Here is a 102,176-nt window from a genome sequence, read left to right on the forward strand (position 1 = left end):
CCAGTCCAATGTCACACAGCTTGTCTCAGAGCTGGTCCAGGACAGGTCCCCAGTTCAGCCATGTGCTCCCAATGCATCAGGAAGCCTTCCCTGAGGCGTTTTCTTTTTTTTCTTTTAGAGACAGGATCTTTCTCTGTCACTCAGGGTGGAGAGCAGTGGCTCAGTCATAGCTCGCTGCAGCCTTGACCTTCTGGGCTCAGGCAATCCTCCTGCCTCAGCCTCCCTTGTGCAGTGGACTCCAGGTATGCAGCACCATACCTGGTTAATTGTTTTTAAAAAATTTGTAGAGACAAGGTCTCACTTTGTTGCCCAAGCTGATCTTGAACTCTTGGGCTCAAGCAATGTTTCTGCCTCAACCTCCCAAAGTGCTGGGATTACAGGCATGAGCCACTGTGCTGTCCTGGGACCTTTCTTAATGCTACCAAAGCCCCCTTCCCTTCCGTCCACCCTTCCGTCCCATCCTCTCCTCCGTGTCTTCTCTTACTGGGTGAATAACACCTGAAGTTTACAGGGTAATGAGAGTCCACAAAGCCCTTTCATCTCCATCATCTCATGAGCTCTTCCCCCTTGAGGCCCAGCCTCCTTCTCCTCCTAGCCTCCTTCCTGGGCTGAGCTGTCCTATTTGGTGGGAGAAGTTGGGGGTTGGGGAGGAGGTGAGACTAGCCCCAGACTTGTCCTACTTTGGCAGAAAGTCCACAGCACTCTGTGTCTGTAAAAGGAGCGTGGGGCAGGAGGGGGCAGGAATCGGGGCTGTGGGGCCCTCCTTGGAGAAGGAGCAAGGTCGGGGTGTGGGGGTGATGAGGACGATGAAGGAGGGGTTGATGAGAATTGGGGTGGGGGTGCCAGTGAAGGAAGGGGCCCAGGAGAGGGTCTGGGGGCTGGAGGTGGAAAAAGTTAGGAGAGGGAGGATATGGCCCGAATGTCTTAAGCCAATGAGATGTGGAGCGTGGCCGATGGGAGGGGGGTGGATTGCTGGCTGAGCCTGGGGAGGAGACAGCGCAGCAGGAGAGGGATGAGTTTCAGGGAGAATCCTGACGCCATCCCGGCTGGGCCCCCAACTCTCCAGCCTCCCCCCGGGTGATATCAGGGAGAAACAGCCGCCTCTGGACATTCCTTCCCTTTTACAGTCACTCCAGCTCCTCAGCAGCCTGTGGAGGTCAAGCAGCTGCTCCAGCTGGGGGAAGGTGGATGGAGGGGATGGGGATGCATGGGAGGGGGCTGCTGGAGGGAGGGGCTCTGGGCAGGGAGGCCAGGGGACATTAGACAGTGAGTCCCAGGAAAAAACTCAGCTGAGACCACCCCCTGCTGGGGCCCAGAGTCTCAGGCTGTCAGAAGTTGAGGGGACCCCAGAGGTGACTTGGCCTTGTCCCCTCTCTCACACTGGGATCACAACAGGGCCGAGGCCAGGGACTTGCCCAGGTAGCGCAGGTGGTCAGCTGGTGAATCCCCAGGGTGTCCACCTGTATCTTCACCTCCAATTGACCACTCTACCCCCAACCCCTATGCTTGTGCCTTTTGCCGCCACCACCTTCTCACCCCCGTGTCAATGACCCAGTGCTACAGTTGATGATGAGGGCCTAGGTCCCCAGAGTTCATCCTTGCCATGCTGTTCCCAAGGCTCTCTCATGCAATGGCTGCCTTCTGGCCCAACCCAGCTCAGGGTGGAAGCATGAGGTCTCCAGCTGGAAAAAAAGAGAGAGAAGAGGGGCCCTGGAAGGAGTGGAGGGTGCCCCTGTGGGTGGGTATTAGTCCACGGAGGGAGGGCGCACCGCAGGAGGAATTAACACTGCCTCACACCTGGAATCCCAGGGCAAGTGAGGCTCTCTCAGACCGGGTAAAGGGCCAGTTCTCTCCTTTTTGAGTTCTTTCAGTTTTTCCTAATCCAAATGCCCTATGCCGGCCAAGCCACCTCAGCTATCCGCCCATACTAGCCACCTGTCCTCCATCCATGCCATTCATGAAATCTGGGGGCTCCTAGGTAGAGCCAGGACCCTTATTTTCCAGAGAGTCCTCTGTGAGGTTCAGAGATCTGCTGGGGCATCCTGAAGCCCTCCAGACATTGTGCTCGGGGGACAGCAGGGAACAGCAAAGGCCAAGGTCTGGAGGCTGGAGAGAGCTGGGCAGCCTCACCCAACAGAAAGGAGGCTGAAGCAAGGGGAGTCTGAAGGAGAGGTGAGTGAGCTGCAGTTGACGAGGTGGGCAGGGCCAGTCCTGTGGGGCCCTCAGAGGCCATGACAAGTTTGGGTCTTGCTGGTTCAATAGGTCAGGGAAAGGAGAGAAGCTGGGAGTGGCAAAACAGGCAACATTCCAAAAGGCATGAACACTGCCCCCAAATGTTTGCAGGGTAGATCTGTGAAAGGGGGGTTCTTGCTCTGCTTGGCTCCCAGGTTAGAATATGTGGCATAGCAGAGACATGTCATCTGGCTTTGAGTATCAGGAAACGTTTTCTTTCTTACTTTTCTTTTCTTTTTTTTTTTTTTTTTAATTTTGAGACAGAGTTTTGCTGTTTAGCCCAGGATGGAGTGAAGTGGTGTGATCTCGGCTCACTGCAACATCCACCCACCAGGTTCAAGTGATTCTCCTGCCTCAGCCTCTCGAGTAGCTGGGATTACAGGCCCGTGCCACTACACCTGGCTAATTTTTGTATTTTTAGTAGAGACGGAGTTTTGCCATGTTGGCCAGGCTGGTCTCAAACTCCTGACTTCAGGTGATCCGCCCTCCTCGGCCTCCCAAAGTGTCAGGTTTACAGGTGTGAGCCACCACACCTGGCCAAGGAAAGGTTTTCTAACAGCAGAGCTGCGGTGGAGACATGTTAGGTACTCAGGGACTCTTCAGGAATGGAATGTGCTGCCCAGAGACAGTAAGTTCCCAGGGACTGGAGGGATTCAAGCTGATCAAGTGCTTGCTGGAGCCACAGTAAAGAAGACTTCGGACTTCAGCGAGAAGTGGGAGCATGAGACTGGTCAGCCTCATGACCTGCTGAGGTCCAACTGTAAGCTTCTAAAACTCTGAGGTTTGAATAATCTGGAAATATTTTTTTTTTTTTTTTGAGACGGAGTCTCGCTCTGTCACCCAGGCTGGAGTGCAGTGGCACAATCTCGGCTCACTGCAAGCTCAGCCTCGCGGGTTCATGCCATTCTCCTGTCTCAGCCTCGCGAGTAGCTGGGACTACAGGTGCCCACCACCATGTCTGGCTAATTTTTTTTATTTTTAGTAGACATAGGGTTTCACTGTGTTAGCCAGGATGGTCTCGATCTCCTCACCTCGTGATCCGCCTGCCTCGGCCTTCCAAAGTGCTGGGATTACAGGCGTGAGCCACCGCGCCCGGCTTAATCTGGAAATATTTCAAACAGAGAGCAGGACTAACTTCTTTCCTTAATTCATTTAACAAAAGTTATTGTCAGTACCCACTGTACAAGGCACCATCCCACATACACAAATTTATAAATTGTCCCCTTTTCTGGTAAATGCTGAATGAAATCATCTGTCCTGGTGGACCTTTCCATTTCCAATATCAATTAAGGAAGAGGCCTGACCACTAAATACTGTGACTTTTATGTTTTTTTTAAAAAAAGTGGATGGGCATGGTGGCTCATGCCTACAATCCCAGCACTTTGGGAGGCTGAGGCAGGTGGATCACCTGAGGTCGGGAGTTCAAGACCAGCCTGACCAACATGGAGAAACCCCATCTCTACTAAAAATACAAAATTAGCCGGGCATGATGGCGCATGCCTGTATTCCCAGCTACTCAGGAGGCTGAGGCAGGAGAATTGCTTGAACCTGGGAGGTGGAGGTTGCGGTAAGCCGAGATCGCACATTACACTCCAGCCTGGACAACAAGAGCAAAATCCTGTCTCAAAAAAAAACAAGTACCAAAATTTGTGTTCAAAGGTGTCCTGAAGATGTTCACAGCAGCATTGCTTATAATAGCAAAACACTGGAAACAACATAAATGTCTATCAATAAGGAACTGGCCAAATAAATTATACCAAGTCTATATAGTGAAATACAAATAAAGGCGTTAAGAACAATGACTCAAAACCCCACAACAAAGAAAAGTGCAAGACCAGATGGCTTAACTGGTGAGTTCTAAGAAACATTTAAAGAACTAACACCAGGCTGGGCATGGTGGCTCACACCTGTAATCCCAACAGTTTGAAAAGCCAAGGTGGAGGATCACTTGAGCCCAAGAGTTTGAGATCAGCCTGGGGCAACATAGGGAGACTCCCTGTCTACAAAAAAATTACAAAGTTTGCCAGGTATGGTGGCACACGCCTGTGGTCCCAGCCACTAGGGAGGCTGAGGTGGGAGGGTGAGAGGGTTACTTGAGCCCCGGAGGTTGAGACTACAGTAAGCCATGATCACACCACTGCACTTCAGCCTGGGTGACAGAGTGAGACACTGTCTCAAAACAAACAAACAAACAAACAAAAAACCTAACACCAGTCCTCAAACTCTTCCAAAAATTAGAAGAGAAAGGAATACTTTCTAGCTCATTCTTTTTTTTTTTTTTTTTTGAGACAGAGTCTCGCCCTGTCACCCAGGCTGGAATGCAGTGGTACGATCTCGGCTTACTGCAACCTCCGCCTCCCGGGTTCAAGTGATTCTCCTGCCCCAGTCTCCCAAGTAGCTGGGATTACAGGTGTGTGCCACTACACCCAGCTAATTTTTGTATTTTTAGTAGAGATGGGGTTTCACTATGTTGGTCAGGCTGGTCTCGAACTCTTGACCTCCTGATCTGCCTGCCTCGGCCTCCCAAAGTGCTGGGATTACAGGCATGAGCTATTGTGCCCAGCCACTTTCTAGCTCATTCTATGAGGCCAGCATTATCCTCATACCAAAGCCAAACAAAGACACTACAGGAAAACTACAGACCAATATCCCTTGTAAATATTGATGTAAAACTCATAACAAAATACTAGCAAACCAAATTCAGCAGCAAATTTAAAGGATTACACACTATTATCAGGTGGGATTTATTCCTGGAATGCAAGGATAGTTCAATATATGAAAGTCAATCAGTGTCATACTTCACATTGACAGAATGAAGAAAAACCCCACATGATCATCTCAATGATAAATGAAAACAACTGCATTTACAATAGCATTAAAAATAATAAAATACTTAGCAATAAACATAAGTAATGAGGCACAAGACTTGTACACTGAAAATTATAAAATATTGTTGAAATAAATCAAAGAAGACAAAAATAAATGGAAAGACATCCCATGTTCATGAACTGGAACACTTAATATTGTTAAGAATACCATTACTACTCAAAGTGATCTATAGATTCAGTATAATGCCTATCAAAATCCCACCAACATTTTTGCAGAAATAGAAAAATCCATCCTAAAATTCATAAGGAATTTCAAGAGACCTCAAATAGCCACAAATTTTTGAAAAAGAACAAAGATGGAGAACTCACATTTTCTGAGCTCAAAATTTACTACAAAGGTACAGTTATCAAAACAGTGTGTGGTACCAGCATAAAGACAGACATACAGACCAACAGAATATAATAGAGAGCCCAGAAATAAACCCTCACACATGTGGTTAAATTATTTTCATCCCAGGTGCCCAGACCATTCAGTGGGGGAAAGGGTAGTCTTTTCAACAAATGGTGCTGAGAAACTGGATATCCACATGCAAAAAAACAAAGCTGGACTCTTACCTTATACCATACATAGAAATTAACTCAAAATGGATAAAACAGCCAGGCACACATTGGCTCATGCCCGTAATCTTGGCACTTTGGGAGACCGAGGTGGAAGGATCGCTTGATCCCAGGAGTTTGAGGTTGCAGTGAGCTATGATGGCACCACTGTAATCCAGCCTGGGTAACAGAGCAAGACCCTGTTTCAACAACAACAACAACAACAAACAGACATGATACCTAAACATAAGAGCTAAAATATAAAATTCTTAGAAGAAAACAAAGAGGAAAATCTTCATGACATTGGATTTGGCGATGATTTATTGAATATGACACCAAAAGCATAGGCAATAAAATAAAAAATAGATAAATAGGACTTGATCACAATTACAAACTTTTGTTCATCAAAGGACATCATCAACAGAGTGAAAAGGCAAACCACAGAATGGGAAAAAATATTTGCAAATCATATATCTGATAAGGGATTAATATCCAGAGTATATAAAGAACTCCTGCAACTCAACAACAAAAAATCCCCAAACAACCGAATTCAAAAATGGGCAAAGGATTTGAAGATATTTTGCCAAAGAAGATATACAGATTACCAGTAAGCGCATGAAAAGATGCTCAACATCACTGATCATTAGGGAAACGCAAATCAAAACCACAATGAGCAGCCAGGTGCGGTGGCTTGCTTCCATAATCCCAGCACTTTAGGAGACTGAGGCAGGAAGATCACTTGAGACCAGGAGTTTAAGTCCTCAGTGAGGTATGATCATGCCATTGCACTCCAGCCTGGGCAACAGAGTGAGACCCTATCTTTAAAAAACGAAATAAGGCTGGGTGTGGAGGCTTACAACTATAATCCCAGTATTGTGAGAGGCTGAGGTGGAAACATCACTTGACCCCAGGAATTTGAGACCAGCCTGGGCAACATAGGTTTGGAGACCTCATCTCTATGGAAAAGTAAAAAAACTAGCCAGGTATGGTGGCTTGCATCTGTAGTCCTAGGTACTTGGGAGGCTGAGGCAGGAGGATCGCTTCAGTCCAGGAATTTGAGGCTGCAGTGAGTGATGATCGTGCCATTGCACTCCAGCCTGGGTGACAGAGTGAGGCCCTGTCTCTAAAAAACAAAACAAAACAAACAAACCACAATGAGGTGCCACCTCACACCCATTAGGATGGCTACTATTAATATTATAAAACAAATAAACAAATAGAAAATAGCAAGTGTTAGCCAGGATGTGGAGAAATTGGAACCCATGTTCACTGCTGGTAGCAATGTAAAATGGTGCAGCTGCTGCGGAAAACAGCATGGCAGTTCCTCAAAAATTTAGACATAGCATTACCATATAACATAGCAGTTCCACTTCTGAGTATCTACAGAAAAGAATTGAACGTAAGTATTTGAACAGATATTTGTACACCAAAGTTCATAGCAACATTGTTCACAATAACCAAAAGTTGGAAACAACCCAAATATTCATCAACAGATAAACAAAGTGTGGTGTATACATACAATGGAATATTATTTAGCCTTAAAAAGAAAGGAAATTCTGACCCATGTCACAACATGGATGAACCTTGAAGACGTTATGCTAAGGGAAGTAAGCCAGTCACAAAAGGACAAATATGGTATGATTCCACTTGCATGAAGTACCTAGAGTCAAATTCGTAGAAACGGAAAGTAGAATGATGTTTACCAGGGGCTGGGAGGAGGGGAAGGTGGAGGGTTATTTTTAATACATATGGAGTTTCAGCTTGGGACAATGAAAAAGTTCTGCAGATGGATGGTGGGGATAGTTGTACAACAATGTGAATGTACTTGATGCCACTGAACTGTATACTTAAAAAATGGCTCAAATGGTGAATTTTATTTTATGTATATTTTATCACAATGTAAAAGTGACTCAGCTGTCAATGTACTAAAATGGAACCATCTCTAAGCTGTATGTCATTGAAAAAAGATTGATTCAGAAGTGGGGGCTCCACATAAGAAAATGTGGTTGTGTGTACATGAAGTGTCTCTGAAAGGAACCGATAACAACCAAAACCTGGTTGTCTCTGAAGCAGTGTTTGGGGTGGCTGGGTGTCAAAGTGGGAAGGAGACTTACTTTTCATTTTATGCCTTTTTGCACATCTTGAATTTTGTACCATATACACTACCCATCCAAATAAATTGTCGGTATTTTTAGTGTGTCCCATCCTGAGTGGTCCTCTCGGGAGGCTGAACTCTCCCTCCAGCGGTGCTGCCCAGCTCACAGCATGTTTTGGAGTGCTCCTCTTTCACCTGCCTTCCAGGCTTCGGGGTGTTGATTTGCAGCCCTCCATGGTAGCAAATCCTCAGGGGTGGAACTGAATTTTGAAAACAGTCCCAAGTGGTTCGGGGCCAAGTCTGGTGGTTGTTAGTTTTGACTAGAGAATAGATGGCATGATTTATTTGTGTTCTGCCTCATTTCACCAAGGAACTGAGGCCTTGGGCTGGTCCAAAGGCCAGTTTCCTTAGGTGGTCTGGAGATCATTCACAGAGAAGAGCTCCAGAAATGTTGTTCCAGTAGCATCATAGAAATAGGTGTAGAGTCCCCTTCAGAAGATTAATCTGGTTCTTTGGGCTGTAAGTGATCAAAGCAATACCAAGTGCCTTAAATTAAAAAAAAAAAAAACAAAAAACGGAAAGTTTGTTGGCCCAAGGCCAGGAAGGACAGTGGGGGAGCTCAGCTCACAAGGTTGAGGGAAGCACTGCAGGAACCAAGGGGCTGGCCTGCTCCTCCTCTCCAGCCTCCTCTGCTTCTTGCATATTGACCTCTCTTTCTTCCTACTCCCGCAGGGGGCAGGAAACATGGCTTCCACAGGTTCCAGTTGAAGAATCCCAGTTCCATCTATAAATTCCAGGGAAGGTCTCTGATTGGCCCTCCTCATGCCCAGGCCCATTCCTTGACCCAGTCACTGAAGTCAGGGAGATGCAGTAATAAGACTGGCTGGAATCAGGGTCTTTAGGGGTGGAGGGATGGGGAGGAGGCACAGCATGTCATCAAAATAAGGAAATTGCAAAAGAAAGCTTGCAGGCTACTTTGAATGACAATGAGAAAGACGGTGCTGCCTGAGTGTGTTAAGCATCCACATGGTCTCCAAAATCCTCCAGGAGCATACAGTCTAGTCTGGGAGATGAAACACAAAAATAACCAGAACACAACAGCTTGCACTGACTCGAGGGCTGGATAAGAATATCTGGAACTCCCCCATCTATTTCAGAAGCTTGTCGCTTGGATGAAAATTCGACACTTAATGGGAAAGGGCTTTGAAAAGAGTGCAGTAACAAAGCCCCCTTTACAATTTACCCCGCACATTCACACCCATCCTGAGGCCAAAGCCACAGGCTGTGAGGTCTCACTGTCTCAGCTTCCTGAGCTATAAAATGGGAATGATGCTAGTCTCTACCTCCTAGGGTTGGAGAATTGGGGGTCATGGGTGTGAAGTGCTCAGCAGCTTGGCCCACACTAGGTGGTCAGTACATGTAAGGTATTATTGTTGCTACATACATTAGTAGGGCCTGGGCCTCTTTAAACCTTTATAGGGTAGCATGGCAAGGCTAACCATCCTCACTTTATATCTGACAAGCTGGGGCTCAGAGAGGACGTGCCTGAGCTGGGGCTCAGACAAGGACACACCTACTAGTAACCCCTCCAGCTGGTGATGGCAGGTCTAGGGTAGGACCAGTGACTGGCTCCTAATCGAGCACTCTATTTTCAGGGTTTGCATTCCAAAAGGGTCAGGTCCAAGAGGGGCCTGGAGTGCCAAGTGGAGGTGTAGAGGCACGGCCAGTGCCCATGGAGAATGGTGGATGTCCTTAGGGGTTAGCAAGCGCCCTGTGCTAAGGAGGGGGCTTTGGAGGTTGGGCAGGCCCTCCGTGGGGCTCCATTTTTGTGGGGGTGGGGGCTGGAGCATTATAGGGGGTGGGAAGTGATTGGGGCTGTCACCCTAGCCTTCCTTATCTGACGCCCACCCATGCCTCCTCAGGTACCCCCTGCCCCCCACAGCTCCTCTCCTGTGCCTTGTTTCCCAGCCATGCGTTCTCCTCTATAAATACCCACTCTGGTATTTGGGGTTGGCAGCTGTTGCTGCCAGGGAGATGGTTGGGTTGACATGCGGCTCCTGACAAAACACAAACCCCTGGTGTGTGTGGGCGTGGGTGGTGTGAGTAGGGGGATGAATCAGGGAGGGGGCGGGGGACCCAGGGGGCAGGAGCCACACAAAGTCTGTGCAGGGGTGGGAGCGCACATAGCGATTGGAAACTGAAAGCTTATCAGACCCTTTCTGGAAATCAGCCCACTGTTTATAAACTTGAGGCCCCACCCTCGACAGTACGGGGGAGGAAGAGGGCCTGCACTAGTCCAGAGGGAAACTGAGGCTCAGGGCTAGCTCGCCCATAGACATACATGGCAGGCAGGCTTTGGTCAGGATCCCTCCGCCTGCCAGGCGTCTCCCTGCCCTCCCTTCCTGCCTAGAGACCCCCACCCTCAAGCCTGGCTGGTCTTTGCCTGAGACCCAAACCTCTTTGACTTCAAGAGAATATTTAGGAACAAGGTGGTTTAGGGCCTTTCCTGGGAACAGGCCTTGACCCTTTAAGAAATGACCCAAAGCCTCTCCTTGACCAAAAAGGGGACCCTCAAACTAAAGGGAAGCCTCTCTTCTGCTGTCTCCCCTGACCCCACTCCCCGCCCACCCCAGGACGAGGAGATAACCAGGGCTGAAAGAGGCCCGCCTGGGGGCTGCAGACATGCTTGCTGCCTGCCCTGGCGAAGGATTGGCAGGCTTGCCTGTCACAGGACCCCCGCTGGCTGACTCAGGGGCGCAGGCCTCTTGCGGGGGAGCTGGCCTCCCCGCCCCCACGGCCACGGGCCGCCCTTTCCTGGCAGGACAGCGGGATCTTGCAGCTGTCAGGGGAGGGGAGGCGGGGGCTGATGTCAGGAGGGATACAAATAGTGCCGACGGCTGGGGGCCCTGTCTCCCCTCGCCGCATCCACTCTCCGGCCGGCCGCCTGCCCGCCGCCTCCTCCGTGCGCCCGCCAGCCTCGCCCGCGCCGTCACCATGAGCCAGGCCTACTCGTCCAGCCAGCGCGTGTCCTCCTACCGCCGCACCTTCGGCGGGGCCCCGGGCTTCCCGCTCGGCTCCCCGCTGAGCTCGCCCGTGTTCCCGCGGGCGGGTTTCGGCTCTAAGGGCTCCTCCAGTTCGGTGACGTCCCGCGTGTACCAGGTGTCGCGCACGTCGGGCGGGGCCGGGGGCCTGGGGTCGCTGCGGGCCAGCCGGCTGGGGACCACCCGCGCGCCCTCCTCCTACGGCGCAGGCGAGCTGCTGGACTTCTCACTGGCCGACGCGGTGAACCAGGAGTTTCTGACCACGCGCACCAACGAGAAGGTGGAGCTGCAGGAGCTCAACGACCGCTTCGCCAACTACATCGAGAAGGTGCGCTTCCTGGAGCAGCAGAACGCGGCGCTCGCCGCCGAAGTGAACCGGCTCAAGGGTCGCGAGCCGACGCGAGTGGCCGAGCTCTACGAGGAGGAGCTGCGGGAGCTGCGGCGCCAGGTGGAGGTGCTCACTAACCAGCGCGCCCGCGTCGACGTCGAGCGCGACAACCTGCTCGACGACCTGCAGCGGCTCAAGGCCAAGTGAGGGCCCGGCACCCCAGACTCCCCTTTCTGCGGGCAGGGCACAGGAGGCTAGGCCTGGGGGCTGGGGTCCCGCTGTCAGCACCTGCCTTCTCCCGGGGCCCGGGACCCTCTCCTGCCCCATGTGGAGAAAGGGTCCTCCACCCGTGTGTTTCAAGGGGTCGTGACCTCCAGGTCTCTCCCCCTGCGATCCCATCTTGCACAGGAGTTTTCTTGGGGACATAGATCAGGGGGTGGATATGGGAGAATTTAGGGGACCCGGTGCCCTGTGGACAGCCCCGTTAAAAAGCATTTTAAGATGCTGGGGCGATATTTATGGGGTCAGGTAGTTGATGGGCAGAGGAAGGGCTGCAGGAGGCCCAGAGGGCAGTGTAGCCAGAGGGAGAAGGGAGGCTGATAGGAGACAGGGAAAGCAGGGCAAGGGCCCAGAGTCCAAGCAACAGCTCTCAGCTCAGCTGTGATGAAGCCCTGGGAGAGGGGGGTGGAGGGGGGAGCTTGGCCCTGGGGCCTTGCCAAGACTGTGTCTTTTTACAAGGTGAATAGACAGGCTGGAGAAAAAGGGAGTAGGTGGGGGTCACAGCTCTCAGAGAGCTTGGGAGGACCTGACTGTAGACTTCACCAGGCTCCGAGAACGAAAAGGGCAGCAAGTGTAGCATATTTGTTGGTCCCACTTCTGACAGGCCAAGTGAGCAGAGTCACCCTCCTGCCACCAAAGTCATAAATATTAATTGAGCAGCTATATTGGCCAGGCTGGAGCTGGGAACCAGAAACACAGAGGTGGATAAAATAGACACAGTTTCTAACCCCAGGGAGGTCACACAGTCTGGTGGGGACATAGATTTCAAGGGTGTGGCTCCTGGGCAGAGATTGGGCCACTTCCTGTGCCCTCCCTGGGTGGGTGGGGCCTCTCCACTCCCTGTCTCTACCCAGCAGCCAGGCCCTCCCCCTCTGTCCTGGATCCACCCCCTGGTCAGCCCCCGGCCAGTCGTTTCCACTGCCAGCTTTATCACCCGCAACTGTCTGTCTTTCTGTCTGTCCCACCCAGGCTGCAGGAGGAGATTCAGTTGAAGGAAGAAGCAGAGAACAATTTGGCTGCCTTCCGAGCGGTGAGTGCCCTTCTTTTCCCCTTGCATGGCCTCTGGCCTTGCTCTGCCCCACCTGGGTGGTGGTGACGGTGTCCTTCTCGCTTGGCCTCTCCCAGGACGTGGACGCAGCTACTCTAGCTCGCATTGACCTGGAGCGCAGAATTGAATCTCTCAACGAGGAGATCGCGTTCCTTAAGAAAGTGCACGAAGAGGTATACCTTGGCCCCTCTTCCTGGGGTCACTGGGCCATGGGGAAAGCAGCCGGAAAGTGGGGTTGGGGTGAGGCTCTGGCTGGGAATAGGGGTGTGAGGGTGCTGTGTGGGCCCTGAGAGGGGACTGAAGCCCAGTCATGCCCTACAGGAGATCCGTGAGTTGCAGGCTCAGCTTCAGGAACAGCAGGTCCAGGTGGAGATGGACATGTCTAAGCCAGACCTCACTGCCGCCCTCAGGGACATCCGGGCTCAGTATGAGACCATCGCGGCTAAGAACATTTCTGAAGCTGAGGAGTGGTACAAGTCGAAGGTGGGTGGTCTCGCCCGGGGACTGGCATCTCCGTCCCCCTGAATCCCAGCTTGGATGTGCTGCCTGTGGTACCATCCATGGGAGGAGAGCCCAGAGGCTTCATGCTCCCTTGCTCATCCCTACCCGTGCCCTGCATCCTCCTCATTTTTGGGCCCCTTCTCTGCCCTTAGGTGTCAGACCTGACCCAGGCAGCCAACAAGAACAACGACGCCCTGCGCCAGGCCAAGCAGGAGATGATGGAATACCGACACCAGATCCAGTCCTACACCTGCGAGATTGACGCCCTCAAGGGCACTGTGAGTCCCTGCCCACCTGGCCAGGCCCTGCCCCTTCCTGTCTGCAGTTCACACCCTCACTTTGTGACCTTGGGCCCATCATAGAGCCTCTCTCGGCCTTCATCTACTTAAATCTACAATAGGGGTAAAACCAGACAAGTGGATTCCAGTTGGATGCTAAGGAATCAGGGGTTCCTGGGCATCTGCCTATGTGGGGACTGTGAGGCTGAATGCAATGTTCCTTTTTATCTATTTTATTCTGAGTGCTCACATATAGGCTTAATTTGAGTTCAGGGTTCAACATGGCCTGGACCTGACCACCTGGAGTTGCCTGCCAGCCCCAAAGCTTTCTTTGGGCTGCTAGTGTCCTCTTCCCTTCCTTGACCTGGGTTCCCCCTCTCCTGCAGAACGATTCCCTGATGAGGCAGATGCGGGAATTGGAGGACCGATTTGCCAGTGAGGCCAGTGGCTACCAGGACAACATTGCGCGCCTGGAGGAGGAAATCCGGCACCTCAAGGATGAGATGGCCCGCCATCTGCGCGAGTACCAGGACCTGCTCAACGTGAAGATGGCCCTGGATGTGGAGATTGCCACCTACCGGAAGCTGCTGGAGGGAGAGGAGAGCCGGTGAGGGGCCAGGCAGGAGCCCGAGTGGGAGGTGCGGGGTGCTGGGTGGTCCATTTCTGTCCCCAGGAGGCTCCAGATTACCGATTACCTCAACAAGACCTGGAAACAATTTTTTTTTTTTTTTGAGATGGAGTTTCGCTCTTGTCACCCAGTCTGGAGTGCAATGGCACCATCTTGGCTCACTGCAACCTCCGCCTCCTGGGTTCAAGCGATTCTCCTGCCTCAGCTTCCCGAGCAGCTGGGATTACAGGCGCCTACCACCACGCCTGGCTAATTTTTGTATTTTTAGTAGAGACGGGGTTTCACTATGTTGGCCAGCTGGTCTCGAACTCCTGACCTCAGGTGATCTGCCTGCCTCAGCCTCCCAAAGTACTGGGATTACAGGCGTGAGCCACCGCGCCCGGCATGGAAACAATTTTATACAAGAGGCCACTGCTCTATTAATTGCAGAGAATTAACCAAGGCCACCTGGGCAAAAAGCAATTTAATTAACAGCATTTATAAAAAGAGAAATATAAGTATTCCCTTATCCACCTTCAGAATTAAGAACCAGCAGCAAAAAAACCATATTCAGCAACCAATAATAAAATATTACTGCCAGTCAAGAGACAGATGAAAGCAGAATGGGGAGTGATGAGGAGGGAAACGGAGGGAGCAGATAGAGGCAAATAGAGAGAGGGAGGGAGAGAAGCCTTGCACAGGGATAGGCTAAGAGAAGGTAAAGAGATGCATACAGAAGGCATGAGTTTGCACACACATGCACACGTGTCAGCATATGCACATGTTCGGAGGAAAAGACACAGACGTCATGCTCAGAGCAACCCACCTCTAGACACAGAAAACAACATACAACTGGAAAGGGACACCAGGGAACCTTGTGGGATAACAGAAATGTTCTATATCTTTTTTTTTTTTTTTTGAGACAGAGTCTTGCTCTGTCACCCAGGCTGGAGTGCAGTGGCGTGATCTCAGCTCACTGCAACCTCTGCCTCCCAGGCTCAAGCGGTTCTCCTGTCTCAGCCTCCCTAGTAGCTGGGATTACAGGCGTGTGCCACCACACTCAGCTGATTTTTTGTATTTTTAGTAGGGATGAGGTTTCACCATGTTGGTCAGGCTGGACTCTAACTCCTGACCTCAAGTAATTCGCCTGCCTCAGCCTCCCAAAGTGCTGGGATTATAGGCATGAGCCACTGTGCCTGGCCTAGAAATGTTCTATATCTTGATTTGGACTGGTAGTTACACAGATGTGGACATTGATCAAAACTCATTGAATTGTACGTTAAAGATCTGTGCATTTCACTGTATGTAAATTTAACCTCAATTTAAAACAGATCAGTTACTCCAAAAACTGGTACCCCTTGATACTCATAAAAATAATATCTGAAATGTTTAAAAAGCAGCAGACATGTTTAGATACAGGTACAAACATAAAGAGAAACTTCAGATTTTATAAAATGACGTCTACATATGATGGCCTTTGAAGGTAGCTAAAGGCATGTTGCATTTTCCCAGCATTAGGCCTAAATGGTAAGCTCTCAGAACTGGCCTGGCTGGAGGGTGGGCATGAGCAATGGATATCACCCACAGCTGCTACTAGTACGAACTTCAGTGCCAGGAGCAAGAAGGAAATCCTGGTGCTCTGGAGGGCGCGGTGGGGTTGCACATCCTAGTGTCGTGCCAGCAGTTCACAGTTGAAATAATGATCCTTCCAGAAGAGACTATTCCTGGGACAGCTCTAGCTGGCCTTCGACCCCATTCCTTGAGCAGTATGGGTGGTGGGAGTGCTGGGGTCCGTGGGACTGGGACAGCTGAGGATGGTGTTTAGAAAGGACCAGGGTGAGCCTTGATGGGCGGTCTCAGGGAAAGATGGGAGGGTTCTTTTTTTTTTTTTTTTTTTGAGACAGGGTCTTGCTCTGTCCCCCAGGCTGGAGTGCAGTGGCGCGATCTCGGCTCACTGCAAGCTCCACCTCCCGGGTTCGCACCATTCTCCTGCCTCACCCTCCTGAGTATCTGGAACTACAGGTGCCCGCCACCATGCCCGGCTAATTTTTTGTATTTTTAGTAGAGACGGGGTTTCACTGTGTTAGCCAGGATGGTCTCGATCTCCTGACCTGGTGATCCTCCCGCCTCGGCCTTTCAAAGTGCTGGGATTACAGCTGGGCCTGGCCGATGGGAGGGATCTTAACTCTTAGGAGGTTTTGTCTCTTCCCTTTTAGGATCAATCTCCCCATCCAGACCTACTCTGCCCTCAACTTCCGAGGTGAGTGTCTGCTGGCAGGCGGAGGCTGGAGTTGCAGGGGCCAGGAGTCCAGCATGGGCACTCCCCAAGGCCAGCCAGGAGAGAGGATGGGACCCTGGGGCTAGGGACAGACCTGGAGTCTGGGGAAGAAAAAGGGGGCCACTGCGGGTAGGTGGGGGAGTTTAGGTAGAGGTGGATGAGACAACTTATGACAGAGAGAGCTTTTTATGTGATTATATTGTATTGTATTTACCACGTCCCCTGCACCTTCTTGGAGTATTGGGCATCAGGAAGCAGCCTCTGTTCTGAATCCCAAACTCTGAAAGTAGCAGGAGTGTCCTTGGGGACCTGGCTTCAGGAGCATCTCATACCACCTGCCCTCTAAGACACCCACGGCCCATTGTCTGTTTGGCACATTGCCAAGCCCCACCTTGGCTGCTTGTCGAACACCTCCAGTTTGCTGGAGCAAGATGTTGGATGCACGTTTGGAAAAAAATGCCAAATCTTAGCAAAGCCAAACAATGAAAAGAATGAGCTCTTAGGGCACTCTGCCATTTTGACATTAGTAATACGCAGATCGGGTGGCTTTCCAACCCCAGAGAGCAGAGAAACACACGATAATGATGCATTAGGAAAGCAAGTCGGAGTCCTTGGCAGCTTCTCCTTTCCTAGATCAAACCTTTTCTATCTTCGAGGTACATTTCCGTCAGGAAAAAATACACGCTGTGCTCCAGCGAGTCACAACGTTCATCACAGGCTAGTTGCTAGCTAAGGAAATTCGTGAGCACCAAAGTCATAATACCAAGGACCTCCATTTGACCTTTCCTACACAACTCAGAGCCTCTCTTTTCAGTTAGTTGTTTATACAGACACCAAGTATGAGTCTTGCATTTAAAACTTCATAGTACAAAAAAACCCCACCCACACTGCACAGTGCTTTTCCAAATCAATAGCTTTGTGGCCATGATAAGGTTGGTACCACTTCACTCCGTGTCCTCAGTGAGGAAACGGAGGCACAGAATGGCAAGTGACTGAGCATCAGCACAATGAGTCGGTGCCTTATTCCTGCTGTGTCTCACTTGAAGACATCAAGTTGCTCATCTGAATTTTTTTTTTCTTTTGAAACGGAGTCTCGCTCTGTCACCCAGGCTGGAGTGCAGTGGTGCAATCTCGGCTCACTGCAACCTCTGCCTCCCAGGTTCAAGCAATTCTCCTGCCTCAGCCTCCTGAGTAGCTGGGATTACAGGCATGTGCCACCACACCCGGCTAATTTTTGTATTTTTAGGAGAGACGGGGTTTCACCATGTTGGTCAGGGTGGTCTGGAACTCCTGGCCTCATGATCCACCTGCCTCGGTCTCCCAAACTACTGGGATTACAGATGTGAGCCACCGCACCTGGCCCTGAAATCTTAAAGGGAGATAGGTACTGTAAGGTCCTCTAAAGAGTGTCTTGAGACTGGGCTTTGGGGTTCTATCTTGAAGAAAGGGAGTCCCAGGAGACAAATGTGTGCAGGGCTCTCGTGGGGCCTGGGGTTGGAGAGGAACTGGGAGGGATGGGGAATGTCAGTGCTGTGCAGCCTGGGCCTCAGGCGTCGCCTACCCTCCTGCACCATCCTGCACATAGAGCAAATCTGTTGGCTCCTGAGACCATCTAAACTATGGGACAGGCGCTGGGGACTGCAGAACCACCTGCTGGGTGCTGGGCTGAAGGAAAGGTGTTAAAGTCTTGAAGAAGTAACAAGCCTGTCTTGAGGGGGGTTGGGGTCTGCTAGGGCTCTGCCCAATGTGGCCCCAGATGGACTCCCAGCCCGTGGTATAGCCCAGCCTGGACTTGGTCAGGCTGAGTGTGCAATGGACCCTGTTACAGAAACCAGCCCTGAGCAAAGGGGTTCTGAGGTCCATACCAAGAAGACGGTGATGATCAAGACCATCGAGACACGGGATGGGGAGGTAAGTGGTCTGTCTGGGCTCCTTAGCCTTGGTGGGGGCTATGGATGTGTCTGGGGGGACTATCTTCCACCCAGCTGTGCTGGTCTAGGTCCCTGGCTAGTGGGGCAAGAGAGATCCTGCGGCCCTGGGGTGGGGATGGCTCAGGGCTGAGGCTCCATTCTCTGGCTAGCACATGGTTGGACTGGGCTTCTCTTCCTCCCCAGGTCGTCAGTGAGGCCACACAGCAGCAGCATGAAGTGCTCTAAAGACAGAGACCCTCTGCCACCAGAGACCGTCCTCACCCCTGTCCTCACTGCTCCCTGAAGCCAGCCTTCTTCCATCCCAGGACACCACACCCAGCCTCAGTCCTCCCCTCACAGCCTCTGACCCCTCCTCACTGGCCATCCCTCGTGGTCCCCAACAGCGACATAGCCCATCCCTGCCTGGTCACAGGGCATGCCCCAGCCACCTCTGCGGACCCCAGCTGTGAGCCTTGGCTGTTGGCAGTGAGTGAGCCTGGCTCTTGCGCTGGATGGAGCCCAGGCGGGAGTGGTGGCCCTGTCCCTCCCACCTCTGTGACCTCAGGCACTAGCCTTTGGCTCTGGAGACAGCCTCAGAGCAGGGTGTTGGGATACTGCAGGGCCAGGACTGAGCCCCGCAGACCTCCCCAGCCCCCAGCCCAGGAGAGAGAAAGCCAGGCAGGTAGCCAGGGGGACTAGCCCCTGTGGAGACTGGGGGGCTTGAAATTGTCCCCGTGGTCTCTTACTTTCCTTTCCCCAGCCCAGGGTGGACTTAGAAAGCAGGGGCTACAAGAGGGAATCCCCGAAGGTGCTGGAGGTGGGAGCAGGAGATTGAGAAGGAGAGAAAGTGGGTGAGATGCTGGAGAAGAGAGGAGAGGAGAGAGGCAGAGAGTGGTCTCAGGCTGGTGGGAGGGGCGCCACCTCCCCACGCCCTCCCCTCCCCCGCTGCAGGGGCTCTGGAGAGAAACAATAAAGAGATTCACACACAAGCCGAGCTGGTCCCTGCTGTCTTGACTGCCAGGTCTCCTGTGGGGCCCCTGGGGCCCTGTGATACCATCTGTCACCCTGAGATGGACTATACTGACCTTCTACCCAGCCAGACTTTCCCCAGGGCCTCGCGCCCACTTCTGTTCCCAGAGCCACCTGGCCTTGCTGTCTGTATGCAGTGTATGGGGCAGGGAGGGCTGGACAGGGCTTTTGCTGGGGAACCACAAATACCTCTCGTTAGGCCCCAGTTCCAGGACTGCACCCCTTGTGCTCTCTACTACACCTTCAGGTCAGCCAGGCTGGGGGACACCACCTGCTATTCCTTTTGAAGGATGTAGCTGCTCCCCACTGACTGGCTCTGAAGTAGGGCTCCCCCAGTCCCTTCTTCAAAGATGCCAACAGCCCCTTTTTTCTCTCTCTCTTTTTTTCTTTTTGAGATGGAGTCTTGCTGTGTCACCCAGGCTGGAGTGCAGCAGTGTGATCACGGCTTCCTGCAGCCTGGACTTCCTGAGCTCAAGCGATCCTCCCACCTCAGCCTCCCAAGTAGCTGGGACCACAGGTTCACACCACCATGCCTGGCTAGCTTTTTATTTTTTGTAGAGACAAAGTCTTTCTATGTTGCTGAGGCTGGTCTTGAATTTCTGGGCTCGATTGCTCCTCCTGCTACCTCAGCCCCCCAAAGTGTTGGGATTACAGATGTGAGCCAATGGCCTCTTTCTATTAACTCTTTCCAATACTATTTTTATACACAGGAGCCAATTCAGGAAAAATAATGTTTGGAAAAATGGAAAGATCTATTCTGTGCTTCGATAAGAAGGTTCAATACTCTGAAGAGAAGTCAATTCATTCTCCATTCATCTATAATTTCAATGCCATGCAATCTCAATTAAAATATCAAAAATTTTAAGAGAATTGGAGAAGATGGGAGCAGAGTGTAAGACGTGTGAAAAAAATTAGGAGGCTGGGCACAGTGGCTCCACCTGTAATCCCAGCACTTTTGGAGGCTGAGGTGGGAGGATCTCTTGAGCCCAGGAGTTTGAGACCAGCTTGGGCAATGTAACAAGACCCTGACTCTACAAAAAATAAAAAATTAGCCTGGCATGGTGGTATGAGCCTGTAGTTCCAGCTACTTGGGAGGCTGTGGTGGGAGGATAGCTTGAGCCTAGCAGGTCGAGGCTTCAGTGAGCTGTGATTGTACCACTAACTCCAGCCTGGGTGACAGAGTGAGACTCTGTCTCAAAAAAAGAAAAAGGAAAAAAATTAGGAAATCATAGAATAAAACATCAGAATATATTAGAAGGATATGATAATTAACAGATTTGTTAATGAAGAGGAAATATACAAATATTAATGAACAAAATAGTGTGTTTAGAACAAGACTCACATACAGGAGACATACACATGTTAAAGGAGGCATTTTGAATTTGTGGGGAAAACTTAATGATTCAGTATAGGGTTTGGAGCACTTGGATAGCTAAGAGGTGGGGTAGGGGGCAGAGTGAAGGCTGTCTCTCTTTTACTTCTTCTAAAAAATATATTCCAGTGGATCAAAGATGTAGGAAACGATGGATCCATGTAGGCCTCAGCCTTCAAGTTTCTCCTCCGAGATTTCAGGGATTATCCTTTAAAGGAGTCAGGAAGAGAGTAGAGATCACAAAGATAATAAACTCAGACAGTTTGTATGTTAAATAAACCTCAGGAGGTTTTAGTCTTAAGGTCCTTAATCTGACCTTCCAAACTGACTTTTCCAAAACTTCCAAAAGCCTCTCTGGTGTCTTTCTTCCCCTCCTTTAATGTGGCCCTGGCTCACAAGTCACCCCTCTCTCTAAGAAGGCCCCTTCTCTGTTTTATTCTTCAGCTTTGCCCCAGGAGGACCTGGGGTGTAGCCCCGTGTCCCCTCCCTCTGCCACTGGTGACTCATGGTCATTTCCTTCCCCTCAGTCCTCAAATAGGGTGAACCCTACAGGCCCCAGAACTACCCCAATCAACCTGTAGAGAAACTCCACAATGACCCTCACAGGAAATGAAATTGAAAGTCCCATTTCCAATGTCTTTGTACTGGGATGGAGGAGGAGGGATGGGTAAGGGGCTTCTTATCCTTGAGTCTGTTGGGGGCCCTGGAGTCTGAGCCAGCTTCTCTGTGTTGGAAACACCTGGACAGGGCTGGGCTCAGGTGGATTAGAGGGGGTGTGTATATCTGTGAGTAGTTTCTGGAATCCTTCTTTCCCCTGAATGAGTTATGTGCACTTAACTGTCCCACAAAGGATAAAGGGACACATGGGTTAGGGGAGGTTTTGGAGGCAGTTCCCCTCCCACCCCCCAGCCCACCAAATGCTTAGGTACAGACTAGTCACTAAGGTGGAAGGAATGTAGGAATCTCAGGCTCTCAGAGTCAGACCTCAGAAGGCTCCCAGGCAATGATCCTTGAGGTGCAGAAACCCCCTTCTCAGCCCTGACCCACATCCTTCATGAGCATTCCTCAAACTCTGCCTGAATGTCTCCAGAGCCCGAGAACTCACCGCTTCTTTGGTGGCCCCTTCCAGCTGGGGACAGTTCTGAAATAAAGCTCTTCCTTCTCAGCACACCTGTCTCCTGTGACTGCTACCCACTTGTCCCCAGAGAAGAAAGAAGGCCCAGAGCCACCCTCTATCCCCCAGGTGGGGAAGGATTCTTTGAGCACAGCCTGCCTGGAACTAGAAATTCTGGTTCTAATCTTTGCCTCTCTTCATAAGAGCTGAGCAGTGACCAAGGGAACCCAGGGAATGGGCAAATACAAACCAAAACAGATTTGGGTTTCCACCGGCTGCAGTGGCTCACGTCTATAATCCCAGCACTTTGGGAGGCCAAGGTGGGAGGATCACTTGAGCCCAGGAGTTTGAGACCAGCCTGGGAAACTGCAAGACCCGATCTCTATAAAACAAAACAAAAACCCAACAACAGGGGCGGGGCGTGGTGGCTCACACCTGTAATCCCAGCACTTTGGGAGGCTGAGGCGTGTGGATCACAAGGTCAGGAGTTCAAGACCAGCCTGGCTAACACAGTGAAACCCCTCTCTACTGAAAATACAAAAAAAAAAAAAAAAAAAAAATTAGCCGGGCGTGGTGGTGGGTGCCTATAGTCCCAGCTACTCAGGAGGCTGAGGCAGGAGAATGGCATGAACCCGGGAGGCGGAGCTTGCAGTGAGCCGAGATCGCGCCACTGCACTCCAGCCTGGGCAACAGAGGGAGACTCTGTCTCAAAAAAAAAAAAACAAAAAACACCTCCACGGCAAAGCCTCTTCCTGCTTCTTGGGCTCTGGGGTCTTACCCTTCAAGACTCTGAACATCGAGAAGTAACAGGGCTCATAGAATGCTGATTGGCTTCCCACCGGACCCAAGGGATCAGGCCCAGACCAGCTCTGACCCCAGCAGACAGGGTGTAATGGAAGGGATCATGGAGGCAGACACCATATGCCAGGACTGATGGATCAGCAGACATTTTCCTGCCTGTCTGTCCACTCCAGGTATATTTTCACCCCTGTCCCTTGAGGCCCCTGTCCTATTCTACTCATTCACCCCCTCCCTCCTTCCTCTCACCACAAGCTCACCCAAGGCACATCTGCAAATGCTTCAATAACCTTCGATTTAACACCTAAAATGTCAGCTACCTAAGGGTAGAGTTTTAATCCATTTTATTCACTATTGTATCCCAAGTGCCCAGAAGAATGCCCGGAAGAATAGTAGGTACTCATTAAATATTTAAATACTTAATGAATGAATACCTACTGCGCACTTTTACTTACTTTTCTCTAAATTAAATATTCACCAGGAAGGGCTGATGGCCCCCACTTTATTCACTGATTCAATGAACACTTACTGATATTTTTCCCATGTGCCAGGCATGTGGTACATCATTATGGCTTAAGAAGTGCCCAGTGGCACCTCCAGAGAGGTAGGGTGACCTGCCAAGGTCACACAGCAGTCTGTAGCAAAGGAGGACTGGGCTCCAGGCTCCTTGGCCTCTGGAGCTCAGATCTCTTTCCATGACACCAGAGGCTTGTGATCGCAAGACAGGGCAGACTGGCAGCACACACACCCAGCCAGGCGCCAGGCTGCAGGGCACTGTGGGGCCCATGCTGAGGGACAGACGAGTGACTTGCAGCCAGCTGTCCCAAGTGCCTGGCCTGGCCTGGCCTGGCCAGAGCCTGACGGCTTCCAGCTGTCACAGCTAGTGTGGGCTCCTCCCAGAAGAGGGCACCAGTGACTTGCATGGACTTGTGCCCTCCCTACCCAGGCCCACAGACTCCTGCACGCAAATCAACGAATGCCCCAATTATGGATCTAGGAAGGCAGAAGGCAAGTCATGTTCCAGGCTCTGTGCCAGGCCCTTTTAAATAGTTAATATTCATTTGAATATTTAATATAATAATTTAATGTCATTACTACAATGTAAGTCAGATCATGTAATTCTTCTGCTCAAAGCCCTAAGATGACTTCTCATTTCACCAGGAACAAAAGCTCCGTGGCCTGCAAAATTCTAGGCCATCTGGCTTCTGCTGCCTGTCTGACCCATTTCCTTCCACTCTCCCCTTGCTCCCTCCATCCTCTCTGGCCTTCGTCTTGGAGCCCACCAGGCATATTCCCACCTCTGCCAGAAGCAGCCCTCCCCAGACATTTGCATCATTTGCTTTCTTACTCAAGATTGGCTCAAATGTTCCCAGTGGGGCCAACTCCAGCCACACCCTATTTGAAAGTGCAATCTCCCACCACACTCACATTTGCCTTAAGCTTTGTCCACAGTGCTTACCTCCTTGTAACAATCTTTACAGGTTCTTTCTTTTCTTTCCTTCCTTCCTTCCTTCCTTCCTTCTTCCTTCCTTTCTCTTTCTTATCTTTCTTATTGAGATGGAGTCTCACTCTGTTGCCCAGGTTGGAGTGCAGTGGTGCCATCCCGGCTCACTGCAACCTCTGCCACCCGGGTTCAAGCAATTCTCCTGCTTTAGCCTCCCAAGCAGCTGAGATTACAGGTGTGTGCCACCAGGCCTGGCTAATTTTTGTATTTTTAGTAGAGATGAGGTTTCACCATGTTGGCCAGGCTGGTCTTGAACTTCTGACCTCAGGTGATCCTCCTGCCTCAGCCTCCCAAAGTGCTGGGATTACAGACGTGAGCCACCATGCCCAGCCTATTTCTTTGTATTTGTTGTTCATCTCTCTTCTCAAGTAAAAGCAGCACGGGAGCAGAAATCTTTGTCTGTTCACTGCTATATCCCTAGTCCCTAGCACAGTGCCAGTACATAGTAGAAACTCAAAAATATTTGTGGATGAATAAATAAATAAAATTATGGATGAATAAATAATTAAAACCCTGAGTTGTGCTACCTCCATTCTATAGATGAGGAAACCGAGGCTTAGAGATGCTAGGTAACTTACTTGAGATCGCATCGTTCATTTATTCAACCAACTTACTAACCAGCCAACATTTACAGTCTACCCACTGCATTCCACACACATTTAGAGGCACAGTGTTGGGTGGCTTTGGGTTATTTGTTTTTCGAAATACTCTCTATTCCTTTTTTCTTGATGTACCATCTGTTTGCAATGACTTCCCCCGTATTGTCACCTTCTAGAATTCAATTTACACTTTAGAATTCGATTCATCATCAGTGGTTGCCAGGGGTTGGTGGAGGGGGTCTATGGTAGAGTCTATGACTCCAAAGGGGATACATGAGCTAGTATTTGGGGTGATGGAATTGCTTGCTCTGTATGGTCCTGGAGTGGCAGGTACATGATTCTATGCATTTGTCAAAACCCAGAAAACTGCACCTCATAAAAAAATAAACTTTAGGCCAGGCACGGTGGCTCACACCTGTAATCCCAGTGCTTTGGGAGGCTGAGGCAGGCGGATCACCTGAGGTCGGGAGTTCGAGACCAGCCCGACCAAAATGGAGAAACCCCGTCTCTACTAAAAATACAAAATTAGCTGGGTGTGGTGGTGCATGCCTGTAATCCCAGCTACTCGGGAGGCTGAGGCAGGAGAATTGCTCGAACCCGGGAGGAGGAGGTTGCGGTGAGCTGAGATCACACCACTGCACTCCAGCCTGGGCAACAAGAGTGAAACTCCGTCTCAAAAAAAAAAAAAACTTTAATGTATGCAAACTGTAAAAAAAATTATTCCTCAAGGTTCTTAACCTCTATGGATGTAATTCAGTGTTTAAATGGTTCCTCCTATACCTTTTACACACTGTCTCTCGCGCTCTCTCTCTTTCTCTTTGACTTCAGTATCCCAGAATGAGGATGGGGAAGAGGAGGCAAGGGTAAGAGTAACATTCTCTGCCTCTGAATACTCATGGCTCCTCTCAGCCCTTCCTGGGTTTCATCCCTCAGGGCTCGAGTTCAGGCCTGGGTCTCCTACTTAGACTTCTTAAAAAATTTTTTACTTTATGATAACTGCAGATTCACATGCAATTATAAGAAATAATGCAGAGAGATCCTGAATTACCTTCACTTGGTTTCCTCCTAGGGTAACATCTTGTATGACTATAGTACAGCATCACAACCAGGAAAGGGGCATTGGTATAATCCACCTACCTTCTGCAAGTTTTACCAGTGTTACATGTACTGTTAGTGTTGCGTACAAGTGCAAATGCACATTTAGTTCTGTGCAACTTTATCACTTGTGTAGATCCACATGACCACCACCATTACCACTGTCAAGATACAGAACTGTTCTGTTTTTGTTTTGTTTTGTTTTTCGAGACAGAGTCTCACTCTGTTGCCCAGGCTGCAGTGCAGTGGTGCCATCTCGGCTCACTGCAACCTCCACCTCCCAGGTTCAAGCGATTCTCCTGCCTCAGCCTCCTGAGTAGCTGGGACTACAGGCATGAGCCACTACACCTGGCTAATTTTTTGTATTTTTAGTAGAGACAGGTTTCACCATGTTGGCCAGGCTGGTGTTGAACTCCTGAGTTCAAGTGATCCACCCACCTCGGCCTCCCAAAGTGCTGGAATTACAGGCGTTAGCCACCGCGCCCAGCCAAGATACAGAACTGTTCTATCACAAACGTCTCATCTGGACTCTTGATGTTTCTCAACGTGCAACACTTAGGCACATCAGAATCAGTTGAGTCATTTGTTAAATGTGCAGATTCCTCCCAGCTCAGCTGCTGAACCAGTGTGGGGCAAGGAGGCTGGGAATCTGGCCATTACTTGAACTGGCCGTCATTTCTATCCATCCTCCACTTTGTGGCCGCCAAGAGGATCCTCCTAAGACACAGCTCCCACCGTGTTTTTTCTGCCGCTTAAAGCTGTGTAGTGGCGCCCCCTGCTTTCAGGGTAGAGAAACCAAAGCCTTAGCAAACAAAGCCTTCTCCAGGCCCCACCTCCCTTCTTCCACTCACCCCACCCACTACGCTTCAATCCCTCCAAACCTCTCTAATTCCCAGGACGCCTTTGTTTTCATCAGGCTCATTTTGTTCATGCCGTTCCCTCTGCCTGGAATGTCCTGCCCACTCTTTTCTGCCTATTGCAACCCTATTCCACCACCCATTCTTACAGATGAGGACTTGGAGGTTGAGAGAGGTTTGGTGTCACCCAGCAAGTAAGGGCAGGGCGCAGTGGAGGCCCCAATCCACCTGACTCCCAGGCTCCTGGTCTTACTGTTCGCCAGCTGTAATGGAGGCGCTGGGGGAGGCCATGGTCCCTCTTCGGAGCTGTCTGCTCACCTCCACTTGGGCCTGCCTCCCCATCCACCTCTCAGGCATCTCACCAGGACCGTTCCTCTTCTTCCCCTCCCAGCGAAGCCGGGCAGGGATGAGGGGTCTGAGAGGAGGGAGGAAGGGAAATGGGATTGAGCCCAGGGGTAACCTGACTCCCTGCAGTGGGTCGTGTGGGGGCCAGGCACACTACGGAGGGGAAAGCCTGGAACAAATACCGAGGGACTCCCTTAAGCCGGGCCGGCGATGGGGGCTCCTGGAGGGAGAGAAGGAGCCGAGTGGAGTCAAGTCCCTCCCCTGCTGCCCCCTCCCTCCACGGCTCCCTCGCAACCCGAGCCGGGGGGCCTAAAAATAGCCCCCAGGCGCAATCGCCGGCCGCCCCGGTGACCTTCTGGGTAGCACAGGCCGAAGGCGGGCGGGCAGCAGGAAGGCAGGCCGCCGGCCCCCCAGACTTGTCTCCTAGGGCACCGTCCCGCGGGTGCCCCCGTGGCCGCCCAGTTCCGACGTCCCCCCAGCCCAGCTCTCAGTGGCCATGCAGAAAGCCCGGGGCACGCGAGGCGAGGATGCGGGCACGAGGGCACCCCCCAGCCCCGGAGTGCCCCCGAAAAGGGCCAAGGTGGGGGCCGGCGGCGGGGCTCCTGTGGCCGTGGCCGGGGCGCCAGTCTTCCTGCGGCCCCTGAAGAACGCGGCGGTGTGCGCGGGCAGCGACGTGCGGCTGCGGGTGGTGGTGAGCGGGACGCCCCAGCCCAGCCTCCGCTGGTTCCGGGATGGGCAGCTCCTGCCCGCGCCGGCCCCCGAGCCCAGCTGCCTGTGGCTGCGGCGCTGCGGGGCGCAGGACGCCGGCGTGTACAGCTGCATGGCCCAGAACGAGCGGGGCCGGGCCTCCTGCGAGGCGGTGCTCACAGTGCTGGAGGTCGGAGGTAAAGGGCAGGTGGGGGCCGCGCCCGGCAGGGGCGGGGTGCTCAGAGGTAGAGAAGGGCTGCCCAGGCCACGCGGGTAAGGTACTGGATACTGGTTCCGCCGCCTTCTTCCCAGGTGCCCTGGCTTCTCGGCTGCCCGGCCCCAGAAGAGAGATGAAGAGCCAAGTGCAGGGAATGGGGTGTCAAGGTAGAGAGGCTCCCCACAGGAAGGTCAGAGGTCAAGGGGCAGCAAGCAGTTGATAAGCCAAGCCTGAGACCCACTCCCGCCTCTCAGGGAATTCTGGGGTGGAAGTTCTTATCCTGTAGAGAAAAGCCTCCTGGGGGAAAGGGTGTCCTTCAGTTCCATGATTTAAACTTGAGATTGACACTCCGATCAGCTCCTTAACAGGGGAGTCCATGTCCGAAGGAGGGGGCCAGCTCCTCTGGTCCAGGCTGCACTGTTGAAGGGATGGCTCAGAGCTCCCTGCAGGCCATTGCCGTGGCAGGGTTGATGTGGTCAGCTCTAGGCAGGGTGTGGAAGAGGCCTGTGGGTGGCCACGTGTGAACAGGGTCCAGGGGAGGAGGAGGTGGAGCCAGAGCCAGGGCCCCGTGGGCGTGAATGGAGGTGAGTGCTTGAGAATCCACATGCAGGTGTGTGCCTGCATGGGTGCTGTGGAGGGCCCCGGATTCTGTGTGGTGGTGCAAACAGGTGAGGTATGGGCACGTGGAGCTGGAATGGGAAGCTCCTGGACCATGTCTACCTGAGCTTCCAGAGTGGATGTTTCCAGAGCATGGAAGGGGGATGCTATGGACCAGTGCTTGTCCCCCACCCATAGATTTCCAGGTGCAGTGTGAAGAAAAGGCTGAGGGTCTGAGGCAGAAAGGGAGGGCAGTGCTCATGGTCCAGCTGGGACTACCGTGGAGGCCAGGCCAGGGCCGTTAGCCTTGGATCCATTTGGGGGCTTCCTTTTTGATTTCCTCAGTCCTTGAGTAAGCCAAGCGGTACTTCTCTAGCCAAAGGCAGAGCCTTGGGCAGGCTGCGCCTTGAGAAACAGAATTCTGAGGAAGTAGGCTACAGCTGGGAGAGATGGCAAGGAGCTGGGGGTTCACTCCCTTGCACGTTTTTAAGAGGGACATGTCACTCCCCTGGGTGCTGCTGTGTAGGGGTAAATCCTTGGAGGCTGGGGAGGAGGCACAGGGAGGAAAGCCCTCAGCAGCAGGTGGGCAAGAAGTCTCTAGGACACAGCCGAGTCAGGAGAGGGAGCCGGGCTGGCCTCCCTCCATCGGCATCTCCTCTCCCTCAGCCCTGCTCTGCCCACTTTCCTGGAGTCTCTGTGGCCAGGCCTGGGCCAGAGAGGGCCAAGGCTGGCGTCTCCTGGTTGGCCTAGCACCTGGACAGGTACAGAGCTCCCGAGCCTGGGATCAGGGGATGGGGTGCATTCTAGCAGACTTCGGAGCTGGGGAAGGTGTGGACTCCTTGGGGATCTCAGCTCTGGTCCCCCCAGGGGCAAAGAGGGCTGAAAATAGAACATACATCAAAGGGTAAGATAGATGAGTTGATGAGAATATGACTGGGGGAGAGATTAGGGAAGGGAACGAAAGAGCTGACAAGGAGAGTAACAGTCATAATATAAGTTAAGGTTGGAAAGGACCACAGAGAACTGCAGCTCCAAACACATCCTTTCACAGGCAAGGACACTGTGGGCCAAAGATCAGGGAGCTCTGCCTAAGACGTACTAGTCTAGTTAGAGACATAGCTAGTTATGGCCATCCCAGAACTAAGAACCCAGTCCTCCTGGTTTTGGTTCTGGGGGCCTTGTACTCCTCAAGAAGTTCTGGAGAGAGAGGAAAGAGCGAGAGAGGGAGGGAGAGTACTGGGAAAGTAGCTGTCGCATGATTGGCCCAGGCCTGGCATTTCTCAAGATGGATGCCTCCTGGCCTGCCTTGGTCCCTCAAAGTGGGAAGTGGTGATGAGGTGTGAGAGCCCCCAGCAGGGCTGTTTGCTCAGCCTCTCTGCAGTCTTGGTGGTGTGGTCAGCAGCGCTGAGCCTGGCTGGGCGTACCTAGACAGAGGCCAGGCTGACAGTGTGCAGGCTGGGCTGCTCTGGTGGAACAGCAGGCTTGAGAGGCTTGGGGTGAGAAAAGGGCCCTGGGTGCTGTGGGGCTGGATCAGGGGTCCTTTGACATTCATATGAGAATAGGAAGAGGATTGGGCTGCAGCAAATAACCTTTGAGAACATGTCCTGATTGTGCAGATAGAAGGTGGCAGAACAGGTGGAGGCCTCAGTCTGTCCCACTGCAAAGAACCATGTGTGTAACTATTACACCTATCCCACATGCTTTGGAGGAGGGAGGGGCTTTGCTTTGGTGATGCTGGGGGACTGACTGGGTGAATCTGGCTTCCTATCCCTTCTGTTGCCCACCCCCACCAGCCCCTGCCCAGTGATAGCTCCTGCTCCAGGGCAGCCGGGGCAAGCAGCTCGGCATTGCTCAGACTTACTCATGGAAAACTCTCTTGGTTGGAAACAACAGCAGGAGGACTTCAGGGTACTCGAGGAAGCCAAGCAAGGACCTGGCTGCAGACGGAAGGACATGCTTTCCTGGCTGGGATTGCTGGCTCAATAAGACAAAGTGATGCTAGGTTCCTGGCACTCCTGAAGCCGGATATGTTAGCTCAAGGATGGAAGGATTTGGGCATGGCTCTGGGAAGTTGGGGTCATGAGAAGGCAAGTGGGCTACAGCCTGGAAAATTTGGAGGATGGGAAACTGGGGGGGGGTGGTGCTGAGATTTGGGGGATCTAGAAATGAGGGAAGAATAGGAAACAAAGGAGGTGAAGATAGCAGAAACGCAGGATACTTGTAGAATCCTTAACATGCGTAAGTACCCTGTCTCATTTAATTATTTAATCTTCCAAACCCTAGGTTACTGTTATGACCATTATTCATATAGAAAAACTGGGGTTCAAAGAGGAAATTTACCTAAGTTCCCATGGCTAGTGAGGTGCCAGAGCCAGGTCTGAAAGCCAGGTATCTGAGTCTGGGTCCATACTGCTTGTCCACAGAAAGAGAAGTGTGGGAAGACTGTCAAGGATTTGTCATCGTCACCATCTTTCTCCGTCAATATCTCCAAATCCATCTCTGGCCTAGTCTCCAAGATAGGCAGGCATTCTTCTTTTTCAAAATATCAGGCTCCCACCTGCACAGGCTGAGAAGCCACATGCAAATCCAGTGACCACAGCAAGTGCTACCCTCAAAGCTGTGGGTGTGCGTGTGTGGCTGAAGGGCAGACCTGCACTAAAGGGCAGAGGGGAAGCAGGAGAAGGCACAGCCGAGAGAAGAGGTGAGCTGATGATGCTCACATGGTGTGTTAGTTGGAGCTTCATAGCTAGGGTCTGGAAGATTCTGGTGTTAATCAGAAGGGCCAAAGATCAAAACATGGTAATGAACCATCCTGGGGACTCGAAGGCTTGGAGGGGAGAACTTAGAGATAGGGAGAGAGGGCCAACTTAGGCAAGGAAAGGGTAGAGGAATGTACCAGAACCTGTGTTGAGGAATATTCTGCAGTTATTCTTTTTCACCTGGAATTTAGAATGTCTGGCTAGAGAAGCCAGGTGGAAAGTAGTATGGAGCTGGGAATGGGTATGGGGAGTGTCAACATGCATGCATGCCAAGTGCTGACCAGTGAGCGGAGGAGAGGCCAGAGTGGGAGCAGAGAGGAGCTCTGGGACCCTCTCCAGGGGAATCCTGAGTGGAATGAGAGATGGTCACTTTTCTGGCTAAAGACCTCTGGGGACAGAATATGGGTTAGGACAGAGAAGGGGGAAGGCTGGATGAATGGAAGCGGTTGCAGGAAGATTTACTGTTCCCATTCCCATCACTGCTTACCCTCTCCACCTGCAGCTCTGCCATCCCCTCCCATATTTATTGAGTGCCTACTATGTGCTTTCGATACACGAGTCAGGGGGTTGAGGGAGACCAAAATTTATGTCCTCCAGGGGATAACTTTCTAGCGAGGGGAGACAGACAATACACAATAAACATAGTAAATAGGTAAATTACACAGTATGTCAGAAATACAGAGCAGGGTCGTAAATGAGAGAAGGGAGAAACTGAACTGAGGCAGGAAAGAGGAGACAAAAGGGAGGTGGGGTGGGAGCTTGTGGCATAGGATGGAGATTTGGATTTTCTCTGGTTGGAGGGAAATGCTGGCTGTGCAGAAATTGGATGTCTGGGTTTGGGGGAGTGGCAGGGAGACACAGCTGCCCAGCTATGGGAGAAAAATGGGGCAATCTGGGGCCAGCTGGGGAGGCCCACCCGGAGAGCATGTTCCAGGCCAGCCCTTCAGGAGTGAGCAGTGCCGACCCAGAGCAGGAACACAGAATCCTGCCGGCCCCTCCTGGGCCCAGCTGTCCCGTCACTCATGCCCGCTGCCCATTGGTTATTTTTGCTACGGAATGTGCCAGCCCCTCGGATTCTCCTGGGGAACAGGGGCTCAAGTTACCCCCTCTTGTCACTCAGCTCCCCATCTGTGAGTGGGTGTGTTTAGGGGTGTACATGGAAAGTGCCCATGGGTGTCCAGGGTCCTCTGGCTGGAACGAGTGTGGACACACATATGTGCCCTCTCAGCACACGTCCCTGTGCATGTGTCTGTACTTGTAATTTGCTTTGATGCTCTAGGAAACAAGAACACCTGTATGCACCCAGAATGTACAAGACATGACCTAAACTTCAGAATAAAAGAGCAGCCAGGTGCGGTGGCTCATGCCTATCATCCCAGCATTTTGGAATGCCGAGGCAGGAGAATAGCTTGAGCCCAGGAGTTCGAGACCAGCTTGTGTGAGATAATAAGACTTCATCTCTACTTAATATTTTTTTAAAAATTAGCTGGGCATGATGGCATGCACCTGTAGTCTCAGGTACAGGGGGAGCTGAGGTGGGGGGATCTCTTGAGCCCAGGTGGTCAAGGTTGCAGTAAGCCATGATGGCACCGCTGCACTCTAGCCTGGACAACAGAGTGAGACCTAGTCTCTAAAACAATAAAGAAATCTAAAATAAGATAAAGGGGCCACAGACTCAAATAACTGCAGGGGTCAAGTAGAAACTGAAAATGAGGGAGGTGCGCTGAGCTCAGGCATGATTGCTCCAGCCCAAACATTGTGCAGGCTGAACAAAACTCATCAGTCTGTCCCTGTATTTATTTTATTTTATTATTTATTTATTTATTTATTTATTTGAAGCAGAGTCTTGCTCTGTCACCCAGGTTGGAGTACAGTGGTGCGATCTCTGCTCACTACAACCTCGCCTCCTGGGCATAAGTGATTCTCATGCATCTGCCTAGGTTGGAATTCTGGCTCCCTCAATTTATTGGCTGCGTGACCTTGGGCAAGTAACCTCTCTGTGTCTCAGTCTTCCTCTTGTCATGAGGATTAAATGAGCTCATTCACATAGAGTGCTTAGCACAATGCCTGGTACATACCAAACATGCAATAACTGTTAATAGTTACTTAGTAGTTACAGCTCAGAAACCAGGATTGGCACTACCTGTGCTCACTGGGATGATAATTCCCATCTCCAGGACACATGGAGTCCTAGAACCTGTATGGCTTTGACTAAGTGATAGGACTTCTCTGAGACTCAGTCACTCGTCAGTTAAATGGGTATAGGATTATTCATAACGGTTTCAAGCTCATGGGGTTATTGTAAATGAGGTAACATTTGTAAAGTGCCTGGCACTTGGTAACTGCTAAACAAACGTAGCTATAATGGTCATGGGGAGGATAGAATTTTGTGTATGCAAAGTGTGCATAGTGCTGAATAGGGCAGGGGTCGGGTGGAACACACAAAATATTTGGTGAGTGTGCTTCCCTGTGATTGAGAACACTGGCCAACTTTGTGAATAATGGGGGTACCTCTGTGCACCTTTGCTTGTGTGTGTGAATGTATGGGGGTAGGGGGCCGCGCATGGGACAATCGAGAGGTAAGGCAAGATAAAGCCCTCTCTGGCTTTCTTGAGAAGCCTTAGGGTTTTCACAGTCTGAGTCCACGTTAACACGCAGTCCACACCCGCCAGGACCCTTGCCCTGCGTTTGACCTAGGCGCCCCCACCCGGCGCTGTGCCCTTCGGCGAGTTCGGTTCTGCCTGGCACAGTGTGTGTGCGCGCATGTTTGTGGAATGAACAAGTCGAGATGCTGCTGACCTTCCAGAGAGGCCCCGCGGGAGGAGGTGAGGGTGGGAGGAGGCTGCGCTGGGCTGCCAGAAAGTGGCCTGAGCTAGAGGCCATTGCACCCCTTTCTGTGCCTCAGTTTCCTCATGTGCCTAAGGCTCAGGAGGCAGATGCAGGGTGGGGGTCCGTGGCTCTCGGCGTCAGGAGGTGACCGGTGGTCGTGTAGGGAGGCAGGTGAGGGCCTCCCCGGGGGAAGTAGGGGGACAGGACAAGGAAGGGGCCCCAGGTGGGGTGCAGGCTGGCGAGGGAGGGGCGGACTCCAGCGCCGCCGCCGCCGCCGCTGCCGCCGCCGTCGCCGCCTTACCCCCACCCGGCTCCCGAGGCCCCAGGCTCCTTCCGCCACCCGCGCCGGCTCCCGCCCGCTCCCCAGCTCGCCCCCGGCCCCGCCTCCGACTCCGCCCCGCCCCCGCCCGTCCCCTCCTCGCCCGGCCGCTGGCCCGGCCCCCTCCCCCGCCATGAAGAAGCTGTGGGTGAAGAAGCGTTTCCAGGTGAGGGCTCCGGGGGCGGGCGGCGCCGGGAGGGGGCAGGGAGGCCTGGGCGCCCCGGAGGGAGGGCGGGTCACCGCAGCTGGGCCCGGTGGAGGGGGCGCTGGATCGGCGCCTGCCCCACCCGAGCCCCGCCGAGGGCGGCGGGCCGGGCGCGATCTAGGGGCGCCCGGGTCTGTGTCCTGAGCGCGCAGGCCCCTCCCCGCGCTGAAGGGCAGACCCCCGCTCCCTGATCGCCCGCAATCCCCGCGACCACCAGGGAAGGCTCCCGCTGCAGCGTTCGGCGTAGAGCGCCCACTTGCTTCTTTGCCACATCTTCTCTCTCCTCTGTCCAACCTCAACCCCGGGCCCCGGCCCCCCGCCCGGCCTGCCCCAGCCCCCCACTCTGGAGCTTTCCATCTTCCGGAGCTCCTGAAAGCAACGCACACGGATCCGCGCTGAGCTCAATACATTCCCCAAGCCCTGCCCTGTCCTCCGCGCACCTGGGCCTCCTGCATTCGTAAGGCTCTGGCCCTCTGCCCCCATCATCCATCCCCCACCCCCTTGACACCTACCCAGGTTTCTGTCCTCCCCCCAGCAGGAATCTGTGCCCTCGTTCCTCCATCTCCCAGTCACTCAAGCACCCCGCCCCCCGCATCCCCATCTTCTCCTTCTCCTCACTGAGCCTGACTACCTCGTCTTCTATCCTCTTTCTCTCGGGCTGTTGCCCTGGTCCCGGGCTGTGAGCCTCTGTCCAGTGGGATGTTCCAGCTTCCACCTGCAGCCTGCAGTTCTCTCCTTCCTCCCCTGCTCCTCCCAAGAGCCCAGCTGGGTACCCTGGAAGAAGGCAGGGGAGTCATTCCCTACAGGGGAAGCTGGTCACTCTGGGTCTCTGCCCACCTCCCCTCTCACACACACACTGGCCAGGGAATGAGTTTCTGCTTGATGCTGCAGGTCTGGATGGGAGGCACAGGGACCTTAGGAACAAGCCTCCCCCTCAACTACTCATTCTGGCTTTTCTCTTTCAGAAAACCGGCCATTCCCGCAGGGCCTTTGGCCGACTCACCCATGGTGCGTGGACCGTGGGCGTCCTTGCTCTAGCCCATGCCTACTCCTCCTCTTGGTCCCTGTCCCTCTGTGAGGCATCGAGGTCCTGAAGACAGCCCATGAGATGTGGGACCCTCCCACTCACCCCCACACTTATCTACCACCCACCCGACCAGGCCCCCTGTGCCCTACAGCTGAGAGAGGACCCAGCAGAAGGGAGGGCGACTCACTAGCACACCCCTGCATGGACTGGGTGCCCTGTTCTCCATGTGAGGCCTAATGGGAAGGAGTTCATTGCCATGCTTTGGCAACCAGTACGTGGCTCCTGCTTGTCATGGCAGCCAGAGGGAAACTGAGGCACAGAACCTGCTAGAATCTGGGAAAGTTGAAAATACTCCCAGGAACCTTTTCTCCTAACCCAACCACTGGGCATTTTTGAGGACGATTCAACAGTAGAAGAGAGGGACCTTGAGGAAGGTGCCTGTCACATCATGATGCAGACAGATAAGGGGTTGGTTTGCAAGGAGGGGTCAAAGCACAATGCAAATATTGTAATAGAGGGTGGGCCTGACTCCTAATGGGAGGCCCAGGTCTGCGGCTGGACTGGACACAAGCAGGTGTGTGTGTGTGTGTGCGTGTGTGTGTGTGGCCAGTGGCAGCACCAGTAAGTGCCAAGGATACCAGAACCACTGGGGCAGCTGGAATAACAAGCCCAAGTATGGGGGTCCCCAGTGCTGGGCACATCCCAGGTATCTCCCTCCTCCCCCATTGCCACAGGACACCTCTGGGAACTGGGTACCTCACGCCCCTTCTGTCCTGACTGCCCTCCATGCCCTGCCCCACAAACGCTCTGATAACAGTCTGTCCCTGTCTCTCTCCTGCTGCTCCTATGGAAGCGAAGTTTTCCGCTCCTGCAGAAAGCAAAGTTACGGTAGGAAACTGGCTCCTGCTCTAGCCCCCCGCATCCCCTCCTTTCCCACCCGGCCCCAGCCTCTCCTCACCCTGCCTCAGCTGCACCCGATGCCTTCCAGCTGGTTTGGGGTAGAGGACAGGCTGGCCCCGCGGTTGGTCGAGTGCCCTGGCAGTACGACTCTGAGGTGACTCCTCTTTGTTCCTGGGGTACTGGAACCCAGACTTTAGAGCCTTGGAACCTAGGACCTGATGATTTTGGGGCTGCACAGGGGCTTAAGCTTTCACTGACAAGGGGAGGAGGGAGAAGGGAGGAGGCCCTGATAATCCATTAAGATATTGGCAGGCGGGGAGGGAGTGGCAGTTTGGAGGGCCCTACGGAGGTAAACGTGAGTAACCAGGGGCCCAGAGATGGAGCCAGGGCACTGGCATGGGAGGGGTTATCCTGAGCAGCCCAGGCTGGGCAGGGGATGTGGGGAGCAAAAGAGAGGAGGTGCTGGCAGCCCTGCCAGTGATAAGATGGAGCCTGCTGTTGGCAGGGAGGCAGAAGGCAATAGGGAAGAGTTGGAGGCAGAGGGAGGAGGGCCCTGCCCACACAGACCCCTTCTTCTCCAGACTCAGAGACGGCTGAGGATGACATCAGCGATGTGCAGGGAACCCAGCGCCTGGAGCTTCGGGATGACGGGGCCTTCAGCACCCCCACGGGTGAGCTCCTGGGGTGTACAAAGAGCAGGCAGGCGGGTTTCCCACAAGGGGTGCCTCAGTCTCACGGTGCTCCTTTCTCTAGGGGGCTCTGACACCCTGGTGGGCACCTCCCTGGACACACCCCCGACCTCCGTGACAGGCACCTCAGAGGAGCAAGTGAGCTGGTGGGGCAGCGGGCAGACGGTCCTGGAGCAGGAAGCGGGCAGTGGGGGTGGCACCCGCCGCCTCCCGGGCAGCCCAAGGCAAGCACAGGCAACCGGGGCCGGGCCACGGCACCTGGGGGTGGAGCCGCTGGTGCGGGCATCTCGAGCTAATCTGGTGGGCGCAAGCTGGGGGTCAGAGGATAGCCTTTCCGTGGCCAGTGACCTGTACGGCAGCGCATTCAGCCTGTACAGAGGACGGGCGCTCTCTATCCACGTGTAAGTAACGGCCTTACCTGGGCCTGAACTGCCCCATCTCACCACGCTGTCCTGCGCTGCCCTCACTGCTCAGTCAGCCTCCACCCATCACCCAGCCCCATCCATCTCTCTGTGCATTTCTTCACCCCCTGCTGCCACTCCATCTTCCCACACTGCTCCCTCCTCCTCCTGAGCCATCACCGCCCACATCCCCCTGCTCCCACCTGTCCTGGCTCACCATGCCATCTCCATGGTCTCCTGGACCCTGCTGTCCCTTCCTTGTCTCCTCCAAGATCTCCAGTTTCTCAGGGGCCCTCTTTTGCCTCACCCATTTGGGCTCCAGTTGTCCCCAGGATCCCTCCCCCCACCCGGGGGCCCCCTTGGTGCCTGCTGTCTCAGCAGCTGCTGCCTTTTCATCTCTCTGCACATTCCTGTTCCCATGTGGGCCTTTTTCTGGGAGGAACAGAACCTTTCCACACGGCAGCTCCCGGGAGAGCAGGAGAGAGCAGGGGAACAAGCCAGCAAGCAGGAGAGAGAAGAGAGTGAGGTGGCCAGGGGCAGATGGGGCAAGGGGCCTGTGAAAGCAGGAGGCCATGGGCTGGGGGTGGCAGGGGGCTGGGAAAGGGAGGGGCTGGAAATGGGGCCAGGCCAGAGGGAGAGGGCGGGAGTGATGGTGGCAGGGGGCTTGCAATGATTTCTCTCATGGGAAACCCCTAAGTCCCCGAGGGTGGGATTCAAGGTTGTCCCAGGAGGGGGTGTGAGGAGCGGAGGTGTTGGAGGCACTGGAGCCATTTTTGGAGATTTGGGGCTCGCAGATACAGGAGGGAGTGCTATAGTGGAAGAGGGGAGTGGCTGAGAATAGAGGTACTGGGGCATTTGGGGAGCTGAGGGGGGCCTGGTTTGTGATGCGTATGGGTGTGGGGGCAGCTACCACCGTGCAGGAGAAAGAAGGGGCCTGGTGTGGGAGGCTGCTTTGAGGGTGGTTAGAGTAGGGCTAGCGGTGGGCAGGGGAGAGGGCCAGGGTTGGGCCACGGCCAGGGGGAGGCTCCCTTGGCTTATCTTCTTGGCCTTACCCGGTGTTCCTGTGCCCTGGACTTGCCTTTTCCTTCCTGCCTTTCTTTACCAGGCCCCAGCCAGAGCCTGGAGTTGCTATGGCAACTTCGGAGGAACCCATTTCCTTAGTGATGTCTATGGTACAGAGACTGGCCTGGAGCTCAGAGCTGCCGGCAAGAGGCCTCCTCTGCTGTCCTCAATTTCTCTCCAGGCCTCACCCACTTCCCAGAGGCCCTTCCCTGGGGACTCTGCGGCCCTTCCCCCAGAGAAGACACTTCCTCCCTGCAGGTGGCTGGCTGAGGTTTCTGTCTCTCAGGCCACTCTGCATTGCCACCACCCCTTTTAACCCCAGTCAGAGGTGGGTCTGTCATGTGGGTGGCTGACTCAGGTAGGCTAAAACATCCTTAACTCGGGACCCCTAGAACTGCTCGTGGCTGGCACCCTACTATTTGTCCTCCCTTCTGTGCCCCTGGAAACCCAGACACTTTGGAGGAAATAAGGGCTCAGGATTCTGACTGCCTGGGTTTCAATCCTAGCACCAATCATTTCCCAGCTGTGTCACCTTGGTAAGGCATTTAATCTTTTTTATGCCTCAGTTTCTTCATCTGTACACGGGGGTGATCACAGTTCTTACCTCACAGGGCTGTTGTGAGTATTAAATGACTCAATGCATTTTAAGCACTTGGTACAAGCCTGGCACTCAGGAAATATTCAATGAGCCATTTTACAGATTTTTATTAAGCTCTCTCTGATGTGTCAGGTATGATAATACATCTAATTCCTTTTTTTTTTTGCTAATCTTTATGTGTGATGTGCCCCCTCACCCGCCCCCTCCTCCCCGCAAGGGTCCAGATGGGGAAAACTGAGACCCAGCTCTTGGGCACCAAAGCTCTGTTAAGTGAAAGGGATACTCTGGGGTGACCGGCTCCTTCCCTCCTCCTTTTCTCCCACACTCCCTATTCAGGCCCACTTAGTAGCTATTTCTGAGCCGAGTTATTTCAGAGCATACCCCTGTGGGGGGCCTTCTGTACTTCTCAGGGGGATTTCCAAGGACTCAAGGTAGCTTTCCCAGGGGAAGCACAAGTCAAAGGCCTATCGGGGGGCAGACTGAGCAAGGGGAGTAGGAGCCTGGGCATCCCTTTGCCACCTGCTGTGTCCCATCAGTGCCCGTGGTGGCGGCAGGTATAGGCTCAGGTCTACACAGCAGCTAGGGAATCCTAGGGATGGGGCACTGCCCCCCAAAAGGCTTGTGCCTGGTCCAGGAGGCTGTTGCTTGGCTTCCAGGGACCACTAGGAAGGGGTGTGCCCTGCTGATGATGGGCAGGGGTGTGGGGGCCAGCTGGGGGCTGGAATGAGTGGGTGGCTGCATTCCTGAGAGCGCCCCTCCCCACCCCACCCTCTTGTCTTCCCTCCCCACTTCATCCTTTGGGTCCTAAGCCTCATTCTTTTCTCTCCCTCATGCTCAGTTCTGTTTCCGCTGTTTCTCGGCTTCCAGGGCTGGGGGGAGGAGGCTGGCCCGAGTCCTGGGGCTGAGTCTGTACCAAGACCCAGCCATTAGCCCAATCTTGTGGTTCCAGAGCCGCCGGCCTCTCCCCAGCACCTGCTCTGGCTGTGCGCTCCTCGTGGGGGTGGGGGTGGGGGGCAGGAGGATCTGGCCCATGTCACCCCCAAGCCTGCCCAGCATGCCCACCACCCAATTCCTGTCACAAGCTAAGGGTCTAGGAGAGGAGGCCCCCTGAATCCTCTACCCTTCTCCATCTTGGTTCTGCAGCAGCGTCTCTCAGAGCGGGTTGCGCAGGGAGGAGCCCGACCTTCAGCCTCAGCTGGCCAGCGAAGCCCCACGCCGCCCTGCCCAGCCGCCTCCTTCCAAATCCGCGCTGCTCCCCCCACCGTCCCCTCGGGTCGGGAAGCGGTCCCCGCCGGGACCCCCAGCCCAGCCCGCGGCCACCCCCACGTCGCCCCACCGTCGCACTCAGGAGCCTGTGCTGCCCGAGGACACCACCACCGAAGAGAAGCGAGGGAAGAAGTCCAAGTCGTCCGGGCCCTCCCTGGCGGGCACCGCGGAATCCCGACCCCAGACGCCACTGAGCGAGGCCTCAGGCCGCCTGTCGGCGTTGGGCCGATCGCCTAGGCTGGTGCGCGCCGGCTCCCGCATCCTGGACAAGCTGCAGTTCTTCGAGGAGCGACGGCGCAGCCTGGAGCGCAGCGACTCGCCGCCGGCGCCCCTGCGGCCCTGGGTGCCCCTGCGCAAGGCCCGCTCTCTGGAGCAGCCCAAGTCGGAGCGCGGCGCACCGTGGGGCACCCCCGGGGCCTCGCAGGAAGAACTGCGGGCGCCAGGCAGCGTGGCCGAGCGGCGCCGCCTGTTCCAGCAGAAAGCGGCCTCGCTGGACGAGCGCACGCGTCAGCGAAGCCCGGCCTCAGACCTCGAGCTGCGCTTCGCCCAGGAGCTGGGCCGCATCCGCCGCTCCACGTCGCGGGAGGAGCTGGTGCGCTCGCACGAGTCCCTGCGCGCCACGCTGCAGCGTGCCCCATCCCCTCGAGAGCCCGGCGAGCCCCCGCTCTTCTCTCGGCCCTCCACCCCCAAGACATCGCGGGCCGTGAGCCCCGCCGCCGCCCAGCCGCCCTCTCCGAGCAGCGCGGGGAAGCCGGGGGACGAGCCTGGGAGGCCCCGGAGCCGCGGGCCGGCGGGCAGGACAGAGCCAGGGGAAGGCCCGCAGCAGGAGGTTAGGCGTCGGGACCAATTCCCGCTGACCCGGAGCAGAGCCATCCAGGAGTGCAGGAGCCCTGTGCCGCCCCCCGCCGCCGATCCCCCAGAGGCCAGGACGAAAGCACCCCCTGGTCGGAAGCGGGAGCCCCCGGCGCAGGCCGTGCGCTTCCTGCCCTGGGCCACGCCGGGCCTGGAGGGCGCTGCTGTACCCCAGACCTTGGAGAAGAACAGGGCGGGGCCCGAGGCAGAGAAGAGGCTGCGCAGAGGGCCGGAGGAGGACGGTCCCTGGGGGCCCTGGGACCGCCGAGGGGCCCGCAGCCAGGGCAAAGGTCGCCGGGCCCGGCCCACCTCCCCTGAGCTCGGTAAGGCCTCAGGGAGGGCTGACAAGGTGCCTGAACCCCGGTCGGGGGGCGTTTGTGGAGAGCAAGACTGCTCAGCAGGAGCCGGGGGGTCGGGGGTTTCGCCTGGGGCTGCTAGCCAGCTGCAAGGGTGGGTTTGCCAGAGAAGGCACAGACACAGGCTCGACTTTGAGTGAAGGATTGTGAAAGTCCTTGTGCTAGGACTGCCACTGGTGAGGCGGAGCGTGAGTGTTGTGATGGAGGCTAGGTGAGGCTGAGATGTGAGCTAAGACTGGTGCCCAGATGCCCGCCATAGCTCCCCTGGGTCCAGTGGCCTGCTAGGCTGTTGGATCAAGAACCACTGCTGGGGGGATGCACTGGTGAGAACCTAAGGACCCCCCTCCATACCCCCAATCCCTCTGTTGGGGAGAGATGGTAGATGGTCTGAAATAATTTTCAAATCCCTGTTACAGACACGCTTTGTGCCAGATAACTCTTTACTCTGCCTCTCCCACCCGGGCACCATCCCCTGACCCATGTGTGGCCACCCAGCCTGCCCTTCTAGCCTCCTCACCTCAGGCTTACACCCGGCATGGCTGAGCTCACTGTGGTCCCTACACAATGCCTGCCTGTGTGTTGTCTCCCAACCTTCCCATGAATGATGACCAACATCACCAACAGGAGAATGGCTCTGCACCCCACCCCTCATCCTGCACATCAACTCGAGGCCCACTCCTGGAGAGAGGCAGAGGAAGGCGTCCTTGACCCACTTCCACTGCTCCTCCAGAATAGATGCCTCTACCTGCTGATCCTGGGAGACCCTGCCAGGATCTCTTTCATTGCACTTACCATACTGTATTTTTCTTCATCAAAATTATTTTGCATTTAAGTATTACCACCTTAGAATCTTTAGAGATAATTAGGCCCCTGTCCATCATCCTCCTGGACACCATTATTGCACACACACAACTATGTGCCAGCATTGTGTTAACTAGGCCCTTACAGATGTTATTTCATTTCAGCCTATATGTCAGTTTCAGAGGGTCTTTTCCCCTCCATCTTACAGATAACAAAACTGAGGCTCAGAGAGGCTAATTTGCCCAAGGTTTTGTAGCTAGGAAACAGCAGAATTGGGATTTTCACTGCTTTTTTGGCTATGTACATTGTCCTTTATCTAGCTTATGGAATGTCAGAGTTGGAGAATGCCCAGAGAGACCCATGACAGTGGAGTTTGTCATCTCTCTGTATGTATGAGCTTCCTGTAAGCAGGGACCACTGGTCCTTCCTCTAGTGTTCTTGGTACCCATACAGTACTCAGTATGCGGGGAGTACAAGGTCACTATTTGGTGAACGGATGAAATCAAATCTGATCTTCGTAGGCCTCTCAGACTGCCTACCATTCACTCTTTTGAATCTGATGGCTTCACACATTTGACAATTCACCTCGTGTTGCCCTGTTGCCCTGTGACGCCGCTGTTATTGCTTAAGTCTTGGGTTGCTTTTAGCTTGTCCTTTGTCTGTTTGAAAGCTTGTGCCCTTCCAGGTGCCTTGCATAGGGCCTGGTACGCCATACATGATGGCTGATGTGTTAAAGACATACACGGTGCAGTCCTGTCTTTCTCCAGAAGCCAATGCTCTAATTGTGGATGAAGTTGAGGAACGGCCACACTAACATGGAGTCAAGGCTGCCCTGACCTGTTTCGAGAATGCTCCTTCTGACTTCCTTTTTTCCCTAAGGACATTCAGGAGGCAGACCCTCTTCTCCCCAAGTCCCTGCTTTCTAGAAGCCCCTCTATCTGGGTTTGGCTTTCTAGGATGCAGGCCACCAGGACTCTCTCTCCCGCTGTCATCCCTGCAGGGATCATGGCCCCTTACCCCGTTATTCCTGTGTCCGGCAGAGTCTTCGGATGACTCCTACGTATCCGCTGGAGAAGAGCCCCTAGAGGCCCCTGTGTTTGAGATCCCCCTGCAGAATGTGGTGGTGGCACCAGGGGCAGACGTGCTGCTCAAGTGTATCGTCACTGCCAACCCCCCGCCCCAAGGTGAGCTCCAGCACTGGGCCAAGGTGCGGTCGAGGTTGGGAGGGGGTGTGTGAGAAGGGAAGGGGAGGTTCCCCCGGACTCCTCCAAGGGAGGGGTGGGAAGGAGGGGAATTATCCCCTCCATGGGGGCTGCCCTGACTTGTGTGTGTGTTCAGGGACATTTCTCAGGACCCCCGAGAGAAGGGAGGGCAACCTGAGCTTCCCAAAATGAGGGCGGACTCTTCCAGATTCCCTGGGGTGCTGAGAGGAGAGGTTTGGTCTCCTGTCTGGTGTGTGGGGTAGGAGTAGAGATTCTCAGTGGGCGCCTGTGGGCCGTGGCGAGCCGGGTCCCTGTGCCTCCCCACAGTGTCCTGGCACAAGGATGGGTCAGCGCTGCGCAGCGAGGGCCGCCTCCTCCTCCGGGCTGAGGGTGAGCGGCACACCCTGCTGCTCAGGGAGGCCAGGGCAGCGGATGCCGGGAGCTATATGGCCACCGCCACCAACGAGCTGGGCCAGGCCACCTGTGCCGCCTCACTGACCGTGAGACCCGGTAGGGAGCCCATCAACCCTGGGGCTGGGTGGGGGCAAGCCGTGACTCTTCCGTGGCCCAGGCCCCAGTCCACCTCCCTTCCCACTCTCAGCCTTGAGCTTGGGCACCCCGCCAGCATACTTAGTCCATGCAGTCCCTTCTGGGTGTCGGCAGCTCTGGTGAAAGCATTTTAAATGGCCCTGGCCTCAGGGCAGGGGCCAAATCCCCAAGGCGCACACAAGGCTGGCCAATTCATGAAGTCAGTGAAATTTGTGTTTAGCCATCCTCTAAATGCCATCCTCCCATGGCATTTCCCTGAACAGGGTCCTATGGGGAAAGCAAATTGTCCTTGAGTTTCAGAGAAGAAGAATCTCTCCGCTCACAGGGCTTAAGAGCCACCACAAGCCTTCTGAAGTCATTTCCCCTGTAAGACAGTCCCCCCTCCCAGTAAAAAGAGATGCTTTCGAGTGCCACAAGCCGCTTCCCCCCTACTTTTCTTGAACCCAAAGTCGTAAAAAGGGTACAGCCAAGAGCACTTCTCGGGCTGGCAGTGCCGAGGCCGCCTTGTTTTCTATTTTTGTGAAAGCCCTTACTTGGTGTCAGACTACTTTCTTTGGGATTCAGCCCAGTTTCTTTCTGGTTCAGCTGGATCAGTGTCGGTGTACATGGCCAGTTCAGCTCATTCAGCTTGCGGGGCCTGACAATGCACTGACCCCGGGCCTGGGGTTCGGGGAGGTGAGGATGGTCAGGGGGTATTACAGAAGGAAAACACACTCAACCCTCAAGGGGGTTCCCACTGGGTGACCAGACCTGGATCAGAGGACCTAGGTTGGGGGACAGTGCGGAGCAGATGGATCTAGTGCCGAGGACATCCGAGCCATTGCTTAGTGTTCTGGGATGCCTGCGCTGAGAGACGTTGGCGCCCTGAAGGAGGCTGGGATTTAGACCGGCACGGGGAAGGCGGGACATGCCAAGAGGGGGAACAGCACATGGTGTTCTGTCCCTTCCTTCCACGAAGTGCTGCAGGAGACAAGATGGCAGAGTCTGTGTGCCCATCCCAGGGCCTCAGTACCTGAGCAGTGAGGGAGTTCTTGATGCATCTGATCACAGTCTCGTGCTCCAGTAGAGCCTTTGGTTGCACAGTCTGGCTTGTGCCACTGCAGGTCTTCATCCTCCTTAGCTGCATATCCCTCCCGGGGCCCATTTTCCAGGCTTTCTCCTCCTCCTACCCCTCCTACCCCGCTGAATCATGCCCGTCCCTCCACCACATGCTTCTGTCCTTCCATCACCTCCGGGATCTGGCTTCTGACTCAGCTCCCAGCTCCCCTGAGGGGGCCCAGGCCTGGCTCCAGGACTCCAGTCAATACCTGGCTTGGGCTGAAATTTGGCGAGGGGTGGGATGGGGGTGCCCCGATACTGGCTCAGGGCCACTTAGGAGTCTTTTATGGTTGGAAAGGCAGCTTGGGGCGAGGCAGTTGTCAGCCCTTGACTGAGAGTTCTGTATTTGCGGCATAGAACCTCCTGAGCTTCAGTTTCCTCATTTGTAAACCGGAGATAATGACACCGTCCTCACGGATGAAAGCGAATGTGTGAACGAGCTTTATGAACTGTAAAGCTGTAGACAAATGTTAGTTGTTAGCGTTATTAACGGGTGCTGTTGTGTACAAGAGCTCAGGTTTCTACGAGGATCTGGGAAGTGCCTTATCCTTCTCTGTCCCTTTCTTCAGCCCATCTGTGCCTTAGGGACTCCACTTCTCCCCTTGGAAGGCCCATATCCTGCAGACCCTCTGTATTTCCCAGCCCCTGTGTCCTCAGCTCATCACAGCATCTCTGCACCTCTGCCCTGGGGAGCCAGAAAGCCTTCATTGCATTAGTCTGTTGCATCAGACATTACAGCAAGACAGCCACCTCCTTAAGTCAGGCTGGCTCGGGGGCCCCAGGGCCTGGGGGGCAGGCATGTGGGTCCAGACTTGGCTCTGGCTGTTGTGGAGCAAGCTGACTTTCTTACCCTACAAGGCACTGTTTAGTCCAGAGTGGCTGGATGGGGGCCAGTGGACTTGAGAGCAGCAAAAGTGGGTGGAACCTGGGGATGGCACAGACATCTGGCAAGGGGTGGTCCCAGGCCTGGAGTCTGCAGGCAGTGAGGGGTGGGGCCAGGGGAGGGAGTCCAGCAGCTTGCCCGTAGGCCTGGTGGGGAGCAGGTAGAGGGAGGCAGTGGGCAGTGTATTGTGGGAAGAGGCCTGCATGCAGCCACCGCCCTCTCTTGCTCCTTCCCCTCCCCCTCTTGCTCTTCACCCTGCCCCTGCCAGTGCTATGGTAACCAGGGCTGGCTGCCCAGTCCCCTCTTGGGGTCCACCCCAAGAGGGCCTGCTTTTGAGGACCCACAGATCTCAATTCCTGGTTGGGAGCCATGGTAACCAGGGAATGGATAACTAGAGAATGCGGCCCCATGGACCATGGTTTAGGGGCAGGGTCTGTGCAGGCAGGAGCTGGTCCTCACCAGCTCCCCTGGTCCCTCCCACCCTTTCCACCCCACTGAATCATTTTGTTGAGACCACAGCCATTCTCCCAAAGCGGATGTGTGGATGGGGGCAGGTGGCTTGGGAGTGTGAGAAGTGTGCTTAACCAAAGCAAAGCAAAGCATTCCCCACCACTGCCCACATCCATCACACAAGTATTTATTGAGTGCCAACCAGGTGCCAAGTGCTACAGCTCTCTAAACAGTTTCTTCTGTTTGGACAGTGTCATAGACTTTCCCAAGCCCTTTCACATCTCTTCCCTGGCGATAACATTGTGCCATACATATCCCTTGGAGGGACGTGTGGCAGGTGGGGACATTCCCATTTTACGGATGAGAAGACAAAAATGTGAATTGAAAAGTGAGGTAGAGCTAGCACCAGGCCAGCAGCCTTTATTTAGCACTTGCAATCTGCCTAGGGATGTTTTCAGCAACAACTGATTTAGGGTGATGGAAATAACTGCCCATGAAGCAAATAAACTTAGTGTGGGGTGCAAATAAAAGTACATGACCGGGCTGGGTGCGGTGAATCACACTTGTAATCCCAGCACTTTGGGAGGCTGAGGCGGGTGGATCACCTGAAGTCAGGAGTTCGAGACCAGCCTGGCCAACATGGCAAAACCTTGTCTCTACTAAAAATACAAAAATTAGCCAGGCATGGTGGCATATACCTATAATCCCAGCTACTTTGGGGGCTGAAACAGGAGAATCACTTGAACCCGGGAGGCCGAGGTTGCAGTAAGCCGAGATCGTGCCACTGCACTCCAGCCTGGGTGATAAAGTGAGACTCTGTCTCAAAATAAATAAATAAATAAATAAAAAATACATGATCAGTTAGCACTTAGTGAGTGCTTCATATATACCAGGCCTTGTGTTGATTGGATTATTTTGTTTAATCCAGCCTCATGAGGTAGGTTCTATTATTATGCCTATGTTACGGATGAGGAAACTGAGACTTGGAAAACTTTAGCCAATTGCTCTCTGGACACAGTGGCTGACACCTGTAATCCCAGCAGTTTTGTCTGGAGCAGCATTGATCAATAGACATTTCTGTGATGATGGAGATGCTCTATATGTGTGTGGCCCAGTATGGTAGCCCTAGCTACATGTGGTTAGTGAGCACTTGAAATGCAGCTACGGTGACTGAGGAACTGCATTTTAAATTTAATTTCATTTTAATAACTGCTTTTAAATAGTCTCAGGTGGCTAGTGGCTGCCTTCTTGGGATGGTCAGCTCTAGGAGCTTAGGGCCAGCTGGAGGCTGGAGCTATGATTTGAAACCCTGTCTCGGTCTCTCAAGCCTACACTCCTAACCATGACACTATCCCACCCCCTTTTCCTGTTGCTCTGAAGAAGTTCGAGGTTGAGGTGGAACTGAGCTCATGAGCTCACTGGGAGGGCACTGGTGATGTCATCTGTGGGTGGGTCAGACTGGGGGCTTTCTCTCCTTCCTCTGTTGACTCCCTGCCTCCAGCACAGCTGTGGTCCTTCTGTTTCCTTGCATGCCTGATGTGAGCACACCCAGCTTCCCCACCGTGTGCCCCGAGAGGAGGCCCTCTGGGTGCTGGGCAGGAGGAAGTGGGAGTATGGGAGGCCCCATGGGCCTGGGCCTCGTCCTCCCCACCTCCAGTCCTTCCCTCAACTATAGGTCTCCTATATTTGAGCCCAAGATTCTTGCATTTTCCAGCCAAGACCTTGGCCTCTTCATTGTACCTTAGCTGGTCATGGTTTTCTTGGCTGTAAAGTGAGGATCTTCATACCAGCCAGGCTACCTACTTGGTGAGATTCCTGAGGGTCTGTGAGGAGGGCAAGTTGGACACTTGGGACAGAGGATATAGCTCATCGAAGCCCATTCTGGTCCCACTTATAGAATCAACATGACCACAGCAGAAAATAGGTTGTTTATTGGGGGCCATGAAAACAAAAACAAGGAAGAAAACCTTAGCATCCATGTCAGTCCCTGTCTTCTCTTGCCCCTGGTCTCTGGCTACCTGTGGCATAGTTGCAGATTCTCCGTTGTGATGGCAGTGGCTGCCGTTGGGGAGGATGCCACAGGGGCCCCATCGTCAGTCCTCGATGGGGGTTTGGACAACACCTGACAAAGCAGTGTGGCATGGTCCCCTTGCCCAAACTCAGCCCTTCCTCTACCCTCCTGTCTGCCAGAAACAGGCCTGCCTGACAGGTGGCCTCCCCGAAGCTGGTACCTAGAACGGGGGCCATCACTCACAGCCTGTCAGAAGAATTGAGAGCTCATTTACTGTTGTTGCAGCCACTTTTCCTCACCTGGAGCAAACTAACATAGTCATATGTAAGAAATTAATCATGACCGGGTGCGGTGGCTCATGCCTGTAATCTCAGCACTTTGGGAGGCCAAGCAGGGTGGATCATGAGGTCAGGAGTATGAGACCAGCCTGACCAACATAGTGAAATCCTGTCTCTACTAAAAATACAAAAAATTAGCTGGGTGTGGTGATGGAGGTCTCTAATTCCAGCTACTTGGGAGGCTGAGACAGGAGAATCACTTGAATCTGGGAGGCAGAGGTCGCAGTGAGCCGAGATCATGCCATTGCACTCCGGCCTGGGTGACAGTGCGAGACTCTGTCTCAAAAAAAAAAAAAAGAAAAAGAAAAAGAAAAAAAAGAAAAAAGAAAAATTAATCACTTCTGGGGCTAGGTCAGGCTGACCATGTGAAATGATCTGATGGCTTGTACATTTTGAACTAAGCCTGAAACATTCTCAGTCCAAGGGGAAACATTCATGTCAGCACCCTGTGGAAATGCCCACCTCCTGGCCAGCCGTGTCCTCCCTTTCCCTGACTTTTCCGCAGTGGGGTTACCACAGCAGACATTTCAAGAACTGCCTGTGGAGGACCTACTGAAACAGCACATGTGGAGGGCCAGCTGGGAAGGGCCAAGCCACAGGCAAATGCTGGCTAACCTGCAGCCTATCACTCCCTTCCTCAAGAATCGTAAGGAGAAAAAACCATTTATGGACTGGGTGCCGTGGCTCACACCTGTAATCCTAGCACTTTGGGAGGCCAAGGCAGGTGGAACACTTGAGGCCAGGAGTTTGAGACCAGCCTGGCCAACATAATGAAACCCCATCTCTACTAAGAATACAAAAATTAGCCAGGTGTGGTTGTGGGAGCCTGTAATCCCAGCTACTGAGGGAGGCCGAGCCAGGAGAATCACTTGAACTTCGGAGGTGGAGGTTGCAGTGAGCTGAGATTACACCAGTGCTCTCCAGCCTGTATGACAGACTGCAACTGTCTCAAAACAAAAGCAAAAACAAACAAACAAAAGAATTGTAAAGAGTCCGCCTTGCCTACAGAGTAAAGGCTGCACACCTTCGTGTGGCCTCTACCATCTGCACCCATAGGGCAAAAGGAGCCAGAGGCCTGAGGCTGGCCCTCAGGTGGCAGTGGGAGGCACCTGCTTGAACAGTGGATGCTCCACTCCTTACTTCTTTACCCAGTTTATAGACAGACAGTTGAGCTATAGTCCTCTGCACACATGGCTTTTACTTCAAACTTTTCTGCATGTACTTTCCTCTGCCTGGAATACTTTTCCCTTTTTCCTGCAAACTGCAATTCCAATACTGCCTCTTCCTTCAGTTCTCTCTTTTTCCCTGGGCCAAAAGTCATCTCCCGCCTTCTATACTCCCACGCCCCTTACCTGCTGCTCTCTTGCTACCTCATACTTCCTGCTTGCTCTTATAGTCACTTGTGTATCTGGCTTGTCTTCCCCACCACCCAGAAGGCTCCTGAGGACATGACCATGTCTTTGCCACTCCTTAGCACTGGCAGCTGTGCCTGGGGGCCCTCCTGGACAGTTAGGGGCTGTGTGGACTGCAGAGCTGTATGTGAGGTGGCAGTGAGTAGGCAGAGAGCCCCATGACTTTTCAAGCCCTTGAGCAACGTGGGTGACACACAGAGGTGAGGCTAGGCATGACACCCAGCCACAAGGGTCATGAGGCTCTGCCTATGAGGGGAGCTTGGGAAAGAGACCATGGAGCGGTGGTCCTCAGAGTGAGGCCCCCAGACCAGCAGCATCAGCATCACCTGAGTATGTGTTAGAAATGCAGTTTCTTTTTTTTTTTTTTTCCAATAAGCAGTTTGCACTCTTAAGAAATGCAGATTATTGGCCCCAGCCCCGACCTACTGAATCGGAAATTCCGTGGGTGGGGCCCAGCACTCTATGGTCTAAGGAGCCCTCCAGGTGATTCCGATGCACAGAAAACCTTGAGAACCACTGCCATAGAGTTAGAGATTGTGCCCAAGATGGGAGACCAGGTTGTGCCATGGGAAGCACACGGGCTGTGTAGCCAAACCTCCTAGGTTCAAAGCCCTGCTCTGAGGTCAAATGGCCCAGTGAAGGGGGCTTAGTGATACCACCTCTTAGGGCTGTCCTCCTCCCATAAAGATCAGCAGTGGTCCCTAAGCTTTCATGTACCTAAGAGTCACCTGGGGTGCTTTTTAAAATGCAGTTTCCTGACATCTCATTTCAGAAAATCGAATTCTGCAGGCTGGAGTAAGGTTGAGGAATCTATATTCTAAATAAGCCCGAGGTGGTCCTGATGTGAGTAGGTCAAGTAACATTCTGAGAAGCCCTGAAACAAAGGGCTGTGTGTGACACCTTTTATGTACTAGATAATTCGCAGTGGTGGCTGCAACTCTGTCTATTGTGAGAACACATCAGGGGACGCTGAAACAGTTGGGGCTGGTGGATGTGCTGGTCTGAGGAGAGGGAGTTCCCTGTGTGCTTCCTAACGCCAGTATTTTCATCAAATGAGTTTGACCTGAGAGTGATGTTGAAAGGGCAGACATGAGCATGGGGTCAGTGTGGGGGATTGGGAGCCAGTGTGAAGGGGCGGTACTTCCGTGGTGGGTTGTTCAGGGCCATTGAGTGTATGTGCCTATTAGGTTTAGGGGGGCACCTGCCCCCTCCTTCCTGGCTGGTGTAACTGTGTTTGCCACAGTGAGAGTTGGGCTTGTGGGTGCAGCAGGGCTGGGATGTCAGGGACTGGTTCCAAAGATGGTTTTTGCTATGTGGCCAGGGAAAAAACTAGGTGGCACCGGATTCTGGTATGGAGCCTCAGGAATCCTCGATCAGCTTCCTTGGTCACTCGCTTTTGGAGGTATGGAGGGGCAGAGGCTACTGCCTTGTCCGGAAGAGGCCTGGGCTGCTCTGACAGTCTCTTTCTCCAAGGGGCTTGAGGATGGGGGCCTGCTTCATGGCTAGATGCCCTCCAGCATGCTGTTCCCCTGGGCACCACCAGGGGTCTCTGAGGCTCCCTGCAAACCTTGACCATCTGGCCTTCAGCTCTGCTTCCGCTCCCAGTCCCTGGGCCCATGAGCCTCCTCAGTACTGTCCAGCCTGGAGGTGACCCTGGGGCAGGACTCCAGGCTCCACAGAGGGGTAGGACCGCCCACCTGCGGAGCCATGCCTGTGATCTCAGCATCAGCTGCCTTAAGCACCAAATGCCGTTCTGACTTCCCTCCCCAACCCTACCTCAAGACAGCCAGCCTGAACCGTGGGCCCCTCCTCTGCCCGGCCTCCAGCCCTCCTTCCTTACTGGCCGTGCTGGGAAACACAGGTCATGGCTTGGGAATGTGGCCCCGGGTTGCGGGGTGAGGTGATAGGAAGAGGGAGAAGGACACGTGACCCCTGCTCAACAGCCCCCTTGTCTCAGGTTCCGTGTCCAAACCCTTTCCCCATCCCAGATACAAATGGGTTCTCATGATAAGGGGCCATTTGGGGGAGGCAGCCCCCGCTGTCCTCTCTAGCGGGGCCAATGGGTGGCGGGCAAGTTGCCAACAGGTGCCCCGGCGGTTTGGGTAGGAAGGCTGGATGTGGGCTTAGGCCCTGTGGTGGCTGCTGGTCAGACCTTCCATGGCAGGGATGAGGGGGCAGAGGTGGGATTCTGGGCCCCCTCAGATTCTTCCCCCACCTCTGTGAAGGAGGGCAAAGATCTTGACAGTTCTCTGATTTTCAGGGCCAAGGAAAACAGGTATGCCCTGGCTCTGTAGTATTTGAGGCTCGTTAGCACATTCCCTGGTCAGGGATCTTGGTGGTTCCGTCAGAGCAAGGGGCAACACAGGGAACATTTCCCACGGGCACCTTCTTTGGTGGACGTGTCAGAACAAATGGGTCAGGGCAAGTGTCTCTATTGGCACAGCGCAGTGCCACCCCTCCCCTGTCTTGCTCGGGGACGGAGGCCCCACACCTTGAGTCAAGGCACCGCAGAGCGGGCTTTGCTCTTGTCAGGGTCTGAAGCTGTAAGGAGAAGAAAGGCAGATCCCGTGGCTTGGGAGTGAGCAGAGTGGCTAAATCCAGAAGGCCGCGCTCCGCCCTCCCTCCCCTCTCCCCTCTCCTCCCCCTCCACACCAGGGCCCAGGCTGCCTGTGGTCTCGGCAGGCACCACCTTCCTAGCCAGCTGCCTGCCGGCCTGCCATCCAACCTCCTCCTTCCCCTCCTCGGGCACCTTCCCCTCCCCCAGGGCCTTCTCCGTGCAGGGCCTCAGCTGGGTCAGCCGAGTGAGTGGGGCTGGGCAGGCTGGACAGGCTGGGCTCCTGCTCCCTGGGGAGCCACGCTGGGGTGGGCAGTGGGCAGGCAGCAGAAGGGCCTGGTGCCAGGGCAGAGCCTTCAGGACAGGCACAGGCTGGGGTCTGTGTGCAGAGCCTCGGGGTGAGTTGGGGTACAGCCCTGCTGGGGGCTTGGGGTGGGGGGACCCTGGGGAGAACCTAGGGGGCTGTGGCAGTTTCATGTCTGTATTTGGCAGTCGGATAGGAGCCAGCTCAGCGAGACTGGGACCCTGGCCAGTTGCAGGGGAGGGCGTCAGGGCCCTGGGGACACCCCTCCCCCAAGGCTGACTCTGGTGCCCCCCTCCTCTTCCCCCAGGCTGAGCTGCCCTTTTTGGTGGATGACTCCAGCTCTGCTTTTGTATCCCTCGAGCGTTTGGGGGTGCAAGCTGTAGGGCTGTGGCCAACAGGTGCCCCTGGGGTTTGCACGGCAGGAAGCTGAGAAGGGAAAGGGGGAGGGGCAGGCTAGATGGTGCCGCCTCATTGGCCCTGGACCGAGGTCGGGATGTGACTTGTCTGCGGTGTGTGTTCCTCTGCACCAGGCCCAGCTCGCCCAAGAAATGGGCATCCTAGCTATGCTGCTCCAGGGTTCCATAGACCTGCTTCCTCTGCTTTTGGAGCCTGCAGTTGGTAGTTTAGCTCTCTAGTCCATGTCAGGAATGTGGGTGCCCTGCTCCAGTGGAATTCTCCCGCCAGGCCCAGGAGTGGCCCCTCTGCTGCCCGAACCCTTTGCCCCAGGCCTTTCCCTATGGTGTCCCCTCCTGGGAGGATCAGCAGGGTCGGTGTTGGCAGAGCCAGTGGCAGAGGAGGTTCCAGGGGCTCAGGGAGGGGAAGAAGCTGGGCGAGGTCGCAGGAGCCTGGGGGTGAAGTCAGGGAAGGGCCGGCCTGCGGGGAGCTGCCCCAACTCCTGGGCTCTGGGCGACATTCCAGCCAGCTCTCCCAGGCTCTCTGCTCGCCTTCCTCCCTGGTAGCTATCTCTGTCTCTCTCCAGGTGGGTCTACATCCCCTTTCAGCAGCCCCATCACCTCCGACGAGGAATACCTGAGCCCCCCAGAGGAGTTCCCAGAGCCTGGGGAGACCTGGCCCCGAACCCCCACCATGAAGCCCAGTCCCAGCCAGAACCGCCGTTCTTCTGACACTGGCTCCAAGGCACCCCCCACCTTCAAGGTCAGACCCGTGAGGCTGGGGCCTAGCCTCCTGTGTGTCCCCATTCCTTTGGGTGCCCCCTTGTTCTTGGGGCCATGCCTAGGCACCATCAAGACCTGGAACTTTGCTCCCATTCAAACCCTCTTACCCAGAGCCAGTCTCAGCCTGGCTGTGGAAGAGTCCTCCATCTCAGATTCCACAGCCCCCAGGACCCAAGGCTCTGCCCTGTCTTCCCCTGACACTTTGGGGTACCCCCTTCAGGTCTCACTTATGGACCAGTCAGTAAGAGAAGGCCAAGATGTCATCATGAGCATCCGCGTGCAGGGGGAGCCCAAGCCTGTGGTCTCCTGGTGAGTAGCCGCACTTTCCACCACCCACCAGCGACTCTATGCCAGGCTTGGCTCTGGGAGGTCTGGCTTTGGGTGGAAGGAAATGGAATCTTGGTGGGCTTCCCCATGATCTGCCTCAGGGGCCTCATCTCAGGTACAGCAGTGTACTCCCCCCGGCACCCTGTCCCTTGCCCCATGTTCCAGGCTTATTTAGGGCTTCCCCTTCTGGGGAGGGGTTTGAGTCTCATGTCTGTCCATTTGGGATAAATGACTGGGTGCAGTGGCTCACGCCTGTAATCCCAGCATTTTGAGAGGTGAGGCAAATGGATCACTTGAGGCCAGGAGTTTGAGACCAGCCTGGCCAGCATGGCAAAGCCCTGTCTCTACTAAAAATACAAAAAAATTAGCCAGATGTGGTGGTGCACGCTTGTAATCCCAGCTACTTGGGAGGCTGAGGCAAGAGGATTACTTGACCCTGAGAGGTGGAAGCTGTAGTGAGCTGAGATCACACCATTGCACTCCAGCCTGGGTGACAGAGTGAGACCCTGTCTCAAAAACAAAAATACCCCCTTCCCAAAATTAGCAAGCAGGAAGACATTTCAGAGACCAAGGAAGGAGGATTGCTTGAGCCAAGGAGTTGAAGACCAGCTTGGGCAACGTAGTGAGACTCTGTCTCTACAAAAAAATTTTTTAAATTAGCTGGACGTGGTAGTACATGCCTGTAGACCCAGCTACTTATGAGGGTGAGGAGGAGGATCACTGGAGCCCAGGAGTTTGAGGTTGCAGTGAGCTATGATCACACCACTGCACTCCAGCCTGGACAATATAGCAAGACCCTGTTGCTGAAAAAAAAAGACATGCAACAATTTGTTTCTGAGCTGCCAGCAGCCCCGAGTTAAAAGTGGGTCTAAGCAGAGGGGCCTCGCTCATCCCAGGTGCCTGGAACGTGGATTACTCAGCTTGCTAATTTTTTATGGTTTGAATTCTGTTTTTCATTTTTAATTGATTGTCTGGTCCCCACTGTGATTTCTTTTTTTTTTTTTTTTTTTTTTAGATGGAGTTTCACTCTTTGTCGCCCAGGCTGGAGTGCAGTGGTGCGATCTGGGCTCACTGCAACCTCCGCCTCCTGGGTTCAAGGGATTCTCCTGCCTCAGCCTCCTGAGTAGCTGGGATTACAGGCATGTGCCACCACACCCAGCTAATTTTGTATTTTTTGTAGAGGCAGGGTTTCTGGTCAGGCTGGTCTCGAACTCCTGACCTCAGGTGATCCACCCACCTTGGCCTCCCGAAGTGCTGGGATTACAGGCATGAGCCACCATGCCCAGCCCCCACTGTGATTTTTTTTTTTTAACATTATAAGTTTTTCATATCCCTTTTGGGAAGTGGGAAAGCTATCTGTCCATTATAAATAAATAAAAATAAGACATGGGGAAGTTTAAGAATTATTAAGAGCTAAATAGAGTCAGGCATGAGGGCTCAATGTCTGTAATCCCAGCACTTTGGGAAGCCAAGAGAGGAGGATCATTTGAACCCAGAAGTTCAAGACCAGCATGGACAACATGGTGAAACCCTGTATCTACAAAAAATACAAAAATTAGCTGGGCATGGTGGCATGTGCCTGTAGTCCCAGCTACTCAGGAGGCTGAGGTGGGGAGATCGCTTGAGCCTGGGGAGGTAGAAGTTGCAGTGAGCTGTGATTGTGCCACTGCACTCCAGCCTGGGTGACAGAGGGAAACCCTGTTAAAAAAAAAAAAAAAGAAAGAAAGAAAAGAAAAAAGAGCTAAATAGCACGGCTCCACTCTGAATGCAGCAGGGTTCCGAGAAGGGAGAGCTCCAGGCAGTTAGAAGTGACCTGGAAGCTCCTAGAGGTGGGTGGGATGGCAGAGTGGGGGTAAAAACCTGGCCCTGGAAACTAGGGATGCCCACGGTCAGTGGGACAGATCTGGGGACTGGGCAAACTGCACAGGGAAGGAGAGGCCTGCACAGTGCTGCAGCCCCAGTTCCTGTGCACGCACATCAGGCCCCTGGGCCCTGGGACTGAGTTCTTGCCCCTCTGACAGGCTGAGAAACCGCCAGCCTGTGCGCCCAGACCAGCGGCGCTTTGCGGAGGAGGCTGAGGGTGGGCTGTGCCGGCTGCGGATCCTGGCTGCAGAGCGTGGCGATGCTGGTTTCTACACTTGCAAAGCGGTCAATGAGTATGGTGCTCGGCAGTGCGAGGCCCGCTTGGAGGTCCGAGGTGAGTACCTGATTTCTCCATGAATGCCCACCTGGCCCTGGCCCCTTCGTTCCCCCACTGTCTGCTCTCACACAGCCTCAGTTAGAGGATGCCACCACTGAAACGGCCTTAAGGGGCCCCTAGTCCAGCTGCTTACATTATTGTTGAGTGAACAAAAGCCCAGAGACAGGAAGTGACCTGCCCAAAGCTGCACAGCACATTGTTCCGTGCTCAGCTTACTACACAACACCACCTTCCCTGTTGCTCCATCACGGAGCCCTGGCGGCAGCCAGAGACCCTGCACCTGCCACTGGCCAAGCTCTCTCTACACTTTTCTGAGCCTTTGTCACCCTGCTCTGCCCAGGACCCTCCCTTATCCCCCTCCCCCTCTCCTCTCGCCCCTTTGCCCACCCTCCCATCCCATTGCTGTGCAGAAGCTACTGTGAGGTAGCGGTGGGGAGAGTCTGGTGGCTGGACCCGTTCGGAGGGGCCCTTGGGGTGGCTTAGGCTTGGAGGATCACAGGGACCCTAGGGTGCCAGGGTGAGCACAGCTGTGACGTGTGAAGAGGCCTGGGCCTCCAGAGCCTGGGGCATATGTGCAGGGGCCCTCTCAGGCAGCAGGAATGCCAAGCCCTGGCTAGGGGGCCCTCGAGGGCCGTGGGTTTTCCTCCCCGAAGGCCACAACCGTTTATCTTGCCTTCCACCTCACCCTTTGCCTCAATGGCTCCTCGCTTCCTCTCCTCGCTTCTCACTCAGCCCCCAGCCCCTGACCTTCCCCAAGGCTCAGAGCTCAGACCCTGACAGTCATGGTCCCTCTGCTGGCCCCCCTGCCTCAGTTCCCCTCCTCTGTGCCCACCGTTCCTGTAGTTGCCACTTCCTTGGTCTCCAGATTCTTCAGCCCTTCTCCCCGGCCTGCTTTCTCTCCAGGGCCTGGCTCTGCCTCGCTTCTCTGTATTAACCCATGTCTCGGTGCTTCTTTCTCTTGGGGATTCCTTCCGACACCCCCAGGCTTTGGGGTGCTCCTGATCCCATTAATGCCTGGTTGCCCGGGGTCTCTGCCTGCCCAGGAACCCCGAGAAACCAGTCTCTGGCTAGCTGCCGGCCCTCGCAGCCCAAAGCTGACCTTGGGGGAGCCAAGAGTGGCAGTGCTGCCCTGGCGGTGTGAGAGGCAGCCCTCTATGCAGAAGGGCCCTAGCCAGGTGTGCGTGCCTGTGCGTGCATGTGTGCGTGTGCGTGTGTGCATGTGTGCGTGTGGATGCGTGTGTGTGCATGCATGTGTGTGTGCATGCGTGTGTGTGCATGTGTGCGTGTGTGCATGCGTGTGTGCATGTGTGCGCGTGTGTGTGTGCGCGTGTGCATGTGTGTGCGTGTGCATGTGTGTGTGCGTGCATGTGTGTGTGTGCATGTGTGTGTGTGCGCGTGTGCGTGCGCGTATGCTGCACTAACCTGCCGCTTGCTGACTGAGGTTTTTGTCTGTACACAGGCGAGTGAGCTCAGGGGGCCACCTGCGCTCCCCCCGCTACCCTCCGAGCCGCGCCCCTGTCTCAGGCACCTCTCGGACCTCGCTGTGTTTCACTGCCTCCTGCCCACAGACCCAGGCCTGCCGGCCTGGACCCGTCCCAGCCTCCCCTCCCCACCCCATGCAGCCCCCAGGGGGATAGCCCATGGGCCCCTGTGGACCCTCCTTCCCCAAGTGGACACATGGCTGTGCAGGCCAGGAGGCCCACAGATGGACTGAGTGCTGGGAACGGGTGGCTGCGAGGGGTATCAACCCCCCGAGTCTCTCCCTGAAGGGGAGCACCGGGCGAGTGCATGTGCTACTGCTGCTACAGGCCTGTCTATCTGTTTGTCTGTCTGTGTGTCTGTGACAGTCAGGGAAGGATGCCTCGGATCTGAGGTGGGGTGAGACAGAGTGGGAGAGATTATGGCATGGCATGGAGGGGCCCAAGGAGCAGGGGCTGTTGACAAAGGCCTTACCAGGAAGGGTTAGGACACTGACCATTCTAGAAATGGGTTTCGAATGGCACAACACTTTCTATTTCACAAAAGACCAAAAGCCAGAGGCCCCAGGCTCTGTGCTGATGAACAGCCTGGCTGAGCCCTGGCCCTGGCAGATTTAGGGCCCGTTTGGGGCCCCCTCCTTCTCTGTCAGGGCTGGGGTGCTCTGTCTGGGAATGAAGGAGTTAACCAGGTTTGGTGCAGGAGCAGGGGCAGGGGGCCACTGTAGTGAGCGTGGAGAGATTTGGAAACACCTATTTCTTAACTCAAATAAAGTCCAGTTTGTACCCATCTGGTGTGTTGTGTTTTTTTTTTTCCCCCGCCGCTGTCTCTGCCACCACGTGGCCCTCTCGGTTTCCCGTCCCTCAGTTCCCTCTTGCCTCCATGAATCACCCTCCCTGGCCCAGCTTGGATTGCCATCTCGAAGCCAGGTCTGGGCATGCCTTGCTGTCCTGGCCAGGTGGGTGGGCTTTCCCCATCTCCAGAGAACAAAATGCATCTCTCTCTCTGTGTCTGTCTGTCTCTCTGTGCGTGCGTATGTGTGTCTCCCTCACCCTGTGTGTCTCTGCTCTGTGCGTGGCCCCCGTGGCTGCTTTCCCCTCAGCACACCCTGAAAGCCGGTCCCTGGCCGTGCTGGCCCCCCTGCAGGACGTGGACGTGGGGGCCGGGGAGATGGCGCTGTTTGAGTGCCTGGTGGCGGGGCCCACTGACGTGGAGGTGGATTGGCTGTGCCGCGGCCGCCTGCTGCAGCCTGCACTGCTCAAATGCAAGATGCATTTCGATGGCCGCAAATGCAAGCTGCTGCTTACATCTGTACATGAGGACGACAGTGGCGTCTACACCTGCAAGCTCAGCACGGCCAAAGGTAACTCCCCACTCAGGCACTGGGCTGCCGTGAGTGCCCAAGAGCTGGAGGGAGGGGACTGGGGGTGTACAGTAAGATGCCCGGGAAACAGAGCTCCAACCCCGAGGGGAAGCGGGGGAGGGTGGGAGCTAGTACCTTGCCCTGGCCTCAATAAAATGAGCACTTAGAATAGTGCATAGCACAAAGGAAAGGCCGCAACAGGGTTAACTGTTCCTAGGAGGGAGTGCGTCTGCTGAGGTGAACGTGGGTTCCCACGCCTGCCCTGCAAGTCACCAGCCATATAACTTTGAACAAGTCACTTCATCTCTCTGAGCTTTAGCCAGTTCATCTGTAGAACAGGGATGGTGATCATTCCTCCTCTGTAGAGGGATTGGTAAGATTAATGAGATAGTTTATGTGAAGAACAAAGCACAGGGCCTGTCAAAGGGCCTTTCCAGGAGAGGGTAGGGCACTGAGCATTCCAGAAATGGGTTTCAAATGGCACACCTGCCTAATAAATGCCAGCCATTGTTACCACTGATGCTATCTCTGACCTGCGCCTGCCCTCATGGAAGGGCAGAGATTACGGCACCTGCCTCGCTACATTGTGGGTGATGAAGACCTAAGCGGAAGCTGGAGGGGCTTTAGAAGCAGGAGGGTGCATTGGGTCAGCATAAGGGACCCTTATCTCCTCCAGAAGCTTCTTTGGGGGTTGGTAGAGTGGGGTCAAGGGGCATCTGCTCTGGGTCTGGGGCAGGTGGCTAGGAGCATGGGCATGACCCCAGCACAGAGGAGAATTCTGAGAAGTAGATGGAGGAGAGGTGGGCTTGGCTTCTAGGACCCTCTCAGAGCTGGGCTGTGCTTCATCCAGGGTGGGCAGGGTGAGGGGAGGAAGGGGGAGCTGGGGCCAGGCCCTGGGCTCAGGCCCTGGGCTCCTATGGAGTCCCCAGCCCACCATGGCAGTCTGCACCCACCCTTGCTGACCTCCACCCTCTTGAGGTCTAGTCTCTGGATCTGTGCCCACTTCCTCCCCTGAGTACCCAGAGCCTTTGCTGGGCTCTGCCCAGGCTCCAGCTTCCTGCTCAGCCTTAGGTCAGGAGTGGTGGGTTGGGATGCCTGGGCCTCCTTAGCCTTCCCTATCTCTGAGCTGCCCCCTGCCCCACAGATGAGCTGACCTGCAGTGCCCGGCTGACCGTGCGGCCCTCGTTGGCACCCCTGTTCACACGGCTGCTGGAAGATGTGGAGGTGTTGGAGGGCCGAGCTGCCCGTTTCGACTGCAAGATCAGTGGCACCCCGCCCCCTGTTGTTACCTGGACTCATTTTGGTACGGCCCCTGTGCTGCAGGTGTTGAGGGCCCCCCAAGGGCCCAGGCGGGGATGGGGTGCACCCAGAGGGCAGGGCCCCTCACTGTGTCTGCTCTGCATTCCCACCCCTCCCTTCTGCAGGCCGCCCCATGGAGGAGAGTGAGAACTTGCGGCTGCGGCAGGACGGGGGTCTGCACTCACTGCATATTGCCCATGTGGGCAGCGAGGACGAGGGGCTCTATGCGGTCAGTGCTGTTAACACCCATGGCCAGGCCCACTGCTCAGCCCAGCTATATGTAGAAGAGCCCCGGACAGCCGCCTCAGGCCCCAGGTACCACCGGGGCCCCAAACGATGCCGGGGCTGCCTGTGAGGGGCCAGCCCAGCCCTGGGGTGGGAGGCACGGCCCTGGGCCTCTGGGCAGCCGTGTGGTCTTGCAGCTCGAAGCTGGAGAAGATGCCATCCATTCCCGAGGAGCCGGAGCAGGGTGAGCTGGAGCGGCTGTCCATTCCTGACTTCCTGCGGCCACTGCAGGACCTGGAGGTGGGACTGGCCAAGGAGGCCATGCTAGAGTGCCAGGTGACCGGCCTGCCCTACCCCACCATCAGCTGGTTCCACAACGGCCACCGCATCCAGAGCAGCGACGACCGGCGCATGACACAGTGTACGTGTCTGGGAAGGTCCCCGGGAGTGTCCCCTGCAGCACCCACTTGGCTTGCAATGCCCTGCCCCTCTCCCCAGCTTTCCCCAGGCCTTTCCTCTGTAGCCTGACCAGGGACAGGGTGCCTGGGGGAAGGGAACCCGGAGGGACTGTGAGGTCATTGCCTCCCCTGCAAGCCCACACAGCACTCATCTGCTGAGTCACCCCTCAGTGCCCGTTAGCACTGACTGGGCAGGCAGTACAGCCTGCTACTAACCCGCATCGGGCCCATGAGCAAGTTACAGAAGCCCTCTGTGCCTCAGTTTCTCATCTGTAATTGGGTTGTTACGAGACTAAATCAGTTAATGCATATAAGCCCCAGAGCAGGGCCTGGCACCTGGCAAGCAGTTGGGAGGTGTGAAGTCTCAGTATTCTTGTTTTAGTAGCCATTATCATCAGCGGTGGTACTTCCTGGAGACATTGCAATGAAAAAGCAGGTGTGTGCAGTGTCTGGCATGGAAGGGATGCTCTGTCCAGGGTTGCTAACAAATAGCAAATGAAGAAGAAGGGGCCAGCGAAGACACAGAGGAACGTATTTGGGTTGGTGTCCTCTTAGCCTGGGATACTTTCTTATGGGAGCATCTCAGTTCCATCCTTGAAGGAATCTGAGTCTTGTGTGAGAAGGTCTGCCCACCTCCCATAAGACAGTGCCCACTCTTTGACCCATGATGATTTCCTCTTATGGCTGCAACATGACAAAGATCACCTTCATTAAGTGCTTTCTAAGTGCCAGGTCCTGAGAGCTAAAGGTATGACAAGGACCATCTTACGTTGCCACAGGCCTGTAAGGCGGATACTATTAGCCCCATTTACAGATGGGGAAACTGAGGCTTAGAGAGATACAGGAAGCTGCCCAGAGGCAAGAAAGGACTGTCTGACCCTGGTGCCCAGCTCTTAACCAGGATGTCCCTGTCACCCATGCTACATCCTCCCTGCCTGCCCGCCTGCCCATCTCCAGTGATGCCACCCCGGCTCCAAACCCTGCCCACAGCCTCCCATGACTGTCATTCTTAGCAGCAGGCCTCCCTGTCTCCCAGTCTGCTCTGAGGCCCTGGGTGAGTGTCTGTCTCAGGATCTAAGCTGGCGTCTCCGCTTCTGCCTGTATCTGGGGTCACTGGCAGCCCTTGGCTTCTCTTCTCTTATAAATAGTGTCAGCAGAGATAAATGAATGGGTGACTGTTCTATGCAGAGATAACTGCAAAGAGAAGGGAGGGGTGTCTAGGGACAGCCCTGACATGAAGGAGGACAGTGCAGGCCTCCTCTCTGTGTCTTCGCCAGAGACAGCCTCCTTATCATCCAGGGAGCAGGGAGTAGGGAAAGAGCTTTGGAATCACATGGTACCAAGGTCAAACTATCATTTATTAGCCGTGTGACCTTGAACAAGTCAATATCTCTGACCTCATTGGTAAAATGGGGATAATTTTGTAGAGTTGTTGCAAGGATTCACGAGGGGGAAAGCGTGTCAGGTACCTGGTATAGGCTGGGCACAGAGCAGGCAACTCTTGTAATATATCATAGAATGTATTTGGTACTTACTGTGTGTGAGGTTCTGGGTCTGGTGGGACAAGCAGATCTGACAACGTCAGCCCTCTCTTTAAGGAGCTTGCAGGCCAGGTCAGGAGCTATGACTGATGCAAGAGGAAGAGCCCCCGCCCACGAAAAGCAGCGTGGGCCAGTGCCCATCGATGTGCAGGCGAGAGGGTTGAGGTCCTGGGAGGAGTCAGAGGATGAGGGGTAGAGAGCGGGCCAGGGGCAGGGGGGCTTCATGGGCTGTACCCACTTAAACTATGTCTTGAAGGACAAGGAAGCCTTAGGTAAGAGGAGAGCATTCCCCAAGGGAGGAATGTTGTGAGCAATGACCTGGAGATGGAACTCGGTGTCTCGTTCAGGGGCCTGATAGTTAGCCAGCATCAAGATGCAGAGGAGCAACAGAGACGTGGCTGGCAGGGAGTTTGGGTTGAGGGCTTTGCTGTCCTCCTGGAGGGCTTCCCTGCAGCTTTGCTGGAGACAGAATGGCAGTGGCCTTGGGGATGGAGAAGAAGGGCTTAGGGGAGGGGCCTTGGGAACAAAGCTTTGTTCGAGTTTTGACATAGAGGTTGTGACCATGCAGAGGTGGGAAGACGAGGGGCCAGTCAACAGAGGCAGGGACCCCAGAGGGTGGCCCAGTGTAGGAGGAAGAGAAGATGATAAGTTGCCTGGCCTGACACACTGGAGGGACAGACCAGAGGGGCCAGGGCAGATGTAGACTTGGAAGCCAGCCCGGGCCCGGACCCAGACTTTGCTGCACCATGGATGCACTTCCTGCTGCCTGCCCCATCCTTGCCCCATCCTTGCCCACTCGCCTCCTCCCTGCAGTGGATGGGGGTGAGGGACCAGGCCCGGGATGGCATGGGCCTACCCCTCAAGGTATCCTCCGGGCTCAGGCCCAGTGTCACTGTCCCTCCCCCACCAGACAGGGATGTGCATCGCTTGGTGTTCCCTGCCGTGGGGCCTCAGCACGCCGGTGTCTACAAGAGCGTCATTGCCAACAAGCTGGGCAAAGCTGCCTGCTATGCCCACCTGTATGTCACAGGTGAGGCAGGCACCCTCATGGTCAGCTGCACGCACAGCCTGGCCTCTGGCACTACGTGGGGGCTCAGGGAAAGGGGCCTCCACCCAGCTCCCTTCCCCTCCCTCCCCTGGGGACCCTCTTGCCTTGCCCCTGCCCCTGCGGCTGAGCCCCCAGGCGCTAGCCTCCTGCCCTGAGGCTCGGTGATCCTGTGGGGCTGTTGGGCCCTTGGACCCAGCAGACATTCGACCTGTGGCTTTCAGATGTGGTTCCAGGCCCTCCAGATGGCGCCCCGCAGGTGGTGTCTGTGACGGGGAGGATGGTCACACTCACATGGAACCCCCCCAGGAGTCTGGACATGGCCATCGGTGGGTCAGGGCTGCACAGGGCCATGGGTGGGGAAGGGGTGTGGGGAAGGCAGGCTCAGGCAGGACACCATGGGGGCCAGGCCCCAGAAGCGGATGGGCAGGGGCAGGAGCTGATGGAATGCTGGCGGGAACAGCTTTGCCCGTCTTCTCTCCACGTTGCATGGGGCTCTTGCTCTGGGTGAGGAGAGGAGGCACGGGGCACTGCCACATTCCCTTCCCATCCTCAGAGTGGGTGCCTGGGTCAGGACTTGCAAATGCCCTCCCCTCCTCTTGTCCAGGATCTCCTCCCGCTCTGCCTCAGTTTCCCTACCTCAGGTATCAAGGAATTAGAGTTCAATTCCAGCCCCATCTGTGCCTGTACTGGTACCTTGTTGGCTCTAAACCTCCCAGGGAAGTGGCTGGGCAAGAGCAGATGGGGGGACAGGCAGGAAGCAACAGCAGAGACTGAGGCACGTCATCAGAGCAGACTAATGATGAGTTCCAGGGTCCCGGGCCAGCTGGATGGGGAGGGGTTACTGCTCCTGCAACAGCAGCCTCTAGTAGCTCCTCTCCCGCTAGACCCGGACTCCCTGACGTACACAGTGCAGCACCAGGTGCTGGGCTCGGACCAGTGGACGGCACTGGTCACAGGCCTGCGGGAGCCAGGGTGGGCAGCCACAGGGCTGCGTAAGGGGGTCCAGCACATCTTCCGGGTCCTCAGCACCACTGTCAAGAGCAGCAGCAAGCCCTCACCCCCTTCTGAGCCTGTGCAGCTGCTGGAGCACGGTGAGCCTGGGTGCTCCTGTCGGGTGGGGGTGGGAGCTGCTGGGATGGGGAATGGGGCTCTGTGGTGGAGGCTCAAGGGCTGGCCTGGACATGGTAACTGGCAGGAGCAGCCTGGCCGGGTGGGACCTTGGCCCATCTGTACACTTCCTTCTCCCTCCTGAAAGCAGCAGGGCACGGTGGCTGAAGCTCAGGCTTTGGGATCGGGCCTGCTGGGGTCCAACCCCACAACCCCAGCTTTGCCGCTCCCTGGCTGTGTTCCCCAGACAAATCGCTAAACCTCTCTGAGCTTCATCTTTCCCATCTGTGAAAACGGAACTCAAGTGTTGATGAGGGGTGTTAGAGGAGTGGTGGGTGCTGACGACCTGTTGTCAAGCCCAGCACAGAGCCTGCGCTCTCCTCCTCCCAGGCCCACCCCTGGAGGAGGCCCCAGCCATGCTGGACAAACCAGACATCGTGTATGTGGTGGAGGGACAGCCTGCCAGCGTCACCGTCACATTCAACCATGTGGAGGCCCAGGTCGTCTGGAGGAGGTGGGCCCCTTTCCCACATGTGGCAGCCCAGGTCTGGCCCAGCCTGGCCAGAATGCCCTGGGGCAAGATCTGGGTGACCTCCCTGTCATGTGTCCTCTAGCTGCCGAGGGGCCCTCCTAGAGGCACGGGCCGGTGTGTACGAGCTGAGCCAGCCAGATGATGACCAGTACTGTCTTCGGATCTGCCGGGTGAGCCGCCGGGACATGGGGGCCCTCACCTGCACCGCCCGAAACCGTCACGGCACACAGACCTGCTCGGTCACATTGGAGCTGGCAGGTGGGTGACAGCGGGCCTTCTTCCTAGCCTCCCTCCAAGGCCCAAAGCTCTCTACTCACACCCCCAGGTACACAACCTGCCTGACACTGCTGCAGATCCAAACCCATGTCCTCTGGTCAGGCCTGTCCATGTCATGGCTATACAAATACCATATTAGTAATAATGACAACAATCATACTAATAAGATTTATTGGCCAGACGTGGTGGCTCACACCTGTAATCTCAGCACGTTGGGAGGCCGACACAGGTGGATTACCTGAGGTCAGGAGTTCGTGACCAGCCTCGCCAACATGGTGAAACCCCGTCTCTACTAAAAATACAAAAATCAGCTGGGTGTGGTGGCAGGTGCCTGTAGTCCCAGCTACTTGGGAGGCTGAGGCAGGAGAATCACTTGAACCTGGGAGGCAGAGGTTGCAGTGAGCCGAGATGGCTCCATTGCACTCTAGCCTGGGCAACAAGAGCAAAACTCCATCTCAAAAAAAAAAAAAAAAAAAAGATGTATTGAGCCTAGTATGTGCCAGTCTCAGTACTAAGCACTAAGCACTTTACATGTATTGCCTCATTTAATGTTTACATCAGCCTTGTGAGATGGGGTTGGTTATTATCCCCATTTTACAGATGAGGAGACTGAGGCCGAGGCTAAGAGTAACTGGCCCAAGTTCACAGAACCTAATAAGTACAGGAGCTGGGTTCAAGTGTGGCTGCCTGACTCCTAGCTCCTGTGTTAAACATAATAGGAAATAGTATCTCAGATATAACAAACATGGGAAGACCAAGTTGGTTTTTAAAGAAACCCATGAGCACATCTTATCACCGAACTGCCATCCCTGAGAATCCTGGCCGCCCTTCGGCACAAGCCTGTTTGACAGAGCCTCCCAATGTTTGCAGCAAGGATTCTTTTTTTTTTTTTTTTTTTTGAGACAGTCATCTCACTCTGTCACCCACACCATCTCAGCTCACTGCAACCTCCACCTCCCAGGTTCGAGTGATTCTTGTGCCTCAGGCTGCCAAGTAGCTGGGACTACAGGCATGCACAACCATGCCCAGCTAATTTTTTGTATTTTTAGTAGAGATGGAGTTTTGCTGTGTTGGCCAGGCTGGTCTGGAACTCCTGGCCTCAAGTAATCCGTCCACCTCGGCTTCCCAAAGTGCTGAGATTATAGATGTGAGCCACCGCCTCGGGCCTTAGGATTCTTTTTATAATTTTTCCTTTAAAGATGTAGTTTCTCAAACTAGTTACTACCTAATGCATTAGGTAGTAACTGTTTGGTTTTCTAATTTGTTAATTAACTCTAGACATATGTAACCACCACTCAGAACTCCTGATCAACATGGGCTAAACAGGGTTACCTGCTGAGTAAATACAATTCCAACCAAAAGCAAAGAAAGTGACATTTTACTTAGCACAGGCAATCTTATCATGGGTAAATGGACATTTTCTGGTGCTTTCAAAAAACCATTGAAGCTCACTTGAAACTTTCCGGTGCTTTGACCTTCATAGACTGCCCCCACCACCTCCCAGCCCATGGGGGACAGGATTCCTAGAGGCTAGGGGAGGCGTCTGTGAAGTGGAAGATAAGTGGCAATAGGGTGTGTAACAAAGAGATGGGGAATGCTTCTGGCCCTGCTGTGAAGATGGTGGGGGTGCTGGGCGCTCTTTTGAGTGTCTCCCTCCTTGCCTGCCCTGTCCCTAGCACTCTCCACTCAGTCACCACTTTACTCCTTGACAGTTCATCTTCAGGACTCACCTTTCTTCCCAGATATAGGAGGAGCCTGAAGTTTGGGGAGCCCTTGGCCCTGAGAGCCCTGCAGCACAGCCTAGCTGGAACAGTGACTGATGGAGCCCCATTTGAGCCCAGCCAGTCAGGGCTCAGATGGGGCTGGGGCTTGCACTGACACCCCTATTCCACTAGACCCCACCCAGCCACACCCAGACAGGGCAAGTGGAGTGGTGGCCCCCCTTCCTCCATGTCAACCTCACTGCAGTGTCTTCCCCACCCCCGGGATGGCCTCCCCCGTTGTCTGTGTGCCTGTGAAGGGTGGGGGTCCACACCCGGCTGCCCTGCCTTCCCAAGTGCCTGACTCATCCTACTTCTCCTCAGTCTGAGATGCTCAAACACGCTGGGGTGGCGGGTGGGGGCTGGCGGGGGACACCTGGAAGTCACAGGCTCCTTTGCAAAGCACATTGCAATGTGTATTTAATTCCATCATGAGAATTAGAAGCTGCTTTACCAGGAAATCATATGACTATGTGATATGTATGGAGAATGAAATCATAACCACATGTGGGAGATACTGAGAGTCCATTTCTAGATGGTTTGGTTAGTATTTGGGGGTTACTTGTTTGTTCATCTTGCCATCTCCCAGATGCTATTAATAGAAGCCCCTCTAAACATTTTTCAAAGATTCAGTGAAAAAACTTCAAGGTAGAGGCAATGCCATCCATGAGCTTAATTCAGGGTCACAGGCTGAGCCACCTGCAGGGGTCAGGTTCAGGTAGTCAGAAGCCAACGGGTGGCCCTGTGAAGAAGGGCGGCCACCCACAGGGGGCAGCATTGGGCCACTCCTCTCCCGCGGATTCATGCAGCGAGGGGAGCGACTCAGGATGGCCAGTCCTGATTTTTCAAGAGAGGCAGGAAACCCAGATTTCTTTTGTGTGTGAAAATCTCCTAATTTCAAAGCTGCCAAATTAATACAGAAGGTCAAACAAAGCAAGCCTGCACCTTGTGCCAGGTTTCCTCAGATTTGGAGAACATCACGTTTGGATTTACGAGGCGGGGCGGGGCTTGGTCCAGGCGGGGAACTCTGTTGTCCCAGTTGGTGGGGGGGTGGGGGGTGGTGGCTTGCAGGGAGGCGGGGGTCTAGCGTTCTGACTGAGCCAGTCACTGATGGGGGATCTGGGGAGGGGCTGAGGAGGCAGGGTAAAGCCAGCCCCTAGCCCCTTCTCTTCCCACCCCTATCCCCATGTGTTTCAGAGGCCCCTCGGTTTGAGTCCATCATGGAGGACGTGGAGGTGGGGGCTGGGGAAACTGCTCGCTTTGCCGTGGTGGTCGAGGGAAAACCACTGCCGGACATCATGTGGTACAAGGTCAGAGTGTGCTGCTGGCTGAGCCTGGGGGAGGGAGGAGGGGCTCCCTGGGGGCGTGGGAGGGTCCTGGAAGGCCTTAGGAGGGCGGAGCCTGAGCAGAGGCGTGGTTAGGAGGAGGAAAGGGGATGCAGAGGACTGACTAGCTGAGGGGTGCAAGGCTTTCTGTGGGAGATAAGGGAGGAGCTGATTCTGGGTCCTGGTGAGAGATGCGCTGCCCAGAGTAGGAGATGAGGGCGGGGCCTGGTACAGCGGCTCCTGGCCCCAAGGTAGAGATGAGGCCAGGCCCAGGCCGAAGGTGAGACCCCACTCTGCAGGACGAGGTGCTGCTGACCGAGAGCAGCCATGTGAGCTTCGTGTACGAGGAGAATGAGTGCTCCCTGGTGGTGCTCAGCACGGGGGCCCAGGATGGAGGCGTCTACACCTGCACCGCCCAGAACCTGGCGGGTGAGGTCTCCTGCAAAGCAGAGTTGGCTGTGCATTCAGGTAGGCAGGAGTTCCGGAGAAAGGTAAAGTGCACGCCCCCTGGAATCTGATGTGACCCTCCATGCTTTGCCCAGGAAGCAGCCAGCCCTGGACTCGAGCCACCACACCCCCAGCCCAGTACCCCGACTTGAGCCCCCAACATTCTTGCACCTCTTCTCTCTTCTTCTTCTGTCCACCTGTCCCAGTCTCTGGCCTGCTTGCTTTCTTCCCCTCCCACCTAACAACATGACATCTCTGCCCCAGCTCAGACAGCTATGGAGGTTGAGGGGGTCGGGGAGGATGAGGACCATCGAGGAAGGAGACTCAGCGACTTTTATGACATCCACCAGGAGATCGGCAGGTGTGGGGCTAGGAGGGAAGCCAGTGGGGGCCGAGAGAGGCTGCTGGGTCTGAGGGCTGGGAGGGGTGGAGAGGGCCACAGTGATGGCTGATCTCTGACCCCCTCCCTTTGTCAACCAGGGGTGCTTTCTCCTACTTGCGGCGCGTAGTGGAGCGTAGCTCCGGCCTGGAGTTTGCGGCCAAGTTCATCCCCAGCCAGGCCAAGCCAAAGGCATCAGCGCGTCGGGAGGCCCGGCTGCTGGCCAGGCTCCAGCATGACTGTGTCCTCTACTTCCATGAGGCCTTCGAGAGGCGCCGGGGACTGGTCATTGTCACCGAGCTGTATCCTGGGACAGGCTGGGGGCTAGGGGGATCCATGCCTAAATGACTGGTCCTTGTAACATCCAATAGGCAACATGTTTTACAGTTTACAAAGTAGTCCCAATTGACAATTGGGAGGGATACATCTGGAGACTTCTATGAAAACCAACAGTTTTAAGCCCATTGTTAGCTTAAATTTTCATAGCATTTAATGTGTGTGCCCGGCAGTGTTCTAAGAGTTTTACAAATATTAACCTATTTAATCCTCATATATTCCTATCTCCTGGAATTTTTTTATTAACTTGTATTATCCCCATTTTACAGATGAAGAGACAGGCATGGAGAGGTTAAATAACTTGCCCAAGGTCACAGAGCTAGCACATGGCCTATGCTTTTCATCATGAAATGCAGTACAATGCATCTGCATATTTGTAGTGACCCCATTTCAGATCAATACTTGGCTTTATTTAGAGGCTGTTTTGATAAGGAACAGATTTTACCCTTTCATGAAGGCTGTGGTTAAGCAAAGGCACATTGAGGTAAGGATGCTGGGTGATTGGCTCATCACCCCAGTAGCAGGGTGACCGTAACCTGCACATGAGCCTCCTGCCTGCACTGTTTGAATTCAAACCTCAGCAAAATGACAAATTATTCCATGTCATGGACCTTCTAGGTCATTCTCCAATAGAGTCAAGAAGTTCCATCCACAGTCAACAAAATTCTGCTGTAATTTGATCCCTGTAAATGCTTTACAGGGTGGGCAGGAAAGGAAATGTTATTCCCATATTACTCCTGGGAGAACCTAGGCTCAGAGAGGTGAAGTGACTTGTCTGAGATCCCATAGAAAGTGGGAGTTCAAGCAGGGATGACCCACCTGTGCCCTCAGAGGACAGGAGGTGGGGAGGGGGTACACGTGGAGGAGGGGAGAGACAGTCTCTGGCTAGTATCAAGTCTTCTGTAAGGGGAAGGAGAACCCCGTGCTGAGCTGGGACCTGCTCTGAGTGCTGGGCTGGGCTGGGCAGTTGGCACTGGGCACTGTTCTCCTTGATCTGGGATGTAGCTGCACAGAGGAGCTGCTGGAGCGAATGGCCAGGAAACCCACCGTGTGTGAGTCTGAGGTGAGGGCAGTGGGTGGCAGGGGCCAGGTTGGACACCAGCCTTCACCCACCTGAGCTTTGAGAACCAACAAATGGGTCCTGAGTGTGCCATCTGTGCCCACAGGAAGCCAGGGGTGGAGGTGGAGAGCACTGTTAGGCAGGCAGCAGAGTTCCCACCCAATGATACCAGACCCCCATCTATTTGGGACTTGCACTATTCTCTCTAAATCTCAGCAAACCCACCCCAGCTCCTAACTGTTGTTTCCCACTCTTCGTCACATAAACATCCCCCAAACATTTCTCCTGGAAGGAGCCCCACCTAGATTTTATTGATCTCACTGCAGTCCTGCCATGTCAGGCTGTACATGTTGTGCACTGCACAATTCTACTTATTACCATGCAATGGCTCCTCCCTATAATTGTGCTGTACCCTCCGGTGCATATGGTAGGCTTGGATCTTTGCAACCACAAACCTGTGTTTCAACCCCTTCCACGAGCCATCTGAAGGCTACTCCACAGGCACAGCCTGACTGCTTGCCGCCCTGGAGGTGTTCAGACATACACCACCCTTCCCCCTCAGACTCTGGGCCCGCTGTTTCCACAGATCCGGGCCTATATGCGGCAGGTGCTAGAGGGAATACACTACCTGCACCAGAGCCACGTGCTGCACCTCGATGTCAAGGTGAGGTGGGGACTGGAGAGCAGACAGCCCCTGTGGGAGCCAGGAGGTGAAGCGTCCTTCCTTGTTCATTCGGCCCACACACCTCGCCTTGTGTCTTCCAGCCTGAGAACCTGCTGGTGTGGGATGGTGCCGCGGGCGAGCAGCAGGTGCGGATCTGTGACTTTGGGAATGCCCAGGAGCTGACTCCAGGAGAGCCCCAGTACTGCCAGTATGGCACACCTGAGTTTGTAGCACCCGAGATTGTCAATCAGAGCCCCGTGTCTGGAGTCACTGACATCTGGTAAGGCTGGCATGCTGGGCTGGGCCGACCAGGGCAGCTGCCCTTGGGGCTGTGCTGGGGACGCGCTCACTGGCAGGGAGATTTACCGAGCCTGAATTCCTCCTGACAGTGGGCTGGAGGCATTGTTTGCAGGGTCTCCTGCCCATGTTACTCCTTGGCCCTCGTGAGTCAGGGCTGCCCCATTCTCTAAAGGCCTCAGCCCTGTTAGTCCTTGACTCCTTGTCTCCCCTGGAAGCTGGGCCTTCCCCTCAGCAGCCAGCATGCCTCCTCCAATAAGGCAGGCATGGTCCCATTGGTTCCCAGGCTTCCCTGGGCTTCCTGGGCCAGCCCTGCCATGACCCTGGACTTCTCCAGGCATATCTAGACCTGTAGGTTCAGGGTCCTCCCTGAAGAAGCCACTCCTGTGCCCATTGTCCATGGCAGTGTTCCCAGGGAGGTAACAGCTCACTCAGGTCAGCAGTAGCAAAGAACTGCTCCCTTCCAGTCGGAGAGGGGCGGTCCTCTTACCTATCACTCTCCTTTTCCCACAGGCCTGTGGGCGTTGTTGCCTTCCTCTGGTAAGGACCCCTCTGCAGTGTCCCAGCAGTCTCCCGGCAGGTCTACCCCTAATCTTTGCAGGGCTGCAGCCCACCCCCTTCTCTTCCGCACCCCCCACTCCTTCTTGCACTGCAAGGAGCCTCATGTGCATGAAGGTGGACACCCCTGTCTGCATGCCCACACTCTGCCTGTCCCCACACCCCTCCATAAGAGGTGGGCACCCTAGTTGGAGAGAGCCCAGCGCAGGCTCAGGGCCATGGAGGCAGGGAACTCCTTGGCTCTGAGTGTCCAAAACTTGGACTAGAAGGGAGTGGAGCTCAGGGTGGGCACATCCCCTTGGCACAGACTCTTCACTCATGGAGAGGCCACACTGGAGGAGGGATGGAACAGGTCCTCTAAAGCACAGGCCACTAGGCCCCAAGGCAGCACCACCTCCCTGCCCATCGGGGGCTGGGGAGGGGACAAGGCAGGAGAGAGTCTGCAGCCTCACCTCTTACCCAGATTTGCCCAGCCTCTGTCATCCTCACAACCCCAGAGCCTCCATCTGTCCCCAGCCCTGTGCCCCCACTGACATTCCCCTTTGTCCCCGCCTGCCCCTCATGACAGCCCTCTTCACCCCTGCAGTCTGACAGGAATCTCCCCGTTTGTTGGGGAAAATGACCGGACAACATTGATGAACATCCGAAACTACAACGTGGCCTTCGAGGAGACCACATTCCTGAGCCTGAGCAGGGAGGCCCGGGGCTTCCTCATCAAAGTGTTGGTGCAGGACCGGCTGTGAGTACAAGGCCCTGGGAGCCCCCACCTGCAGGGTCACCCTCATACCACCTGCCTGCTACTCCCAAACTCCTGCCCCTCGACAAGCAAGCCCCCAACTCCTTAGGAGCCCTGTTTGCTCAAACAGTTATTGACTCACTGATGACTGAACGATAAATCCCTTCTTAATCCTCATTCATTCACAGGAGACCTACTGCAGAGGAGACCCTAGAACATCCTTGGTTCAAAGTGAGTCTAGTCTGCAAAGTGGTGGCACAAAAGGTGGAGGGAGAGAGAATGTTACTAACAGCTCTATTTATTGAGTACCTACTGTGTGCAGTAACCATGTTAGGCATTGTATGTACATATGACGTATTAGCCTCACAATAGCTTTGCAAAGGAAGGCATTATTAGTCCCATTTTGTTGACAAGGAAACAGGCTCAAATCAGTGATGGAGTTGGGGGTATACATACTGGACTCCAGGGCATACGTCTGGACCTCTCCATCCTGGGCGTCCTCAGTGGAGTTCTCCCCCATGCTTGAGACCAGACCCTGGTCTTCCTGGCTTCTGTCTGTCCATCTCTGTCCTGCACTGGTCCCACACAATAGCGTTGGGGGTGACCAGGCAGGCTCAGCCCCTTGGTTATGAGCTTCATGTGGGCAGGTTCTCGGTTCTCATTCATCTTCAAACCCCAGTGCCTCAGGGCACAGTGCCAGGCATTGATGGGGTCTTGGGGATTTGGGAGGGGGGGTTCAGCAAATGAGTCCGGAAAGAGTGCCTGAATAAACTGTTCATGGAGGGTTGTGCCAGGTCACTTGAAGGCTGAGGTCATTTGGGTATCAGGAGTTGAATTAAGAGCCTTCTTTCTCAGATCGGAAATGAGCTCCAGAAGAGAGAGCCTGGGTGGGTAGCTGAGGGAAGCATCTGTCTTGGTCTGGACCACCAAGATGTCTGGGGTGTTGGTCCTACATGGAGACAGAGGGGAGCTGGGGAGCCAGGGCCCGGGTAAAGGGCCTAAGATCACAGGCCTCCCAGGGCAGCTGGTTTACCAGGACAGGGCCATGAGCCCTGGTGAAGCTCAGAAGCCTACCTCTGGGAGCCACCAGTTTCCTGCCTCTCCCCTGGGGGGTTGAGGGGATTTGTCTTTAGGTGTGCATCTTGGCTGTAGGCATTGTCCTGACAGACCCAAGGGGAAGGGGACCCCCAGGAGCCCAGACTCAGTGCTGCTCGATCCACTCTCTCCTGCCACCCCGCCCCATGGACTTTGTCTCTCTGTTGCCAAACCTGGAGGGTCTAGGTTGACAGCTTTCCCTCAAGCCCTCTTTCCTGGGTTTGCAGACTCAGGCAAAGGGCGCAGAGGTGAGCACGGATCACCTGAAGCTATTCCTCTCCCGGCGGAGGTGGCAGGTAAGTGTGGCAGGCCAGCCTCTGTGCTTTCCACCTTCTCCTTTTCTCTAGCACTGCCTTCCCCCTCCCGTGGGCCTTCATCTCCTGCTCCTGTCTTCTCGCTTTCACTGGCTCCATGCCTAGCTTCCTGCCTATTCCCTGACCCTCTGCATGCTCAGGCCTCTTCCCCAGGGCTGAGGTGGGCCTGGGGGGGACAATCCTGCCCCAGGGGTCCCTCAGGTCTGACTCCAGTACCCTGTCTCCAGCGCTCCCAGATCAGCTACAAATGCCACCTGGTGCTGCGCCCCATCCCCGAGCTGCTGCGGGCCCCCCCAGAGCGGGTGTGGGTGACCATGCCCAGAAGGCCACCCCCCAGTGGGGGGCTCTCATCCTCCTCGGATTCTGAAGAGGAAGAGCTGGAAGAGCTGCCCTCAGTGCCCCGCCCACTGCAGCCCGAGTTCTCTGGCTCCCGGGTGTCCCTCACAGACATTCCCACTGAGGATGAGGCCCTGGGGACCCCAGAGACTGGGGCTGCCACCCCCATGGACTGGCAGGAGCAGGGAAGGGCTCCCTCTCAGGACCAGGAGGCTCCCAGCCCGGAGGCCCTCCCCTCCCCAGGCCAGGAGCCCGCAGCTGGGGCTAGCCCCAGGCGGGGAGAGCTCCGCAGGGGCAGCTCCGCTGAGAGCGCCCTGCCCCGGGCCGGGCCGCGGGAGCTGGGCCGGGGCCTGCACAAGGCGGCGTCTGTGGAGCTGCCGCAGCGCCGGAGCCCCAGCCCGGGAGCCACCCGCCTGGCCCGGGGAGGCCTGGGTGAGGGCGAGTATGCCCAGAGGCTGCAGGCCCTGCGCCAGCGGCTGCTGCGGGGAGGCCCCGAAGATGGCAAGGTCAGCGGCCTCAGGGGTCCCCTGCTGGAGAGCCTGGGGGGCCGTGCTCGGGACCCCCGGATGGCACGAGCTGCCTCCAGCGAGGCAGCGCCCCACCACCAGCCCCCACTCGAGAACCGGGGCCTGCAAAAGAGCAGCAGCTTCTCCCAGGGTGAGGCGGAGCCCCGGGGCCGGCACCGCCGAGCGGGGGCGCCCCTCGAGATCCCCGTGGCCAGGCTTGGGGCCCGTAGGCTACAGGAGTCTCCTTCCCTGTCTGCCCTCAGCGAGGCCCAGCCATCCAGCCCTGCACGGCCCAGCGCCCCCAAACCCAGTACCCCTAAGTCTGCAGAACCTTCTGCCAGCACACCTAGTGATGCTCCGCAGCCCCCCGCACCCCAGCCTGCCCAAGACAAGGCCCCAGAGCCCAGGCCAGAACCAGTCCGAGCCTCCAAGCCTGCACCACCCCCCCAGGCCCTGCAAACCCTAGCGCTGCCCCTCACACCCTATGCCCAGATCATTCAGTCCCTCCAGCTGTCAGGCCACGCCCAGGGCCCCCCGCAGGGCCCTGCCGCGCCGCCTTCAGAGCCCAAGCCCCACGCTGCTGTCTTTGCCAGGGTGGCCTCCCCACCTCCGGGAGCCCCCGAGAAGCGCGTGGCCTCAGCCGGGGGTCCCCCGGTGCTAGCCGAGAAAGCCAGAGTTCCCACGGTGCCCCCCAGGCCAGGCAGCAGTCTCAGTAGCAGCATCGAAAACTTGGAGTCGGAGGCCGTGTTCGAGGCCAAGTTCAAGCGCAGCCGCGAGTCGCCCCTGTCGCTGGGGCTGCGGCTGCTGAGCCGTTCGCGCTCGGAGGAGCGCGGCCCCTTCCGCGGGGCCGAGGAGGAGGATGGCATATACCGGCCCAGCCCGGCGGGGACCCCGCTGGAGCTGGTGCGACGGCCTGAGCGCTCACGCTCGGTGCAGGACCTCAGGGCTGTCGGAGAGCCTGGCCTCGTCCGCCGCCTCTCGCTGTCACTGTCCCAGCGGCTGCGGCGGACCCCTCCCGCGCAGCGCCACCCGGCCTGGGAGGCCCGCGGCGGGGACGGAGAGAGCTCGGAGGGTGGGAGCTCGGCGAGGGGCTCCCCGGTGCTGGCGATGCGCAGGCGGCTGAGCTCCACCCTGGAGCGGCTGTCCAGCCGATTGCAGCGCAGTGGCAGCAGCGAGGACTCGGGGGGCGCGTCGGGCCGCAGCACGCCGCTGTTCGGACGGCTTCGCAGGGCCACGTCCGAGGGCGAGAGTCTGCGGCGCCTTGACCTTCCGCACAACCAGTTGGCCGCCCAGGCCGGCGCCACCACGCCTTCCGCCGAGTCCCTGGGCTCCGAGGCCAGCGCCACGTCGGGCTCCTCAGGTGAGGAGGGGCAGGGGTAGGGCAGCAGGTGCAGAGGAGGGTGGGGTGCGCTGGAGAGAGGCTGTGGGAGGAGCAGAGGGCTGGGGACACCCACCAGGGGCAGGCTGAGGCCCCGAGGGTGGAATCAGCAGGGCTGGAGGGGAGAAAAGCAGGAATGGCAGCAGGGCTGGGTGGGCTAGGGGTTCCTTCTGGTTCTCTGGGCTGAGGGCTGCAGAGAGGTGGGTACTTGCTGGTACTGACTGAACAAATACTCACGGGCCTGAGTCTTCACAGCCCCAGGGGAAAGCCGAAGCCGGCTCCGCTGGGGCTTCTCTCGGCCGCGGAAGGACAAGGGGTTATTGCCACCAAACCTCTCTGCCAGCGTCCAGGAGGAGTTGGGTCACCAGTACGTGCGCAGTGAGTCAGGTAATAGAGGCCTGCTGGGTGAGGACCCTCCTCCCCTCCTGCCCTCCCCTACCCCCATCAGGGAGCAGTCATGGCTGGTGAGAGGTGGGCCACCTTGACAAACCTAGTGGAAGGGGTCTGCTCAGACAACTATAACAATAGCAGTAGCTGACATTCATTAGATAAGCTGAGTGTTCTATTAAACACTTTACAAGCACTGCCTCATTCACTCCTGCAGCATTGTTTGGGAAATATTAGTATCATTGTCTCTATTGTACAGGTGAGGAAATGGGCTTAGTGATGCTAAGGATCTGTCCAAGTCGCAGGGCTAGTAAGTGGAGCAGCTGAAGTTAGACTGTGTGACCTTCTGCAGCCAGGTCCCTGAAATGGCTTCAGGACACCACTTACGTCTGTCGGGCTGGCCTCCTCTCTCCTGGGAGACCCTAGAATGTTTCTGTAACTGGCTGTACTTTTCAAGGAGCTCAAGATATAGGGCCCTCCTGCCTCCACAGTCCCCCTTTAGATGTGTGTGTGCTTGGGTGTGTACCCAAAGACACTCACTTTCTCTCCAGCCTAGAGGACCACGACCTGGATTGTGCCCCCTAAGTCTCCATTGCTCTGCACCTCCGAACACCTGACTGCCCCTCCCTGACCCTTCTGCACAGAAAAGCAGCCTTTGGAGCTCTTTGCTAGCTCTTTGCCCTCTTTTGTTTCTCTGCCTGAGTGTCCTGGAGCTCCAGATAGGGAGGCATTCCCCATGTGGGGTCACCCCATCCCCCCTGAAAAAGGGGCATTACTCAAGGACGACAAGCAAAGGCTTCGGGAGTTTGGGTTTTCCAGGCCAGCATGCAGGAAGGGAGCGAGTCCATGAAGCCAGGCTGTGTGCAGGATCTTGACAAGCCACCAGTCCTGTTCTTCCCCCATTTCCTGGTAAAACTCAGAATAGAGTGGCTGTCGAGTCTTGCCTCAGCTGGGCTTACAGGGATTGTGTCCAGCCTTGGCCAGGGCAAAGGGGGCTGCAGTGAGAGAAAAGGAGGGAGGGAAGGGCTGCTGATGGGGAGGGGAGGGTGGAGAATGAGGGGGAAAGAAAGCGATCAGCCAGCAGAGAGGCCTGGGGACAGCTGATCTCTTCCCACCTGGGGCCTCCCTCCCAGCCCAGTTTTGCTTATGCAGCTGATTTCCTGCCGAGGCAGTGTCCCCTTACCTCATCCGCTCCCTGTTCCCTGCAGAAACAAGGCTGTCCCAGTCTACTTTAACAACCAGGGCTGGCCCCTAGGAATGGGGGTGGGGCTGGCGGGGCTGGCAGGGCTGGGCCCGGGTCACTTTCACCTCTGAGAGAGGTGGCCTCTCTCTCTCTCTCCCTGCTACCCAGTACCCTCACTTGGCCTGGAGGCAGCCATTGAGAAACTGTGTTCACATTGCCTTGTTGGAACCTCAGTGTGGGACCCCTTCTTGGGGAGCAGTGGGGTACAGCGGGAAGGGGGCACACTGCCATCCTGATCACCACACCTGCTGAGTACTCCTCTTCTGCCTGGCTCATCCCCACTCCCAGTCCCCCACAATTCTTCAGACAGGCAGCAGCTGGGGCTCACAAGGCTCCTCAGCTTTCTCTGCCCAGGTGAATAAAATCGACCCCCAAGTCCTCCCCTATCCCCACCCTTCACCCACCACCCCCATGGCCCAACTGGGATTCTTCTAAAGGGACATTCCCAGGGATCATGCACTCAAATCCTCAGGGCACTAAAGAGGTGCAGGCTGGCTACATTGGAGGAAGGAAAACTGGTCGCATCCCTATCCCTGCGTGTGCACAGCCGCCAGCTAGCTGTGAAGGCAGCTTCTCTGCTTTGCTGAAACAGCCTTTCTCTGGGGGTCTGTCTGCTCCAGGCTTCTCTGCTGGCCATATTATTGAGATAATGATAACAACAAGAGAAGTTAGTATTTATGATCAGCTACTCTATGGCAGACACTTTACATGCCTCATAATTGTCACAGCAAGCATCCTGTGGGCGCGGGATTATTTTCCTTGATTTACAGATTAGAAATGGAGCTTCTGAGAGAGTAAATGACTTGCCCAAGGTCAGGCAGATACTGTCTCTTGCCGCTTCAAAAGCTCTCACCGCTTAATTGACCTGAAGGAGTATGCAGAAGACCTACGACCCTGTCCCCCGATGGCAGGTGGGAAGAGGGGCCAGGAGGCCGACACGTTTCCAGGGTCTGCCTACAGTTTTCCTAGACTGCAGCTCTTTTGAGACTGCACATTCTGATAGAACATTCCTCATTTGGTCCCATCTCAGCTCGGGTCACTAACTCATCTCAATTCTCTTCTCACTTGCCCTATGGTGCCCCAGAGAGGGTGGGTCTTGCAGGATCTTAACCATTATAGTTTTTCAGTATTTGTTTGCTTTTATTTTATTTAACAAATGCTTCTAGACCACTTACTTAATGCCAGGCCCTGCTCTAAGTGATTTACAAACCCATGACATAAGTAGCATCGTCAATAGTCAGTGCAAGGAAAAAGCAGTTCCGCACACAGTGAGGGCCTGGGGAAAGTGATGCTTGCCCCAAAGAAAATTATCGAAGGCATGGCGTGGGGTTCCACTCTCCACATCTGCCTGGGAAGAGACAAAGTTTCATGCTGCTTCCTGATGGCTGTTTGCAGGCCTTCTCCACCCCTCCCTCAGCAGTAAGTGGGCCAGGGTCCCTACAGATAGATGGCTGTCTCTGCTTTTCCTCCAGACTTCCCCCCAGTCTTCCACATCAAACTCAAGGACCAGGTGCTGCTGGAGGGGGAGGCAGCCACCCTGCTCTGCCTGCCAGCGGCCTGCCCTGCACCGCACATCTCCTGGATGAAAGGTAAGGAGACTCTGCCTCCCACAGAGAGGGAGGCCAGCAAGTGGCCCTGAGCCCAGGGGATGGGAGGGGCTAGGCCGGAGTGGGGACTGAGCACGGTTAGCGGGGATGCTGGAGTGGGGAGTGAGTGAGGGGGCCTGGACATGTGCTGCCTCACTCAGCAGCTCCTCCTGCTCCTCCCTGTCCCCAGACAAGAAGTCCCTGAGGTCAGAGCCCTCAGTGATCATCGTGTCCTGCAAAGATGGGCGGCAGCTGCTCAGCATCCCCCGGGCGGGCAAGCGGCACGCCGGTCTCTATGAGTGCTCGGCCACCAATGTCCTGGGCAGCATCACCAGCTCCTGTACCGTGGCTGTGGCCCGTGAGCCTGGGGCGGGGCCCCAGGGGGGTAGTGATGGGGATGGTGGGACAGGGCTTGAGGGGCTCTTAGCTAGGGTGTAGGGGCTCACTGGGACTCTTCTTTCTCTTGCCAGGAGTCCCAGGAAAGCTAGCTCCTCCAGAGGTACCCCAGACCTACCAGGACACGGCGCTGGTGCTGTGGAAGCCGGGAGACAGCCGGGCACCTTGCACGTATACGCTGGAGCGGCGAGTGGATGGTGAGGATGGGGCAGCTGGAGGGTGGGGGGAGCGGCAGGGGGAGGGTAGAGGAGTCTGGTAAGGCCAGTGCCCTCCCAGCTCCACAGATAGCACCGTGGGAGCTGGGGCCACCCCTTCTTTGACCTCAGCCCCTCCCCCATACTGCCTATAGGGGAGTCTGTGTGGCACCCTGTGAGCTCAGGCATCCCCGACTGTTACTACAACGTGACCCACCTGCCAGTTGGCGTTACTGTGAGGTTCCGTGTGGCCTGTGCCAACCGTGCTGGGCAGGGGCCCTTCAGCAACCCTTCTGAGAAGGTCTTTGTCAGGGGTACTCAAGGTCAGTGCAATGGTATGGGGTGGGAGGAGGAAGGGGGCTCTGAGCCTAGGGTTCTTGTGGAGCACCATGGCCTTGCCCCAAGGCACCACGGTGATGATTTTCTCTCTCTCTTAGATTCTTCAGCTGTGCCATCTGCTGCCCACCAAGAGGCCCCTGTCACCTCAGGGCCAGCCAGGGCCCCGCCTCCTGACTCTCCTACCTCACTGGCCCCACCCCTAGCTCCTGCTGCCCCCACACCCCCGTCAGTCACTGTCAGCCCCTCATCTCCCCCCACACCTCCTAGCCAGGCCTTGTCCTCGCTCAAGGCTGTGGGTCCACCACCCCAAACCCCTCCACGAAGACACAGGGGCCTGCAGGCTGCCCGGCCAGCGGAGCCCACCCTACCCAGTACCCACGTCACCCCAAGTGAGCCCAAGCCTTTCGTCCTTGACACTGGGACCCCGATCCCAGCCTCCACTCCTCAAGGGGTTAAACCAGTGTCTTCCTCTACTCCTGTGTATGTGGTGACTTCCTTCGTGTCTGCACCACCAGCCCCTGAGCCCCCAGCCCCTGAGCCCCCTCCTGAGCCTACCAAGGTGACTGCGCAGAGCCTCAGCCCGGCCAAGGAGGTGGTCAGCTCCCCTGGGAGCAGTCCCCGAAGCTCTCCCAGGCCTGAGGGTACCACTCTTCGACAGGGCCCCCCTCAGAAACCCTACACCTTCCTGGAGGAGAAAGCCAGGCAAGCAGGGCTGGGGAAGGGGAGAGGACAGAGGGGAGTGGGCCAAATATCTGGAGCACATGGCTTCGGAGAGAAGACCAGACTGTCCTGGCTGGGGTGGGGGGAGGTGCTGAGACCTGGGTTATTAGAATGATTGCGTTCAAATGTGCCAGACACTGCACTTCGTGCTTTAGCCATGTGATCTCATCAAATCTTCACAACTCTGAGAGACACTGCGCTATTAGCATCACCCATTTCACAGGTGGCAAAGCTGAGGTTAGAGAAGCTATGGGATTTACCTAAGGTACAGAGCCAGTGAGTGGCGAAGCTGGGACTCGAACCCTGGTTTCTAGGATTGAACTCTGGAGCCCACACTGGAACCACTGCATTCTTGCCCCTAGGGGTCCCGGCTCTCCTCCATTAGCCCTCACTATGGAAGTGTCCCCCTCCTCTCCTCTGAGCCGGTGGTGTCCCTCCCCCCGACACACAGGGGCCGCTTTGGTGTTGTGCGAGCGTGCCGGGAGAATGCCACAGGGCGAACGTTCGTGGCCAAGATCGTGCCCTATGCTGCCGAGGGCAAGCGGCGGGTCCTGCAGGAGTACGAGGTGCTGCGGACCCTGCACCACGAGCGGATCATGTCCCTGCACGAGGCCTACATCACCCCTCGGTACCTCGTGCTCATTGCTGAGAGCTGTGGCAACCGGGAACTCCTCTGTGGGCTCAGTGACAGGTAGCTGGGCATTCTGGGGGAGTAGGGAGGAAGAGGTAGGGGAGGCTGGGCCGGGTATCATCTGCTCCATCCCTGCCCTCCCAGGTTCCGGTATTCTGAGGATGACGTGGCCACTTACATGGTGCAGCTGCTACAAGGCCTGGACTACCTCCACGGCCGCCACGTGCTCCACCTAGACATCAAGCCAGACAACCTGCTGCTGGCCCCTGACAACGCCCTCAAGATCGTGGACTTTGGCAGTGCCCAGCCCTACAACCCCCAGGCCCTTAGGCCCCTTGGCCACCGCACGGGCACGCTGGAGTTCATGGGTGAGGGGACCAGCTGCCAGCCAGGGTGGGGACAGGGCCCTGCCAGAGAGGCAGCAGCCAGGGCTCACCCCACTTCACTTACATATGTGCCACTTATTGAGTGATTACTGTATGCAAGCAATGAACGAAGTATGTGGATTGATCTTTACAATAACCCTGGAGTGTGGCATAATATTAGCCCCCTTTTACAGATGAGGAAACTGAGGTGTACTGATGTTAGGGATTTGTGCAATCAGACAATTATAAATGCTAGAGGCAGGATTCACTACAGCCAAAAAGACAGGAGAATCAATTATTATTTTATTTAAATAAGGAGAACCAGCTACCATCGAGCAACCTGCTAAGTGCTTGATGTTCATGATCTCTCTTCCTTAGTGTGGTTCTACAGGCCACACTTTACGGATGAGGCTGTGGAGAGCCAGGCAGGTTTAATAAATCGCCCAGGGTCCCATAGCTAGAAGGGGCAGGTCTGGGATTAGAGCCAGCCAGGCTGATTTTGAAGGCTTTTAATCTTGGTGTCAGCCACACTCTTTGTGAATGGGAGCCATACCTTGGAGCCGATCCAAGGGAGCTTGTCACCCTGCTTCTCAGCCCCTCTGGAGTTCTGGGGACCCCGCCATTTTGTGCCTGGGTTAATTCCTCAGGTGACCCATATGTCTCTTGGGGTATGCCACCACCTCTGTCCTGCCTACTGGCCTTCAGGGCCTGCCACTCTGGACATTCCCATGGTCTGGTGACCTGGACATTGTCCTGCTGCTCAAGCACCCAGGGACCTCCCCCGCCCCCACTTCCCTGCCACCAGGAAGCTGGGTCAGCTTGGCCTCTGTCTCCTGTCAGCTCCGGAGATGGTGAAGGGAGAACCCATCGGCTCTGCCACGGACATCTGGGGAGCGGGTGTGCTCACTTACATTATGTGAGTGTCCCCTACCCCACTGCAGCCCTCTCTGCCCACACAGTGAGCTCCCGGACTCACCTTCTGCCAACACCCTCTCCCCCGTGCCCCACCTCCCCTGTACACACATCCACACTGCACACTCACACTCAGGTGCACAGTAGCACGGCCCTGAGCACTGTGCACCTGACACTAATGTCCTTCTGGGTCTGGGTGTTGGCCTCCAGTCTGCATATGTCAATCAAGCTATCTTCCCCAACAGGCTCAGTGGACGCTCCCCGTTCTATGAGCCAGACCCCCAGGAAATGGAGGCTCGGATTGTGGGGGGCCACTTTGATGCCTTCCAGCTGTACCCCAATACATCCCAGAGCGCCACCCTCTTCTTGCGAAAGGTTCTCTCAGTACATCCCTGGTGAGTGAGCCCCACACCTGCTATCCACCCCCCCGTGTTACCTGCCTCTGGCCTGGCCTGTGCCAGAGATCTCCCAGCTTCTCCCCTGCTCCTAGGAAGAAGTCTGCTGCTTCTACTAAATGGTCATACTACCCACCATTTAAAGCCTGAGGCAGCCCCGTGCAAGGCAGACTCACTGTCCCCATTCTGGAGACTGGGGAACTGAGCTCTTGAGCTGCCCAAGATCACACACGTAGGGGTGGGATCCAGGACTGGGACATGGGTCTGCGGGAGGACAGAGCCCCGGCAGCTCCCAGAGCTTCCTTCCAGGTTCATCATCCCTGGCTCTGCCTGGCAGGAGCCGGCCCTCCCTGCAGGACTGCCTGGCCCACCCATGGTTGCAGGACGCCTACCTGATGAAGCTGCGCCGCCAGACGCTCACCTTCACCACCAACCGGCTCAAGGAGTTCCTGGGCGAGCAGCGGCGGCGCCGGGCTGAGGCTGCCACCCGCCACAAGGTGCTGCTGCGCTCCTACCCTGGCGGCCCCTAGAGGCACGGACCACAGCCAGGCCTCGGGCTTCAACTGGGGTTCCCACCAATGCCACGGGACATTCCAGGGCCCACGCTGAGCCAGGCGGGCCTGGGGCTTCGGTTACCACCAGCAGCAACATCTGGCCGGGCTCTTACCTCATAGACCTTCAAGGACAGAGACCCCAGGGCCTGGACCTGATGCCACCCCAGGCCAAAGCCAGAGTGGGAGACCCATTGGCCAGGCTCAGCAGGGTGGGAACAGGCAGAGGGACAAGAGGGGAATGGGGAAGTGGAGAGGAAAAGGAGTCGAGGGACAGGAAGGGGGAGGCTCTAGGAAGGTTTTGGGTTGGGGGTCAGTGCATCTCAGGGAGAACCAAGGAAGGTGGGCATGGCTGGAGAGGAGGAAAAGGAAGGAGCCCCAGGTGTCAGGGCAGTAGGCTGGGAGTCAGTGTGGCAAAGCGGGGGCAGGACACAGATACAGTGGCAGGGGCCCAGGGCTGGGACGTGAGAGAAGGCAGCGAGGCGGCAGAGGGAGAAGAGAGGACTCAGGTGGAGGTGGGGTGGGTCAGCTGTCAGCATCCCTCAGAGGAGAAATGTGGAGAGCTGGAGGCCAGCAGTCACTCACACTCGCTCTGTCCTCCTGTCCAGTGGATACAGCCCTGGGCACTCTGCTGGCCCAAGGATGTCCCCACTGCCCCTCCATGGCCTTTGGCCTTCTTCCCATTCATATTTATTTATTTATTGACTTTTATGAAGTTTCCCCTTCCATCCGATCCCTACTGCCCATGTTGTCCTGACCATCCCTCCCAGCCATCCAGCTGTCTGTCTGTCTGTCACAAGGAAATAAAAATGGCAAGCAGCATAACCTGTGTGTCTATTGGGAGGGATGGCTGGAGGGGAAGATGGCTGGTGAGGGGTGAGTCCGGGACAGGGGCATTTAGCCCTCTCTGGGTATTCCCCAACACACACATTCAGGAATATACCAGCTAGCACTTTGGGTCCTTCCAACCCCCTCCCGTGACCCTCCTGGCCCCTCACCTCTCCTTATTCCTGGAGGGAGGGGAGACTGTGGTCTGCTTCTCCCCTTGCAGTTTCCGGAATGCTGGCAGGTCCACTGAACCCCTGCAACCAGGCTCTAGTAGCCCCCACCTCTTGTCACATGTTCCCTCATCACAATGTGGGGGATGCTGGGCTCTGAAATAGGCCAGCCCTCACCCCAATCCTGGCTCAGCCTTGTTCACTCTCTCCAGAAGACAGGCAGGAGCTCTGGTCCTGACCCCTGGAGCAGAGTGGGTTTCATCCTGATGGTTGGTGAGAGTAGGTAGTGTGAGGAGCTGCAGAAGAAACCAGGACAGGGAGGCTAAGGTGGCTGGATCACCTGAGATCAGGAGTTCAAGACCAGCCTAGCCAACATGATGAAACCCCGTCTCTACTAAAAATACAAAAATTAGCCAGGTGTGGTGGTGCGCGCCTGTGATCTCAGCTACTCAGGAGGCTGAGGCAGGAGAATCGCTTAAACCTGGGAGGTGAAGGTTGCAATGAGCCAAGATTGCGCCACTGCGCTCCAGCCTGGATGACAGAGTGAGACTCCATCTCAAAAAGAAACACTAGGACAGGCTCACACCCCTCGCCCTCCATGTCACAGCACATATCAGAGCACACGGAGAGCGCCAGCTGGGAGTGCTCTAGTCTGCTGTGTCCAGCATTTTCCTAGGGCTGAGGGACACACCAGCCTGGACCTTCTTGTCCACATGGCAAGTTAGGAGGTCTGCTGGGTGCTAAAGCACCTCAATTCTAGCCACACCCCTGCAGTGCCATAGAATGGTCACTGGGACCTAGGACTGAGCTGCCCTGCCCTGAGGTTGGGGACGAGGGGTTGGGGGGTTGGCAGGGACCCAGACCTCCTTGTCTCCAGAGGAAATGTTCCCCTCACCCCCACCTTCAAAATTCTGTTCTTGGCAAAGTAAAAGGAACAAAGCCTCTGACCAGGGTAGACAGAGTTGTCACTGCTGTGTTGCTGATGGAGGTTGAGGGCCCCTTGGCTCCAGCCCAGACAACCCTTTTGCCCAGCCCAGCCCAGCCTCTCTAGCTTCTCAGGACCCCAGGGAAGAGGCAAGCCCCATCATCATAAAATAACAGGATGTTAAAGCCAGCTGGAAGGGACCAGAACGACACCTTGCCTACCTGTCATTTTAGTGATGAAGATATACAGTTTGCCTGTGAGAATCTCCAATCCCCTACACACTGCAAGTGTTTTGTATAAAAATGAGGTGCCTGAACTCATATCTTGATAAATGGTAAAATTCCTCTCCCGTCCCCCCTCTGATCTTGAGCTCCCTTCCCATCTCCATTGGAAATGGCATGTGAACTGCTTGTTCCAAACCCGGAGGAGCAAAGGTAATTTATGTCAGCAGAGCTATGTCAAAATTGCTCTGATCAAAACGTGACAGTGCCCCCACACTAGGGCGGGTAGTTCCAATGAATGGAAGCAATGCTTCTGCCCGGTGTCCGGCCTGGGCAGACTGGCCTCCAGGCAATCCCCAGAGGGGTTAACTGAACCCCTTCACCCCAGGTGGTCTGATGCCCCTATGCACCAATTTATGCCCCCAAAAAGGAATTGGGCAGACCTAGGGTTGGGTCCAATAGTGTGCTAATCTCCAAGGACAGTGCAGTCTAAACAGCCCCTACCATGTGACATCGAGGGGAGTGAGTGGGGATGGGGAAGGCATGGAGGGGCTGCTATTCTCAAAAATCTTTCCCGTCCCCTCCCGGTTTATCTCAGTTTACCACCAGGGGGCACAGTGTGGAAGTGACAACCCTGGACTCCTGGGGTTGGGGGTAGGGGAAGAGTAAGGAGCTTCTGGATTGGTCTTGACAGCCACGTGGCCCTGTTGCCGTTAGCTGTAGGGGCCCTGAGGCCCAAGTCCGATGCTACTCTGGCTGTATTCAGGGAAACCCCAGAAACACTCAAACCCCTTAACCAACAGGGTGTGTTGTCTGACTATCCAGAGCCCAACCTGATTGAAAAGCTGCCCCAGCAGGAAGCTGGATCTCTTGTCAGCTAGGGGCTGAATCTGGTCCTCCTGGGAGTGGGATGGATACCCCCTGCCCTGGGAGGGGACAGGGCAGCATCCAGCTGTCCAGCTGTCCAGGTGCTGACGCGAGGTGCACCTCAGAGCTGCTCGGGTTTCCCCCCACGGGCCTAGCCCAGCGGCTGAGCCAGCATCCCAGGCATCCGCAGGCTAAATAAAGAGCCTGCCTGAGTCACAGGGAGGCGGACGGGGTCCCGGGGGGCTTGGGGTAACCACGCCAAACAAGGCAAGGAGGGGAGCGATGTATAAAACCGGGCCCAGGGCTGAGCACCTGCCTGCACCCCTACTGTGCCATCCAGAAGGGCTCTGTGCTGCCTGCAATCCAGCCAGTCGACTCAAGTCCCTAGGTCAACCCCTCCACGGTGAGTCTGATCCTCAGAGAAGCCGCAGACACCCCCATTCCTCCATCTCCCTGAATGTTCTGAACAGGGAGGAAAAGGGCTGAAGGTGGGAGCCTCTGTCTCAACCTGGACCCCCATATTTGTCGCCCACTCCCCAGATGTCTAAAGCAGCTCCTGCCAAAAAGCCAGTGGCTGTGGCCCCACCTCCTGGATGTACCCTGGACATCAATGACCCACAGGTCCAGAGTGCGGCCATTCGCATCCAGGCCTCTTACCGGGGCCACAGGTGAGAGGGAACCCCGGAGCCCTGTGGAGGAAGGGAGCTGCAGAGAGCGCACTCTTGAGTGGGGTTTGAGTAAGCGCTGAGCAGCGTCAGGAGCCTTTAGAATGAGTGGTCTCAGGGGAGGGTCGTTACTGAGGTGTGGAGGAGTGGCCGGGAGGAATGCATCATCCTATCAGGGCAGCAGTTCAGGAGCAGTCCTCTTCCCCACCAAGCCACACGTTTAGGGGTCTGGCGGGTCCAGGGGGCAGGTAGGAGATGGTGCGCTCGCGGAAAGGGCTGTGGCCGGGCCTGTCTTAGGAACTCTGGGCCCTGACTCGGCCCGCGGGTAGGTCCCGGAAGGAGCTGCGCGAGAAGGGGCCGCCGCGGGTGCTGGAGCCGCTGAAGGACGTGGTGCTGATCGAGGGCAGCGCGGCCAAGCTCACTTGCCGCATTTCGGCTTTCCCGGACCCATTCATCCGCTGGAGTAAGGACGGCAAGGAGCTACGTGACGGGCCCAAGTACCGCTACGTCTTCGAGGACCCTGACGTGGTGGCACTGGTGGTGCGCGACGGCGAGCTGGCAGACCTGGGCCAGTACAGCATCAACGTCACCAACCCCTTCGGCCAGTGCTCCGACTCGGCGCGCATCCTCGTGGAAGGTACGCGCGCCCCGGGCGCAGCGCCAGGGCGCAGACCAGCACCACTCAGCCAGAGCCCGCAGCCCGGTCCAGCTGCGCGTGTTTACCTCTGGGCCTAGCTACAGGGCCCCCGCCTGCCCAGCTCTGGGCACGGCCTGGGGCGCATCGCCGCGCCAGCCAAGTGCGTCCTTCCCTACCTCGGGATCCAGCTCCACCCGGGCTGAGCAGTCAGCTGTGGGCTTCCATCACTCGGCTCCGGGTCCCCAAGGTCACACAGCAAGCCAGAGGCAGAGCCAGGGTTGGACCCGGGTCTTCTGGCTCCCAACTCTGGCAATTTCCACTACCCGGAGCGGTCTCTGAGGCACCGCGAGATGTGTGAACATTCAGGGGCTTTCGCCCGCCTTATCTCTCTTGATCCTCTATTCGACCCCGAGAAGTAGGAGAGGCGGGGATAAGTCCCTTTAACAGCCAAGGAGATGAAACCAGAGAGGCTAATGATTTGCTCAACGTCACACTGCGAGTTTAAATGCATCTGTATTTAGTGCCGGGTATTAGCTGGTGAGGTGATGCCCTGCCTCATCTCTGGGTCCTTCACGGGGTTTCGCTCCCCTTTCCTTCCGCTAGTCCCGGCGAAGATTCAAAAAGGACCCGACAACACTAAGGCGCGCAAAGGCACCACCGTGACGCTGACTGCGGTGATCCTGGGAGAGCCTGCGCCCGACGTAGGCTGGACCAAGGACGGGGAGGACATCGAGGAGGATGACAGGCGAGGGCCGGGACCTGCGGCACGGGCAGGGCCTGGGGCTGGAACCTGGGTGGGACTGAGCCCAGAAATCTGGCTGGAGTGACGGGGGCGGGGACTGGGCGGCGAGGAACAGAGCTGGCTAAGGAGCCCCGCCCAGTGCGCCCGTGTACTGACCACGGCTCCGCCCTCCTCCCCGCCGCCCTTCCGCAGGGTGTTCTTCGAGATCGGCAGCACCACCACGACGCTGACCATTCGCCGGGCCACGCCTCAGGACAGCGGCAAGTACGAGGTGTACGTGGAGAACAGCCTGGGCATGGACCAGAGCTTCGCTCGCGTGGACGTGGCCTGAACGGCACCCCCGGACCTTCCGCCCTGGCGCCGAGCCCGGGGGTGGTGGGACCCACAGCCCTCCTCCAGCTTGCTTAATAAAGCTGCTCTCTGACCCTCCGCGTCTGTCCTGCTCTTCCGCGTCGCCATTCCCTCTCCCCCGCACCCGCGCCCACACGTATTCCAGACCCCCACGCCAAGGTCACAGCCTGTTGGAGTCACAGGGAGGTCTGGAGAGCGCCTAGCGCCGTGCTGCATTTCAGACAGTCAAACTGATAAGAGTTGCCCTCGCCGTCCAAGGCGCCCTCACTTCCCAGCGGTACCGGCGGCTGGGCCTGGGACTCCGCCTTCTCCGCTTTCGAGCGCCTCCAGCCCCAGCCCCTCGTGGCTGTTTGCCCCTGGCCCCGCCCCTTCCAGGGCTGGCCACACACCCCTGCTGTCCTTAGTCCCGTTTTCCTCTGGGACCCAGTTCCTCACTTCGGCTGCTGCCCCGAGGCCGATTCCCCAACAGCTCGGGTCCCAGTCTTAAGTTCCAGGCTGGGCTTCTCAGGCCCCACCCTTCTTCGCATTTAACCCCGCCCCGCGATCCCTTGGTCACGCCCCTGGACTTCAGCACCTCTTTCCTCTCCCGTAAAGTTAGAAAGCGGGGAAAGGGTCAGACTACAATTCCCGGCAGACCCTGCGAATGAGTTCTCGCGACTTGCGAGAAGACACGTGCGCGGAAGGAGCTTGCAGTAGCGGGCGGCAGAGCTGGAGTGAAGGGAGCTAGTGGTAAAGGGAGCTGGTGGGGGGGTGGCGGCAGGGGTAAGGGGCAGGGGACACCCTCTAGACGGAGAGCGGGCTCCGAGGTCCTGGCTGGCCCTCGGTGCGCCCCCGTCTGTGTTGGTCCCACAATCCCTGGCAATGAGAGGCCAGGGTTTATTGGACAGAGTCAGTTGTGGGGTTCAGAGGGTCAGCAATCAATCGATCCTCCGAATCCAGAGATTTAGACCCAGTCGTCCGTATTAGGACTGGAGGGGGGTCAATAGGTTCAGTGTTTGAGATGCCAAGGGAACGTGTCTTTTGATTTGGGGTTCAACATACAGAGGTTAGTTTTAGGATTCGTGTTTAGCATATAGAGGATTTTTGCTGGGATTAGGGGTTCTTCAAATTCAGATCAGTGTTAGTTCAGTACTTGGGGATTACGTTCAGGATTTAAGTTAAATATCTGAGGCTCACTCAGGGTTTGCTGTTCAATATTCAGGGTTCACTATTGGGATTCAGGGCTTAATATCTAGAATGAAGACGCAACACTTTGGGAATTTGAGGCTTCAGTATTTTGAGGTTTGGGTCTGAGAAGGGAGTCTCTGCCAGGTTTCTGAATTTGCAGAATTTGTTCATGGCCAGAGGGAAGTCTTTTAGAGATCAAATTGTAGGTGTGAATTTCAGAATTTGGGAGGAATCACTGTGAGGTTTGAAGGCCGACTGGAATCTGGGTTGGGATTTGAGATGTGTGGGATTTGTGAGGTTCTGTCCAGGCAGGGACTATATTGAGCTTTGGGTTTACATCTTGGGGGAGGGCTAAGTGCTGCTATTTGGGGTTTGGGGTTTGGTTGGGGTGTGAGATCTGAGCTTGATTTCTCTGCTGGGATTTGAGATGTGTGGGATTTGTGAGGTGTTGGGTCCAGGCAGAGACTATATTGAGCTTTGGGTTTACATCTTGGGAGAGGGCTAAGTGTTGCTATTTGGGTTTTGGGGCTTGGTTGGGGTAGGAGATCTGAGCTTGATCTCTCTGTTGGAATTTGAAGTTTAGGTAGCAGTCACCATTATGCTCAAAGCGGTGATCCTGATTGGAGGCCCTCAAAAGGGTGAGGTGCCAGGGGAATGGGGGGAGGAGGTTGGGCTGGAGTGGTAGGGGGGATGGGGGCAGAGGAAGGCAGGAGGCCGAAATGTTCTCCTCTCTCCTCTCCCAGGAACTCGCTTCAGACCTTTGTCTTTTGAGGTGCCCAAACCATTGTTTCCTGTGGCAGGGGTCCCTATGATCCAACACCATATTGAAGCCTGTGCCCAGGTAACCTCAGGGGCTCCCCTCTCTCACCTCACTTCCTGCTTATCTTCATGCGGTTTCCCCCTTTCCCAACCATGAACTCTTCCCACCAGGCATAACTCCAAGGACCATCATTCACAGATGACAATGTGAATGGCGCCCCCTCAAGTTATGCTGTGCAGCTGCCCTGCTGTCTTCCCCTAATCTAGTTTCTCATCTGGCCTCTTCCTGCTCAGATTTCACTCCTATTTTTAAAGTGTGGAATGTGAGATCAGGCAAGGATCTTGGAGACAATGCAAAGCCGTAGCATGGAGACTCTTAATGATAACCAAGCACAAATTCATATCCTTGATCACACTGATGCTCATTTCTTTATTGCTTTTCGTATTGAGCCAGGCAAGGTTTTGGTTTGAATTCAGTCTCTGCCTGCTGTGAGGTCTGCAACAAATAACACACCCTCTCTGACACTCAGTTTCCTTATGTGTAAAATGGGGGTGATTAGACCTACCTTGTTGGGTAGTGAAGCTTAGAAATGATATTTGTAAAATGCCTAGTACAACGCAGACCCTTGATAAATGGTACCCTTACCTCATGCTGATCTCAAGCTTAGGCTGACAGATAATAAAAATGGCCGGGGGGGAGGGGGCGGGGTGGAAATGGATTAATGCAGCTTGGTAGGCAAAGTCTTTCTTAGAGTGAGTCCCAGTTCAGGTTGGTGGGGGTAATAATTGATTGAAAGATCAGGCCTGGCATGGTAGCTCATGTCTGTAATCCCAACGCTTTTTGAGGCCAAGTTGGGAGGATCGCTTGAGGCCAGGAGTTCTAGCCTAGCTTTGGCAACATCAAGAGACCCCTTCTCTACAAAAAGTTTAAAAATTAGCTAGATGTGATGGCCTGGCTGTAGTCCTAGCTGCTCTAGAGGCTGAGGCAGGTGGTGACATGGCTGTAGTCCTCAATACTCGGGAGGCTGAGGTGGGAGGATCGCTTGAGCCCAGGAGGTGGAGGCTGCAGTGAGCCAAAATCTTGCCACTGCACTCCAGCCTGGGCAACAGAGCGAGACCCTTTTTCACAAAAATAAAACAAAACGAAAAAAGATCAGGCCTCCGACTTCCTCCAAATTCCTCATTGTCCAGAGGAGAAAATAGCCCAGAGTGGTGAGTGCCCTGGGGCCCCACAGCTGAGACTGAAACTGGTTTCTGGACTTTGGGCCAGCACCAAGGATTTCCCCAACATCCCCTCCTATTAGATATTCTTCATCCCAGCCTCTTCCCTTGTCCTCAGGTCCCTGGAATGCAGGAGATTCTGCTCATTGGCTTCTACCAACCTGATGAGCCCCTCACCCAGTTCCTAGAAGCCGCCCAGCAGGAGTTTAACCTTCCAGTCAGGTGTTTGTGCACACACTCGTATATGGGGGGGGGGTGGGGATGCCCTAGGCCTCTGAGTTCTTGGGAGTGGGTTGAGTCAGCATTTGCTGGAGTTCATCCTCACCTACTAGAAGGATTCTTGTTTGGACATCAATGAATCCCTGAGTATATAGAGTTTCTCTGTGGGCCTTGGGCAGGAGTAGTCCTGGGAGCAAGCGGTGGGGGTCAGGTGCCCTGGCTCATGGTATCTGTTTCCTAAGATCCACTGAGCTGGCTCTCGGGTCCCTGGGGACAGGTACCTGCAGGAATTTGCCCCCCTAGGCACAGGGGGTGGTCTCTACCATTTTCGAGACCAGATCCTGGCTGGGAGCCCCGAGGCATTCTTCGTGCTCAATGCTGATGTCTGCTCCGACTTCCCCTTGAGTGCTATGTTGGAAGCCCACCGACGCCAGCGTCACCCTTTCTTACTCCTTGGCACTACGGTGAGGGGGTCAGGAGGGCTGGAGGGTGTAGAGGAGGTGATCCGAAGAGCTTCCCGGAATTCAGGGTGTTGGGGAGGCAGGGGCGCCCCGGGAGTTGGTGTGGGAGCTGGCGTCAGGAGGGAGATGCGCTGCTCTGGCAGCATGGAGGTGTTAGTGGAGACCCCGAGCCCTCTGGCTGTTCAGAAGTAGGGAGGGGGAGGGCAGCTGTCAGTTTCCACCCTTGCTGAAGGCCTGTCAGTGGCAGAGCTGCGTGCCAGGTGCTGTAGGGGAGGGAAAGAAAGAAAAAACAGACGTGGCTGCCCTGGAGCAGGCGGGTCACTGTCTTTCAGGCTAACAGGACGCAATCCCTCAACTACGGCTGCATCGTTGAGAATCCACAGACACATGAGGTGAGAGCAGAGTGGGGGCTGGGTGGGTGCCTACTCTGTGTCATCATCCCCTCTACCTCTGGCCTCTAGAGAATGCTGGCACAGTATGGGGTGGGCCCTAGTCTTGTCAGACAGGTGAGACACTCCCGATTAATCATCTTATATCCCTTTAAGAGAGCTTGACCAGGGGGAGGGGGGAATGGTTAATTTCCCTGGGGGTGGTGCTGTAATAAATGTATGCACAGTGCATGATGGGAACACCAAGGGGGCCCCAACCCAGCCTTGCTGGGATGGGAGTAGGGAGGGCTTCCTGGAGGAAGCAAGGTCTGAGCAGAGTCCCATTTGTCTAGATGACAGAGGAGATAGGAAGGTACTACAGGCAGAGGGAATGGCAGGTATAAAGGCCTGGAGGCAGGAAGTAACATACCGGAAGCAGGAGCATGATAGGCAAGGCAGCAGGGCTCTGTCCTGTTTTGTGAAACTCCCTTCTCCTAAGCCCCTTGACTTTCACATAACCCTCCCTCCTTTATTTATTTATGTATGTATGTGTTTATTTATTTTGAGACAGAGTCTCACTTTGTCTTCCAGGCTGGAGTGCAGTGGCACGATCTTGAGTCACTGCATCCTCGACCTCCCAGGTTTAAGCCATCCTCCCACTTCAGCCCCTCAAGTAGCTGGGACTATAGGCATGAGCCACCATGCCCAGCTGATTTTTTTTTTTTTTTTTGAGACAGAGTCTCACTCTGTTGCCCAGGCTGGAGTGCAGTGGTGTGATCTCGGCTCACTGCAGCCTCTGCCTCCTGGGTTCATGCCGTTCTCCTGCCTCAGCCTCCTGAGTAGCTGGGATTACAGGCATGTGCCAGGCTAATTTTTGTATTTTTAGTAGAGACAGGCTTTCGTCATATTTCCCAGGCTGGTCTCGAACTCCTGAGCTCAAGTGATCCACCTACTTCAGCCTTCCAAAGTGCTAGGATTATAGGCATGAGCCACCACCATACCTGGCGTCACATACTCCTTTTATTTGTTCGTGCTTTAATATAAAGCATACATATAAACACGCACACACACATGCATGTACACACCTACACACATATAGTTTTGTGCTCAGCACCAGGTAGGTGTGAGAGAAACAGAGCCAAATGGGTGCAGTCCCTGCCTCTTGGTCACTGTCAGTCTAATAGGAGTGACAGAATCAAAAGGCAACCTTTGCAAATGATACAATGCCATGGGTGAGGCGTGGCCAGAGTTCAGGAGTATCCAGGCATGAACAGCTAACTCGGGCCAGCAAGAGAGGACACACAGAGAGAGTGATAGTGTCAACTGGGTTTGGAAAGGTGGGCTTTCCAGATGAAGAGATGAGAAAGGCCATTCCAGGCACAGGCATGCAGTCGGGTGGAAATGCGTCTGAGAGGTAGGTGGTGGGGAGGATCAGGCAGGGAAAGCCATGGACTTTGGATTTATCTGAAGGTGAATCAGGTGAAGGGCAGTCATCTCAGGGTTTAAAGCCAGGCAGCAGTAGGATGCGGACGCGCACTGCATTTTAGCCAGGCCACCCTGGCAGCAGGGAGGAGAGGCAAGAAGGGCCTAGAAATCAGAGGGTCTTAGGGGACTGTGGCGGTAGTCCCTTCTTCTACTGAACCCAGCCCGCTCTGTCCTCAGGTATTGCACTATGTGGAGAAACCCAGCACATTTATCAGTGACATCATCAACTGCGGCATCTACCTCTTTTCTCCTGAAGCCTTGAAGCCTCTTCGGGATGTCTTCCAGCGTAATCAGCAGGATGGGCAATTGTGAGGCAGGCCCCATAGCCCTGTGACCCCAAGTACCCCCAGTCACGGACCCCAACACATACCAGTCTCTGCAGGCTCCATCTCAACTTGCTCACCTTCCTCCTCCCCTCTCCCTTCTCCACTTGCCATCTCCAGCAGAGCCTCCTGAGTCCCTCCCCTTCTAACCTCATTCTGTCCCTCTTCCTTATCCATCCCAGTTCCTCCTCTGTCACTGCCTGCCCACTCCCCTTCTGGTCCATTTCTCCTAAGCCCTGAGTGTCCCAGAGACGTCTTTCAGAACAGACGGCAACACACAGTTGGGCGCACACATGCTCGGGTGCAGACGTGTGCACGTGCACACACAGACAGACATGCACACTCTCAGGCTGAGGCTCCCCTTGGAACATAGCACCAGAGCCCTGCTCACCAGTCCCAGGGTCTTCCCTCCTAGGGCTAGAAGCTGTTCCCTTCTAGGGATCCTTGCCTTACCCCCCCGTGGCCCCATCTAAGGCCTCCTCTGCTCATAGCCATTTCTCACTCCCACCCGTGTCTCTGCTTCCCTCTCCATCTCTCCTGGCCTCTCTGTCTCTGTCTCTGCTGAGCTGGCATCTCTACCATCTCTCTCTCCCTTTCTTTCTGTGACTGTCTCTGCCCTCACCAGCTGCCTTGCTCTGGGGTGAGTCTGTCTGTGTTTCATTCCATCCAATGAGGGGGAGGGTAACTTGGAGGGGGTAAAGGGCTGAATGGGGATGAGAATGTGGAAATGGGGGAACTCCTTATGGAAATGGGGCAGGGATGGGAAGCAGGCCTCTGCCTGGGGCTCCCATGTGATAGCACCCACCCAAGTGGGGGCTGGGTGGGAGAGGTTCCTGGGATGTGAGCAGCCACATCCCAGAGAGGGCCGAACCAGACCTGGAGAGAGGGGCTTAGAGAGGTGGTGGGAATCCTCCTACTCCTGTCCCTGGGAGACTGTGTTAGCCCCACAGTCGGGGCTCAGCTGGGGGACTAATGTCAGCATTCTTCCTCTCTGCCAGGGAGGACTCACCAGGCTTGTGGCCAGGGGCAGGTACCATCCGCCTAGAGCAGGATGTGTTTTCAGCCCTGGCAGGGCAGGGCCAGATATACGTGCATCTCACTGATGGTATCTGGAGTCAGATCAAGTCCGCAGGGTATGGAAGGCTGGGTCCCCTGGGGATTGAAACTTTGGGGTGGTGGGCACAGGCCCTGCTGACCCCTGAGCCCCTGTCCCCCTTGCGGTCCCCAGTTCAGCCCTCTACGCCTCCCGCCTCTACCTGAGCCGATACCAGGACACTCACCCAGAACGGCTGGCCAAGCACACCCCAGGGGGCCCATGGATCCGAGGTACCCAGCCTGCCCCAATTCCTAACCTTTGGCTTCCACCCCAGCCCTCTGTACCAGGATTCTTGACCTCAAGTCCAGAGTTAAAGCCTCAATCCCTGCCCCTTCCTGATCAAATTCGGTTTGGGATATTTGCCCCCAGGGCCTCTCTTCTGCTTCTAGGGAATGTGTACATCCACCCGACCGCCAAGGTGGCCCCCTCGGCTGTGGTGAGTGCTGGTCCCAGCCCCAGGGAGGGAAGGGTGGTGGTCGGATGGATGGAGGGTGCCCACGCTGCCTGAGTTCTGGGTGCCGGTTTCTTCACTTTGTCACAGCCTATTGTGTGTCCTCGAGCAGGTCACTTCTGCCTTATCTGTTCTAGAAGGGAGTTGGGTTTGGGGATCCTCCAAGTCCCTCCAGGGCTTATGGTGTGTGCTTCTCTCCACAGCTGGGCCCCAACGTCTCCATCGGAAAGGGGGTGACCATGGGTGAGGGTGTGCGGCTGCGGGAGAGCATCGTCCTCCATGGAGCCACTTTGCAGGTAGGTACCAGCATACACAGCAGCATGTGACACCCCAAGAGGCTGTGGGGAGGGCCCAGGCATCCCCCCAAGAACAGAGAAGGGTGAACGCCATGGGCTCTGCATCTGGCCACACCTCACACCCTCTGGTTCCTGCTGCCTCCTGCCTCTTCCCCTTACCTTTCACTGTCCTCTTTGGCAGGAGCACACGTGTGTTCTGCATAGCATCGTGGGCTGGGGGAGCACCGTGGGACGCTGGGCCCGCGTGGAGGGTACCCCCAGTGACCCTAACCCCAACGATCCCCGAGCCCGCATGGACAGTGAGAGCCTTTTCAAGGACGGGAAGCTGCTGCCTGCTATCACCATCCTGGGTATGGCTTCCTGGGGGCCAGGGCTGGGGGAACCCCACAGCTGATGGCCAGTGGCCCTGGGGAGCATTCGTTCCTCTGTGTGCATGCGTGTTTCTTCTTTTAGCAAACAGTTACCAAGGGCCTGCTGTGTGTCAGGCCCTGTGTGAGTCACCGGGGGCATGAGACCAGGGGCACAGATGGGCAGGAGGGCTCCCTCCCTGCTGGCAGTGGCCCCCAGCTCCCTGCCCCTGTCTCCCCTCCCATGACCTCCCCTGGTGCCCTCATCCTTGCTGCAGGCTGCCGAGTCCGGATCCCTGCCGAGGTGCTCATCCTGAACTCGATTGTTCTGCCACACAAGGAGCTGAGCCGAAGCTTCACCAACCAGATCATCCTCTGAGTAGGGCTGCCAGAAGGCCCCCAGCTCCTACCCACTCCCCTTGAGGCTGCTGCCTGCTTGGCCAGCCTCTGTCCAGAAAGGACCAGAGAAAGCCAGGCAGGATCGTCACACGCCGGGGAGCAATGTGGGTGGCCTGGGGACTCCTGGGTTTTCTCCCTCCCGACTCCCTAATAAACCCCGTGAACCTTGGAGCCAGCACAGACTGTACTTATGTCCGGGCTGGGGGTGGGGGCGGAAGTGGGGCAGCTGAGTCAGGCCCCCCCACATTAGCATTTAAATTGGAGTCGTTGCTGTGGGCTCATGAATAATGAATCTGGAGCCCTGGTAAATCTCCCCCTCCCACTGCCTCAGCCTCGTGCTGCTCGGGAGGAAGGCCCTCTAGGCTCCCCAGCCTGCCTGGTCCACTCCTTCACCCCTGCCTCCCTGCCTCCCGGTTCCTCCTCACCGGGCCTGGCTCAGGCCCCCATGTGCAAGGATTCCGAAGGGAAGGGTGAAGGATTTCGGTTGGGCAGCAGGCACAGGAACTGGGGCCACACGCCTAGAGGCTGATCCCCACAGCCCGCTCTGCTCGGTTCCCGCTGAGCCCAGCCCTGGCCGGTTTTCCGCTTTGCCAGCTCCATCTGCTCCCAGCTTGGCTTTTGGCAGGGTGGGGGTTTCGCCTCTGCCCGAGGCCTCATGTCTCTGTCTTCTACTCCCCTGGCAGGCTGGGTGGGCCTGAGCTGGTGCCATTCTCTTCGGAAGCACAGTGGGAGGTACCCTGTTCTGGGAAGGCCCTCACCACCTCCTGTCCCCCTGGCCCTGCCCTTTGGGAGGTCTCAGCCCTCCTCTCCCAGCCATCTCTCATGTTTGCCCATGACCCCCATGTGCCCCTCTTGGTGCCCCCCTTCCCCAGCTGTGGGTGTGGAGCTGTGTTGCCAGATGAGCTGGTAATGATCGTAATCTGCTAATTGAGAGGAATCTAATTACCCGAAGAGAATGGGGGGTACAGGGCGTGGGTGGGAGAAAGGAGGGGTTCCTGGCAGCAGGCAGGGGTGGCAGGCAGCAGGGTGCTGGGGCCTTGTTATCAGCACCAGGCTCTGGGACAGAGCCCAGGGTTTCATAGCTTCATAGCCCGGCAGTTAGGAAGCTGCGCCTTCTCAGGAGCTGGACTGAGGTTGACTTGGGGATTGGGCCAAATGTGACCTCCCAGGCCCCTCAGGTCCCGTGGGCTGTGTGCCAGCATGTAGGGAACGATCTACACAGTGTGGGGTTTAGCAGTCCTGACCTATAAGCTGTCCCTAGTTCCTCAGTTCCTCCTGTCCTGGCCTCCAGCCCAGACCTTCATTATCTCTCTTCATGGGAGTGGGAGGGGGCTGCAGGTCCCCACTCTGGGCTGGGGTCATCACCCCAAGGAAGGGGCTGGGAGAGGGTGGGCCATAGGACCAGGGGCTAGGTCCCTTCCCTCTCCTCCCCCCTAGTCCTGACCCTTCTGTTCCGAGTGGTTGGCAGAGGCCATGGCAGCTCCATCATAAATATGATAATTTAATTATTTTCTCAGCAAAACACCGTGAAATCCAATAAGTCTGTGTCAGGCCCTGGCCCCCGGGATCCCCCTCCTAGACCCAGTGGGGGTGGGGACATGGTGGGGAGAGGCAGTGGAAGGGGAAAGGGTCAGTGTTTGAAGGGGGGTGCCGCTAGCGAAGCTGAGGTCTTTGTAACATGCCCCCGAGATTGAAGGAGTCACCGTTGTTGGGGGGGTCTAAGAAGGACATGCCCCCCCACTCCTCCCCAGCCCACTTCTGTGCTGGGAGGGACCTAAAGTCCCATCCATCTCTGAGAGACCCAAGATGGAGCACCTGCCCCTGGACGGGGTGCAGGGGGCCCCTTTGTCCACCACTGCTGGGACCCTGTGCCCAACCATCATTGGCCGTTTAGGGGTAGGAGGGCGCCAGCCCGGGGAGGGTCTGGGAAGGGAGAAACAAGAGGGAACTGGGGTGGGAAGTGGGGGATGAGCGGGGGAGGGATGCGGGGGAGGGGTGCGCTCCTGCCATTAGTGCTTTTTTCAGTTTCCATAAAAAGATTATTCTGTAAAATCAGCGAGGGGGAGCAAGCTGGGGGCCGGGGAGGGGGGTGGGTCCCTGGCACCAAGCTGGATAGGGCGACAGGGGAGGAGAGCCGGGGACAGGGACCGAGTGTGGAGAGAAATTTGGATGGGCTTCAGGAGCCAGCCGAGGGGGAAAGGCTGAGCCAAGAACACAGACTTGGGGGAGGCTGGCCAGGACAGGGTGGGGTGGGGGCAGAGCCCTCATCTCCCTCCCGTCCCCTAGGCCAGGCTGCCAGGGGGCCCAGTCCCACCTCCATCTCAATCCCCTCCCCCTGGCACTTAGCAGCCATTATCGGGGGAGCAGATTGCAGCCCCCTCCCCCTCTCTGGGAAGCAGGCACAGCTGGGGCCCCGCCACATCTGCTGCATCCGCACGGAGCACAGCTGGGTGTGCCCAGAGCTGCACTCCCCAAAACACAAAGGGGGTGGAAAGGGGTGGGTGGGGGCCAAGGAGAGCCCAGACCCCTGAGACAGACACACTGACACCTCTGCCAACAGACACATACTCCTTGAGGCGAAGCTACACCCACCGACACACGCTCCCTCGTGTGCAGAGACGGGAGAACTGGCAAACATGCAATTACCCGGCCCCGCCTGCCACCCCCGCTCCCCTTCCCCAGCCCCTCCTGCTCCCCTTCCTTCCCTGAGGCTCCCCTCTGCTGCCATGGCCACCTCTGAACTGCCCTGGGCTCTGGTGTGGAGGGAGTGGGGGACCTCACCCACCCCAAGTACATCCTGGGAGGCTCAGAGAGCAGGAGGGCAGGGGGTGGTGAGGGGTGTCTGAGTTCAAGGGGTGATCCCTGGGAAGCCATCTGCCCTCCTTCCAAGCCCACACCCCTCCCCATGAAGAAGCCCCCTCTGAAATTGATCTTTGCCACAGCCTGGGCACTACAAGTTCTCGGTGCCAGCGCTGATGGCTGCGGCACCCTTGTGCTCCACTGGCCACCTCAAGGGGGTGCTGTGTGTTCTCAGTCTAGCCTTCAGCTCAGCTGCTAGGGTTGGCCCCTGCCACTGCCCCCACCCCAAAATCCGCCCGTTCTCGACCCTCGGTAGTGCATCCCTCTGCTGCCCCTGACAT

The 102,176-nt window shown here is 55.7% G+C and overlaps 4 protein-coding genes across 19 annotated transcripts; all 4 read left to right on the forward strand.

The window, feature by feature from the left end:
* The first annotated feature begins 9,870 nt into the window (after positions 1-9,870).
* On the forward strand, positions 9,871-19,011 carry DES (desmin). The gene is made up of 9 exons (XM_031008429.2): positions 9,871-11,324; positions 12,370-12,430; positions 12,526-12,621; positions 12,770-12,931; positions 13,102-13,227; positions 13,614-13,834; positions 16,051-16,094; positions 17,941-18,023; positions 18,227-19,011. The coding sequence occupies exons 1-9, from the start codon at positions 10,435-10,437 to the stop codon at positions 18,266-18,268; spliced, it is 1,725 nt and encodes a 574-aa protein (XP_030864289.2). The 5' UTR covers positions 9,871-10,434; the 3' UTR covers positions 18,269-19,011.
* Positions 19,012-27,077: 8,066 nt separating this feature from the next.
* Positions 27,078-85,860, forward strand: SPEG (striated muscle enriched protein kinase). Of its 13 annotated transcripts, XM_031008434.3 has the most exons (43): positions 34,268-34,309; positions 35,314-35,356; positions 36,234-36,263; positions 36,857-36,946; positions 37,029-37,365; positions 40,169-41,466; positions 43,341-43,484; positions 43,830-44,012; positions 54,081-54,256; positions 54,497-54,585; positions 56,625-56,800; positions 59,382-59,642; positions 60,787-60,945; positions 61,067-61,256; positions 61,364-61,587; positions 64,076-64,195; positions 64,435-64,539; positions 65,098-65,304; positions 65,711-65,834; positions 65,935-66,110; positions 69,086-69,198; positions 69,513-69,681; positions 69,925-70,021; positions 70,141-70,341; positions 71,381-71,438; positions 72,022-72,099; positions 72,201-72,379; positions 72,910-72,936; positions 73,541-73,693; positions 73,879-73,921; positions 75,013-75,081; positions 75,327-77,301; positions 77,575-77,706; positions 80,422-80,538; positions 80,726-80,893; positions 81,006-81,128; positions 81,281-81,448; positions 81,563-82,166; positions 82,636-82,875; positions 82,960-83,183; positions 84,021-84,096; positions 84,338-84,487; positions 84,825-85,860. In XM_031008434.3, the coding sequence occupies exons 1-43, from the start codon at positions 34,277-34,279 to the stop codon at positions 85,015-85,017; spliced, it is 9,522 nt and encodes a 3,173-aa protein (XP_030864294.2). In that variant the 5' UTR covers positions 34,268-34,276; the 3' UTR covers positions 85,018-85,860. The 13 variants fall into 13 exon arrangements, with proteins under 13 accessions (XP_030864291.2, XP_030864293.2, XP_030864290.2 ...); XM_055379627.1 differs by lacking the exon at positions 36,234-36,263 and having other exon boundaries at positions 34,277-34,309; XM_031008431.3 differs by lacking the exons at positions 34,268-34,309; positions 35,314-35,356; positions 36,234-36,263 and adding an exon at positions 27,078-27,619 and having other exon boundaries at positions 84,797-85,860.
* A 2,729-nt stretch (positions 85,861-88,589) lies between these two features.
* Positions 88,590-90,522, forward strand: SPEGNB (SPEG neighbor). The gene is made up of 4 exons (XM_019021899.3): positions 88,590-88,717; positions 89,044-89,351; positions 89,955-90,096; positions 90,286-90,522. The coding sequence occupies exons 1-4, from the start codon at positions 88,590-88,592 to the stop codon at positions 90,422-90,424; spliced, it is 717 nt and encodes a 238-aa protein (XP_018877444.1). The 3' UTR covers positions 90,425-90,522.
* GMPPA (GDP-mannose pyrophosphorylase A) lies at positions 89,852-99,207 on the forward strand. Of its 4 annotated transcripts, none has more exons than XM_019021908.4 (13): positions 89,852-91,173; positions 92,195-92,249; positions 92,355-92,452; positions 93,710-93,813; positions 94,088-94,274; positions 94,604-94,663; positions 96,302-96,432; positions 97,446-97,580; positions 97,676-97,773; positions 97,933-97,979; positions 98,198-98,290; positions 98,472-98,640; positions 98,916-99,207. In XM_019021908.4, the coding sequence occupies exons 2-13, from the start codon at positions 92,210-92,212 to the stop codon at positions 99,014-99,016; spliced, it is 1,263 nt and encodes a 420-aa protein (XP_018877453.2). In that variant the 5' UTR covers positions 89,852-91,173; positions 92,195-92,209; the 3' UTR covers positions 99,017-99,207. The 4 variants fall into 4 exon arrangements, with proteins under 4 accessions (XP_018877453.2, XP_004033304.2, XP_004033305.2 ...); XM_004033256.4 differs by having other exon boundaries at positions 91,031-91,173; positions 92,190-92,249; XM_004033257.5 differs by having other exon boundaries at positions 91,122-91,489.
* The last annotated feature ends 2,969 nt before the right edge of the window (positions 99,208-102,176 follow it).

This window comes from Gorilla gorilla, chromosome 11 (genome assembly GCF_029281585.2).
Source record: "Gorilla gorilla gorilla isolate KB3781 chromosome 11, NHGRI_mGorGor1-v2.1_pri, whole genome shotgun sequence".
Taxonomy (NCBI): Eukaryota; Metazoa; Chordata; class Mammalia; order Primates; family Hominidae; genus Gorilla; species Gorilla gorilla.

Coding starts and splice junctions, on each gene's coding strand:
- DES (XM_031008429.2), top strand. CDS start 10,435: ATGCTTGCTGCCTGCCCTGGCGAAGGATTGGCAGGCTTGCCTGTCACA. Junction 11,325..12,369: donor CTGCAGCGGCTCAAGGCCAA/GTGAGGGCCCGG, acceptor TGTCCCACCCAG/GCTGCAGGAGGAGATTCAGT. Junction 13,228..13,613: donor TTGACGCCCTCAAGGGCACT/GTGAGTCCCTGC, acceptor CCTCTCCTGCAG/AACGATTCCCTGATGAGGCA.
- SPEG (XM_031008430.3), top strand. CDS start 27,232: ATGCAGAAAGCCCGGGGCACGCGAGGCGAGGATGCGGGCACGAGGGCA. Junction 59,643..60,786: donor CAAGCTCAGCACGGCCAAAG/GTAACTCCCCAC, acceptor CCTGCCCCACAG/ATGAGCTGACCTGCAGTGCC. Junction 80,539..80,725: donor GCACATCTCCTGGATGAAAG/GTAAGGAGACTC, acceptor CCCTGTCCCCAG/ACAAGAAGTCCCTGAGGTCA.
- SPEGNB (XM_019021899.3), top strand. CDS start 88,590: ATGTCTAAAGCAGCTCCTGCCAAAAAGCCAGTGGCTGTGGCCCCACCT. Junction 88,718..89,043: donor GCCTCTTACCGGGGCCACAG/GTGAGAGGGAAC, acceptor GCCCGCGGGTAG/GTCCCGGAAGGAGCTGCGCG. Junction 89,352..89,954: donor GGCGCGCATCCTCGTGGAAG/GTACGCGCGCCC, acceptor TCCTTCCGCTAG/TCCCGGCGAAGATTCAAAAA.
- GMPPA (XM_019021908.4), top strand. CDS start 92,210: ATGCTCAAAGCGGTGATCCTGATTGGAGGCCCTCAAAAGG. Junction 96,433..97,445: donor AATCAGCAGGATGGGCAATT/GTGAGGCAGGCC, acceptor CCTCTCTGCCAG/GGAGGACTCACCAGGCTTGT. Junction 98,641..98,915: donor GCCTGCTATCACCATCCTGG/GTATGGCTTCCT, acceptor TCCTTGCTGCAG/GCTGCCGAGTCCGGATCCCT.